The sequence below is a fragment of the Mauremys mutica genome, chromosome 17, assembly GCF_020497125.1.
Source record: "Mauremys mutica isolate MM-2020 ecotype Southern chromosome 17, ASM2049712v1, whole genome shotgun sequence".
Lineage (NCBI taxonomy): Eukaryota > Metazoa > Chordata > Testudines > Geoemydidae > Mauremys > Mauremys mutica.
Genome location: NC_059088.1, coordinates 21,961,049 through 22,081,239, shown reverse-complemented (window position 1 = coordinate 22,081,239; position 120,191 = coordinate 21,961,049). Strand labels below are relative to the sequence as shown.

The window sequence follows — 120,191 nt, the reverse complement described above, 5'->3', positions numbered from 1 at the left end:
CTGCCCTACAGGAAGATGCTTAAGGGGAGAGCGACTTTGGAAAGGCACAAGCGTTCTGAACCCAACGGCACCTGTCCCGGGCCCCAGCCACACCCTCTGAACAGGTTTCAAACACGCACCCAAACTTTGGATTATCTGCCCACGGCCAGTGGCCTGGGCTGCTCTATATTGTAAATGACTCTCTGCTGCATGGAGCAACAGTTGCTACAGGACACAAAAAGCTTCTTTTAAATTAACAAAGAGAAGAACCTTGCGGCCCAAAGGAGCCACCAGCAGCCTGGGATTGCAGAAGAAAAACTAATATTGCTCCCCAAACCCACCCGGCTTCTGACCAGCTTAGATCTAAAGGTGGTGTAAAAAAATAATTCACTTCATGTTCCAACCAATATTTTGTGCTTCCATCACTACTTAGGTCCTACATCACGTGCACTATGTCCCTGTACATAGGGCTGGAAAATAAGAACAGCTGCACTGGGTCAGACTAATGGTCCATCTAGCCAGGACCCCGTCTCCCGACAGCGGCCAGTGCCAGATGCTTCAGAGGGAATGAACGGAACAATTTCAAGTGATCCATCCCGTCATCCAGTCGCAGCTTCTGGCAGTTGACAGTTTAGGGACACCCAGAGCATGGGTTTGCATCCCGGACCATCTTGGCTAATAGCCATCAATGGACCTGTCCTCCATGAACTCATCTAACTCGTTTTTGAACCCAGTTATATTTTTGGCCTTCACAACATCCCCTGGCAACGAGTTCTACAGGCAGTCAGCGCATCATGTGAAGAAATACTTCTGTTTGTTTCAAACCCGCCGCCTATTAATTTCATTGGGTGGCCCCTGGTTCTTGGGTTATGTTCAATTAAATGATTCAGGGGAGTGAGGAAATTAAGCCTGGGGCATCTAGAAGCCACAGACCAGGAAAGGAGGTGGGAAGTAAGAGGGATATTTGCAAAAACTTCGATAACGTTTTCACAGCTGCCCTGAATCTAGACTTCAGCTGCTTCTAAAAGCACTAACCCCCACCCCCAACAAGTTTCTTATTTCAATAAGCATCTAGCTTTGAGTGAGCCGTGTCAATTTCAAATCCAGTTCTGATTGAGAAAACTTAGAAGCTGCTTTCCTCATGCCGTCTACAGGGCACAAAAGCTGGTTTGCATAACCTGTTGACCCAGATACTTAGGTTGCGTCCAGCAATACCAAATTAAAGGAGGCGGGTTTCTGTGCACCAAGGCATCCAATGGGTTAACGTATTAAAGCCCCTTATACAGAGCCATCCAGCTTCCTCAGCTCCATTTGTTTTCTTTGCAGAAGGGATATGTAATTAATTCAAGATCTAAAGTACAGAGTTCCTACTGCAGCCTTTAATTCTTTGCACTCACTCAGACTGGTGTACCTAAGCTACCTAATTCACACCCAGAAATAAGACATTTTGGAGGCAAAAATTTAGAATCCAGTGTTATGCTGGCCTCTAAGTACAAGGCCAACGTTTCTCCTAAGCTAACGCTGCTCCCGCTTTGAAATTGTGACTCGGAGGATGCTGTCTGTCTTTAGAGAGCATTTCCTGGCAGACCACACTGGCTTCATGCCATGACAGGCAATGTCAGATCCCACGTGTGGCGAGCTGGGTACCACGAGCCTCAAGGGCCGTCCTGCTTTATAAAGAGACGGATTCTTCAAGGTAAGGGTGTATCAAGTTAGAGCAAGCAGGAAGCCCTGCCCAGGCCTCAGCTTGGGGCTTTCTTTGCAGCTTCTCAGATGCATGGGGAACAGACAACCCAGCTCAGGGGAAAGCTGTCAACTGTCCTTTCTGAAGACGGTAAGCCAATTCCATTGCTCCCGTTTCCCTCTCCTCTTCCCATCCTGTCCATACAGACTGTTCATTCATTCCTGCTCTCCTTAGCCTCTCGCCTTCAAGATCCTCAGGCTCCCTTTGATGTTCTTCCTGAATCAAAGGTGGGGCTGTCAGACCTCTCCCCTTGACCCACCATGGAGCTGAAAGTGCCGAGTTCCAGCCCTGCCTGCCCAGAAGGCAAGACAAGGAGCGGGGCCTCCAATGGCACCGAGTCCCACAGCAGGGCAGTACTGTACTGCTACCATGCCAGCTGGGCCTCGCACTCAGCAGACCAGGTCGCTGGCAAGGGCACCGTGGCCATTGGCTGGAATGGGCAAGTGAAGAGTTACCACTATGATCCACAGGGACCCCAGCCTAGATCAACACGGGAAGAAGTTGCCAAAACACCAGTCGAGGCGATAAATCAACCTGAGCGGCTATAAGGATGACCTGACTGCGCACTAGCAAACTAACCTCAGGCGTCCTCTAGCCTACGGCTGCCTCCTCAGGTCCTTCAACCTGCAGCTGGCTCCCTGCGTCCAGTCCTAGAACCACACACCCGGGGCCGGGGGGAGGTGAAGCAGCAGCAATTCATAACACCCTGGTCTATACAGGGCCAGAGCCCCCTCCCCTACAGAAAAGCCTTTGCACTGAAAAGCGCTCGGAGACGCTCAGTTCTGCTCAAGAGCAGGCGGAGGGCACATGCAGGAAAGCAGAGGAATTACCCAGGCTGTTGCTTGGCTGGCTAGAACAGTTCAAATTCTCACAGAGACGGGGCTGTTTAAAACCCGTCCCTGCTCGGGGCAGCCACTCTGCACTGCCAGACCTCGTCTCCCCCACCCTGCCTGGGCTGATCGACTGCTAGCGAAATACAGGCGTCAGCGCCGCACCCAAACAATGCTGCTTCTGTCCTGGGAAGCTGCAAGGAGCAGCCGAAGCCCATCAGGAAGATACCAGCTCTTTGGCTTCGACAGCTCTGGGCTGTCTCGCCCCGCCCCAGAGAGATCTGATCGAGTTGTGGGGAAGGCCACAGACGGAGCCTCACTTCCCCTCCAAGCTGGACAGAGCCAATTCTGCTTTGCGGGTCTCCTTTTTGCACCTCTGCCTGAGGACCAGAGCACCAGCGCAAGGACTATGCACCATCCCAGGTCCACTTAACCCTTCAAACGATGATTGCAGTGGGCCTTACACGGAGAATTGGCCTTAATCTGGCACTTTGGCACAGAGGTGAATTTCAGTCCTTACAGTTTTGACCCAAAGTCCACTGAGGCCAACTCAAAACCCATCCTACTCATAGCTTTCCGAGTCCCATCAATTACAGCATCACACCCGTCATGAACATTTACACCCGCAAGCAGCCCCACTGATTTTAAACGCTACCCGAGGTAAGGAGGCAGGATCAGACCATCAGTGAATAAAATCCCCTCTCTCCTTGTCCCACTAGTTCTGGAGCCAGCTGCTTTACACACTTCTCAAAAAGGTTCAATGCAAAAAATGAAAAGAAAAAAAAAAGAACCAAAATTAAAAGCTTGTAAACGTGTCAAGGTCCTTTGAGAGGAGAGGTATTTCCCTGTAATGTTACTTTTTTTCGTTTTTTTTTTCCATTAAAGTTAGTTTTTAAAAAAACACGATGGATTCGGAGGAAAGAGATGCGTGTAAAAACGCAAGCTTAGAAAAGGTACTGCTGCTGATATGAAATTTTAAAAGAAATATATATATGTATATACGTGTGGTATTTTGTATATATAACTTTCTTTTTTTCCTTTTTTTTTTTTTTTTTAACATACATACATACATATATATGTCTGAACAGTGCAAATGGATGGCATTTCTATTTCCAGTTGTAAAAAATATAATATAAGCACAGTCCATCTTCCAATGGAGGACCCAAGTGAAACGAAAAAAGAAAAACAGAATACCCTTGGGTGGATTTTGTCTGTTGGTGAAAAGTTTTCCCCTCTTGTTACTCTGATAAGCCTGCTGGTTTTTTCCTAGTTGCTTAATTCCATAACCATGAAATTCACAAATGGTTTGTTATTAATAATATTTAGTTTCAGGGCTTTTAATACAATAACAGAATTTTTTAAATCTTTTTTTAAGTGTTAATTTGGAGGGGGGGGTTTACATTCTTCCACGACAGGAGGGGCTAAGTGGCGGCGTCTCTCTGCTGTGATCTGGCCATCTGAAAGATATTCTGAAAGAGAAGAAAGGGAAATGAAAAAGATGTTACTTACAGTAAGCCTCTGGGTTTGCTCTTACTGCCTCGCTAATCAACAACCCTCTTGGGACAAGTTAGACAGAGGGCAGCCCCTTTTGCAGAGGGGAAAACTGAGGCACAGAGGGGGTGACTTGCCCCGACGTCACTTGAATTGTCCACGGGAAAGCAAAGAACAGACCACTGAGTCTTAATTCCAATTCCCAGTCCCCTACTCTAAGCACTAGACCCCTCCCCATTGCTGGGTCTCACCACTAAACTAAACTCCCTCCCATGACTGAAGGGCTACCAGGATTAGAAAACCTGCCTTACAGAGAGAGACTCAAGGAGCACAATCTATTTAGCTTAATAAAAAAGAACGCTAAGGGGTGACTTGATCAGCTGTAAGTACCTACGTGGGGAACAAATATTTCCTAACGGGCTCTTCAGTCTAGCAGAGAAAGGTTGAACACCAGCCAATGGCTGGAAGTTGAAGCGAGACACATGCAGCCTGGAAATAAGGCAAACGTTTTTAACAGGGAGAGGAATGAACTTTTGGAACAATTTACTAAGAGTCGTGGTCGATTCCCCACCGGTGACCATGTTTAAATCAAGACTGGATATTTTTCTAACAGCTCTGCTCTAGGAATGTCTATGAGGCGTTCTCTGGCCTGCGTTCTACAGGGGGTCAGACTAGATGATCACAGAGGTCCCTTCTGGCCTTGCAGTCTATGACTATGAAACCTCCTGGGCCAAGTCACATGAGACTCCGCTAATGCTCCTCAGTGCTGACCTGCAACTCCGCCACCTGCTACACTAGTCCTGCCCCTCCCTCCCCCCCCACTCGTTCACCTCATTCGTCATCTACTGCCCCCTGGACCATTCCAGCTCTACCAACGCCTCAAGCCCCAATCCTGGGCACAGCCCGGCAGTGAAGCTAGACCGAATGAAGGTTCTGCAATCGACCGTTCACTTGTGACCCAGACAGCACTGCTGAGGGGAACGACTGGTGCTCTAACCTACCGCATGAAGCAGCCTCCCCCTCAGATTCCCACACCCATCATCATCCTAGGTTTGTCTGTCTAAAAACACAACAGCGCGGTGGTTGAGAGCAGGCAGATCTCCGAACACACATGCATGGATTCCTTGCCAGCGCTGGGTGCAGAAGTGATTCTGTACCCGGAGCTCCGATCCCCAGCACCTTGGGATGCGCAGGCTGCAGTGCTCTGCTGCCACTGCACTCCCTGCAGCAGCAGCACAAGCAGGGTTGATGGATGACACCAATAACCAGTAGTAATTACCATCACTGGAAGCAAGGGTTGGAGGACCAGCCTTGCCGCAGGCAGCAATAGCAAAGATCTACTCCCCCTGGGCGTGCAGCTGTAAATTAAACCCCTTTCCCCCCCCCAGCAAGGAGCGGAAGCCTTTGCTGAAGCTGCAGTCGGTCTCATGGAAGTGTGTTAAAAAGGGGAGGGGTTTATACTCCCCTCTCTCTAGAGGTAGAACTGCCATAGCGCTGGGTCGGCGAGTGGGCATGGGAAGCCATGCTCTGGAGGGGAACCAGCATCTGGCCTGAAACAGGTGAACTCCCAAGAGAGGGAGGGAGGGGAATCCAGACAGGTTGCACACACCTTGCACCTCTTTGAAGTAAATTCATCTGACTTTTGAACAAGGCTTTTAAAAAGCAAAGTTCCTGGTTGTGCCGAATGGTCATTAAAGATCTCACAAGAGGGTTTTGCCCAGGTGTCCTGTGTCTCCCCTTCCCCTCCCAATCCCGTGACCACCGTGCCCTGGTGCCCAGGCTGTCCACTCACAGGTGGCTGGATTGCTCTCTCTGCAGATTGCTTTGGGAGCCTGCAGAGGGAACAGAAACACACGGCTTCCCTCAGTCAAGGCTGCTCCCCCCTCTCCAGAGTTTCTCTAATTTAGTGCTTATCACCACAGCGTTTAAGCACTGGTCACCCATGTGATCTACTCTTCCATACCGTCACAAGGGGGCACGTAACAGCCTCAACACCACACGACACTCAGGGTACGTCTCCACTGCAAAGACAAACCCTGGTGCCGAATCTCAGAGCCCAGGTCGGTTGACTCTGGCTCACGGGGCTTGGGCTGTGGAGCTAAAGATAGCAGTACAGATGCTGGGGCTGGAGCCCGGGCTCAGAGACCCTCCCCAGGTTTCAGATCCCAGGCTCAAGCCAGAGCTGGAACGTCTACACTGCTATTTTTAGCCCCATAGCCTTAGCCAATTGACTTGGTGTCTTAGTTTAGGACCTACGAGCCATTAAGTGGAAGGCATCGTACACAAATGCAAGAACATCTGGAATCTCAGCAAGGGGAATTATCTAGAGCCGAGTTCTCCAGAGCCAGAAGGGGCACTGCAGGCAAAGAGAAACACTGTAAACAATTTTTACAGGCCAACAGATCGATTCCGGAAATTCCATGCTGCTCATTGTGTCCCCGCTACCCCTGCGCATATGGAATAGGCCACAGCAGTCTGCAGAGACTTCACTTGACAAGATTTCTGGCACATAGAGATGCAAGTCAACAGCACGGGCCTATGCAGAACCAGACACTGCAGCCAAACACAGCTGGAGGGGAGGGACAGAGTCGAGTGCGTACAGAGATACTGCAAGTGGCCTTTACTTCAGCAGTATAAATGGCTGGGCTCAAACTTGGAGGGAGGAGCACAATGTAACTAGATAGGAACTGGAACTCACTGGTGAGCCCTCGACTCAACTCATCCACCCTCCTTTATAACACAGACTAATGAATCCTCGTGTGCATTTAGGGCAGCAACGGGGAGATGAGGAGTCAAAGATTGCCCTGCAGGAGCCTTTGGCACAGCTGAAAGGCTGGAGACTGCAGCACAGCCAGAGGTTAAAGCGGAGCAGAAAACGGACGGGAGGCCCTCAGGAAACCAAAGGCCTAGGCTCTCGCAACACAACGGGACGAGTGTTGGGTTTGGCTCATGGGGAGTGTTGGTCACGTACCCTCGGATGTGAGCAGCAGAATAAAACCCTCAAACTACATCTACCCTACAGAGCCTACACCAGCACAGCCCCTAGCAGAGACACAGCATATGCCGACAAAGGTACAGGATCACAAATGACATTAGCCATGTTGACGGGAGCACTTCTCCGTTGGTGTAGTTGTGTCTACACTGCGCGTTTGGTCAGCATAGCTATGTCACGCAGGGGGGTGGCTTTTCACCCCCACAACTGACCCAGCTACGCCAGCCTACATTTTAAGCGTAGATTAGGCTTCAGATAGAAAACACCAGTCAGGCAATGGAAACTTCCTGGGTGCATCCGAGGGCAAAATTTGAAGCTAAAGATTTAAATCTCTCTGTAGAACCAGTGAGAAATGCTTTGTGTAACTGCTTAGCAGACAACAGCAGGGTGGCTTTGCTTAAAAGATTCAGCTACACAAGATGGTTTCCCTCCCTACTATTCAATTTTCCATCTCAGTAATCAAGAGGTTGAGAGGTCAGGACCTGCCAATCAAGTGGTACCAGGATGCCCCTCCAGCACTACCATGGGAAAAGTTGGCATGCAGCTTCCGGGATTAGTCTTTGGTCCTTTAAAGAAACTGAAAAGTAAAAAAAAAAAAAAAAAAGTGTGTTCCCTTTACTGCTCCTTTCTGACCCCCTTTCCCTCTCATCTGGGAGCGGAGAGAGCTTCACAGGTAAAGTCCCATTCCAGGTCCTCCAAAGATTGCCCGTGTCCAGGACCCATCAGGACTAAATATTTCCAATGTAAGGAAACACAGAACATTTCTTAAAGCGGCATGGCAGTCTCTCCCCAGCATGCAGCCACAGGAAATATTTTGCTTTGCAAGTTTCCTTTAAAAGACGAGCGGCCACTATTCTGAACGCTATTCTACACTAGCAGGGATTGGCATGGAGACGCAGGAAGTAAATAGCAGGTCCGCAGTACAGCAATCAGACTGGCTCAGAGAGCCCAGATGCTGTTTTGCTTTCACCCCAGTTACCTTGCTGCACATATTGTCTTTACTGAAGTTCTTGTTATCCTTGTCTGTCGCTTCCTCCTCCACCTTTACGAGAAAAAAAAATATAAAGGATGTAAATAAAAATTGATGGAGGGGGAGGGGGACTAAAGACCTATTTCTATGGCACTGGTGTATTTAGGGTGAATTTAAGGATGGAATTTTGGAGGCTCCAATAAGCACCCCAGAGTACCAGGCAATGAATTTCAACCGTCTACTATTCTTTCTGTTAGGAACGGACTAAGCCAGGATCAGGCGTCTGCTCACGACACATGCTTAGCCCTGCTCTGACATGAGTGCGGAAAGAGATGCCAACATTTGGCCTTAGCCCGTGGAGCAGATCAATATCTCCCAAGCAGGGGACAGTAACATGAGAGGCCCAGTGCCAACCTGAAGAACACGGACGGAGCTAGAAGTCTGTATTCACTGACCAAAGTGCCTCTTCTCCCCCTCGCTGCGTAACCATAGTGCCCAGCTGTTGCATGTGATAAAAGGCCAAAAAACCTGCCAGCCACCGTAGCGAATGCTGCCCCCTAGGAAATCCAGCAGTGCACATGGCAGCGGCATGGTTATGTACAGATGAGAGCTATCCAGACTGCCAGAGCATATTCACATACCAGCCTCAGATCTCTGGGATACAGGAGCCCACACAAATATCAGCGCATCAGTCCTCACAGAAATACATGTCTGCTCCAGGCCCATCTGATGCTACAGGCAGCTTGTGTTCAGAAATGGCACCCAACAGTGTTCTAATAAGCAAAGCTAGTCACTTCTGGAGGCTGCCTGCTTCAGGATCAAGAGACGATAGAAGTGACAGTTGATCCTCAGCGGTAATGGGTTGAGCAGAGGAACTTAAAAGCACAGAACAGACTAATGGCCCATTCAGTGCAGTATCCTGCCTCCCGCAGTTGCTTATATACTGGGATGACTGAATCACTGAGACAACAGAGCAGCACAAGTTTTCCAACAGACACCTTGTGGCGATTCAAGACACTACACGTGATGATGGACCAGCACATTGATAGTATCGGACCTCAGCATCCTAAGCAGAATAACTCTGCATCATCTCTTCTAAGCCAACTCCCGGGGGGGGCAGGTTGCCTGCTACCTTCTTCTGCCATCTCTCTGCTACACTGCAGTTAGCTGTAGCAGGAAGCCGTACCATGGGGACACAGAGCCAGGCAGCAGCCACATGGGGATAGGGAGACTCTGGCAGGTGGATGAGGGGTGGCCAAACATCTCCTCTAAGGACCAGGAGAGGATGGAGAGGTGCATGCAGTAGAAGCAGAAAACAATGAATACTAACAAGTGAACAAGCAACAGGTGGGGTGGGCTTATTTGCTAAGGTCTCCTTGGCTTGGAAAGAAGCCCCAGCACCAGCCAGAGTCACACCTAAAATTGAATAATTTACCAAGAGGACATCATGACTGACAGATTCTGAGCAGGCAGTTGGGACCGGGAATCTGGGCATAATTAAAAAAAGATACTTTGCACTTCTACAGAGCTTCCTCCTGCAGGATCTCAAAGCACTTGATGAACAATTAAGCAGCCCTCATAACCCTCCTGGGAGAGGGAGGCTTTGCTCTCTCCTTTTAACAGATCAGGAGACTCAGGCAAGGGAGTGACTCTCCCAAGGTGTCACAGCCAATGACTTGCAGAGGCGGGGGCTTGATTATCGCATGCCATAACACGCACAGCACCACCTCTTCAAAAGGAGTTACGCTACGCAAAGGATGAGACCATCAGGCCCCCGGAGTCCTGACACCCAACTCCCTGTTCTAGTCACTCGCCAACACTCCCATCCAACAGCTGCAGATAAAACCCAGGAGTGACTCCCAGGTTCCTGCTCCCAGAGCTGGGAATAGAACCCAGGAGTCCCCACTATCAGCCCTCCGCACTACACAACCCACCTCTCCTGGTTTGGGCAGTAAGCGGATATTGCGAACCAGTATGAAAGCTTGCCAGGAAAGGGTTACTGTCAACTCACAAAACATATTAAGCAATTTCGGTGCAGTTTCAGGATCTTACCTCCTTCCTCCACTTGAGCTCACAGAACACCCGCTCGAAGCACTCGTGCATGTAGTTGAACTGCAAAGATAAAGCAGCCTTCTCTCAGGTTGACGTAAAGCGCAGCAGCAATAGCGCTGCGCAGCTCCGAAATGACAGCCTCCCATTAGAGCGCAGGGCGGGAGTCAGAAGCTGTACACTCAGCTTGTGTACACAGCAGGGGAAGGCAGAGGTACCAGCTCTACCCAGCAAGAACTTACTGTATCTCTGGCTCCTCCAAGTGGCTGTCTGGTTACGCAGCGCAAGGAAAAGTTGAGTGTCAAATCTGCTTTCACACCAAGAGATCAGGGCAAAGAGAATTCTACACCAGTTTCTAAAAACTGGGCAAGTCCCTCTCCTTAGTGCATTTGCAGTTTAACAAGGTCACTTACATATGGGGTGAAGATTTTAACCCATCGAGGTTTCTTCTCTCCTCGTGCGTATTCAAAACAGAATGCCATTCCCTCTTCGTCTGTGTCCCACCGCTGCATCTCGTCCCACTCAAATGCTATTACCTGGTTCTAAACAGAAGAAGAGATCGGGGTCCAGAGCGGGCCATACTCCAGTTGGGAGGGTCTTGGCCACGGCCAAATCAGGAGGCAAGTTAGCGCCTGAAATGCTACAGGGCAGATCTGAACCGGGGCAGGGCAGAGCGCAGGGGAAGAGACGGAGAAGACAAGGGAGTCCCAGGAATGCTGCTGAATGGTGCGCAGGGGAAGTGGGGATACAGAGAGGTTCTGCTAATGCTGCAGAGCTAGCTATGGGAATCCACCATAGCAGCAGGCTCTGTAATCACACAATAGTGCATTTACCACCGGTTTAACGGCCACCTCCTCCTGCTCTCAACTTTACTCTTCCGGCAGCTGCAGCACCCCAGGAATGGGGAACCAGTAATCTGCCTCTTCCTGCAGCAACGCTGAACTTCCTCCGACCCAGGAAGCCCTGCCATGCCCTTGAGCATTTTACCTCTAGCTGACCCTCCTCTGTGCAGGCGTGGAGTTTAAAGTGCTTGATGCTGATGGCTGTGATCACATGACCCTTTCGCCGGGAGTCGCAGGAGCAGTGGGGGAAGATGATCTCATTGTAACCCTCACATGTCCGCAGCATGTTTAAATACTGGAGAAGAGCAAGAAAGTGATGTGTTGGCAGCAACAATCCCCCTTCACCCCAACCCTCTGCAATCCCCTCAGTGTCCAGCAGCCCCTTCCTGCAATCCCAGCTGGGAGACACATCCCTGCTCTTAACCATATGGATACCACCACATTCAGTCCACTGCCAGAAATTTGGCTGAGGTTTGCGTGGGCTGAATTCCTGCAGCCTCGAGCACCGACTAATTCCATAAATGCTTTCTAAAAAGCTGGCCCAGCTGGAATCACTAGATACCATGGCTCTGAACGTCCTGGAAATCCTTGGGATTTTTTTTTTTTTTTTTTTTTTTTAAACATAGCCACAAATGGTCTAGCTCTCACTCTGAGCTCACCCTGAGTGTGGATCTCATTAAAACCATCTTCATTGCTGCTTACACTGTCATGTTCCCCAAAATCCCTTGCTGAGTTTTACCTGACTCTGTCATCGGTCAGGGACGACTAGAGTCGTACAGAGCTTAGAACCAACATACTGTGTGCAAGTATTGCTGAAGGCCTGGAACAAACTCAAAACAGAAACCAGGGACTTGGGGCCTAGAATGGGAGGAAGGGAAAAGTTACAACAGGGTGAACTGAGGCCAGAGCATCCGCCTGGATTTTCAGCTCTAATGCTGAATCTCCTAGTTATGGGTTCAAGTCACATAAAGACACTGTCGAGTAGTTTCAGGCTCACCATCGAAGGTTTGCGTTAAAGGGTTTTAACAAAAACTAGTAGAGAAATATTGACACGGGACTTCTTCTCTTATTTAAATGAACGCTTTGTAAAAAGTGTAATAATTCGCCTGCAGTGCTGGGAGCCCAAACAAAGCAGCCTTGTGATAGGGCAGGAGAATCAGAAAGGGAAACTGACTAGAGACAGAATGGGAAACCGACCTGGCGAATTTCACTGAAAGCTCAGTGAGATGCAAGCAGTAATCAATTAGATTTCAGAGCATCAATTACATGTTAAATAGTACTTCTGAACTTCAAAGCACTTTCTAAACACAGCACCTCACTGAGGCCAGCTTTACACTTAAAACTTTTGCAGTATAAAAATACTGGTTAAAGGAGCAATTATTTTTTTTATCCTGGCCAAAGCCCTAGCGTATATGTAGCTATAGCAGGAGGGAGAAGTGCTTTTACTGGTCTCAGTAAACTGATATAAACCTGCGTAAGCTGCATCCGCTGGGGGGCTGCCAGTATAGCTATGCCAGCACACTTTTTCTAGTGTAGACTAGGTTATAGTGTAAGTTGCCACATCCCCATTTTACAGATGGGGGAAAACGAAAACAAAGTTTCAAGTGACTTCACCAAGGGCACAGAGGGAGTCAGGGACGAAGCTGGGAAAAGAACCCAGGAGTCTTGTATTCCGAATATGAACCTTAATTTCTCCCCCTAGCTTTATGATTGGAAGTGTTTTACGTAAGGTTTTGGGGACAGGAGCCACGTCTTCCAGTGAGTTTGAACCGCTCCTTGCACAAGGCTCCAACCACAACTGGGACCTGGAGACTCTACTGCAACAGGAACCGTCATTGGCACAGGTGAAGAGTTCCAATGATACTACCTTGACCTTGGCCCTTTAACCCTATTTCTGATGTTTGCAGTAGCTGAAAAGCCAGTGATGAACCAGCCCGTAAAGGAATGAAGGGGCTCCGGGCTCACTGGAGTGTCCCACCAGCTCAGCGGTGAAGCAGGCAGGGGGAGGGGGATGTTTAGTATTCACTGTGGTAAGCAAATACACGGATTAGGGAGTGATTAAGAAGGAAACTCTTGGCTTAAGGCACCACAGCCTCTCAGGTGACCTGGAGGCTCCACAGAGAGACGTTTCAAGCTCCTCCAGCACTGATCTGTGACAGCTGTTACCATCAAAAAGGGTCAACAGGGCTCCCATTAGTACGAGCATGGGCGGCGGGTGGAGTCCCCCTCCGGGGAGGCTAGCCCCCAGTCTGCCCCTTCCGCCCATGCCCTCCCCACGGCCTGAGCCCCGAGACCCCCTGCCCCCTCCCAGCCGCAGGAGCCCCGTGCCTTGCCCCCGCCCAGAGGAGCCTCCCCATCCCCCTCCAACCGCCTGGAGGAGCCCCAGGCCAGCCGCAGCCCAGAGCGCTCCCCCACACCCACCCAGAGGAGCCCCTGCTGGGCTGGCTGAAGCCTTGAGGCTCCCCCTCCCCTCTCCACCTGCCCGGAGGAGCCCCAGGCCAGCCATAGCCTGGAAGGGCCCCCCCGAGCGTAGGAGCCCTAGCTGGGGTGGCCGAAGCCCCAAGCTGAGCCTCCCCCTGCTCGGACCCAACCCACCCATCATCTGTAGAAGATGCTTTTGATATGCTCCATGCAGGTTCCGGGGCAGCTGAGGAGGAGGTATGTGCCTCTTCAGGTGCCCCAGAACCTGCATGGGGCATAAAGCAAAAACTTCACCACCAAACCTTGCAACTGGAGGTTCGGCAGCTGCAGCAGCGTCAGGGGAGGCAACGCCTCCCTGGCCTATTATACCCACCGCCCATGAGCCTGAGGTACAGTAAGAGCTGGCAAAGGCTAACTGGGGAGAGGATTTCAAACTGCTGGTTTCTGGCGCCAGCGACCTCCCAATCTACAGGCAGGAACACTGCCAGGGCTGTGAGCATCCACCAAAGGTGGTCAGGGAAATAAAACCTGACAGGCTGGAGCTCAGAGTCAGACAGGACAGTGGGAGGCCCCATGTTTATTCAGTCTCAGCGATCCCAGAGCAACTCAGTAAGTTATTCCATGTACAAGCCCAACGATTCTTCTGACCTCAAAGCTACGTTTTCTGCCTCTGACAGCCCCAGCAGCAACAGGGAGGCTAGGAGTGGAGCTCAGCTCACGGTGTGGTGACGTGCAAGGCGCAGCCGTGTTGGCACAGACGCAGAAGCCGGAGGTGTGTAAATAAAGTTACACTAGCGCCACAAGCACTGGCTATGCAGACTGCTTGGCGATGGGTTTCATACCCTCCCCTGAAACGTCTGGTACTGGCCACAGAGAGAGAGGATACGGGAGGAGATGCACTACTGGTCAGACAATTCCTGTTCTTAGAACAGATCAGGATGGAAACAGCCCTTTGCTCATCAGATACTAAACAGGCAGAAGAGCTACCATCAAGGACCCCAACAGAGTGATTTATAAAAAGTCTTTAAGTGCTGTAGATTTACCTGCTCAATGTTTTTTAAACAAGAATTGAGTCCTGCCCCAGCGGTACACACCACACACGTAAGGGAGTTTGACTCAACTCAATGCATGATCTGGCATATGGACATTAGCTGCATACAAACTAACTCACTGAGTGCTTTGGGAGTGTCTCCTGCCAGTTCACACCGTGATAACCTTGCATGCAGGGACTGGCACAGCAACCTGGCATTCCCCTGTGTAGTCAACCAACGCAAGTCAAAATAGACCCACAGTGCTCTTCCAAACACAGCTTCTCTTGGAAAGTGGCACTTTTATAGCTTCACTGCAGGCCGGAAAGGCACAATCCAGGGCCAATGCCAGAGAAAACAGCCATTTCCAAGTAATGAGAGAACAACAAACATACCATGACCATCTTTTTCTGCTCAGACAGCTTCTGTAACTGGTAGGACTTTTCCTCAGCTTTGATGCAACCTTTCTTCACATCATCTACAGCCTACATGAAAAAAGGGGGAAAGGAAACCGAGCAAAGGTGAGTCTTCAACAGACGATTAAATGCAGTACTTTCACCTGGCACGTCTACGGGATTTTTGTGCGCTTTACAAATATGAATTCAGTGCACAGCACCTTTGGGCCGTATGTGACGTACTGGTTTTACAGAAGCAGCAAAGAGTCCTGTGGCACCTTATAGACTAACAGACGTTTTGCAGCATGAGCTTTCGTGGGTGAATACCCACTTCTTCAGATGCAAGTCACCAGTACGTCACATATGGCCCAAAGGACTCTTTGCTGCTTCTACAGAACCAGACTAACACGGCTACCCCTCTGATACTTGGTTTTACAGAGGAGTAAATGAATGGAAAGAGGTGAAGTGACTTACCAAAAGAGACAACGGGTCAGTGAAAGCACAGACAAGAACCCAGGAGTCCTGGCATATTTAGTGGTTAGAGCAGGAGACAGGGAGTCTGGACTCCTGAGTTCTTCTGTTTGCTCTTTGAGGGACTGAGCCAGTGATGAGTAGCAGCAGGATCCTGTATTCTGTTTCTGACCCTGCCCGAAGTCATTGAGCGACAGTGGGCAAATCATTCAACCACCAATTTCCATTTCTTACACAACAGGGATGTACATAGGACGGGGCCTTCCCCACCCAAACTCTTCGTGGCACTGAGGCATTCAGACTAGCTACAGCAACACGAGCGGGAGCTGCTGTAAATGGCTTGTGATTAAGTTAGTTCAGCATTCCGAGGCAAGGAATTCACATGCACCCACCTGGTGGAAGAAGTAGGTAACCGCAAGGTCATTGTCATTCAGGAGGGCTTCCTCTTCTGTAGTGAAGAGCCATTTCCTGATAGTCAGACAAGTCCCCGGCACCGCCGACGTGTAGTTCTGTACGTAGAGCTTGTGTGGGAATTCATTGGGCGCCAGTTTACGCACTGCAAGACCCACGGGAAGAGTAGGATGAGCTCTTTGGGGAGGAAGAACCATCCTTTTGATCTGTACCTGTACAGCACCTAGCACGATGGGTTGCTGGCCTATGACTGGAGCTCCTAGGCGCTACCGCAACACAAATGAATAACTGTACACCAGGGAAGTCACACTGCCTCAGCTAACACAATGCAAAGCCAAGTGAGTGAGCTGGTCCCCATGGAGCAGATGGGATCAAGACCCCAGCTCTGCTTTTTCCAAGATCCTTGCCCCATCTGAATTTTGCCTTCACAATGGCGGAGCTTTACGAGGCTAGTTATTTACAGGCTCAACACACAGGCACCTCAGCCATCAGGAATTTGTATGAAACCAGAATCCACTCACTTGACCTGCTGTCTAGGGAATGCTGCTCCCCAGGGGCTGTACCTCAAGCCTGTGTGGAAAGCAGCTGCGTAACGCAGAACTTCAGCTGAAAGCAGCCACGCTTGGCCAAGACAGACCATATTTGTCAGACCGTCACAGTTTCTTTTCACTCTTTGTGACGAGTACAGGGATGTATCCTGCACAAGTCTTAGATTTTGGGTCTCTAGCCTGGGCACTGGGGCATTCAAGCCACCGGAGAAAACAATGCAGGGAAGAGTCTTGCTTTGGCCTACGGGAGTGGATAACATGGAACCTAGCGGGGCTACGATTCTTATGATCCATTGTCGGGCGCTTCAGAACAGTACAATACATTTTCTCACACACACTGAAGCTGCTTTAAGATTCTCCCAAGCGACAGAAGGATCTCACACGCTATCTGGGCAGTCTGCCATCAGAACCAGAACAAAGACTCGGACAGCGGTCAGTGATGAAGGAGCTGCCTTCAGGCTATTCGGTATCTGCTCGGGATGGTTGGTACCATAGGCAGCGTGACTTTGTTGTGAGTTTACTGTATTGAAAAAACACTTTGCTAAACGAGGGAGCAAAACACTGCGTGAGCCAGCATGACCCACCTGCGTGACTTTTCAGCCCCACGTTCAGGTAGGACCACTGTCCTTGCACTGTCACAGATGGAGCTCAGTTGTTTGCAGGGAAACTAAAAGGAGCGTGTACAGTATATACAGAAGTGTGAATATTCAGAATGAGTTTTACCAACACACCCGCCACCAAGGTTAACTAGAGCATATACTTGTCAATCGTTTGAGAAGCAGGGCACTCGTAAAAATAAGGAATAACTATTATTAATACCCAGCTCTTATATAGCACTGTTTGGAATCACGCAGTGTGAAAACTTCCTGTGTGAAGCTCCGCCAATACACCCCAATTCTGACATGCCTGACAACGACTGACATTCCTATGTGGGTTCCCTACACAGCTCTGCCAATACATTTCAATCCTGTCCTGCAGCATGCTCTTCCATTCCAGTCCCGGGCTCCCCAGACACAGATCTGCCAATGCCCTGGGATCCTGCCCTGTCATCTCAGCGCCAGGCATCTCTGATAAAGCAACTGTCAACTCGGTGGCATCCAGTGGTAATTTTGTGATTGAGGCTGCTTCACAGGAGACAGGGATGAACCACTACACTTTGATGATCCAGGATCAAGATCTGCATGCCAATCTAGTCTGCTGTGTCAGAGATATTTTAGAAGTGCTTTCTTTAAAAATCTAAAAATGCCTCTGCAATCCAAGCCAGACGTGTCTTCCAAAGCAAAAACCAGCGGGAACAGTTTGTACTATCTCGGCCTATATTTCACAATTAGCAACGTAGCACAAGGCACGCCTTCAGCCATGGAAGAAAGCCGTTAACGTACAGATTGTGGGAACAGGGCTAGGAATCAGGACCCCTTGGCTCAAAGCCTAGCACATACAATCTAATACAGTCACATTTAAGTTACTGGACTTTCTTTTGCTTCAGCAAATCCAGTTTGAAACTGGGTGAAAAACAGAAGCGCTGCTGCTGCTGCTGATTTTTGTCTGTGTTTTTTTTCGAATCAGTATGCTTTACTTATCTCTAGCAGGCAGGGAGGTGTCATCATCTAAACCCCCAGAGACTCCCACAACCGAGGCTCAAATGCCAGCAGAGTTCTCTGCACTTCATCCTCCCAGGCACTATAAAGAGCATCTTAAGCAAACTGGAATCCTTAAAACTAAAACAATGTTTTCGTTTCTCACAGTTTTAGTCTCCTTGAACTGTTTAAAAAAGGGAAAGTCAAGCATTAGCAGAAGCAAAAACCATCAAACTTCGAGGGCTCCTCATTACCAGAGTCTCCAAGGCCTGGCAGATTTCCCCTGGGGGCTCTGGATTTTGAAAGCAGATAGGAGCAAAACGAGAACGCCAGCAGGCTCTGCTGCTGCAGAACTTTTGCGTGGTTGGGTTGGGAGCATTACGAGACTTACCAAAGGAGTGATTGATCACTTCAAACAAGGCAAAGTAGTTTGCTGTAGTGCTGTCCATTCCTACTTTTGCAGCCACAGCCTAAAGTGCAACCGAAAGGAAAAATTGTGTCAGCAAAATTGTGCTCAGCACTCTTCCGACTTCTTCGGGGACAGGGCCGGCCTAGCTTCACACATGTTATTTACAAGTCACCGATCCCGGGTATTAGTCACCAAGGAAAGCTTTAACACTATTCCTGTTCAGTCACACATTTTATTTAACTAGGGCTCAGAGTCTCTTGCTCTTTCCTTCTGTAAACTGCTCCAGATTTCAAGCACTGCCACAGCTGACAATTAGGTCATCTTTTCTTCTGGTGCCTCAAGTTTCAGTTCCTAGTACACCAGGCACAGACGCCCTCCCCCCGTTCCCCTAGGAGTTTTTCCAGCAATACTTCAGTCCTGCATGCTGATAACAGAGCCATGCTTAAGTAGGACCTCGATACAAGCATGCAATTCAATAGACTGTGTCCTAAATGCATTAATATACACAGAGTCAGATTAGACAAGCACAGTTTTTCACTGCATAAATCTAGAACCCATGAGATTTTGCTGGCATGCCTGTCCTTTGGCTCTGTTACTTATAGCAACACTTTAATTTGTTCAGGTTTCTCTCTGAGCTACCATCCTCAGTTACAGCAGTACCGGCTGCATTTTGTTAACCTACTTTAAATGGCTCCCTTGGCGGCAGCACCACACTCTAGGCATACTCACGAAGCAGTAGACGAGTTAAGATCGCTATGGCGTGGGATGTTGCAGTGACTTCGAAGGGAGTTGAGGGGTCAGGACCTCCCCGGGGTCAGGCCTTAAACCTAGTAGTCCAACTATACAAGGTAGCTAAATACTAACTCCAGGCTCACGATTTCCCCAACACAGACTGCTCCTATTAAGACTCAAGTCACTGCCCTACTAGACAGCTGCACAAGCCTCATACGTTGGGTTTGCAAGCTCTCACTGCCTGCCGACAGCCAACTCTGCAGCCACAAGATAGAATTTGTCTAGTGATTAGAGAAATCCTGCTGCAGCTTTTAAGATATTATCAGTGAAAATTAACAGAGCGACGACTCTGCCCTTGCAGGAGAAACTGCCAAAGGAAACACCGTTTCACCAAGATGCAAGGTTGGATTTCTCCAGCACTCTCCCCCCCGTTGTGTTATTGCAGGAATAGTTCCACTGGAACCCACCCACCACGGAGAACAGCAAAGGGAAAGGTCTCTCTGTGCATGCAGGGTCTTGCTTCAAGTTTGAGCCACATTAATCTATTTCAGATCATTAGAAAGTTTCACGCAAATATGCACCTTACCTGATACACCTGGTCTGTAGTGCTGTTCTTTTTGACCCTGACTGTCACTGTTGTTGTGTCCGGTAGTGCTACTCTTAATTCCACATCTGACACACCATTGTAATTCTGGAAAAGAGAAAAGAACACGTAATCCATCAGAGTCCTTTCTTCCCATCATTCCACAGAGCATCCAGCCAGGAATCACTAGATTAGTAATCTAGGTACTGCAGGAGATACAACAGTCCTAAAGAGGAGTTATTTTACTCCAGAGAAATGATCCAGAAGTGGCATGGCACATATGCACAAATTAAGTTGGCTACGTTTACAAGAAGATTTATTTTTCTAACGGCCAGCCCTGCAAACTCACGCTGGGATCTGAGAATTAAAACAGGCTCTTTCTGGTTCACCCGTCGCTATCGGTATCTAGTTTATCTGACCCCCATTATGATAGTATCCGAGCCCTGCACAAACAGTAATGTGTTATCCTCACAACATCCGTGTGAGGCAGGGCAGGACTATTATCTCCCTTATAGAGGGAAACTGAGGCACCGAGACATTAAGTGATTTGCCCAAGATCTTACACAGGAAGTCTGTTGTGGAGCAGGGAATTGAACCAGGGTCTCTTAAACCCCAGCCCAGTGCTCTAACCATGGGATCGTCATCATCCCTCTCTAAGGGTTCTGTAAACAAATTCTGGCCTGTGTTCATAGATGTAACGGACCAAGAAAATTTGGTCCTACAAACAGAACTTGGTTAATCATTCTGGTTGAGGCTGCATGAGCCAGAACACACTCCAGCTCCCATTCACTGGAGTCAAAGCTGTCCAGCGTCACTATAGATAAATACAGATTTGCTAAACAGGAAGAGGTCATTTTTACATAGTCACTTTTCAGAATATAACCGCACTTCAGAATGAATCTTCAAGCCTCAGAAACTGATTTCTGATTGCAACAAAGGCAACTTTTGAAAAAAAAGGAAGAGGTGAATCCAGCAGCGTCACAAGACAGGAACTTGAATGAACCATTTCAGGTCACGATTGGATAGGATTTTCCACTTGCTTGAATCAGTGCATTCTAAGTTTGCCAATGAAGGAAGAGACACTCTTGGATACAGCAGCTCTACATACCAGAAGAAGTTTGGGGGGGAAAAAGCAACAGCTAGTGGGAAAATAACTCACAATTCCTGCTTTGCAATCATAACTAAATTATTCCGAGATAAAATATTAATGTTTATAACATCTATTGCCTTGGCTTCCAAAGGCTGCAGCATAAAATATGAGTAACATGCAAATGCAAAGCTACTCAAGCTACCAGAGGCTACGCAGAAGCCAGCAGTGCTGCAAGATGCAACATTAACACAAGCAGCCAGCAACAAACCCAATCAATGGATCTTATATTGGGCCGGCCAAGGGGACATGGTACGAAAGGCAAGGGCCCCCTATTGAGAGAGTTTGGTTGCTTGTTTGTAGAAATCTGAACTCCAGGAACTGACAAGAATAGCATCAGAGCTGTTCTTCACTGCAGCAATCCCCTGGAATAGCTGTATCAATAGCAGACGGATATAACGGAGGCACATGGCAACCTCTGACAAGTCTTTTGCCCCCATTACGATGGTACCTAGTGGCCAACCACGCAGCTTTCTGGGGTTACGGATACATCAGGCTACTACTTTTTTGCCATGATTTTCTGCGTGTAACTGGGCAACAACGGACAGCTAAGCAACTACCTGACCTGCTCTCTTTGGCCATACTTTACCTAGGGGTTTAGTTTGTTACAATCAACAGTCTGAAGGTAACAGTTATGAAAGAGAACACAGAGCATCGGATTGGCACTCCGGCGGAGTCTCTAGCATGCCCACTTACCTCGTCCGATTCCGATAAGAACTCCTGCATGATGTCGCTCTCCCCAATGACTCGTATGGAACATACTGCCGGACAAAGAGAATGCTGCGTTAGTGGATCACACCTGGAAGTGGGCACAAGAGCCTTCCGTCCCAGGGGGCTGGTTTGAACAGAGGCTGGGGGAAGGGAAGATAACTGTCAGTCACTGGTAGGTGGCCTGTGTGAAATGAAGTGGTACCTAAGCCACTGAGGACAGGGTCCACAACGCTAACAGAGACTGATTTATTCCTTTCTTGAAAGACTTAACAGGGAGGCTGTGGACTCAATGGGCCATGGAAGGCAGGGCTGAGATATATGAGCAATGTGTGGGAGAAGCTTACTGTGCTAATACCCATGCTGTACCCATTCTATGCAGAGAATCCTCAGGCTGGGAAACTGGCACCTGGCCCAAGCACTTGCACGGGCACACACGGTCCATCTCACCCAGCAATAGCCAATCCCTACTGTTTCAAGGCAAGCCAAGTACAGGGCTATACCATGGGGTGGAAACTCCTTTCTGATCCCCATTTACAATGCCTTGATTGACACGTGGGGGGCATGGTCTCTTACTAAGAACACTTCCAAGGTCCACAGATCAAGGAGGGGATTTGGATGCAGCGTTGCTACCCAGACAGCATAAGCAACTGAAGCTATAGATTCCAGGCTCTAAGCCACAAAAGCTTAAACAGAGACGCATACCACCCTTTAAAACATACAGCAGTGGCAAGGCCAAGTTACGGCAGTCTGGCTGGGATTCCCTAAGAAAAACCATGCAACCCTGTAAATAACGGCCCCCCATGCATTACAAACTAACACTGTTTTGTTGTTGGAAGTGCTCAGTAAGTCAATAACACACACGTCACTATGGCAAGTGAAGTTTGGTTTTTCTTGCAGTGTTTCCCTTGGAAAAATCGAGCCTGGTTTTAAATGAGCCTCTTTCCCTTGATGGTTTACCGCCATCTCCGTAAGCCCTTTCACTGGCTTGGAAGCTGACAGCTTCAATGTAGCACTGGGCTGGTGCTTCTGGCTCAGCTGGTCCTTTACCTTTCTCTAGATACTCCTCGAGCCCTCGGCGCCTGCCATCCAACTGCTGCTCCGATAAAGAGAAAGGCCATTTCCCCGGCAAGCGTGGAAAGGTGAAATTGGCAAACTCCCGCTTCAGGTTCTGGTGGAGGATGGCAAACTCCCTGTACCGCTTCGAACACAGCTGCCTCCCTGCCATGTAAACATTGTAAACCTAGCAGGATGCAGAGGGAAGAGAAGGACAGGAAAGTTGTCTAGTGCAATAAAAAGCTTCCCAAATGTAAACAGATGCACTGCTGCCTTCCTGAGTCTGCAGACAGCCTGAAATTAGCTGAGAGTTGTGAACTGCCTCAGTCATCTCAATGGGGTGTTGACTTCGAAGCTTAATGGTAGATTAGAAAATTGCTATCAATTTAAATCATTCATGTCACAGCTGATCATTTGGTCGGAGAAACACACCAACTAACGATTCCAGGCATCACTATTTGACACAGCAATAGACTGGTGTGGGGGCAGTGAAACAGCTGGCATAAGAAAAAGGAGTTCAAGCTGCCTTTCACCTACAAAAAACTGCACTCTAACCCTCTTTCCAAATGCCCCAACTGTGCACTACCCAGATGCCAGTGTCCAGCTTCCACCCTGACAACTTCTACAATGAAGAAAATTTGAAGGTATCACGAACTGATCAAACAAGAAATACTGCACTAATTAGATCAATTGTTTCCATAGCTAATAACTCCACACACACACCCCATGCGTATGTGTACACACACACACACACACACACACACACACAGAATTTCCAGTCTGCTGCAGAATTCAGCATCAGAAGGCCACAGAAATCCAGGGCCTTTGCTGCAATGTTTAGGTTTAGAATATACAAGGCCTTACTTAAAACACAGCCATTCCTCCAGAGCCCAAAGACAGCCTCTGATCAAGGATCAGGCTTAGACTCCATGACTGAATAGAGCCCCTTGCTGCTGTCAGGCACTCCCAACTGGGCAAGAGACAATGGGGCAGGGGAGAGGGGTTCAAATCTTTTGGAAACACCTCGTCATCCAACTAGCTTCTGTGCTGCGCACACAGCTCTGATTTCATCCCAAGGTCATTCAGGAAATGGGATTTGGCCTCTGTACCCTGATGGGAATTTGACATCAGAAAGGAAAAGAAAACGATCTAGAGTGAAGGGGGGTTTAGCCAACACATCGGGGCACCTTTCAAAGATCTAACACATCTACAGATCATGCCTTCACCATTCAGCCAGCCTCCAACTTTAAGGTCAATTAGTCCTACACACTGCATGTGGCAAGGTCTTTACAAAGAATACTGTTAAGGGGTCCAGACATAAGCGAGGGATTCAGAATCAGCGTTACCACCCAGACAGCATAAAGTCCAGGCCCCGCTGCGGGGCCGCGAGCAGGTTTCAGGGGGGCCGCCAAGCAGAGCCAGTGTTAGTCTTGCTGGGGCCCAGGGCCCTGAGCCCTGCCCCGTGGGGCTGAAGCCGAAGCCTGTGCAACTTAGTTTTGCGGGGATCCCTGTGGCAAGGGGCCCCAGGCAACTGCCCTGCTTCCTATCCCCTAACACTGGCCCTGGCTTTTATATGCAGAAAAACAGTTGTTGTGGCAAAGGTGGGCAGTCGACTTTTTATAGCCGGGGGGGGGTACGCGGGGGGCCTCAAAGGTTGAGAGCCCCTGGCATAAAGAACTGAAGCCACACACCAGGTTCTTATCAATTTTGCAGCTGTCTTGGCATTGCTAATATGCCCACAATGATAAAGAGGCACCAACCGATGGGACACTTGCCTTAATCAGCTTCACAGGAGGAAAGGAATGTGGTAGAGATATAAACACGCTTACACCCTTTTGTGGGTGCAAGATAAATTTGCACCACAGCAACCATCTTGCCAAAGTCATACATCAACTCCCCTTTGCATTTGCAACACTGAAAGCCCTGGCAGGTCAGAGAAGTAGAGTATTTCAAAAGGCACAAGAGAGAACCTTCCACAGCTCTTGGAAAATCAAAGAATTCTGAGTCCCACTTCGCTTCCAAGATCTGTACAGGGCGTGGTCTCGGAAGCTGAATCAATTTGTTTTCAGCATTAGCCATAGGAATAGCTGACCTGTGACCTTCCAAAAAAAAAAAAAGATTTTTTCAAAGCACAACTCTTGCGTTGCTCAAAAGCATATATTCATGACGTGATGCTGGAGCACCCCAGAGGAGGGAAGAAACAAGGAGGCGAGGCCAATATTAGCTGACCTCTGTCCAGCTGAGAACATACATTGCATTTGTCTAGTCATTTTAAGTTTGCATTTCATTCCAGCCACATTGCAGGCTTCCTGCAGCACAGATACAGCTGCTGCAGCTTCCTTGCAAGATTTCTTCTCTTTAGACTAAGACTCGTGTTTCTATCACCCTTTCCCTCTTGTCCTATAACTGGGTACTGAACTTAGCCATCTGCCTGGCATGGGTGCGGAGCCCAGAACTGGAACAACACGGGGTGCTACAGGATAGAACTGTGATATGGGAAACTTCCACACTCCCTGTTCGCACTATGTCTGGCCACTGCCCTGAATCCTTTGTTTCCATGAGGATCAAATCTGCTCCGTTTAAACGCACACGGTACATGTCCTAGGTTACAAGCCTCACACTAGATTCTGCTTCTTGGTGATGAACCAAGTTCTAGTCCTTGCCTCCCCAAAAACATACACGCTTCTGTGCGTCTGCCGGGTTCCTGGAACAGTAACACTCTGTCATGTTCTCCATGGGAAAATGCCTCCATTTTCTATGCTGTAAGGGAAAAAGTAGCAAACCGGGAACCAATTTGTCATTTGTCAGCTCCTTACACGCCAAACTGTAACTGCAATGCACACAGCGGGGACTGCTCTGGTTCAGTCAAGCTTTCAGTCTGGGCAGAGTAATTCAAAACCCAGCTGAGTTCACTTTAAAAATTCCTTCACCAGTGCACGATTGCCTTGCATGCCTCTCCACCCCACCCAAAAAGCAGTACCTCATCTAACCCTGACATCTCATCTCAAGACCCTCGGCAACTGTATATCCAGTTCTGTGTGATTGAAACAGCAGCTCTCTAGCCACTAGGAGGTGAAGGGAAGGTTCTGGCTAAGGTGATAAGAGGCAAAACGGAGAAAGAAAACCAGTCTGGGCAGTGAATTGGCCAAGGCAGTTTTTACACCATTTCTCCCCCACCCCAGGCAATGTACTATTATAACCAGCTTTTAAAGGACCCTGGATGTCTGAGTGTTTAAGTCCTGGGAACCAATGCTGGGAGAATTTTCACTTTGACGCTGATCTATGGGCCACTCCCAGGAGCTGGTGACCAGTAACTGTCCTCTTGACAATAAGTGCCTATTTGAGAGGGGAAGAATACCACACTTGTGGCTGGCTTCTGTCTCTGACAGTCACTTATGGAAAACCAAAGGCCGGATGGAATTTTGTCTTTTTTGCTTTAAGATTCTTTGCTGATTTTTCTCGTGGTTCAAACCTAACAGATATGTTATCAAAGCACCGTTTAGCTACACAAATCACCACTAAGGCTAATGGTGCTGGAGGGCTCTGGCCCCAACGGATGGACTACAGGACACAGCTCAACAGGTATACTACAGAGGCATTCAGGGAACATATAACAACCAAAGGAGCCAAGTAAAATGGCCTAGATGAGGCCTGGCCAATTAATATCCCTGGAACATGCCCAAAATTCCACTTTGGGACCTGTGAGCCATTCAAATGAGATTCTCAGTGTAAGTTTGCCCTAATCCAGTGAACAGTTTTAGATTTCTCTCTCTGTGATGCTTCCCAACCATTATTCCACTTGTAATAGATGCCTCACTTAATTCTGGCAGGTTGGAGCCCTCTCAGCCATGCCCCAGGTGAACACTACAGGAGCAGTGCCCAGGAACATTCACGTGTCCATTTGCTCATGGTAAAATTACTACTGCAACGCAGTGTGTCCAAGCTCTCACGCGTGATCTGACAGGGTGGCTCAAAAGTGAGAACAAGTTTGATCTCACATCATGAAAGCATCAGAGTCACTCACACAATTCGGGAGCAATTGGAAGAGTACTCGAAAGCAGCCTGGGATTGGAATGGCAGGTGGGACTGAGGACTAGGATTGAAATCCATCAGCAGAGCTTGTAGGGATCCCAGAACTGCAAAACCAGGGGTGCCGCAGAGCAAGATTGAGGTGACAGTTAGGGGTGAACCAGCAAAGCTGCTGGGTGTGTTACTAGAATTGCAGGGGTGCTGAGGCAAGGATTGAGGTGCATTGGCAAAGATGCATGGGCCCCAGAGGGGGAACAGCAGAAGATGCTGCGGATGAGGACAGATGTGCACTGGCAAAGCTCGATGGGCTCAGAAGTGCTAAAACAGGAGTGAAAATGTGTGTTAGTCACATCTATAGACATGACTCAGACACACAAGGAGCTGAGTCTAGTAAGATGGTGCCATTTTTATACCGTCACTGTTCTGAGTACAAGCAATCTTTAACCAACTCCACCCCTCCCGAAGCTCTTGCTGCTCTGTGGATTTGTTGCAAATAAGCCTCAAATCTCCTTTCGGAGTCAGTGGTGTGTTCTCAGTTCGAAGCACAGCAAATGCCAGCAACACAAGCTAGATGGAAATACATGCAGCCTAGCTGCCAGCAACAGCCAGCACCAGTCTTTGGGCAGAAACGTGACTAACAGATTTTTCCCAATTGATTCAAACCAAGAACAATAATCAGTAAGTAAACTTTAACTGCCACCAAGAGAAAAATAAAAGTTTATTCTGTGATCTGCAGTAATTAGATTTTCTTTCAAAACTTAACAATGGAGGGGAAGTGCTTTAATCATCCACAACTCCAATTAGGTTTTCCCCTCTCTACATCTCTGGGAGAAGGGAACCAGATTGGAAACATGCAAAATAGCTAGTGCATTCCATTCCAAGCTGCAGCCAGGCATCCATGATAAGCCAGAGTCAATAGCAAGCCTCAAAGGATGCATCCGCTTAGGCAGCAGTTTCAAGACAGACCATGTTATTTGAAAGAATGAGCACCAGCTCCCACAGTGAAGGCAGTCGGGCAGCGTCTTCCACCTGGGAGGAAGCTGGTACTTTCTACAGCTGATCCTTAACTAATGAGAACAGAAAGGGAAAGAAATACACACACACACACACACTCTTATCGTTTGTTATAGCACAGAGGTTACACACTTAGCCTGCTTATCAGGAGTGCTGAACAAGCAAACAGCTCCCACTGAATTAAGTGGGAGTGGCAGATGCTCAGCAACTGTGAAAATCAGGCCATCGTAACACCTGTATGTGAAATCTTTGGCCACTTCCCTGAAGATTAGTGAAGGATCACTCATACACACAGCACATTCTCAGGAAAGGCAGCAGAGTGAAACCAACACAATCAATCATTCCAATTTCATTCTGCTGTGTGGGAAGCTGCAGGGACACAAGCATGAGAGAAGAGTTTTTCTTCAATGGATCATACTCCTTAGGTATCTATCACAGGTATTCTAGGCACTTAATATAAAACAGGATATAGAAGCATATATGAGCTAACTGATGGTACTGAATAGAAAGTGTCAACCAAAGGCCATTTGTCAAGGTCACTCTCTGGGACCCACTGCTCAGAGCTACCCCACTTGTATGAACTGGCTGAAAACTGACAGATAACCCAGTTCAGAAAAAGAGTAAGTATTCCAACAGGAACGTGTTGGCATCAAAAAACCACCATCATAACAGGCACTAACTGGCTTCCTTGCTGGCAGACGCCGCAAAGAAGCCAAGGGACTGAATGAACCATGGAGGCCAAGGTCATCTCAGCCCTCGAGGAGGTTCCTCTGTTATGATGATTTTGGGAGGCTGGGAGGGACCCAGGCAGAGAGGAAAGCTTGCACTACTGCTGCTCTATGAATCAGAGGCCTTCATACATGGCATTGTTACGCCCTTTACATGCACTAAAATTAAAGGAAATAATAGGATCTGGAGTTCCAAGATATGGTCAGTATTACAGCCTCTTTGGGGTTGAGGGAGAGGGTCTGACAACCAGAATCCAGGGATCAGATTAAAAACCAGGCCTCTCAGAAAACTCTGACAGCTTAGGACCTGATCAGCAGGAAAACAACCCAATTCTGGACTCCACAAGGCATGCGCGAGCCAATACTAACCACAAACTTCTCGCCGTTCTGCTCCACGTGTTTGTATGTGGGGATGGAGATGGGCACAGCCTGCTTTTCGGTGTAGTCATAGAACGACTGCCCCAAAGAGTCGTCGCTGGGGTCGAGGTTATCAGCCTCATGGGGCGGAACGGATAACACTGTCAGTATTAACTCCTTCTCTCCTGCTCGAATCAGGTCCACCACCTGCTTGTGCGTTGCCCCTTCTACATTCACGCCATTCCTGGGAAGGGAAAACACAATCAGGTCATAAACAATGCAGATGTGCCTAAGGAGTCTCAGAACCGAGCCAGGATCAGCCCAAAAAAGTGTGAAAACAACGTAGCGCTTCTTATTTACTCCCTTTACAACACTATTAGCTGAAGCTGCCTAATATCATGCAGTTTGACATCCAATGTCCCTTCAGTGACTTCCACCAGTCGTGAATTTGAGCCAATGTCTATTTAGGTTTTGCAAAAAATAAAATAAATAAAACGGGGGGGGGAGGGGTCAAGAACCCTCTTGATGAATGGAACTGATTTCAGTTTTATGGCAGCGGAAATAGGATTTGCAATTTAACACTTCATTTGCAGTGCTGGGAAGCCAAACACTACCTGTGGTATATGCCAATCCAAGAGAACTGAATAGATCAGATCAGTAGAGATGGATGAAATTTTCCCAGCAAATAGTAAATTTGCCAAAAAGTCCATTTTTCAGGGCACCGAAAACTATTTGCAAATTCAGAGCAAATTCAGCTAACAGATTCAGCTGGAAATTTTCTTTTTTTTAAGAAGTATCTTTCCAGAATCAAAAGTTGTATTTCACTTAGCAATTTTTCTAATCTTTTTTCTAAAAAACAAAAGAAAAGGGGGAACCCCAACCCACCCAAATGACCCAAAAAGCAAAAATACCAAAAACATTTTGTGTTGGGTTTAAATGTTTTAATATTTTAATTTTTTTGTGCAAAAAATAAAAAAATCAGTTATGGGCTGAACCAAACCAATTCCCCCCCCTCCAAACGCACTTTTTAGTTTGGCCCCCGGATAGAAAAATCAAATTAGTCGCTCAGCTCTACTGACCAGTTTAGTTTCACTCTCCAACCTGTGAAGTCCAAAAAGTAAAAGATTCATTGATGGTAAAAAGCCTATTTGATTTTAATCTGTGATCAGTTTTTGATATTACAGTATCTTAAATAATGCAGCTGAGGCTTTGTTTAATACAAATATGCTCCCTGTAATTTTCGAAATAGGCTTTACATATGAGAACTACAATTCTTCACCTTCCCAAAATGCTCATTGCTAGATAGGTCCCTGGAAGATGAACTTGCTGCTTTCAACTTAAAGCACAAATCTAAGGAGGTCCAAGATTAGGGAAGGGAAGGTTGACCCTCAACACAGAAAGCAGGTTTAACAGATTTTAAGGCCTGAGGGGATCATTATGATCACCTTGTTGACCTTCTGCACAACACCGGTCAGAGAATTTCATCCAAAGATTTCTGTACCTAATCCCATAACTAACAGTTGAGTTAGAGCAAATATTTAAGTTAGGAAATAAACCCAATGTAAAAAAATGGAAGGCTTGAAACTCTTGACACTAAGTGGTCTCTGAGAACTGCAAATGTTATTGCTCTCTCAACAAACAGCCACTGGACAGTCAACCCCTGCTAAGTTCTGGTCCAAGGATAGCCCAAGAGACCACAGCTGGTTACCAGTTTTTTAAAGGCATTTGTTTTGTAGTAAAAAAAAAATCCACACAAACATAGCTGTTTTGTTCTCTCTTCCAGTTCTGGGGAGGGGGAAAAAAGCCTTTTTTTTCCTCCCAGATAAGAATTCAATTTAGCAGCAAGCCTCCATAGATGGTGTCAACGGAACAGTCTCCGCCAGGGTTTGGTATCTGAAACATCCAGTTGTATAAACAGGAACAGTCCAAGCCGCATCCTTGCTAATCAGCCCAGATGCACTGGAACTGGGCTGCAGACTCCAGACAGAGAGCGCATGTCTCATCTGAAAGGACTGGCCGCTTCTCTTCATTAACTACACAGGCTGCTCAAAAACACACCCTTGGAAGGGCATGAACACAGAATTAGCTCAGGGATAGGGTGATGAGAAATTCCTTTAATCTTGGGGTCGCTGATTCCAATCCAACTAAAGTCAGAATGACCAAAACTAGGCCCCCCGATTTGTTTTCTTGCCACATAGGAACTGCTCTGTCCTATCAGACTAACTGTCCATCATGTCCCATATACTGTGCCTCTGGCCAGGAACACCTGATGCTTCCGAGGAATGCAAAAGAAAAGCTGTGCACACTTGGTTATGAAACGCTGCCCATGCCAGTGGAGGGAGAGAATTTTTTCTTAAACACTCCCCCTCAGGCAATTCTGTATCTCCCTCCTTGAGCGTGAGAATGGATTTTCATCATTAAGTGCAGAAAGCCACAAACACCACTCACAGAATTATTCAAGCCTGCTTGAAATGCAGCCACTGTTTTTAGCTTTCTGTCCTTCCAAAGTCTCCCTAACACTGAAATCAAAAAAAGGCAGCTCTTGCCACTTAATATCCAGTACCTTTTATTGAACTTTTATTTACAGAAAGATCCCTGAAAAGATTGTCTAAACTTACAAATCCGATCCAAGGTTCTGAACCAAGCCTCAAAAACTACTTAAGAGGGAACGCAGAAATAGATAGGATCAAACTGTCACAGCCCGGTTCAAGTCATCCGCTAAAGCAGGGTATTAGGCACAGTCGTTAAAATACTGTTCAAAGCCATATCATTTTAAAAGCCATATTATTTTAAAAGACAAAAGTGAACCTTCCCCACACATTGCCTTCAGGTTCTTCTGGGCTTAGAGGACTCTGCAGAACAGTGAAAGCTCAAACGCTTTGAGCACCTGAGGAAGGTGGAAGTACTTTGCATACAACGTGCTGGTACTTAGGGTTTGTACACACTACCACTGATGTCACTCAGGAGTGTGAATAAGCAGTAAGTTTCACTGACCTAAGCGCGGGTGTGGACAGCGCTCTCACTCCCCCGCCAACATAGCTACCGCCTCCTGCGGAGGTGGTTTTATTATGCCGACAGGAGAGCTCTCTCCCATCGGCATGGAGCGTCTTCACCACACACATAACAGTGGTGCAGCTGCACCGCTGTAGTGCTTCTAGTGTAGACTAGCCCTTAGAGCTGCGTGGCTGGAGAGCAGCAGATACTGGCCAGCTGCCCAACTCTGAAGGGAGCATCGCTGCCAGCAACAGCACAGAAGTAAAGGTGGCAACATCGCGATTCCCCCCACACACACACAATAGCCCCCATGATCCCCTTTTGGGTTGGGGCTCCCTCGGTTACAACACCTTGAAATTTCAGGTTTAAATCTCTGAAACCATGAAATTTACAATTTTTAAAATCCTATGACTGTGAAATTGACCAAAATCTACCATGAATTTGGTAGGGCCCTATTCCTGAGACAGCAATGCTATCCAAGAATTGTTTCCTTCAATGTGAAGTTAGTGCTGTTAAACAGTGCTGCAATGGACAGCCCTAGAGACTGACGCCATCTGTTTGTCCACAGACCACGTTCAGCACAAGGGGCCGCAGGTCATGTTTTCCTCACACTGTCTGCCGCCTGCATGCGTCAATCCAGACCTGAAAGGGGGAGCGGGGAGTTGGGCAGAAGAAAGAATTCAGTTACCGTGGCCCATTCAATCCTGGGCTTCCCGGAGAGACTGCCAAAGACTGCCAGTTGTGATGGTGGTTTTGGTAATATGGACGACTGTGCAATAGGAACTGGACTGAGAGCCATCAGATTCATTTCACAAGGGCTACAAGATGGAAACAGTTTTCAGTCACTCCCACCCTGAGCTGGATATGACCTAGGACCCCAAAAGAAAAAGCTCAATACTCATTCCCCGTCACCAGAGCCATCCCCGTCTCTCTCCTGACAGAGGTCATGCCAGTGAGAAATAATCAACTGCCCTCCTCTCCTCACTCTCAATTTCTAGCGCTTGCTTAACCATGCCTGCTTCCAGACTGATCGGAAAATGGCTGCTTCCTTGTGCAATTGGATACATACAGCCCCAGTCCCCTTCCAGAACCACACTTCCTCCTGGAGCTGGGAAGAGAACCCAGGGGTCTCACCTCCAAGTCCTGGCTCTAACTACTGCAACGTATCATTTCATTTGCACAAAAGTAATTGTCTGTGAAGTCCCCCCCGCCACCCAGTCACTTAATATATCAACCCAACAGGCTTCTTTATAAGCCCAGACACGATTTCAATGGCAGTCCTGCTGCTGCTCCACGGCACTGGCCCCCAGCTCTGCGCTACGAAGGCGCTGAAGGGAGCAGTGCAATACCACAGGGGCCAGACGACTAGCACCTGCGTAATAAAGTCACCATAGCAACTCAGCCAGGAGTAATCACCTCCAAGCCAAAGAACGGGAACAGTACGTAAGCAGGGATCCTAGTTTTCTGTGATATAAAAACCAAAATTCTCTGATAAAAAATAAAATAAAATCAGTGAATGAATGAACAATGAAACGCTGAACATTAGTTTCCCTAGCCACAATATATACAGGTATCAGCTGAACACAATGTTTTACTGATGCACAGTAGAACCCCGTTTATCCAAGCCTCCATTATCCAGCAGTCTGTATTAACCGAACCACCAGCTGGCCGGGGCTGACAGCGGTGGGGCTAACTAAGGCTGACAGCCAACACGCCAGCCACTCAGGGCTGGCAGTTCTGTTAATACACAGAAGCAGATAATGGAGTACGGATAAACGGGGTTCTACTTTATGTGTTTCAATTTTTTCACAAAATATAAAAATTCGCTGTAAAAATGCAAATTCCGCATTTTTCCATGGCAAACTGATTTCTAGGATCCCTGATCATATGGCATGGACAAATCAGAAGCCTCCTGAAGGGGGAGATCAGCTTAGCCAAACTACATAGTATTTACTCAGTGATAGAATTGTTTGGTTTTACAGAGTTTAAACACAGTGGTTCCTAAGACAATTGGATACCAGAGGATTTTTTGGACATGAGTGTGTTTTGTTTTTACTTCCACCCTTCCAGCAGACTCGCCCTGTCCCAGAGGAGAACTATTCATCCTCCAACTCAGCTCCTATCCAATCCAAGATGTCTCGCTGCAAGACAAAGCTGTACTGAGCCCCAAGGTGGGAACTCTTAAACAGGAAGACTCGTAGCATTCACTACCAATGGGCTGGAGAACCAAAACGATCTGCCATGACAAAGAACTTACCTCAGTGAGAAAACCACAACCTGCTGGGTGGCATCAGCCAGACACCTGTAGTCCACAGCCCTTTGTCAGATTTCAGTCAGACCCAGAGTGCAACTGACAAAAACTGGTCGCGCTTTTTCAGCTGGTACATCATTGAACATACTGTGGTAAGAGCAAGAGACTGGGAGTCCGGAAGTCGGGGGTCTATTCCCAGCTCTGCGACTGTGTCTGCGTGATTACGGGTAAGACACTTCCCCTCTGTGCCCAATTTCCTCATCTGTAAGGCCTGGATCATACAGACCTACTTCACAGAGGGGGTGGGAGGCTCAAGGAATGTTCGCCAAGTTGTTTGTTGAAATCTTTAGACAGAAGAAATTACAGGAGGACCAAGAATAGTGTAATGACTACAAACTCTGTGCCACCTTCAAGAGTTCCAACAGCTAAAGCAGAGGATAATTTAATCCAACTAGGAAGAGCCTTTTTAAATCCCCCACACCCATGGGGACTCTCAATGCCATGACAAATTCCCCAGGATCTTCCCCTCCCACCCTTCTTTCTTTTCTTAGGTCTCATCAGGAAAATGGTCAGTGACAGCGAGGAACAAAAACAGCTCCCCACCAGCCATGCTGAAAACATTTTCCCCTGTAGGTCCAACGGACAGGGTCAGTCAAGCTCAACGTGATCCATGCTGGCCAAGAGTGCTAGACAACAGCACAGCGAGGTACTTAGGAATGAAGAATGCTTACCCCTCTTTCAACATAAGCCTCAGCTTGTACATGTTGGCACGTGCTGGTGATACAGACTGGTGGAATTACATTAACATAAGACAATGACGTAGGGGCTCTAGGAACAAAACTTCCAAAGCACTAAGCCACAGAGACTGACCAGAGGTTCCCGGTCCACAGGCTACCATGGCTGGAAAGAACAGATGTCTGAAGTCCCCTACCCCCTTTTACAGCTTCACTTCTGGAATGCCAGGAGTTGCAAGGGGAGGGGAAGCAATCCAACGGGCACTGCTTCCAGGAGTCCCCACCAGTTTGCTGCACCCCGGGTGCATCTTTCAGCAACGGGACCATGTGGAGGGTCACTCAATGAATACTGCACGCCAAAAAGCACTGAACTATGCCTGAACCTGGGCACATATGCAAGAAAAAATCAGCAACCACGTTGGCAGTGAGAGGAAGAAGCAGAGTATAGTGCCATGACCGATCATAATGGTCCCTTCTGACCTTAAGTCTATGACCGCTTACTGGGGGCCTCCGTGTGGCCAGGGGTGCCTCTGCAGTGCTCTGCCCATTTTCTCCTCCACAGGGCTCCTTATACAAACCTTACAGTCCCCTGGAAAATTAAAAAAACATTCCCCACCTGGGATCCAATTTATTCAGTCCTCAGGTCCCCATTGGCCCTGCAGGTCCCAACCCAGTCTGTTTCATTTCTTAGCTGGGGGAAGGGGGGCGGGGAGAGAGGTTTCTCAGCCCTATTTCCAAGAGCTAAGTCACAGTTTGATGTCTCTGCAGGAGCCAAGTTCGCCCTCTGCAGCTGCTGCTTCAAGCCAGCTTTTCTCAGGCTCCTGTTTTCGTGAGCATCCCCCATCTTACTGCCATGCCCTCCTCTCAACCACCCCCTTCCTTGCAGTTTCCTGCTGCCTGTTGTATTGGAATCACCTGATCCGTCTCCCGTGGGCCTCATCTTGTAATCAGGGCTGGTTTAGCCCCAGGCTCTCCAGCCCATGGGCAAGCCATCCTGCTAGAGGGAGCCATTTGCAGCACATGGTTTTCCTAGTGTAAATGGGCCCTGGGGGACATTGACATAGGCACCAACTCCATGTCTGGAGCACCCACAGATCAACTCCTCCTCCATGTCCCCCCCAGCCCTCCTGCCCACTAGGGCACCGAGAAGCTCCTCCCCATCCCTCCCAGCACCTCCCGAAATCAGCTGTTCAGCAGCATGCAGGAGGCACTGGGGGCAGGAAGAGGTGGGGAAGGGGGAAGAAAGAGGCAGGACGGGGGCTTGGGGGAAGAGGTGGAGTGGGGGCAGGGCCTAGGGCGAGAGTTGAGCACCCCCCCACCCCAGGAAGTGGGGAAGTCGGTGCCTCTGGACACTGATGTTTTTTTGATAAGGTAGGATCTCCGCACATCGCTATGCTTAAAAAGGAGTTTTTCCAAGGTTTACAGTATTTATAAATCTCTTTAGAAAACACTTGAGGATTTTTAATTCTCCTAAATCATCTCAAGAGAAATGCCAACATATCCCAGAACAAGGACACTTAGGGGAAAACAGGGTGGATAAAAATCAATGATTTAGGAGGAGGGGGAATCAGTTTTTATTTCAATCGGAATTTATTTTATTTAAATTATTTTTTAGTAAAAACTGTTTAAAACAAAATCTAAATTTAATACAAAATACGTTGAGGACTAAGCTTGTTATAATCTCCTAAAACATTAAAATAAAAAAATAAATATGCTTGAGCCCCTATGAAAAACTCAGTTAGAGGCTGAGGGGAATCTAACTTTTACAGTTAAGCTTTATAAAAAGAGCACACTAGTAGTAAGCAAGCAATCTCTCATTCATTCTCTAACATACAAAATATGTACAATTAAGAAGCTGAAAATATTAAGCTACATAACTGCTTAAATAAATGTGTATATCATTATAGTGGACCCACCTAGCAAAAAGATGTACCAAATCTAGTGTAAAGGCTCTATTTTAGCAGTAAATCAACATATTTCAAGTGTGAGTGTCCCTTTCTTTAGAAAATAACTGAGGTACAAATAGGAAAGTTGATTAAAATTGAAGATTTTAAATGGAAGCTTTCCACATGGTGATTTCAAATCAATCCAGCCTGAGGGAAAAAGTTTGAAATCAACTTTGTCCTCCCCTAGTGGAGAGCAAAATGCCAACAAAAGATTAACGCTAAAAGCTGCCCTCTCACCAGTGTGCACCATTCAGCCAACAAGTCCCAACCATCCCACTAGTGGAGGAGAAAGTTCCAGGGACCAAAATATTGATAGGTTTTAAAAGTCGCCTCTTTCTAAGGAGCCGAGCCAGCAGCACTGTTACTCTCACCGCGATTTCATGCCTCGTCCATCTCTGTTAACCGAGGACTCTTCCCTACCCCAATCCCTCGCCTCTTTCTGTTCCTGACACCTGACTTGGAGCGTGTGATATTCTGTCTCTATCCAAGATTCAGAATTCCTCCAAGTAGGTCTGTGTCAAGAAATATTAAGAGTCCCATAAAATTCAGTGACTCACTAGCAAGCCATTCACACTCACTGCCTGCCCCTTAACACCAATCTGCCTCACTAAAATCTCTCCCCGTTAATAGATTTATTTTGAAATCCAGAGTCAGGAGTCCACTCACACAACGTTCTTTTATTACAACAATGGGAGCAGGTTGCTAACAGTGGGGTGGAAAGAGCGATAATCTTGACATCTATAGATAACAAAGATCCCATGACAAGGACAGTAACCATACAGATCAGCAGCCTCCTCAGGAGAGGCCTCTGCTGGACATGAAGCTGAATCACCCTGTAACAATGTAACAGGCCTTTCCCCACAACTGCTGCCATCAGCCTCTGAGACAGAACGTCGATCGTTTGCACCTCTCTCCCCCTACGCCTCTCACACTCTTACCCAAGCTGGAGTCCTGACTTCCCCCTTCCAAAGGCCACTGTGAAGTCCAGAAACACCTGACTAAATAACATTCACTGATCACCCTCCCTCGCTCACTGACCCCTTCTACCCATAAAGATCTCACCAGTCTGCTGTGGACTGTACCAGTTCCTATCCTCAAACATCTAGCACAGGGGTGGCCAACCCGTGGCTCCGGAGCCACGTGCGGCTCTTCAGAAGTTAATATGCGGCTCCTTGTATAGGCACCGACTGGCCACAGCTGGAGCTACAGGCGCCAACTTTCCAATGTACTGGGGGGGGGGTTGCTCACTGCTCAGCCCCTGGCTCTGCCACAGGCCCTGCTCCCATCTACCCCTTCCCACCCCCTCCCCTGAGCCTGCTGTGCCCTTGCTCCTCCCCCTCCCCCCCAGAGCCTCCTGCACGCCACGAAACAGCTGATAGGGAGGTGCAGGGAGTCGCTGATCAGCGGGGCTGCCGGTGGGTGGCAGGTGCGGAGGGAGCTGACAGAGGGCTGCTGATGTGTTACTGTGGCTCTTTGGCAATGTACATGGGTAAATTCTGGCTCCTTCTCAGGCTCAGATTGGCCACCCCTGATCTAGCACTTGGAGGTAAGGACTTCAGTTGTATGGCACAATTCACCTACTAGACAGCGCAATACAGGCTACAGCAACAGGTGTTAGTAGTAGTGCCTAGAGTTCTGGGGCCCCAGGTGTGCAGGGCGCTGCATAAGCACAGACAGCCCTGCCTCTAAGACAGAGGTGGGCAAATTACAGCCCGTGGGCCACATCTGGCCCGCAGGACCCTCCTTCCTGGCCCAAGAGGCCAGCCCCCGGCCCCTCCCCTGCTGTTCCCCCGCAGCCTCAGCTCACTGCGCCGCCGGCGCAATGCTCTGGGCGGCGGGGCTGTGAGCTCTTGCTGGGCAGCGCAGCTGCAGAGGCATGGCCTGACCCAGTGCTCTGTGGTGGGCAGTGGCATGGCTGGCTCCAGCCGGGCGGCACAGCTACCTGTCCTGGTGCTCTGGGTAAGGGGCGGGGAGGTTGGATAGAGGGCAGGGGAGTTCGGAGTGGTCAGGGGACGGGGGGCGGATGGGGTCGGGGCAGTCAGAGGGCAGGGAACAGGGGAGCTGAATGGGGGCAGAGGTCCCGGGGGGGCAGTCAGGAAGGAGAGGGGGGGTTGAATGGGGCAGCAGGGGGCAGTCAGGGAGAAGGGGTGGTTGGATGGGGCAGGGGTCCTGGGGGGGCAGTCAGGAATTAGAGGAGGGGTTGGATGGGGCGGTGGGTGGCAGTCAGGGGACAAGGAGGGGTGGATGGGACGGGGTCATCAGGGGACAGGGAACGAGGGGGGTTGGATGGGGCAGGAGTCTCGGGGGGGCCATCGGGGGGCTCGGATAGGGGATGGGGCCTGCAAGTCCACTCAGTCCTTCTTCTTGTTAAGCCAATCGCTCAAACAAGTTTGTTTACATTTGCAGGAGATAATGCTGTCAGTTTCTTGTTTACAATGTCACCTGAAAGTGAGAACAGGCGTTCGCATGGCACTGTTGTAGCCGGAATCGCAAGATATTTACGTGCCAGATGCACTAAAGATTCAAATGCCCCTTCATGCTTCAACCATCATTCCAGGGGACATGCGTCCATGCTGATGACAGGTTCTACTCAATAACAATCCAAAGCAATGCGGACCGACACATGTTCATTTTCATTATCGGAGTCAGATGCCACTAGCACAAGGTTGATTTTCTTTTTTGGTGGTTCGGGTTCTGTAGTTTCCGCATCGGAGTGTTGCTCTTTTAAGACTTCTGAAAGCATGCTCCACGCCTCGTCCGTCTCAGATTTTGGAAGGCACTTCAGATTCTAAAACCTTGGGTCGAAATCTCACATTGGTACCTTCTCTGCGTTTTATGAAATCTGCAGTGAAAAAGTGTTCTTAAAATGAACAACATGTGCTGGGTCATCATCCGAGACTGCTATAATATGAAATATATGGCAGAATCCATAAAACAGAGCTGGGGACATACAATTCTCCCCCAAGGAGTCGGTCACAAATTTAATTAACGCATTTTTTTTTAATGAGCGTCATCAGCATGGACGTGTCCTCTGGAATGATGGCCAAAACATGAAGGGGTATACAAATGTTTAGCATATCTGGCATGTAAATACATTGCAATGCCAGCCCCAAAAGTGCCATGCAAAGCAAATGCCTCTTCCCACTTTTTGGTGACACTGTAAATAAGAGGGCAGCATTATCTCCTGTAAATATAAACAAACGTGTTTGTCTTAGCGATTGGCTGAACAAGAAGGAGGACTGAGTAGACTTGTAGGCTGAGAAGTTTTACATTGTTTTGTCTTTGAGTGCAATTATGTAACCAAAAAAAAATATCTACATTTGTAAGTTACACTTTCATGACAAAGAGATTGCACTACAGTACTTGTATGGGGTGAACTGAAAATACTGTTTCTTTTGTTTATTTTTACAGTTCAAATATTTGTAATAAAAAATACACTTTGATTTCAATTACAACACAGAATACAATAAATATGAAAATGTAGAAAAACATCCAAAATATTTAATACATTTCAGTTGGTATTTTATTGTTTAACAGTGCGATTAAAGCTGCAATTAATTTTTTTTTTAGTTAATTGTGTGAGTTAACTGTGATTACACCCCTGAGCAACGCAGCTCAGTTGACTTATTTTTTTAGTATAGACCTGGCCTAAGTGGAAGCCTCATGACTTGAGACCATTAGAAGTAGGCTGGATAGAGCACTGGAGAACAAACAAAACAACAGAACAGAACCCTGCCCTGGCAGCTCAGTTAGAACCTAATCACTATTTCCCATCTCTAGTATGCTCGTAACGAAGAGAAGCACTTGTACGCTGACCTTCTCTTTTCCAGCTGAAAATCAAGTCCTAGTTTTAACATTCCTCGAGTAAGATAAATACTCATTAAGTAGAGACAGCATAAGCAAATTAAAAGTCCACTGACTTTACCACTGCTGCTTATCTTCCTCACACTGAGAAAAGAGCCTGGATCATTTTGTAATTGTTTTCACACAAGCTTCTCATGCCACTTTAAGGAAGTTCTAACAGCTCCGTGTGTATTAACAGGCTCAGCATAGCCTATGGTACAGTTCCCATTCTTCTGTTGTGGTTTTGGAAGCAATAAAAAGACTAAACGAATGCTAGTGAGAAAGGTTTTGAAGTACACACAAAAACTCGTGCTAACATTTCAAAAGGCTTTAAAAACAAATATTGCTATAAAAGGAGTAAGATTTAACTAGGCAAATGAAGAAGACTTGGTCTTACTAAAGGGGGCAAGTATTTTTGGACACTTCAGAAATAAAGCTTGATATCAATTCTGGAAACTGAACAGCAATTACTTTCTTTCAGCTTATACAAGCAAATAAAGAATCGCACCAATAAGGAAAGAGTATCATTTAGTCCAGGTCTACACTACAGAATTTGTCAGCATAGCTCTATCAGTCAGGGTGTGAAATAACCACACCCCCATCCAGCACAGCTATGCTGGCAAAATCCCCAGTGTAGACACAGTTGTGCCAACAGAAATCTGCCTCTGTCAGCATAAACAATGTCGTTTGGGGAAGTAGTATTATTATGCTGACAGAAGAACTCCTTCCATCAGCATAAGCTGTGTCTACACTAGGGGGCTATGGCAATACACCTCTACCAGCATAGCATTTGTAGTGTAGATAAAGTCTTAGTGCCCAGCTATTCTAGAGTATTTACAACGGCACAACTCCACCGATGCAGCTGCGCCACTGTAAGCTCTCTCATGTATCCACTCTAAGCCAATGAAAAAGAGCTCTGCTGTCGTCTTAACTACTCCATCCCCCGCAAGCGGCAGTCGCTATGTCGGCAGGAGGTCTATGTGGTTGTAACTTATGTAACTCAGGGTGGTGATTTATTCACACCCCTGAGTGACAGATTCTAGAACTGGAAGGGACCTCGAGAGGTCATCAAGTCCAGTCCCCTGCCCTCATGGCAGGACCAATACTGTCTAGACCATCCCTGATAGACATTTATCTAACCTACTCAAATATTTCCATAGATGGAGATTCCACAACCTCCCTAGGCAATTTATTCCAGTGTTTAACCACTCTGACAGTTAGGAACTTTTTCCTAATGTCCAACCTAAACCTCCCTTGCTGCAGTTTAAGCCCATTGCTTCTTGTTCTATCCTATGAGGCTAAGATGAACAAGTTTTCTCCCTCCTCCTTATGACACCCTTTTAGATACCTGAGAACTGCTATCATGTCCCCTCTCAGTCTTCTCTTTTCCAAACTAAATAAACCCAGTTCTTTCAGCCTTCCTTCATAGGTCATGTTCTCTAGACCTTTAATCATTCTTGTTGCTCTTCTCTGGACCCTCTCCAATTTCTCCACATCTTTCTTGAAATGCAGTGCCCAGATCTGGACACAATATTCCAGTTGAGGCCTAACCAGCGCAGAGTAGAGCGGAAGAATGACTTCTCATGTCCTTGTTTCAGTCTTCACCGAGAAGTCTGAAGGAATGCCTAACACAGTAAATGCTAATGGGAAGGGGGTAGGTTTAGAAGATAAAATAAAAAAAGAACAAGTTAAAAATCACTCAGAAAAGTTAGATGCCTGCAAGTCACCAGGGCCTGATGAAATGCATCCTAGAATACTCAAGAAGCTAATATAGGAAGCCTCTAGCTATTATCTTTGGAAAATGATAAGAGACAGGAGAGATTCCAGAAGACTGGAAAAGGGCAAATATAGTGCCCATCTATAAAAAGGGAAATAAAAACAACCCAGGAAACTACAGACCAGTTAGTTTAACTTCTGTGCCAGAGAAGATAATGGAGCAAGTAATTAAGGAAATCATCTGCAAACACTTGGAAGGTGGTAAGGTGATAGGGAATAGCCAGCATGGATTTGTAAAAAACAAATCACATCAAACCAATCGGATAGCTTTCTTTGATAGGATAATGAGTCTTGTGGATAAGGGAGAAGCGGTGGATGTGGTATACCTAGACCTTAGTAAGGCCTTTGACACAGTCTCGCATGATATTCTTATCAATAAACTAGGCAAATACAATAAGGTGGGTGCATAACTGGCTGGATAACCGTACTCAGAGAGTAGTTATTAATGGTCCCCAATCCTGCTGGAAAGGTATAACAAGTGGGGTTCTGCAAGGGTCTGTTCTGGGACCGGCTCTGTTCAATATCTTCATCAACGACTTAGATACTGGCATAGAAAGTACGCTTATTAAGTTTGCAGATGATACCAAACTGGGAGGGATTGCAACTGCTTTGGAGGATAAGGTCATAATTCAAAATGATCTGGACAAATTGGGAGAAATGGTCTGAGGTAAACAGGATGAAGTTTACTAAGGACAAATGCAAAGTGATCCACTTAGGAAGGAACAATAAGTTTCATACATACAGAATGGGAAGAGACTGTCTAGGAAGGAGTACGGCAGAAAGGGATCTAGGGGTTATAATGGACCACAAGCTAAATGAGAGTCAACAGTGTGATGCTGTTGCAAAAAAAGCAAACATGATTCTGGGATGCATTAACAGGTGTGTTGTGAGCAAGACAGAAGTTATGCTGTCATAAGGTGTCATGTAGACATAGCCTAAGGCTCTATGCCTTTCGTATAGTATTCTCCTCACTTGGTCAGAAGGTGCAAACTGGGTTCTGAGAAGAACTCCAAAGAGAGAGTACAAACTGGAGAACAGGACTTCAATCATCTTGCTGATTGCTGCTGATCTTTCTGATAGCGCTGTATCTCATCGCTACTTTCAATTCCATCACAACTCTCCTAACAAATCTTGTAACACTTACATAGCTCTTGCCACATGTGACAAAGTGGGTATTTTCTGTAATATTTGTATGAATCCTAGGCATGCCTCAGTTTCCCTCCGTACATTGCATTGCTACCCAGTGGGTGCAAAGGGTTAATCCTGCTTCTGGAAGAGGGTAGGAGGGGTGTGCGTCACCTCGCTGTCTGGGGGGAACGAATAGAGTCAGTGAAGAACTGGCTCAAACCAATCCAATTCAACAGAGGGTCCAGCAAGACAAAGAGATGCCCTAACACAGTGGTCCCTAACATTTTACCGTGCGTCCCCTCTTTACCGCGTCCACGCCCCTCCCTGACCTGTGGTTGGGAGCCAGGGCCGTGGTAGGGGGCTGAAGCTGAGGCCAGAGCCACAGCTGGGTGCCAGGGCTGTGGCCATGGGAGCCGGGGCAGGGCTAGGGACAGAGCAGGTCTGGGTACAGCTCTCTGCTCACTCCCCTATGGGGCCTGGCCGGGGCCCTGCCACACCTCCTGAACATTCCTCCATGCCACTGCCCCAAGGACAACACCTAACAGCAGGAAACCGCCGCAGGCTGGATGGGGGACTGAGCTGGAGAACAAGGTGTCAGGTGACTGGCGGAAGGGCGACCCTTTTGGAGGGACTCAGGAGCCTGGAGCCGGGTAGATAAAGAGAGAATACGGGACGAGAGCCAGAGGTGGAGTCCATCACAGCTTGGCTGGCTCATCACGGCACTGGTTTAACCAGAGTGCACTATAGCCTAACTTCTGCCTCTCTGTGCTACCCCAAGAACGTTCAGATTCTGTAGCCAGGTGACTCCTCAATTATTCCTTTGTTCTGAAAAAGGCTGCCTGTGTCGCTGTAAATACTCCCTGAGAGAACGGTGCAGGCCCAGTACAAGCCTCCCGTAGGAGTTTGGCTTGACTGGATTCACTCGAGGGAGCCAGAGAGAGAGAGACAGGGAACACTAGGGCCAAAGAACCAGCCTTGGAGGCCACGGGCCTGCCCCTGTGGATCTGCGTGGGTCCTTGGGGCCCAGCACAGTAAAGGGGTCACTCCAAGGAGACTACTTACAAGCTGGGGCATGGCCCAGACCTATCACACCATACAAATAACTAGAGAGACATCCGCCAGCTTCTTAATTTGTTACTACTGTAAGGCATTACAGTTAAGTAGCAACGTACTGGAATAGTGCTAGTTTAAAAAGGACACAATTAGCTTTCAGCCTACGGTTCAGGCTTTGTAAATAAACATTTCAATCCTAGTATGAAATATGTTTTTCTAAGAGCTTTGATGTTTTTTTAAAAAACCATTTCCTCCACTGTCCTACTATACCAGAACCAGAGAGTGAAACTGACTAAACACAAGGGAAACTGACCAACCTATACTTTCATTTTTTCAGCCTGCAGGAAATACAAAATTCTGAACAAGTGGTGAAAAGCAGCTATACATTATTTCAGCTTCAGTAGTCTCAGGTGCTATTAGTCACACATATGGATTTTGTTTAAATATACTATGGAAATGTTCTGTCAGCTTAGCTGGATACATGCAATAGCTTTTCAATTGCATGCTTGATGAAAAGCCCATAACACAAGAACCCTTCATTAGAGTGGATTTATAAACACTACTAGAAAGACAAAAACAAACTGTCACAGCAATATACAAACAGTGAATTATGTTGAGGAAGAAAGTCAATCAGCTGGTGTTGAGAAGGATTTTGGTTTTGTATCCTCACAGGAAACAAAGACGGTAAAACAATCAGACCTAATGCACTGTGCAAGTAGTTATGCATACAGACTTACAAGTGGATACAGGACTAACAGCAACCACTGAGAGGAAAATGGTGAATCAATCTCCTGGTAAAACAGAAAACCAAGCATCCCTCTTATTCATTTTACACATTCACAGGCCTGGAATTGAGCACTATAACAGTAACAGTGTAAAGCACTAGTATGTTCTTCAGCTTCTCATCAGCTAAAATTACAGGAAGACTTTTAAAAAGTTTCCAAGACTCTGAACTGCAAAATTTCAAGGAGAAAGTGAGGTATAATCAGGGCATGTTAATTCAAGTACTTGGTGAGCTATAATATAACACGACCACAGTATAGAGCACTAAAGCAGAGACCTGCAGGGCTCAGAAAAGTCACTCATTTAAAGGGAGTTCTGCCTAGCTCAGCCTGCTGACCATTTCGTAAGGTGATTTTCTGGCAATTTGCCCTCTCGGCAAGCAGTAAAACTCTGAAAAAGCAGCACACACAGCTGCCTCCTTGTTTTTCTAGAGACAGCGTCTGTACTTTTCCAAAGCAGAATCAGCTTTCTGTGCCTCAAGTCCACGCATGAAGTTAGACTTCAGAGCAAAGAGATGAGTTTAATCTCATTCAAAGAAGGAGCTAGTCTTTTTATGTGACAGCACTGAGAAAACAGAAGTGTGTGTGCACCCACATATATAGGTCCAGCCAAGCCCCGAGGGTGTTGGTACAGACCCCATTGTGTTACTCAGGTCCTGAAATAACCTGCAGACATGTATAATTTCTCACCTATTATGAGTAATTTATTTGGCTGTTAACATCCCAAAGGCATAATTGGAAAAGTCAATTAGTAGAACACCAAAAATATTTTCTCTAAGTGCTCATCTAGTCCCAAATTACCATCTGAATACCTCCAACATTAACAGATTCATCCATACAACACCCTATGAGGCAGGAAAGTATTATCCCCATATTATAGACAGGGAACTGAGAAGGAGATTAAATTATTCTTCACATGTGTGCGTCAGGGCATAAACCAAACTCCAAGGGAAATTTTTCCTATAGGGGGATTATTCAATAAATGCCCACTTCAAGCTATTTTGCATATTCCTTTGAAGTAGCACGTACTGTTGGGAGACAGGCATCAGCACAGATGGACCACCTGTTGGATCTGGTAAGCCAATTGCTAGCGTTCCTGTGTGTGGCAGAGCTACGAATTGAATTTAGCTTTGGCCAATGGCTTAACCACCAGGCAATTCTTCTACACGTGGCTCACTGATACTTAAAACTTGACTCCTTCTGTATCTATTAGATCATCTCAAGCAAGCTTTGCTGTAACCAGTGACTTGCACACCTTGAGAGAGGCTTTTTTTTAAAAAAAGATTAGTTATGACTGTCATTCAAGGTGATAATCAAGGAACTAAATTTGCTTTCTTTGTCTGCCTTCAGTGCCCTCAACTCCCACAAACAGACAACATGCTAAGAAGATTAGAGAGGCATTTCATAGTCATTATGCTGCAATGTCAGCTTTCAAAACCAAGCATTTTGAGCTAGAAGTTACAAGGGGGAGATTCATATCAGAGTATCAGGCAGTTAAGCGCTTTATAACAAGCGCAGAAAACACAATTAGACGCTGTTGAGAAACATCAGACATGCATAATGCTTAGCCACAGATTGCAAAGTAGTTTACAGATGTTAAGCCTCACAACCCCAGAGATGCCATACAAAATATTTTAATTGTGATGGAGCCAATTGCACAAAGACAGAACAAAATGATGGTCCCTACTCCAAAAAGCTTACATCTAAGAATGGATGGATACTGCACCCCAGTATTTCTCTTTACTACAGAACTCCCTATTCTTTGAATGAGGAATATTGCAGAAAATTAAAGACCCCATGTACTAGATATCCTGTTTTAAATGGTACCCACTGTATTTACATTTTATATCCCTTTTTACAGATAGATAAGCTAAGGCACAAAAAGGTGAAATGATGTGATCAGGATCACATATGCTGTGTTGTTGTAGCCACGTCAGTCCCAGGATATTAGAGACCCCCAGGGTGGGTGAAGCAATATTTTTTTATTGGACCAACTTCTGTTTTACTGGACAGAAGTTGGCCCAATAAAAGATATTACCTCACCCACCTTGTCTCTCTTGATCGAGACCACACAGCAAGAAAGTGGAAGAGCTGGGAACAGGACCCAAGAGACCTCCTCCCAGCTTCATGCTCTAAAAGAACGTTACTTTGCTTTGTTATAGGTCAATCGCAGGGAATTTGCCTCAGTTTATGTGAGTTCCAACAAAGCCCATCTCAGAAGCACACAGTTTCAGTGCTTTTGAAGATGCGAAACACTACATAAGTATTTGCAAACACAGAGGCATTTAGGCACCTAAACAAATGGCCTGATTTTTTAGGGATGGTCAGCACTCAACAATTCCTATTCTGTCTCAGGATCCTTATTTATTCACCTAATCATAGGCCATGGAGGCTGGGAAGGAGGGCAGGGGGGCCACCCAAACCATGGCTCAACCACTTTTTGGCTGGGCCAAACTGTGTGGCACTGCAACCCTGCACACCAGCTCACAACACCACTTGTTCAAATTTGGAAGGGGTGGATATAGGAGTCCATGGGCAAGGAAGTCAGGTTGAGGGGGATGCAAATCTATAGCTCCTCACACATACACTTTAAGTGGCATTCCAGAGCCCCTGTGCTTAAGTACGAGTTAGCTTCGACACCAAGTTTGAAAACAGTCCATCTCTACCAGTGCTGTCTCTGCAGCGTCAGATGAGCCTCTGCAGAAATTAACTTTAAGAGCAGGTTACACTATCATGGAATGAATGACTTATTCAGTCAACATACTAGAAAGCATTGGATTCGGTGTGCCCCCAAATCAGCAAACTACAGCACACCTAGTACAAATGTGTGCCTCCTGAGTCCCAGGGAACCCCACCCCCACCATTGTGCTTCTGTGGAGAGGAAGGAAAATCAATGCTATTTCTGGAGTCAGTTTTATTGTTTTCTCCTCCAACTTGCTGCAATACTATTACTTCCAGGAGTTGGATCCCGGGATAACATAGCTGAGTGTGAAGAGACACAGGATCCTCTGCTCCATGCTGACAAAATACAATCAGGAACAATTAACCTTTTAAGTTGCCGATTTATGCACTTAAGTTAACAAAAGTATCAGAGAGGTAGCCGTGTTAGTCTGGATCTGTACAAGCAGCAAAGAATCCTGTGGCACCTTATAGACTAACAGACGTTTTGCAGCATGAGCTTTCGTGGGTGAATATTCTGTGCCACAGGATTCTTTGCTAAGTTAACAAAAGTAAGATCTGATATTTGCTTTCTCGCACTGGGGACCCTCCTATTTCACCAGTGCTACAACAGAGACACTGGAAGAGATTAAAGTGATTTGTCCTAAGATCACACATACTGTCAGTGGCAGAGCCAGACACGGGAGTCCCAAGTCCCAGTCCTCTGCTCTGCCTACTATTCTATAGTCCCTCCAATAGATGGGAATAGAACCCAGGAGTCCTGACTCAGTCCTCTGCTCTAGCCATTAGACCTCATGACCTTTCAAGAGATGGAGCAGAGCTCACTAGAAGTCCTGCTTCACAAGCCTCTGCTCTAACCACTAAACTACATGTTGCCATGTGAAAGAAACTAGGGGTCAGTTCCTGAACTGGTGTAAACTGTCCTGACTCTACTGGACAATTTATACCAAGTAAGGATCTGCCCTCAAGTAACCTTGTCAAAGAAGAAATCCTTGGATCTCAGGGATCACACCCCAAAGCCAGCCCATAGCCTCGAAACCTATTTCAATAATTTTAAACATTCAATTCTCTTTAGTGTTTTCCACAGGGAGCACGATTTCCACAGGGTGGAGGATTTTAGACTCAGCATCCTGTAATGCATACAAATATTCCTTCAGTCGATAAATACTGTTTTCTAAATACATCCCCTAGCTGCAAAATTCACCGAGTGTACATGTTCTCTGCGAAGGAAAGTCAAAGCACAAACATTCGGGTCACACAGCAGAAAGCCCATTGTGGATACAAGGCTCCCCCAGCCCAGATTACAAACACCCACATAACCAAGGGCCTGTAAGAACATTTCCCATCCAGTGGGACCAAACAAACAACTCCTCCTTCACACACTTAAATCCACAAAGACTGGAAACCAAGGCATTTTTACTGCTATGAAATACTCATATTGAATAAGTATTTCAAGATCTCTGACTCTGCACACACATTGATCTTTACATATTTTTAATTTATCTTACAGTTGAACACAATTAGGGGGAAAAAAACACAAGCCGCCAGAGGCACCGCAGAACCCACCTGAAGAATTACAATGCGCTGGGGGAAATTCAGTTCAAAATCTCAACAGGTCAAGGACAAGCTATGAAGGAGGCTCAAAGAACTACTAGGCCGCGTCTCCAGTGTTAAGGACCAAATTTTAAGTTGTCCCCCCTCCCCCCCCATCAGACTCGATATAGTAAAGATCAAAATGTTTCTATTCAGAGATTGTGTTGGGGGTTGTATTTAAAATTTCCTCTGCAGGATTTTAATACCTCACTGCACAGGACAGGTGCAAGTGACCAGAAACCAGTGACAGTCAAGTACCATTGTCCACGTGATGTGAAATGAGAAGTAAAATCAGTCCCACCTCCAGAAAGTGGCTCCCTCTGCACTCACTCCTTCATGTAGGGGCTGGGGAGGGGGGTGTGGGGGGGAATTGAAACCCTATTCTGGAAACATACAGGTGGGGAGAATATCCTAGGTTCTCTCCAGAGAGGGCTTCCCCTTCTCTACACAGAGTATGTGCCAGGGGGGCGGGGGAGGAATGGATCCTTCTGTCTGCCAAGGGTGCAATTCCTCTTATGCACCTTGACCTATGTTCTCTCCAATCCCAGAGGGGCAGGATCCCCCTATGTGGAGAGAGGGGAGATTCTCTGTCCTGGCTGAGGCATATTCCCATTCCCAAGGGAAGGCATTAACCCTCTCCCCTACAGCATATGCCCAAGCCCCCCAGGATGCAGACACCTTTGCACACCACAGCTCCCTCTCCCCACAGGAATCTCTCTGAGCCCTTCTGCTGTCCCCCAGCCACCCTCCCCAGAGCCCTATTCCATATCCTCATCCTCTAGTCTCCCCACCCCTGCACACACCTCCAGGGTACTCCATGTACACCCCAGGGTGGTCCCCTCCCCTGCTGGTCTCCCATAGAGGAGTTTCTCAGAAAGGTCACCTCTCCCCATCTGCCAGACCCCCCAAGCTCCCAACTTGTGCACTCCAGCCTATATGCCTAGAGATCTCAGGGCCACAACTCTCCCCCCAAAAGGATCCCCATTTAAATGCCCCCCAAGATGGCACCCCTCCCTTACCAGGGCCCCACTCCCCCAAGGAGTAAGAGGTTCCGATGGGGGAGGTCGCCCTCCACCAGGTCACCTATAGTCCCAGCTCCAGAGTGTCATCTCCCCAACACATCTCTCTGAGCTCAGCTCCACTGGGGCTGGTTCTCCTTCAGGTGAGGTCCCCTCCCCGCCTCAGGGACCCAGTCCATGGGCGCTGCTGCACCCCCAGGCTTGAGATGGTTTCCATCAGACACAAGTTCAATGGTTCTCGGCACCGCCACAATACAAACTGGCCCAGTCCCGCCCCCGCCCCCCAAGTACTCACATCCCCAATACGCGGTGTGTGTGGGGGGGTCCCCCTCCATCCCTTCCCCCCACCACTCTGTGCCGAGGGGCGCCCCTCCCCCATCTCCCGCTGCCCCGCCCCCCGGGTCACTCTGGAGGGGGAGGGGTCCCCCCCCCCGGCTCGCTCGCCCACTCTCTCTCGCTCCGCCCGGCCCCCCCGTACTCACACCTCCAGGATGCGGTCCCCCTTGCGCACCCCGGCGCGGTCGGCCGCCCCCCCGCCCAGCACGGCGCTGACATGCTGCAGCGGCGCGTACAGCTCCCCGTTGATGCTCCGCAGCTGGCCGCCCTCGCTCACTTGGCCCCGCACGTTGAAGCCGTAGCCGGACTCCGACTTGACGATGCGGACGACGCGGGGCCCCCCCGGCCCGGTCCCGCCCCCCCCGTTGCGGTGCGGAGCCGGCGCCGAGCGCTGCAGCCCTTCGCCCTCCTCGTCCGCCATCTTGGCGAGCAGTTCGCGGCCGTCGCCGTCACGCGATCCCCTCACCGACCACCGTAGCCAGGGCACCGAATTGCTAAGGGAGATGTAGTTCAGTGTCTCTGAGGGGCGCACAGCACCATAGGAAATGTAGTGCAGGGTCTGTGAGGGGCGCGTGGCACCATGGGAAATGTAGTGCAGGGTTTCTGAGGGGCGCACAGCACTATTGGAAATGTAGTTCAAGGAGCGAGGGGGCGCGCATGGCATCATGGGAAATGTAGTGTGAGGGGCACACGACCGCCGTGGGAAAGATACTCGGGGGGAAGCCTGGTGATGCATGGCACTATGGGAAATGTAGTCTGGGGAGTCTGAGGGGCACAAGACGTTATGGGACGTATATTGCGGGGGGAAGCCTAGTGATGCATGGCACTATGGGAAATGTAGTCCAGGAATACTGAGGGGATTCACGACACCAGGAGAAATGTAGTTAATGGAGCCTGGTAGGCCTTGTGGGAAATGTAGGCCAGGGAACCTGAGGGGTGCATAGCCCTATGGGATATTTATTCTGGGGAACTGAGGGGCACATAGCCGCATAGAAAATGTAGTCTGGAGAGCCTGGGGGCATATGGCACCCTGGGAAATGGAGTCTGGGGCGACCTAGGGAGCATGGCACCTTGGAAAATGGAGTCTGGGGTCACCTCAACCCCCCCAAGCCTCATGGGTGATATAGGCCCTGTCACCCCCACAGCTCCATGGGAAAGGTAGATGCAGAGGCTCATGAGAATTGTAGTTCCACAAGCCCTGGCACTGCCTCATGGGAGATGTAGTTCATTAGGAGTGCCCCACCCACAGTGTGCGTGGGAAGAGGTGAGTGCTGGGGGGTGTAGTTTCGGTGACTGTCTGGGGACTGGGAGCCTTGACCTGAGCCCTCTCTGGGGCAGGAGTCATCTCTGACCCCAACCTCTCACCACAGATGGCAGCTGTCACTCATTGCCATAGCAACTGTGAGACATGAGACATCTCACCAAGCCACACTGAGATGTTATCGCACCGTGATGTCATCACATTTACTCTCATGACAGCCCATTGCATTAGAATCCCATCACACGTCATAACATCCCATCACGTCAAAAAAACACCATCACATCAGATGAACCCCAGCTTGTGGCAACACATTCTGATGTCATGGCTGCTGTGACAAAGTGCCATGGTATCACATGGTGAGGCTGACAACACATTGTGGTATGACATTGCCCCCATCATACTGCAACGCCGTTGCTTTTTGAAATATCATCACGCCCAGGCCATCCCTGTGGGTGCACATCCACCCTTCACTCTACACCGTGTTGTGTCAGAAGGCTGTTACATCACGTTCCAGATCCCACAAGTTCCATCACAGGCCATTACTATTATGTATATCGCAGTAGCACCTAGGAGACCCAGTCATGGACCAGGACCCCATGGAGCTAGGTGCTGTACAAACACAAAACACAAAAATGATCCCTGCCCCAAAGAGCTTACAAACTACGTATGAGGCAAGAGATCCTCCTAGGCTAGCCCTTTAGAAAGGCCCCCTCCATAGTGAAATGAGGTATCCAAGAAAGCTTCCAAAATATCTGCTGCTGCTTGGGGTCCATTTACTGGAGCGTACCCCATTCCGGCACATTTATTATCCAGAAGGTGGAGGTGCCACGCTGCTACATCATTGGTTGGGGAGAGTATGTGACATTGCAACACTAGTCAATTCCTTTCACTCTGATATAGTCTCCCGCTACCAAGCGGGGCAGGGAACCCCACTCTTACCCCACCATAGATCCCACCCTAACAAAAGCCGGTGGCAGCTGAGGCCAAAGTGTTTAGCTCAGAAAGTCTGTTCCAGCAGGAGAAGCAGCAAGTTCTCATTGTGCAATAACAAGACAGAGAGAGAAACCCCAGGATACAGAAAAGTGGGTGTTGGCAACGGCTGTATTTACTGTCAACACATATGCACTAATATGGCTGAATCCCACTAATGTTTGCAAATGATGCCAGCTGCACCAGCTGGGGGAGAACTTCCGAGGCTGCACCATGTAGTACATCTAGTAGGGGTCGTGGGCTACGCAGCATTAGACGGATCTCAAAATCTTCCTGCTCCCAAAGCCCAGCCCCACTGCATGCGAGCTAACAGAATTCCCTGCTTTGGCATCTTCTCATCCCAACTCCAGGGAGGGAGTGTGGTCTAGTAGTTACAGCAGGGAACTGCTAACAGTCCAGGGAAGGAAAATGATCTAGCAGTTAAGCGTAAGGGGACTGGAAGCTGAGATTCCTAGGTTGTATTCCTGGCACTGCCACTAACTGTCCAACCTTGGGTGAGTCTCCTCATCGCCCCGTGCCTCAGTCTCCCTGTTGGGGTATGTAAGGGTTAAGTAAAGACCTGGGATCCGCTATCATGGTAATAGGGAGTAAAGGCACAGGCAGGTACTGTGTCTTCACTTAATAAAGTTGCCACCCTTTTCCCTTCCCTGCTGCTTGTTAAGGATAGATAAGTGTTGCAGCTGCATGAGAAAGATGGTTGTCTGAAGGACACCCTTGTGGGAAGAAGTGCTATCTCCTCCCTCCCTTCCTTTCCCAGCTACATAAATAAGCTCGGGGTCATGCCCCTTTCCTCTCTCCCCTGTGAACTGCTGATTAAGGGAACTTGTGGCTACAATTACCGCAAAGAAATGCATCTTCAAGGTAAAAATGTCCGTATAACATGCTTAATGCTGTGAACAGAGGCGGGTATAACTATATTCAGTCTATAGCTATTAATATTCATTATATGGGCACTCATCAAATCAGGGTTTGGGGGTATCATAGAAAATTTACATTTTAACAGACAAAAAGAGTGCGATGTGACTCATTTGGGGCTTACTCGACAATTGGGTCGAGGGGAACAAGTACTGCCATGAAGAAACCCATTTACTCAATCCACCTCTGGGTGCTCCTGCTCACTCTTTCCGTCTCTGACACTGCCCAGCTGTATAAATGGAGCTAACCATTTTGGCCAGGATACTAAAGCAAGCCCCCCTTTTTACAAAAAGCCCCCGCATCCTGCAGAGCGGACAAGGCCTTGGGTCTCTAAGATCTTGTCTAAATCACGCTGAAAGAGCAAGCAGTGTAGAACTCCATATGCATCTGCCTCAGGAGAACAAAGGGCCGCGTCAACCCTGAACCAGGAATCAAATCTCTGGCTCCAGGGCATTGGGGCTAGAAATTCAGACTATTCTTAGTTCTGGGTCATTCTATGAACCCCTTTGTAACAGTGGGGGGGAGAGAGGGGAGAAACACAGGGCAGGGAGAGGAGCACAGAAAGTGACCCCTTCTGCAACATCTGTCTCCCTTGCCAATCTCCAGCCCTCCCCATCAAGTTCTCATCACATTCTTCCTATTCCCCATCTGGGTCAATGCAGGGGCGGTTGCCGGAGAATCCCTGCAACAAATGCCTTCCTCCCACTGAGTCATTTTGTTGCGTTAACCTATTCCCAGACCCATGGGACTTGCTCCCTTCTTTTCCCTGCTCTCCCTTACTTGTGGACCAGTGCAGCCAGTCTGCCCGATTTCCGGGATGCAACAGCAGGCTCAGGCAGGTGGGTGCAGTATTCACCCCTCTATGGTTTAAGGTTAGTTAATCCATAGTAGCAGCTTCTCAGAGCCACCAAAAGGGAGGTGAATGAGAGGTTAAAGGTCAGGGGATTTTTTTTGTTTTAAAAGATCTAAAACTGAGGGTTCTTAGAGAGCTCTGGACAGTGCAAAGGAGATGGGGAATTAGGCCCAAAGTCTCAACCACATCCCAGTCTGTGATTTAATTCTCCAAGCACCTTCTGATGCAGATGGTGGTATCCCTCACCTCCTTCCCTAAGCCAAGGTGCCACGCTCCACCCCAGTACTAGCAGCATCTGTGCGATGAGATGACCAGATCCCTAGATGTAGTTTAGGCAGCAGCTTTAGCATGGTCTGGTAGCATTCAAGCGGGCAGGTGAGACAGTGAGAAGGCTTAGAAGATGGCCAACAAAATCTCCTTCACCGTGAAGATGTCAGTGTTCGAGAGAGCCACATCAATGTGAACCAACCACCGCCACTAACACCAGTTGCATGTTAGTGACTCCTGCTGCCTCAGGTTAAATAATCAGAGAAAGAACCACAGATAATTAGATCCCTTGGTGACCACAGCTCCCTTTAGGAGAATCTGCTGAGCTGCCCGGCCTCTCTGGGAGTGGAGAGGTGGGAACAGTAGCCTCGGAAAACACTTCAGAAGCATAGTAGTAGGGTTAGCTCTGCTTAGAGACAACGCTCAGGGTACATCTAACACAGCAGCTGGGTGCGTGACTCCCAGCATAGGCAGACAGACATGCGGTAGCTCTGCTCAAGCTGGCGTGCTGAAAACAGCAGGGGGTTACAAGATTGAGAACCCCTGAGTTTGGCAAAGCACAGTATACGGAGCACCCCACCCCTACCCCACCGCCATTGCCTCTGAGCACCTCACAAACACGGATGTCTCTCTCCTCACCACACCCGTGGGGTAGGAAGTATCATTTGACAGCTGGGAAACAGGGGTGTCAAGAGGTCCCGTGACTCGGCCCAACCTCGCATGGGGAAGCTGTCAGGAGCTGCAAGTTGAATCCATGGGTCAGTGAACAACCCTAGCCTGAGGCATATCCAGACAGTTCTAGAAATCACAGCAGTTCCAAGGTAAGCGACAGGCTACTGGATTCTCTCTCAGACAATCATAATCTCACTTAATACAGGGATTAAGAATTCAAAACACCATCATCCTGATAAACCACACAGGAGTTTATCACAATAAAGAGTCCATGAAGTTGTGTTTCCCCCAACCCCTCAAAATGAAATGCTCCACTGCCCTCAGCAGCTAGAAGATTAGAGACATTCTAGGTACTGTAGGTGGTGGATCAAACTTTCCATGGTTTTGTACTTAGGCCCAGTTTTATTCCACAAGCAACAGCAAAACAGTATCAATAGCTGCACCGGTGAGTGCATCTTCAAGGTAGTTTCAGTTAACAGTGCATACTGCCCAAGCAAAACTAAAATGGAAGGTGCAGGTGACCCTGATCTGCTGAAATAATCAGCCTCCCCCTCTGCCCCTGTATGAGGCTGAGAGGCTCTCTAGGAAGAATTGGGTGTAGGCTAACCATGCAGTCCATGGCTATTGGTCTAAAACCTTTAAACATCCATCAGCGCAGGCTGCAGCACAGGACGGAATAGCTCAGCGGCATGGAGCCATTCACTTCCAGGATGCTGGTATTAGTAGTGTCTGAAAAATGTTCCCACTGGATGCTGATCAGTGACCCACATCAAATGTTTTCATCCAGCCTGACTCCAAATTCCCATAATTAATGTATAAAAACACAACAAATTCCACATACATTCCAGCACATATGCACTATTTACATAATTTATTCAATCCACTACAGATTATTTGGACGGCTATATAAGGCTTATGGTTTTCTGCACTAAAGAGGTTATTCGATAGGTACCTTTTACAGGACTGGTTCTGCCTCTCTTTGCTAGTTTATAGAGATACATGTGTCATATGCTGACATCTTTCCTCTGCCAGAGATGTAAATAAAAAGAGAAGGTTGCTTCTTTTCAAATCACATACAAGTTATATAATAACTTTCAAGCCCAGAAGAAACATCGGTTGGTATCTTCCACTGAAATCAGAAAAACACGCACGTACTAAATATGCTACATAAAACTATGGCATTAGCACTTGTGCTCGTCTCCAAGCGAATCTGAAGACACTAATAATTTACTGAAATAAATACAAGTAGGAACTGGACAACCTCTTTTATACCTACACAGATCTGCGTAGGTTTCATCTCTCTGCTAGTGAGGAACGGACTATTGAAAAGCCTTGTGTTGGATGCATCCCAATGAACAGCCACAAGCAGCACTCGCAGCGACCACAGGAGGGAGGAGCCAGACCTTAAGAGGACATCAGTTGAAGTCCACTGGTTTGGTGCGGATTGGGAGAGAAACATGGGAATCTGTGTGATTTCAAGATGATGATTTTGGGTGCTGATCTTTTCTTAAAAAGCTTAAAAATTTAAGTCCACCTTGGTTAGTTGCAATTAAAAAAAGCAGGATTCCACTGAGGAATAAAGAAGGCGTATAGTATCATAAGTTGCTCATAGAGCAATATCAGGCTTAAGCAAAGGAAGAAATATTAAAAAAAACTGTACCAGGGAAAGTCAGCCTAACTCTGGGGCTGAGTGCAAGCAGGTCTGTCTGTTATATACACACACACGGGTTAGATGTTCTCCTGACACATCAGATACCATGCTCAACAAATTTGCTTCTGCTGGACTCTGGAAGCCCCCCCTGGGGGCAGCAGTATGGAAATGTCAGTTCAGCAGGGCTTGCTGCTCTGCCAGTCACCCCTGGGGACAGCTTGACCATTAAAGCATTACAGTTCTCTGGAGGCATTGTCCACCATTGTCCAGCAAGCACAGGGGGTGGCAGTGAAGTTCAGTCAACAGTAGCAAATGGTGAGTTTCTTCAGTTCAGAAGCCGTGCCCAGGACAGCTCATGTTTCCAGCACTCTGATGAGAGGGAGGGGCTTGGGTCCAAGGGGCTTCGCCACCCTTTTACTACAAAGCAAAGAAAGGAAAGCACTGAGGCACGGATCAACCAGATGCACTGGAGCTATGACTCAAATTATGATGCATGTCTATCAATCTGGGCTCTTTAACCCACCCTCCCACCCCACCCTGGATCTATCTGGGTTACTACATATCTTCCCCCCGGCATCAATCTCTGAGCATCTTCCAAATATCCATGCATTGAGGTTGACAAGTCTTGTACCCCCTTTACAGACTAGGAAACCGAGGCAGAGGGATACAATTGCTTTGCCCCTTGCCAATGCCTTCCATCAGCAGTCTCGATGCTTAACAGTGAATCAAGCGTCACAAGCACTCCCACAAAAAGGTCTCTCTCCATTTTACAAATGGAAACACTGAGGCACAGAATGAAAAAAATGACTTGGTTCAAGGGAAACATGGAGGCAGTGACAGGATTAGAATCCAAACCTCCTGCCTCCCAAGCCAGTGCTTAGCTCACACCTCCCTGCAGAAGCAGCAGCTTGGAGTTGGACACCGTAAAACCTGGCCTCTGTCTTCCTCCACAGGTCACTGCAGCTCCCTGCTTACCTGCTCACGGACTCAGATTTTGAGCGAGCTCTGGTGCTATGACTGCCAGGGTTGGTTTGCCTCTCAATCAGGTGCTCAATACGATCGTGCATCTCCAGATTCTGAAACAGACCAGACCAAGAGTTTCAGTTCAGTCTGAAGACAAAGGCCAAAGCGGTGGCACGGAGTTGATTATGCCACCACTAGGTCAGCAATTCCCATGCATTATCGGTTTACCACCTTCCTAAAAAATAGTTGTGAATAGTGCTGGTGGAACATCAAGTTCACGTACCACTGGTGTTATGTGCACCACAATTTGGAAACACATGTGCTACATTAACCCATTGCCACGTGGCACAACGCTAGATAAACAATAGACAAGTTTTACTCCCTGCACTAAGGACCTGAGGTCAACCCATCTTTGAACAAACTGCATGTTAATTACGGGCCGAAGGAGGAGTCGGGGGCAGATGAATTTCTTGGGGCTTTCTTCTAATTCACCCTCCTACATGCAAACTGCGGCCTACAGTGAGCTTTGATACTTTTATGATCAAAACCGAGCTCATGCCCTTGTGCCACTGCCCCCACTCCTCCTCCCCCAATCAAGGTTTCATTAGCTTGGCAGTTCTACAAGAACATATGGGATTAAATCTGAATTTAACTTAGATTTCAGATTGAAGTGAAGCATCAAAGACTCAGCTGGCTGCAGTTGCACCATTTCAGTTTTCTGCCTTCAGGTTCAGGAAAAGGGAGACAAGCACTCACTGCCCCATCCCCCTCTGCTGATTAGCGAAATGCCAAGGCACCATGAAGGTAAGAGACTGGTTAAAAGCTGCCAGCACATGCTCAATTTTAGCCAAAAAAGGAGATGCATTTGCATGCCAATATCAGGGAAGCGCAGCTTTGCATTTTGCACTGTTACTATCTGGCACAAACATGCCACCAAAATCAAAGCTCCATTGCTACGGAAGCACGCTTTATGAGATGGTGGACTAGATTTGAGTTGCGTGCGCTGCAGTAACCCAGCTTCACTAAAAGAGACAATATAGCGTAAGAAAGTGGCTCAGCAGAAACCATCCAAACCTACAGACTTCAATCCAAGCATGACCTGTCCTTGCTTGTGCAGTGGGCACAATGCATGCTAGGGCTTTGCTAGCCAGCTGCGGGGCCTTCAGTGTTTTCAAGAAAAAGCAAAGTTCATTCCACACATTCCAGTTAGCTGTTCCAAACTTTGGAGTGACTTGCAAAATAATCCCACGTGACATTTCACTGGCTTTAAAGTTTGAGGGGATAGCTCCTATCCATTAAACAGGAAAGCTCTGATCAGTTAAAGCAGGCTCTATCACCACCACCAACAGGCACTTTGAGAAAACAACTCCTAGAAAGGCAGCTCAGCCAATCTAAGGGTATGTCTTCACTACCGGCCGTATTGGCGGGTAGCAATCGATTTCTCGGGGATCGATATATTGTGTCTCATCTAGATGCGATATATCGATCCCCGAATGCGCTCCTGTCGACTCCGGCACTCCACCAACGCGAATGGCGGTAGTAGAGTCGACATGGGGAGCCGCGGACGTCGATCCCGCGCCGTGAGGACAGTAGGTAACTCAATCTAAGATACTTTGACTTCAGCTACGCTATTCTCGTAGCTGAAGTTGCGTATCTTAGATCGATCCCCCGCCCAAGTGTAGACCAGCCCTAAGGAAACTAACAAACATACCTCTGCTTCCAAGTAGGCAACTCTCTCTTTGAGTTCCTGAATAATTACATCCTTCGCATGAATCACTGTTTTGGAATTCTGAAGCTGTAAAGGAAAAAGTTAATCAAGATGACTAAAGAAAGCTCAGACTTGCCTACACTAGACAAGGTATCTGGAAAGCATAAAAAACAAGGAGCCTTTTGAGGCTCACACCAAAAACTAACATTCGCTACAGGTTTTCTGTAACTTTGGATCTGGGACAAGGAAATTTTGGGCAAGAGTCTCAGAACTTGTGGACAGTCTAGAATTAACTATTTCACTGCCAGAGATTCATTGATGGGCCCCACGGCAGACATGGGCCAAATTCCCTGTTGGTATAAATTACAGCAGCTTATTTTATTTCCAAGGTAACTAGTCTTGCTGGGCACCAGGGTCCGATTGCCATCACTGCGACCATTCCTTCAGAAGATCAGACCTTTCCCACCTGGGTCCCTCGGGGACCGATCACTTTGGAGGGCAGCAGGGTGGAAACTGCATTGTGATATTTTCAAACAACTCCTTCTAGCAGACGTTCAGAGCCAAGCTATCGGGCTCCATGGGGCGTTCGGCGCATGCTAACTCAGCCAGGAAAGACTGAGCACACCTTGTGTTGCCTTTGTCCCGTTTCCTCCTCACACCAAAAGGAAGCATGGCCTTCCCTTAAAGAGGGGCTAAAAACAGATTTACGCCTCTCAGCTCGGATTCTGCAAACTCAGCATCTGTTGTATTTGCATTCCTGTAGCCCCAGGACCCCAATCATGGACCAGATCCCCACTGTGCTCAGCACTGTCCAAACACAGGAATAAAAGAGACCCTGCCTGCCAGCACCAATATGTTCCCTAGCCCCGGCAAGGCACACCCACCTGCTCAATCATCTGCCGGACTTTGCGCTGCTGACTCTTCAGCATGTCATCGAGATGGTGTATCTTCTCCCGCAAGGTAGCCACTTCCTTCTCCAGTTTGGCCGACCTAGGAAAGAGACAGACGAGTGAGTCAGAAAGAGCCATTTAGCCTCCCCCGAATAGCAGAGGAATACGAGACTGAGCGTTTCACCATTGACATCTCGCCACCTCCCCAGAGCTGTGTTTATTCTGCCATGGATGGTCAGTTGTGGGTAGTGTCTTCTGTACACATGCATGCACCCCAGCCACATGGCAGAAAAGGAGCAGTAATAGGTGGAGACAGTAAGGGAGATGGGGTTTTCTCCGATGATTCCTCATGGAGCTAGACAGCTGCTGCAGAGAGCAGATGCGTCAACGGTAGCAAAGACTGAGTGGAGAGACAGAGGCCAGCAACACTAACCGAGCAGAAAAAGACAAGGTCTCAGTTTACCCGGAGCAAGGTGTTCTAATAAACAGAGGCCATTTCCACTTGGCTCCTGGAGCAAACAGGAAGCTAGTGGAGGTATCTGAGAATGGAGTGAGGTGATCAGGTTTTGGACATGGGAGATTTGCTTTTTCTAACAAGGCCACATGAGGACTGTACTCAAATTCTAGGGGCACTGCAGGCTGCAGTAGGAACAGGCGGATTAGTCATCTTGAGAAAACCCTGATATTCGGCAAGCAGCTACACCCACCCTTCACAAGAATGCGAAGTCATGCCCCAGCGAGCTGACAGCCTCCTAGGCTCACTGCCGAATTGGCGACTGCCCAGAAGGAGTCTCGGCATCCCTGCCCAAGGCTGAGCCTCACCTATCCTGTTCGGCGAGCTGGTCATTTTGCAGGCTTCTCAGTTTCTCCAGCTCTGCTTCACCTTCTTTCATCTTCAGCAGCAAACTCTGATGTTCCTGCAACAGATCAGAGGACAAGTTACAACAGATGCTCTGGCCTCTATTTCAGGGCAGAGGCAAAGCATCGGGCTGTGTGGATCTGTAGTGCTGGGCAGTCCTAGGAATCAGCCTTGGTTATCAGCAGAGATGCTGATCCTGCAGCCGGTATCTCAAGTTTAATGCTCGTGAAAGGAGAAAAAAATTCTCCATTTCCTTATAGGACGGGGCGGCAGCAGTGCAAATTTCCCCCACGCTGCACTCTACCACTGTGCTTAACCCCTGTCCTAGACGGAGCCCCCAGTAGGGGAGCTCAGTCTCCATGGCTTGTTCACACCTTAGCCCCTCTGCTGAGGATGCTAATACAGGTGCCAGTTGGGCAGGTGGTTATTATTACATGGACACCCTTCCCCTGGAACTTGTTACCCAGAAGCCATCAACAAATGGCTACCTGGCAGACAGCGGGCCCACTTTCTGCTGTAGAGGAGGCACTTGTGCTACACCAGTGTTGCTGTGGAGCTGATCAGCGTCCAGCACCTTACATGTTGCAAGCACTAAACCCGTCACCCTTCGCAGCAAGCACCTGACAGAGCGGCCCAGCCACTAGACCGTCAAGCAGGCCCCCTGTTGATCTCTAAGCAGTACCTTCTCCATCCCTGACATGAGCCTCTGAACTTCCTCCAGCTTCACTTCCTTCTCTCTCATGCCATCCTCAGCCTTCTTCAGAGCTGCACTGGTTTGCTCTATTTCCTTCTGGTATTGAGAGGTTGTCATCTGCAACACAGGACACAAAAAGATGTTTCTGATCCTCACACAGTCAATAAAGACAATGAGAAGGCCCCTCTCAGTGACTGCATTTTAGTCTTGTCAGGTGTATTTTGCTGAAGGAAGCCAAATGGCACAAAGTGCTGGAGAGAAGGAACCTCTACAAAGCTGTGTCTTCAAAGCACTTCAGACTAACTGATGCATAATTCCTATGGCAATGGAGACAAAAGTGCATCATAAATGCCAGAAAATTCCTCATCATTCAGGCATGCGAGTTATGGACGTTTTCCATCTCATTTCAGATGAACACTCAGGGTATGTCTACAACTGAACAATTATAACAGCACAGCTGCGCTGCAGTAGGGTTTCTGTGTAGACACCACCTACACCGACCAGAGCGGTTCTTCAGTCAGCACAGACAATCCACCTCCCAGAAAGGTGGCTGCTAGGGCAACGGTAGAGTTCTTCTGTCAACCTATCGCTGTCTACATTGATTGGCTTAACTACATCACTCAGGGGTGTCAATTTTTCACACCCTCAAAGACGTAGTTATGCCAATGTAAGATCCTAGTGTAGACCAGACCTCAGCTTGGATGACATCTCCTAGCCTTGTCGTCAGCCACAGAACTGGCACTAGAAGTCAGGAGATCTTGGCTCCCAGACTTGTGGGCTGATCATCAGATGCTTCTGTTGTTCTGTAGAGAAGGACTCTCCCTTCTCCATACCCACCAACCTCCCAGGCTTGTCCAGAAGGTATAGCTGAAGTGGACTCAGCTGCTAAACCAATTGATTAGCATCTACACAATGTCTATTTAAACAAGAAAATTGTGTGTCAGATAACTAGTATAGCAGATCGCAGGAATCATGCACAGATTTCTAATCCCTGGGGTATGTGTCAGGAGCGCCACAAACTCAATACATTTCTACAACTCCCACCACCCCAAACTCTCTCCAGTCAGGAGCAGAGCCCGAGTCTGCACTTAAAATTTAGATCGACCTAGGTACTCTACCTGTGCTTCCACGCCAGTTAGTTCCTTTAGCTCTTAATCACCCAAACTCACACCCCTGGTTTGGAGAGGAAGGGAACAAGCAGATCTCTGCAGGGCCTCCCTCTAGGAGCACAAATATGGGGTAATAGGATTTCCTTTCCCAGCCATTTTAGGGCTAAAGGGATTTCTCTTAGATAATTCATTCAAACTCCATTTCTTTTCATGGAGCCTGAAACCAATGGAAGTAAAACCTGAAGCATCCCCAAACAGGGACTCCCCTCAGCCCCAAGAGCTCATTACATTTAATGAAGTCTCCATAGACACATATGCCAACATGACAAAGCCACATAGTTTTTCCCTAAACAAAAGGGAACCATTAATCCCCAGTGCTGGGAAAAGGAGCAAACCAGGAGACCCTGCTGCGTCCGCACCCCCTAGCACACAGGAGCTGTCATTTTAAGTTACTTTCACTGCAAAACCTGCTTATATCTCGAAAGCAGCATGTAAATACAGTCACAGCTGAGTAAGAATGAACTCAGCTGCCACCTCAGAAACCCGCCCACATGTTTCCATTTAATAAGTTACTTGATATGAAAACATGGCTGGGTCCCAGCTGCCCAGTTTGTGCCACATCCATTCACCACCAAGACATCTTGTGATTTGATGTAACAAGCAAAACATCTCTCTGTAAGAGGAAGGACTGTGTTGTGGAGAAGGCACGGGACAATTCAGCAGATCTGGCTAGGTTCAACGCTTGGCTCTGCTTCAGACTCCCTATGTGACTCTGTTCAAGGCACTTCATCTCTGGACCTCACTTTCCCCATCTATAAAATAGAGATAATACTTCCCTCATTCAGTTTGTTCCAAGGCCAGAAGGCATTAGTGTGATCATCCAGTCTGATCTCTTGCATAACACAAGCATCTTACCACCTAAACAGGGACTTGAAACCTGGACCCTCACATTAAGAATCTGATACTTCACCACCTGAGCTATCCAGGTAATTCACTGCCGTATGCAAGATGCTCATATGCTTGTCATGAGCACTAGGCTGTCCTATACATAATTAACAGGATAAATAGAAATTGGAGGAGACTAAGGGAAATGGCCAAAATGCCACTTGTCTTAGCAAGCACTTTGCCATCACCCACTAAAGTCATTATGATTTTACCTTTTGTTTCATTAACATTACCTGGAAACAGCCATTGTATAAATCAAGACCAGTTTGTGAAAATTTCAATGCAATGTGTTTATTTACAGTTTACAGATTGTACATATTTAGTTAAGACTTTAATGGCAACCCTGAGCTCAACCTGACCTTTCGACCTCGCGTGGGAAAGAGGCTGGCTGTGCTGGCTGGTGTGAACTAGCCAGAATTTTGTTTTAATCAGTCATTAAAAACCACTCGAGTCTATTTACTCTCTGGGTTTCAAAACTGCCTGAACAGCAGCTCTTCAGAAGTGTGTCCCAACCATGCAGGCCAGCACAACCCCAAACTGGTTTCAACTATTATGTATTCTTTGTATTGTGCTTTCAGCCAGGAGCCCCAGTCATGGATCATGGCCTCATTGCGCTAGGTGCTGTACAAACCCCAAACAAGTTTGGATGTTGCTAACAGGAAAGGAGCAGTGTAGCTCAGATTGTCTGGGGGAAAAAATGGGAATTGATGGTTGAAGGATTCATGATTTATAACCTTTAATACATATCACACCCTCCCATCCTGCTTTCCAACACAGCTTGTATCAGCTCCAGAAGGAGGGGGCTGGTCAGTTTCGGAGAGCTTTGAAAGGTACTTAGTAGCATGCACTTGAAGCCAGCCCCTCATTCCGACAAACATCAAGCTCTTTCAGCAGTTAAACATTGCTGTGTATTCACCTCAAAAGCGGTCTTGTCTGACTGATGCCGCTTCTCAGCCTCCTGCAGTTTCGTGAACAATCTCTTTGCTGTCTCACGAATTTTTTCTGTGTCTTCTCCTGAATAATCCTCCTCCTGTAAATACAGCATGAAAGCTTTATTTGTCTCAAGCTGGACACTATCAGGACACACATTCTTTTTTTGTTAATGTGGAAGAGCCAATGCTTTTGACCAATAGGTTACAATATTCACTACCAAAAAAAAAAAAAAAAGGGCTGCAGAAGTTGTGGCAAAGTTTGATTTAGGCAAGTAAGAGAACAAGTTTTCAAATTCCACACTGAGTCAGGTGTCTTAGGGCCTATAAAATAAAAAATTCAGGTCTCCTTTCAGCCCCTCCCATGGTGTCTCTAGGATGCTGTCATGCGTCACCCTTAGGTATCCCAAAACCATCAACTGAACCAAGTCATGACAGCTTAAACACTGACTGATGACTGAATCATGCCCCCCTCAGTTATGGCTTTTAAACTATTGGCAAAAGGGCTGCAGCATTGTATTGTGCCACTCTGCAGTATGGAATGCCATTACTGTAGAGACAGGATGAGATAGCTGTATATTGCTCAATTTTCTGCAAACTGCACTAACTTCAGATAAGATGGACTCCTTAATTATCCCCGCATCCAAAAGGCTCCTGTGAAAAGGAGCCTTGTGCTTGCAGAGATTTAAAAAAAGGTGAGCTGGTTTAAATGCATTTGAAAATCAGACCTGACTTCTAACCAAACCCAGATACAGCCAGAACAATACCTGTGAGCTTTGGAATGCAAGGTAGATCTTAGAGCAGTTATAGGTTTGAAGTTACCCCCCTGAAGTGAAGATTTGTTTTCGTTTTAAATCTAACTGCTCAAAATATAATTCCCCTTTTTTGGTTACATACCTGATCTTCCAAGGAGTTCCTATGGCAATACCCTGATGGCTTGCAGATTCCATTCTGTTTTTCGAACATTACCTATTTTTTAAAAAAAAACATCAAGAACTGTGATCCTCCCTCATAAAACTAGGCTTAGATGTTAGACAGAACACTTCCATCAGCTTTATATCTTTGAATTGATGTAACAGCTTTAAAAAAACGGGGACGTATTTTTTGTAATAGGTTTACAAAGAAAGGAAGTGCACTAGTGCATTTGAACAGCCAATGCATTTAGCTTGCTGAATCTTTCTTGTTTGCTTCTGCACATTTCTCAGTTCTTCCTCCAAAGAAGGTCTCCGAACAGGCTTTTAATCACCCAGGGGAATTTTATTTCTAGGCCACATTTTGCTGTTATTTTTATCCAAACATGGCACGTTTCCTCAGGAAAGGAAGTGCCACTGAAAGTTGACTGAAGAAATGTTCCTGTTACCTTTGCACATTGCAGATTAGTCTTAGCTCCTTGTCTGCTCTCAAGTTTACTACTTATATCTTCCCGCAGCTTCTTCATAGAACTTCTAGCCTGGTAAATGCAAGTCAACTTAGCTTCGTCTGTATGGACAACAGCGTCAATTATTCTATTCAATATACATCAAATGCACATGTAGTAGGTCCCAAAAACAGGGGTAAAGACATTACATGCTAGTGTTTGAGGCCAGACAAGCAAGCAGAGGTCTTTGTCTTGTGCCACAGAAGTCCCTGATTTTACTAGATATTCACCAGCAAGCAGCACTGACTACAAGTGTCTTACTATCCTTGCTAAAGCATAAAGGACAGAATATGTCCCAATACGTAGGCTGAATTTTCATTATTGTTTAATTTTCTCTGCAAGAGTACATTAAAAACTACAACAAATAGACGTGATTAACAGATTCTTGTTATTCCACACATCTGATCCCATATGGCTGAAGCCACATGGGAGTTTACTGACAAGTACAGTCTTGACTTGCACCTGCGATACAGAATTAGTCACTAGAAAAAATGAATCCGGTAATTTTTACAAGGTCACTCCTCCAGCAATAGTGACACCAAGGCTGAAATGCTGATATTTCAGCATGTACTTTCTGCATCTATAAGCACCTTTCATACAAGGATCATCAAGCACTTTTCTAGCTTTAAAGCTCTCAACCCCCTCTGAGGTAAGTATTGACTCACTTTAGAGGAGAAATCTGAGACACAGAAGAGCCAAGATCATACAGCAGGTATGACTACGCTACGTGGCATGTTCTCTCTCAATGACACCAGTCGCTGATTAAAGGTGCTTTATAAGCACAAAAGCTGCTTCAACTGTTTTGAGGTAATTCGGTAAGAGGCCTCTTCTACACAGTTTTTGTATGGGTATAATAATGATGTCTGTTAGGGGTGCATTTATTTATTGATATAATTATACCAGTACGACCCCTAGTGCAAACACAGTTTTATGCTTATTTCTCCTATAGCAGTTTTCATGAGCAGATCTGAAAGCACTTCAGTCTTTTAATGTATTTATCTTCAACTCCCCTATGAGGTAGGGCAGCATTATCAGCCCACTTAACAGATGGGGGGGACTGAGGCACAGATTGGCAAAGTGACTTTAAGGTCACATAGGAAGCCTATGAAAGATCAGGGAATTAAATGCAGGTGCTCCCACATCTTAGGCAAGTACTCTGACATCCTTCCTCATTCTACTGGTATAGCTTATTCCCCTTCCCAGACAGATAAGAGTTAAAGCACTACAACATGCGTGTTGAATAAGGCCGAAGTCACACCATGAACATGACTTACTTGAAATCTGACTTACACCAAGTATACATCCCACTGGAAGTGAGGGACACCCTGACCAATACACACCCAATGAGAACTCATTGTAATGAGTGAAGAGTGGTTAATAAAATTGAAATCCCAGAGATTTAGCACATGCATACAAAGATTAAAAGCATCTTGGTGGCTTAGAGATAAATTTCAATGGCTCTAACAGTAATTACCTTACTAGTAATGGAATGTGTCCACACACGGGCCAAGAGGGGAGCCATAGCTGAGAGTGGGGGCATGGCCGTGAATGGAGCCGGGGGAGGAGCCGAGCTAGGGGCGGCGCATCCTCCCTGCACCTCCATGGGGGCTGGCCTGGGCTCTGCCATGCCTCACGGACATGCCTCCATTCCCTCCTAGGGTGACGCACCCCACAATTGGGGCCCACTGCTCTAACAGAAGAGACTGCTAAAGCCTTTGCGCTTTTCAGTTAGTTTTCAAGCCGTCCGACCAGGTCTGTGGTGCTATTACTGCAGTGAAGAGACAGAACGAACTATTTTTATTTTCTGTAGGGGAAATGCATTTTGTCTCAGAAGCTGGAGGCCAAGATTCAGAAGGCTAATACAGAATGGAGGCTTAGGAACTGTCCTATTCACTCAGATGTTGGGCTATCTAACCCAGTATCTCATCTCCCACAGAGGAAGGTGCAAGAAGCCCCCACAATGGAGACATTTAAGTTTATTTAAAAGCCAAGCCTGAGACAGACCAGCCTAGACCCCACTATTGCAAAATATGGAAATGGTTTAAATCGCAACCAGCTATCTCCCACCCCCAGCCCCACAAAGGTCCAGTCCCATCACTGCTGCCAGCTGGACAGGGAAACATTAACCCTTGAAGTGTCAGACATCAGATTTCCTTAGGCAGGTGGAGCCTTGCCTACAAAACTGCCTTCTAAGAGGCAGCTCTGGTGTCATGCCTGGGTGTGGCTGGGAGAGCCTGGCCAAAAGCCATGCAGTTCTCACACAGCTGACTTGCACTTTACCCAATGCAGCACTGCAAAATGCCTCTGCACTGTGGCAGTGTCAGGCCACATCTACACTTACAAACTTACAGCACGCAGCTGTACTGACACAGCTGTGCCGCTGTAAGAGCACCTGTGTAGCCACATTATGCCGACAGGAGAGAGGTCTCTGTGTCAACATAATAAAACCAACTCAACGAGCGGCGGTAGCTATGTTGGCAGGAGAGCGTCTCCCACCAACAGAGTCCTGTGCACACAAGCTCTTATGCTGGCAAAACTTATGTCGCTCAGGAGTGTGGTTTTTTTCACACCCCTGGGTGACAAAAGTTTTGCCGACGTAAGTGCTAGTGTAGACATGGCCTTAGTCTTTGGAAAAACAGCTACATGGGTTTCTACTCGGGCTTCGGGGGATATGGGCAGATATCTTGATGCAAAGAGAACACCCCTGCCATGACACAGATTCTTCAAACATTGCCACTGGAAGTTGAGGGCACCAAAGCTTTGAGATAAGCCTCCAACAGGCAGCTGTGAGAATTCAGACTTTGATTGGGTTATTGTACATTAATTCTGAAACCAAAAGGCTACCTCTTGAATGTAACGAACTTCACTTTTCAGCTGACTGACATTCTGTTCATGCTTCACCTTGTCCTCAGCCCTTGCTTTTAAGTAAACCTGAGTCAGAAAGAAACACCCCAATGAAACAGCTGTTCAATTACAGAAGATACAAACGAGAATAGTTACAATCACAGAGTCAGGTACAATATGGAAAATGAGCTCTCAAAGCCCTCTAAGATCTTCCAGGCTCTTTTTCTACCTCTATTCCTTCCTTCATCAGGACATTGTAGCTGGGATTTGGACACCCAATTCTCATTAAATTTGACTGGCTTTGAAAACTTCAGTCTCTAGCATGACCTTTTCAGTAGAAGTAGTTAAGGATGGCTATTGTCATCAGTTTTTCCTCCTCTCTCTAACTTTTATTCACTTCCCAGTTTTTACATTTGGATGATTTTAATGCATTTGTTTATTTCTCTAATCTCTCCCTTAGGATTCCCAGGGTGTGGAGACTAAACATTCCTGAGATGCCATTTTTGTTTTGAGTTTTAAGAGTTCCAGTTTAATCAAGTTCATTCCATTCAGCCTGGGAAAGTTACTCAGCAATTCTGCTGAAGTTAGTTTACTGAAACAATGAAAGGTTTCCACATTTCAAAATGGTTTCTCCAGAAAGAAAACCCACTCTGCAAGCATTGCCACAGGCTCTCCTACCCAAGTAAGGATACCATGAACCATGCTTGCCGAGATTTCTTGTTTGCACAGCCAAAATCTAAACTTTTAGTTTACATCTAAAATTAAACATGATTAATTTAGTCTCAATGCATATTGGGTACCTCTAAATTAATTAGGCAAATTAATTATTCAGATCAGCTGGGAACCATGACTAACACTAACCTTGATGATCTCCTCGTGACCGTCACTGGATTTGATGCATTCTGAAGCCAGTGAATGGCCATTACTTGATCTGTTGGCCACCATAGCAAAGGCCCTTCCAACAGGCTGCAAGAGACAACGTAGTAAGACATTTAGATATTGAGATGATTTGTTTGCACAGCTTGTCTGGACCTAGCACAGCCAGCTTTCTAGTCGGATCAGCATCAATCACTTTATTAGAGGAATGCTGTGTAAAATGCAGTCTGGACCCTGCGGGACAGGCACTGTATTTTAGTCTTGGGTATATACAGCCCCTGCACAATGGGGCCCTTAGAAGCTACAGGAATTAAAGGATGCTCCTTTAAGCGATTTGCAAATGCTCATGCAGCTCAGAAAATAGAGTTCTCTCTAGCATGTCAAGCACAGCATAGTCTGACTATGATCCCTTACAAAGTTCTTTCCCCTCCAAAAAGTTATTGTGAACAACAGCTTCAAGCAAGAACAGAAGAAATTTCTACTCATTTTAAAATTACTGGTTTTTAACAGCCCTTAACATGGAGTCCGCTGGTAAAATTCAAAACATGGCACACAAAAGTAGCAGTGAGTCCTACATACAGCAGAATGTTCATGCCTGGAACACACACCTTTTGTTTCACCTGATCACGTCGCTCGCCTGGAAGGTCATTCTGCAACGTCAGCCGTAGCACTTTCACGCTGTCCTGTAAGAAAGATGCCAGATTTTAATTTAAAATGGTTTATGTTGCTCCATGGTTAGGTTTTAAAATGCTTTTTGTATCTACATCAAACATCTGACCCAGTTATTTACATTTTTTCCAAAAAATGAAATGATTGTCTGCATAGACACAAGGGCAAGCCCTGTCTATTTAGCTCTCTGACTTTGACTACAGTTGAGGCAGTAAAATCGTTAGGATTAAAAAGAGGAAGACGAAGTGAAAAGGAGATTGGAAAGCACCTCATCCAAGCCCCCCAATAGACCTGAGGAAGCACTGGTGGGGTGAGAAAGCAGTCAGAGGACCTGGCAATGATTATATTAGCCCCCAGGCCAGAAAGACTGCCCCTGACCATATGTGATACTGGCTGATCATTTAGGAGTTGCCATAGGTCCAAGGCTGCTATTGAAAGTATGAAAGTAACTGCTCTGCATTAGAACCTTCCCTCCGACGGGAAAGACAGTGGTGACACATTTATCCCTTCCTTTATTCTTTGAGGCTAGCTAATTTCACTGCACTCTGCATGGAAGTTGAGAACACACAGAAACTGAAGATGGTGCAGAATGCATTTGTCCATTGAAGCTATACTTCATTCCAACAGGGCTCCACGTGCTATTATTTCCAAGTGGTACATAAAGGAATTGGCTTTAATCTATGAAGCAGGTTTGGGACCTGGCCACTGGAGAGACCTCTCTGCTATCCCATAGCTGTGATCAGTATAGTCAGAGCACTCAGTTTAAAAAGCAACAGAGAGTCCTATGGCACCTTTAAGACTAACAGATGTATTGGAGCATAAGCCTTCATGGGTGAATACCCGCTTCGTCAGACGCATGAAAGCTTATGCTCCAATACATCTGTTAGTCTTAAAGGTGCCACAGGACTCTGTTGCTTTTTACAGATCCAAACTAACACAGCTACCCCTCTGATACTCAGTTTAAAACGGCGCTGGTTGCAGCTGAGCCACTCTCTGAAGGCTTCTGTGAGAGGCTGGGAGAATGTCTGTGCCAAACTGAGAATACCATCTTGCTTTGTCAGGATCCTCCAAACCCAGAAAAGGGGTGTAGATGCACCATTTGCTCATGGGAGTGCACCCAAGAGACCCAGAGCTCAGAACAGTGACCAGATGACACTACCCAGACCCAGGGGGCTTAGAAGCATGTGGGATCCAGCAGTTGGGTCTACTCATAAACTGGGTATGCTGCAAAGCCTCTCTTTTCTCTGGAGTTTAGGGAGAGGTGGCTGGGAGATCACACAAACAGCCCCTTGTTGATTGCTGATGGGGAGCGGGTAGTTATCTATTAGATCTGACAACTGGGGCTAGACAGGGAGATCAATCCTTTCAGAAATCCAGAACAGATGAGCACTTAAATCAATTTGCACAGTTAAGGTTGCTCAGCTCCCCTTCAATATTTTCCTCATGCACTAGGAAAAACAAATAAAGTCAACAGCAACACTTCTGTTTCTCTGCCTATCCCAGTATAAAACTTAACTCTTACTATTCTCCTGCCACAAAACACCCAAGCCTTCATAGGCTACCATGCAGCCTTAAAGACATACACACACAGGGAAATAAGAGCAGAATTCACTCTTTCGGGGTATGGTTTTCTTTTTCTTTTCTTAAAAGTAGAACTTTTAACACGTCTTCTGAAAACACATGTCAGAGATGGTGTCGGTATTCTTGGTCCTGCGCAGGGGACTGGACTAGATGACCTCTCGAGGTCCCTTCCAGACCACCATTTCTATAATTTTATGGCTCCAGGTCAGAAACCCAATACTGATGTGTGTAAATAGGGCTGTTGGAATTTGTCAAACCCGCTGCCACGTAGACATGTAAGTTGTTGGATATCAAAAGCTATGATATGGTTAATGAGATGCTCTCAGATTGGCACAGTACAAGTCAGTTGTGAAATAAAAATCTTTACTCAAATTCCAAAACAGTTAGTTATATAAAGCTCTGTAACTACAGATATACCATAATTTACACCTGAAGTGCAATATAGAATTTCCATGTATATTCTTTACAAAGGGTTCTGAAATAAGCCATTCAATAGGGTCCAATTTCAAAAGCCATCTCTATTTCCAAAATATCTGAGTGTTCCTCACACAAATTTTAACTATGCTATTCTGTAAGTTTTGTTTTTTCCTGGTGTTAAGCATTTAACATATTTCCATTCTTTTCTCCTGTTAAACCCAATTCTCGGATACAACCTTAAGCTATGGTTTCCCTACCGCTGCATCAAATATTTAATAATGTCAACACATGTATTTGTTTGGAATTTATATTCCAGCAGATGTTTACATAAGCATGATTAAGTAATTATTTGAGAAGCCAATTATACAACAAGACATAAAAATGGTGGCAGTTAACTATAATAGAGAGGTGTGCTTTCAAAACAATTCAAGTTTTAATATGATTTAAAGTCAATGGTGGTCAGAGTTGTACAATGGTGAAAGCAATTTTGCAGAAATATATCATCAGTTTTATGGAATATTTCTCCAGAAGCCTCCTCATGCATAATGTGTGTGTGAAGCAAATTAGGCAGTTGCATTGCAAAGCAATTGGACTAACAGCGATCCAGTTCAGGTCACAGTAAGACAACCTCATCCGGAATCATTTTCTTATAACAGAGAAATATATATACACTGGACAATCTATAAGCTTCATGCTGACTACTTTAATGGTTTAGTACATCACATCAACTAGCATTTGAATCTACAATACTCTGCAATTAGCTACCTACACAATAGGCAGGCTTCAAAAAAATACAGCTAAACCCACTTGAATACTTACACATACCTTATTGCAAGTGTTATGACTTTCATTGGGACTTGTGCTCCTCAATCTTTAGATGACTTTGAAAGTCTCCCCTACTTATTACAGTTGATCTTTATTTTTAATTCATATGCAATCACTTGACATATCTGACAGAGCAAGGAGTTCTTTGATATAAAGTTTATAAACCATTACACTGATCAGTAAAAATAGGTTCATCTTTAATTCATATGCAACCGTATTTGTCTCATTTAATAGGTTTTCTATAGTTCAACATGGCAGAAACAGGTTATCCCATTCATAGAATATCAGGGTTGGAAGGGACCTCAGGAGGTATCTAGTCCAACCCCCTGTTCAAAGCAGGACCAATCCCCAGATAGATTTTTGCCCCAAATCCCTAAGTGGCCCCCTCAAGGATTGAGCTCACAATCCTGGGTTTAGCAGGCCAATGCTCAAACCACTGAGCTATTCCTCCCCCCAGTCAGATCCTTGTAAGTAAGAAAAAGTTTCTTGAAACAACATACTCATTTCTCTGTCTCGTTTGGAGTCTTGTTTACAAGTGCAAGATTCTTGTCCATAGAAACAACAGAGTGAAAGGCACCCAGATGGGTTTTAAAGTATCTCACAGTGTAAAAAGTCATCTATACTGCATGCCTAGAAGTTGATTCCTTAAACAATCTTTTAACAGCCTCTCTCTGCAGCAGGCAAGTATTAAAAAAACGGACTTGCTAATGTTACAAAATATGCATATGTGCTACAATGCACGCCTGCTATTGTCTACACACCACGAAAACTCCTTCAATGCTATATAAATTTGCTGCAAAAAAGGAGCAGGAGTGACTATTCCTACGACTTGCAGCCCATGGGCTATTCGTTATCTACAGAGCTGCATTCACCAGTCTTAGTAATCCTCATGGCTACCTGAAGCTCAGTCCAGAATTTTGGGGTTTCCAGAAATTTTCTAATCAGCTAAACTCACAAGCACCTCACAGCACCCTACGCAACTGCTCCACATCTGCCTTCATTGGCTATCTCTCACATAAATTCAACAGTGATTACATTTGTAGACAAAAAACAAAAATCAGAGGGACTAGGACTGAACCAAACTGCAGAGCGACCAGGTGCTACTAGAGCAACTGAGGCCATAAGCAACAAAGGGGACTGAGTCGGTGCTAATAAACCTGAAGCTGAACATCCAAGAAATGAACAGCACCGATACAGAATGGGAACGATCTAATCAACCAGACCCACTCCTTGCACTGGAGCCTGGTTATTTCCATCATCCCTTTAATAACATCCTATTATTTTTTCCAACATAAACAGGTGCCTCTAGTTGCCATAGGGAAGATACAAAATTAAAATGGAGATGCTTGAAGAGAGACTAAGAGAACTGTCACCTTAAGTAGCGAGACAGAAGACGGAAAGTTTGAGAGCCACTACCCTAGACCAAAGATACCACAAACACACAAAAGCTTGCATAATGCTTTTTGGGATGGCAGGGCTAAAGAAAATCCTATAGACACAGGAAAGATAGACAAGAATTTGGCGACTCTTTCCTCACATCCTTCCCATGTACTGCTTGTATTTCTACAGCAACATTCTATTACAGCAAATAAGCATGTGCACCAGAATAGCTGGTGGCAGAGCAAAGAAAAAAAATTCTCTATGGAAAAAAATGTTGAGACTGACCGCAAGCTATTATGTAACCACCAGGAAGAACAGGTACTGTCTCATAAATAACATTCCTGGAGTGGGGCTGGCACTTTAGTCAATCATCCCAGCTATAAGATTCCATGCATTCTTTAAAATCTTGTCAAACTAATCTTTCCCAAGTCAATCATTTGAGACATTTGGAGCAGACACATCACTGATATTATCCAAGTTTAACAAAGAAGCTAGATAGACCAGCTCCAAGCATACCCAAACCCTGGGCAAGCATGGATCCTTCAGAACGCTAAATAAAAGTGTGTCACATTTTTAACAAGAACTTCCTAAACATAATTCAAACAAATGTCTTGAAAAATTCTGAAATAGAGGTGTGATCGGGTCACTTATTCTTTCTCTGATCTTATAGAAAAGCAGAGACCTTCTCCAAGTCCACACAACACAATGTTTTAATTTTCATTGCTATTTGTACTAAATGAAGATTAATCTACAAAACCGCACAAATTTACTTTTATTGGTAACATTCATTTTGCATTAAGTTTCTGGTAGATTTCCTTGTGCTTAAAATCAAGGTGCCATGAGGATAAAGAAACCCTACCTGAGAAGTTAATTTTCTGGGAGAATTAAATCAGTGAAAAAAAAGAGTCGGAAGAGAATGCTAAAAATGAACTCTGGTAGCATGGCCAAACCTCGCTGCTGTAGTTCATGTAAATTCAGCACTCATTTACCTTGTAAGAATCTTAAGGCTATGGCTACATTAGCGCTTCAAAGTGCTGCCGCGGCAGCGCTCCCTTAGTGAAAAGGAGACCACCAAGCACAGAAGTCTGCACTAATCTCTCTCCCCTACAGTCAAATTCAACTCCTTCAGAGATGCATTTGGCCCATGTAACTCCACTGACTGCAATCAAGTTAAAGCAAGGATGAATCCCACTTGTCTACCTTCCAGTTACATTTAAAACCATGACTATGCTGGTTCCCCCCCACCCCTGCTCTTTTAGGAAAAAACCACTAACAATTTAGAAACTAAGGAAATACATATTACCGCCCCCAGTTATCTTCTACAAGAGGCAGAAGGTGTTCTTTGTAGCATGACAGGTGCGTCTGTGACTTAATGAGTAAGTGCTACGTACTATCTATTAAAAAACCTCGTGTTTGGAACAAACCTCACATGGCAACACCTTAGTAAATATCATATTAACCTTGAGCTATCTGTTGCATAAAGATTATGCAACTTGCTCAGTTTTCTTTGTTTCCAACACATCCTGAATTGCACGTTTAAAGCATTTACTACAGGGGTCATGAATTAAGGAAGAGCCTTAAACCTGACAATTTTGTACCATTTTCTACTTGTGCTTCTGTGAAGAACTATCTACAGTTAGGGGAGATTTATGTGGGTTCTTTTTTAAATAAAAATGGCTTCTCTGATGTCAAGAGTTTATTCTGAACAGGCAGCAGTGATGGAGTGGTATCTGATTTAACAGTGTGACATTTTCAGATTCTTCAATGCATAAGATTTAAAATCTAAATGTAGATATTTCCGCCACAATATAAGGTAACTGATGTCAAATTCAGCAGCTGAATTAGGATTCACATATTTTGAAAAGTCCAATTTTAGACCTCATTTGTGATCGTGGCATATTCATTGCTGTGAAACCCACCAAGAGCAAAAATAAGCAGCAACACAACAGATGCAGATTAGTTAAATAATTAAAGGAAGAGATACTGAGCACTGCTCAGCAAAGTATGTTTCAGCTTTCTAGCCTCAAGAGCATCCAGAAGCAAGAAAATTAATCTAGGAAAAAGAGAAGGTTAGTGGAGTACTAAAGACCTCAGTTAAAAACAGAAGATTATGTTGACCTAACTAAAGAAGTGAATGGAGAGCTACATAAGAAGATTATCTTTTTTGAGACCAGGGAAGAATGCCTGAGACTGAAAGCCAGGAACCCGACACCAGCATTGAATCAGTTGGTGACCTTTGACATCTGTGTCAGTTTGGCAAATGGGAACAGGACTGACCAGAATGGGATTATGAAGAGTAATTAGGTAATGTTTGCCAAGTGTTGAAGACACAAGGTGTGATAAGGTTGCTTATTATTACAGTACCACACAACATGTATGCAATACATACATAACACCACAACTGTTCCATATATGGTAGGGAAGGGCTGCAGGGAGTTAGGATCCTCTCATTAGAAGCCTCAAAGATGAGTCACCTTCAATAGGAACAAAGGCCCGGGGACTGATACTGGCAAGGATAATGAGAAACTGAACATGAAACAATTAAAGTTCGGTTGAACAACTGCACAGGAGAAATCCAGTGTACATTTATGGGAGACATGTTTTGCAAGGCTGGATTTCTCCCCGAGACATTAAGAATCTAGCTTCTTTTTCTTGTCTAATATTTATATAGTAGACAGAAAATTGGATCAATTGACTGACACAGGAGTGACTGCAGGAGCCAAATGCACAATTTGGTGTGCCTTGAGCTGTGTCTAGAAAACTTGGGTTCTGGAAAACCTAATTTATCAGATCCAGTACATTTCTGCTTCATCACCCAAAGAACAAACATATTGTCAAGAACTGTAAGCCACACCAAGATCTGGCATTCTTATCATTGAGATCTGCTGAAAGCAATTTAGAAGGACTTTGAACAAAACAAAACACACACACACACCACAGAGCCTAATTGTAAAGTGACTAACAATTAAAACCAGTCCCTCTTCAGCTGTGTGTAACCTTGAACACGTCTCTCTCTCCAACTGAAGCTGGTCCAATAAAAGATATTACCTCACTCACCTTGTCTTTCTAACAACCAAAACATATTTACTACCAGCAATGCCCGATGCCTAGATTACTCAAATCTTGTTATTAAAATCTCCAACGTAATTATCACCCTGACTACTGACAAATCAAGCACTACAAATTCCATTAGAACAATCTGGATATAGTTATTTGACATCTGTATTATATCAAAACCATTTGCTGCCTGCATGACTTTTCCCACAAATGTAGTAAACATTACATGAGCCATATCTGTGGGCAGGACATCAAGCTGTGCTATATAAATTGTGTATTTATAAATATTTTAAATAGATAAATAAAGGTGTAGCAGGCAATGATTCTTGTGGTGTTACTGTTTATATTTTTCTATAGGTCCTTATCTGGCCCTGTCATCATAGACCTAGAGTGCCTAAAATGTCTTCAGACAAAAAATATAAAAGAGTACAACACTAGTGAGGACAGCTAAAGATTTCTGATTAGCCTGGAGAATATTCTGATCTACACACACTGCTGACAGCATTGAAGCACAACCTTGTGCCACAGGGAAAAAAGTGATACTCTGAAAGAAAATAAGCCTACAATATGTTAATACAAGATTATAGGACATAAACACTAAAGGTAACATTTTGATAACCATTCAACAAGGTTTCTAATATTTTTAGAAGCCAAAATAAATTAGTAGAAGGGGGGAGAGGGAAAAACCTCATCACGGAACTGCATTTGTAAGAGACTGAAACAAAGCCCTGTCCGTTCTGCATTAGCATCTGATAACCTTCCCTGGTTTCAAGCAACCCAGGAGCCACCTGCTGTCTATGGCAGCTTTCAACAACCAAGGAAAGTTACAGAAAGGCTTTCTGGTTACTGGAGTCTCCATAACCCCATGTCAGAGCCTTCCTGCTTCTCCCTTGCAAAGGGCTGCTTCCCCCCCCGCCCAAAGACCAGGGCAGGGGTCTTCATCTCAGACAAGGGTCCCCCTCCAGAGCTGGAACCAGGTGCGCCACAGATCCCTCACCCCCTGCGTGCCACAAACCCTACACCCAAGCCCAAAGCCACTTCCATCGCAAGAAGGTGGAGAACCCTGGGGACAGAGGGGACCCGCAGCCATGTCAGGAATCAAGGGGCAACCACCTAGAGCCACAAGGAGCTCGCCCCAGCTTTGAGCCCCCACCCCAGTTACACGCACAGGAGAGAGGGTGCCCCCCCCCCGCCAGGGGTACAGACCAGGCCGGAACTAGGGAACTGAGGGGTCCCCCTGGAGCTCAGGGAGCCCCCAGGGATGATGGGGGGCCCCCCCGGACCAGTGAGGAGGTGCGACCAGGTGGAGGAGCCCCCAGGGACTCAGTGGGGGCCCCACAAAGCCGCAAGGGGGGGGCAGGTCCCAGGAACTGAGGGGGTCCTGCAGCACCACGGGGACCCAGCCCTGCACCCTCAGCATGGGGGGGGGGGCACTGAGCCCCGGGACCAGCCGGGGTCACCCCCACGCGGGGGGGGGCGTCTGGCCCGTTGGGGGATCCCCGCCCCCCCAGGGGCTCCAGCCCCCACAGGCCCGGGAAGGGGGGGGGTGGCTCACCGGATTCTCGCCGTCCGGCCGCACCTCCGCCAACGTGCACAAGCTCCGCACCGCGCTCATCGCCCCCGCCCGGCTCCGACCAGACTGAGCGGCGGGCGGGCCCGCCCGCGCGAGATATACAGGCCACGCCCCCGGCCACGCCCCCCGGCGCCCGCAGGCCGCGCCCCCTGTTGCCGGGCGCTGGCCTCGCGCTCCCCTGAGCCCGGGGCTCGCGCTGGGGGTGGAGGGGGCGGTGGCTGCTGCTGCTGCTGCTGCTGCTGCTGCCGCCGCCGCGCGCGCCGCCCCGGGGAGCAGGGAGGACGAAAGCAGGCAGGGCGGGGTCTTGCATGTAAATGAGTGCGCCGCGATTGGGGCTCTGGCATGAAAATTAATGCAAAGTAGGGCGGGGCCTGGGCTGTTAATAGTAGTAGGGCGGGGTATTGCATGTGAATTAATGCGTAGTCCGGCGTGTTAATTAATGCAAAGCAAGAGAGGGTCTTGCATGTAAATGGATTCATAGCGGGTCGGGGGCTCGCATATAAATGAATATACCGGCGGGCGGAGTCGTGCGTGTTAATACAAAGCCATGCGGAGTCTTGCATGTACATTAATGCAAAGCAAGGTGGGGTCTTGCATGTAAATAAACGCACGGCGGGTCAGGGTCTTCCAGGTAAACTAACGTACAGCGAGGCGAGGTGGGACTCTTGCATATGCAAAGAACCGCACCGTGGGGTGGGGTCTTGCATACAAATTAATACACCGGCGGTAGGGTCTGTAAATTACTGTGGAGCGGGGCGGACTCTTTTGTTCAAATCATGTACTATAGGGCCACGTTACCCATTAAATACATTGTAGCTACCTCAAGGTATGGGCGGGCCCGCATTATGTTTGCACTCCAGTGTATGGTTCTGGTTATCAATTGTTTGCTCCCGTCTATTTGCATCGGCAAATTAAAGTTTGGTAATAGGTAATAATTGGAGATATACCAATCTCCTAGAACTGGAAGGGACCTTGAAAGGTCATCGAGTCCAGCCCCTTCACTAGCAGGACCAATTTTTGCCCCAGATCCCTAAGTGGCCCCCTCAAGGATTGAACTCACAACCCTGGGTTTAGCAGGCCAATGCTCAAATCACATAATTAATTAAATGTATAATTACTGAACTCTTCTAAATTCTTATGTAATTATTTGCACTGGGGAATATTACATGGAAAAAATGCATGACTATTATTTATGTTTTCTAAGATATTTATCCTATGGATAAGTAATTCACATGTACACACGACATGGTTTTTAATATTTCCATTACAGTTATTTTATACAAGGGGGATGCTGCATTTATAGTCTACAATTGCTTTCCACTGACTAATTGGAATGCAAAAAAAAATGCAAAATTTCAGGTGTTTTCAATTTGTGTCAAGAAATTATATGAAAATAAATGCAGGATTTTTAATTGTAGTTTCCAGCCATTTGTACTGGAAGGTATATTACATGCAAATTAATTCAGATTTTTATTATTTTTTAATTAAATATATGGACTTACATGCAATGCATAACTTAATTTCATTGCTGTTATTTGCATAATTGAGGCTGCATGTATTGTTTATAAATTAATTCTGCAGTCATTTGTATCCAGAACATTACATGTAGGTGGTCCATGAACTTGAAGAATCTTGCATTTGTTTGCATTGGGGCAAAACATACATAACATGGCTGAATTGTTTTCTAGTTGTTTGCTTTGGAGGGATATTTAAGTAACTTTAGCTGCTGCAGCCCAGAACAAGAAGGAAGCGGGTGAAAATTGTGTCCTGCAGAAGTAGTTTGTCAAAGAGAAGTTTAATGGCACAGCTGGTTAAAGCAGACCTAGCAGTCAGCTATATTTACTTCTGGGTGGTACATTCCAGTGGAGCTGCCGCCTAATTGGCCTATCCACAGAGATTATTCTGAAGTTTTGCTTAAGTGTCTTCAGAGAAGTGTCATTTTTGATCTCCTGCCATGTATTAACATCATGCTTAATTAAGCCTCACAGTACTCCCTTGAAGTGGTGTCATAGCCATTTTACAGAAGGGAAACTGAGGCATGCAGGGCATGACTGATTAAATACCCCATGTCACCCAGCAAGGTTATGGCAGGGTCAAGAACAGAGCCAATAACGCCTCTGTTTTAATTTTTAGGGTCACATTCCCCATCCAGCATCAGCAAAATAACCTAGGTGTTCCAGCCTTCTAAGCCCCTGCTCTCACACCCAGGCCATACTCCCACCCAGAACCAAGAGTAGTAGAACCCAGGAGTCCTGAGACCTGCTCTTTTGTTCTAGCCACTAGGCCAGATTTACACTAAGATGCAGTAACAGAACCCAGGAGTGCTGACACATACACTGTTGCTCTAACCACTCAACCACATTCCCTCTCCTGATTTCTCCACAGTTGCTCCCGAGGGCCTGGAGTTCTCCCTAAAGCCAGATTTGCTGCAAAGAAGAATGGGTTCATTGTTGCACTGAATCTGTCCCGTTCACCCTGGTTTGTTGTGGTGCTTTTCTTTGCAGGTTCTGGGTGAGTAACTAGCCAACTCTCTCTCCTCTGTTTGTGCTTCAGCAGGCAAGGACTTGGAAAGAGCTGAGCGATTGTTTGGGGCGCGGCAAGGAAGTTTCCAGGAGCCGCTGTGAGAAGCAGACTGTCTCTTTCTCAGAGTTGAGCAGAAGAAAGAAGCTGATTGGGGTTTTATGTTTGTGCCAGCTCACTGCTGCGTGTGAGAACAGAACCTGGGAAGAGAGTGCCACAGATTGTCCACGTGAGAGAGCCTCATGAAGCAACGTGAGGAGCGGGGCGAATGCTCCACAGCCCTGTTTGCTTTTTGATAACAAAGCCTGTGGCCCCGACATGCAGCGGGCAGAGACGCTAGCCCCTCCATGCTGCATCTTTCTGAGCATGGGCAGGTGAATTCTTCCATCCGCCTAGAGAGCTGGCCCCTGTCACCATCATACCCGAGCAGGTCAAAGTCTTCCATGATCCTTACAAATACCTTGTGGGCAGGGCCACGCTGTTGTCCTCCTTCTATGGATGGGGGTCTGAGGCCACAGAAAGACTTCAGGGGACAGTATTGTGAACTCCGAAGTGCCTTAAAGTCTATCTACGCCACACACACACACACACACCCACACCCACACACACACACCCCCCGAGTCCCAGGGCCACCTGACACAGGCTTGCAAGGCTAAAAACAGCAGCGTAGATGTATGGACTCATGTTGGAGCCTCCTCCCTCGCCAGGTTTCGGAGCCCGGCCTCCAGCCTGAGCAGGAACCTCTCCATTGCTCTTCAGTCCCGTAGCACAAGCCCCGGGTGCCTGAGTCGGTTGCCGTGGGCTCTGAGACCCTGCTATGGGTTTTGGGGTTTTTTTGCAGTGCAGACGTCCCCTTAGAAGCGTTAAAAGTCCCCTTTACAAAAGGGACGTAGGCACTGCGGGGCAGATTTTGAAAGGTGCGTAGGCGCTCAGTGCAGTTTACAAAAGCGACGTGCCTTTGGCACTCCCACTAGGCACCTCGCTGCATCTTAGTCATCTTTCAAAATTTGTCTCTTGGTGACTTGTCCACAGCCCCATAAGGGACCTATAGCACAGCAGGGACTTGAACATAGGTCTGCCCCATCCCTGGCAAGCACCGTAACCACCGCACCATCCATCCTCCCAGCCTGCTGCTCTCTTCACCGTAGGAGCCTTGTGGTGGTGTTGGCCTGCCAGCCCCAGAGACTGGTACCGTCCATCTCCACAGAGGGACGAGCCTGGGCAAGCCAAGCTTTCCCATTGCTGTCCTGCCAATGGAGCTTAGTGTTGACCCCTGGCAGGGCCCTCCTCTGGGGGCATCCGTTGCCTACGGCCTCTCTGCTGAACCTGGCTATTGAGCTGTGGGATCTGGAGCGAGACCCAGTGACCAAACCCAATTCACACCAGCCTCCCGATGGGGATCAGAAGAGAAGGATTCCCAGCCACCCGTCCAGGGGCTGACTCCCAGTCCTCTGAGCCAGCCAGCTACCATGGGTCCCTCACCATCTCTTCCTGCAAGGAACCATCAACCCGTAGGCCTCAACATGAGCTCGGTGCCCCTCTCCACACAGCCTGTGGCTGGGAGAAGTTTAGTAGGATTCCCTCCCTCCCCTGCTTAGAGACACCATCACAGGATAGAGCCTACCTGGCAAAAAATCCCCTCTTCCTCTTCACCCGCAGCGTCGGGGCAGGGTGCTTCTTGGCCCCCCTCAGCTTCAGGGGTCAGTGCCAGCTGGGTCGGCAGCCTGCAGAAGGCCATTTCTTCTCTTCTACAAGAAGCATCTGCAGCAAAGCCACCTCCTCGCATCCCAACTCACAGGGAGCCAGTCCGTCCTCCTCCTCTGCCAAAAGGGCGGGCCGTTTCCCTTTCTTTTCCCCCTCCTCCGCTGCGCTGATTGCTGCATTCCAGGAGGATGAGCTCAGGGGGACCTGATCCTGCAGCTGGGTGAAGAGAGGCGCTGAACCGGAGCAAGTTTCTGTCTTGTCCTGTGTTCACGCCAAGCAAGTTGTCCCTTAGAGGGGGGGTAGACCCGAGAGGGGAGCCTTGCTTGAACCATGGAGGCAGCAAACCTGAGAGACAGTTCTCTCGCGCGGAATGAACTTCTCCAGAAACTCAGGCCCATCCCAAACCTCCCCACCTTCCGCTCCAAGGCCAAGGAGCGCTTCTTTGATCTATCTTCTCTAACATAAATACAGAGCAACGTGTGTGTCTTAAAACAACCCCCCTACTACCCTACCCAAACAAGACGGGCCACTGTCCACACGTCTCCCCTTGGGGAAAGGATGAGAGACCAAATGACACGTAAACCGATGTGGCATCACGGTGCTTCATGCATAAAGGACAGGCGTGGTGGAAATTAGGGGGTTCGATGCCTTTGAGAATCTGGGCCTTGCGTACTCCGGCGATAAGCACAGTGTAAGAACCCCTATAGAACAATAGATAGAAGAACTGACCCGATTCTTCATCTCTCCCCCCGCCCCCCGTTTGCACTGACTCCACAGAAACAGGGGACTCCTTATTTCTCATTAACAAATTTATTTGTGCATAAGCTTTCATGAGCTACAGCCCACTTCATCGGATGCATGTAGTGGAAAATACAGTAGGAAGATAGATAGATAGATACATACATAAGAACATAAGAATGGCCGTACCGGGTCAGACCAAAGGTCCATCTAGCCCAGTATTTGTCTACCGACAGTGGCCAATGCCAGGTGCCCCAGAGGGAGTGAACCTAACAGGCAATGATCAAGTGATCTCTCTCCTGCCATCCATCTCCATCCTCTGACAAACAGAGCCTAGGGACACCATTCCTTACCCATCCTGGCTAATAGCCATTTATGGACTTAGCCACCATGAATTTATCCAGTTCCCTTTTAAACATTGTTATAGTCCTAGCCTTCACAACCTCCTCAGGTAAGGAGTTCCACAAGTTGACTGTGCGCTGCGTGAAGAAGAACTTCCTTTTATTTGTTTTAAACCTGCTGCCTATTTAAACCTGCTGCCTACTAATTTCATTTGGTGACCCCTAGTTCTTGTATTATGGGAATAAGTAAATAACTCTTCCTTATCCACTTTCTCAACATCACGCATGATTTTATATACCTCTATCATATCCCCCCTTAGTCTTCTCTTTTCCAAGCTGAAGAGTCCTAGCCTCTTTAATCTTTCCTCGTATGGGACCCTCTCCAAACCCCTAATCATTTTAGTTGCCCTTTTCTGAACCTTGTCTAGTGCTAGAATATCTTTTTTGAGGTGAGGAGACCACATCTGTACACAGTATTCGAGATGTGGGCGTACCATGGATTTATATAAGGGCAATAATATATTCTCAGTCTTATTCTCTATCCCCTTTTTAATGATTCCTAACATCCTGTTTGCTTTTTTGACCGCCTCTGCACACTGCGTGGACATCTTCAGAGAACTATCCACAATGACTCCAAGATCTTTTTCCTGACTCGTTGTAGCTAAATTAGCCCCCATCATATTGTATGTATAGTTGGGGTTATTTTTTCCAATGTGCATTACTTTACATTTATCCACATTAAATTTCATTTGCCATTTTGTTGCCCAATCACTTAGTTTTGTGAGATCTTTTTGAAGTTCTTCACAATCTGCTTTGGTCTTAACTATCTTGAGTAGTTTAGTATCATCTGCAAACTTTGCCACCTCACTGTTTACCCCTTTCTCCAGATCATTTATGAATAAATTGATTAGGATTGGTCCTAGGACTGACCCTTTGGGAACACCACTAGTTACCCCTCTCCATTCTGAGAATTTACCATTAATTCCTACCCTTTGTTCCCTGTCCTTTAACCAGTTCTCAATCCATGAAAGAACTTTCCCTTTTATTCCATGACAGCTTAATTTATGTAAGAGCCTTTGGTGAAGGACCTTGTCAAAGGCTTTCTGGAAATCTAAGTACACTATGTCCACTGGATCCCCCTTGTCCACATATTTGTTGACCCCTTCAAAGAACTCTAATAGATTAGTAAAACACGATTTCCCTTTACAGAAACCATGTTGACTATTGCTCAATACACACACAGAGAACATGAAACAATGGGTGTTACCATACACACTATAACGAGAGTGATCAGTTAAGGTGAGCTATTATCAGCAGGAGAGAAAAAGAACTCTTTGTAGTGGTAATGAAAATGGCCCATTTCCAGCAATTGACAAGGAGATGTGAGGAACTGTAGGGGGTGGGGAAATAAGCATGGAGAAATAGTTTTACTTTGTGTAATGGCCCATCCACTCCCAGTCTTTATTCAAGCCTAATTTGATGGGGTCCAATTTGCAAATTAATTCCAGTTCAGCAGTCTCTCCTTGGAGTCTGTTTTTGAAGTTTTTTTGTGGTAATATTGCGACTTTTAGATCTGTAATCGAGTGGCCAGGGAGATTGAAGTAGTCTCCGACTGGTTTTTGAATGTTATAATTCTTGTGTTAGTCTCTAAGGTGCCACAAGTACTCCTGTTCTTTTTGCGGATACAAACTAACACGGCGGCTACTCTGAAACTTATTTCTCATGTTCACTTGGTATCTGCTGCATCCAGGCAGAACCATCTGGGCCCCCCGCACCCCCCCACAGGAGAGACCTGGTTCTCAGAAGGTGTCTAGCCTAGCTAGACAGACCCAAGATGTTCCAACTGGCAGCTACACATTTCGGTGTGTCTGTGTTTGGGGGGAACTGTCCGTTAGGAGCTGCAGCTGAGGAATTCTGACTAACAAGCCAGGAGAGGTTTGCAAAAACCAGCCGAGAATTCTCCTGTCATGTTTGCAGAAAGAACCACTGGGGAAAAAACTATGGGCAGGGCATTTGCTAAAATAGAGGTTGTGAGGCATATTGATTAGAGCAAAGGGACTGAGAATCAGGGCTCCTGGGCCCTCTCCCCAGAAGTGGGGTGGGGTGTAGGGGTTACAGCAGGAGAGTGGGAGTCAGGACTCATAGGGTTCTACTCCCAGGCCTTCCATTTCTTCATTAAGGGCCAGTTTTTCAAAGGCTCAGCACCCATCATTGGAGCTGGATTTTCAAAAAAGCTGGGTGCTCTGCTCCCTTTGCAGCACCCAAGGTGCAGTGGTCTTTTGAAAGTCCAGCTCCCGGTGTGGAAGCTGACATCTTTGGGAAAAACTGCTCTATGTGAACAGGAGTAAATCCCTGCCCCATGTCCGTAAAATGGGGATATTAATTCACAGGTGGTGGCCCAGCATGTTTGAGACTCCCCCCCGCCCCAACTGCATGAGGTCACACAGAAGCGAACTCACCTTTTCCAGCAGAAGTTCAGGGCTGGCTCTGCAGGGTGCTGGCTCAGTGCTCCTCTGTTGGCACGCACCACTCAGGGTATCCATAGCTCCCTGTGAACACAAGCATTGCTAGGGAGCGAGGTGGAGACGTTCCGCAGGGACCGAGCAGGGAAGGGGCGTGAGAGCGGGGAGCTGGGCCAGGCTGTAAAATGTGAACTTTGCCCTGCATTAGCTGGGTAAACAGTGGCCACAGAGGCCCAGCGTGCCACGCCCATCCTGCCCTACGTCACAGGCCCAAGATAGCGTCCGGGGAGCCACCCACCCATCCGGGTGCAACTGGCGGTGGATGTTCCAAGCCAGTGTAAATTCGTACAGCTCCTGGCACAGCCTCTGGGACAAAGGATCTGATTGGTAGAGCAGTGTCACATGCACCCACTGGGCGGTGGGTGAGTACGCCACTGCCAGAGGGGGGCTGTGGCAGGGAAAGCGACCACCAGGGGAGGTGGGCCATAAGCTAAGGCACAGCTCCCCCACTCCTGCTGGCACCCCCCATTAAACGCTTTTCCTACTCGCCAGCGCCTCCTGTCAGGGTCCCAGGGCCAGATTCCGATCTCAGCTGCACTGGCGAAAAGCCAGAGGAATTCCACTGATGCAATCTCTCTGGGGGCCCCGTTACCAGAGCCCCTCGAAAACCTTCAACACCTGTCTGAGACGGGCACGTCCCACCCATTGGGGAACTGAGGCCCACAGCGATTAAGTGACTTGCCCAAAGTCCAGGGGCTGCAGAGCATGATTTAAAATGGGGGAGGGGAAGGGGGAAATATTTCCCTCCCCTTCCCTTCTCAGCACCCACACCACCAGCAGCCCGACCCTCCCCCTGGCCCAGGAGCCCCCTGCTCCCACCACCTCCTAATTTGAGTGAATGGTGCTGTGACGTAGCACATGGACGGGGTCACAGCGCCATTCAGGTTTGGCCCAGCCAAGACGAGGCCGGGCCGTGGCCTGGGTGACCCCCTCCTCTCCTCCACCCCGGCTCCGTGTCCTGTGCTGAGGTCACCCAAGGAGTCTGTGGCGGAAGAGGGCACCCCCACGTCACAAGTCAGTGCCCTAAGCACTTTTTCCTTCCTCCCTCCTCTGGATTGAGACCAGTGCAAATGCCAAGCCAGTGCAAACAACTCCTGACCTTAAAAGGGTACCAGGCCTGGGCTGCTCATTCAGCTGCAGCTGTGATCCCCTCTGCTACCCATTTTGCTAGCAACTGGCCTGTTCCAGGCTCACATCTGTCATCTCTCTTTTTTGGGTATTGTTCTTGGGTCTTCAGCCCAGCCCCCACATTAAACTTTGATCCTTCCCTGGCCCCAGGGACACATACTTTGCTAACACAGACAAGGTCCAACCAGCAACTCTGAAAGGGAATCCCCAGCTCACAGGGGTCTTTCCAAGTTCCTCTGATTTCATATTAACACAAAACAAACATACCTACAGTCGTAAATGTCAGGGCCTCTCCAGGTGGGTGTGTCCCAGAGACTAGCCAAACTCCACCTCCCCCTGCAAAAATAATAATCTCGGCCCCACTTCTTTCTCAGTCCACCTCCCACCCCGTGGTTAAAACCAGGCTCACCGATCCCCTTCCTGCTCTGCAGCGAATCAGGCCCTGATGACGGGTTTGCATCACGCAGGATCTGCCCCATTAAAGTAATTGCTACATCTGTTGCACTCTGGCTTAGCTGATTCAGCCCTGATGTCCATGACCCAGCCATAGACAGCTCAGTTAGGGTGACCAGATGTCCCGATTTTATAGGGACAGTCCTGATTTTTGGGTCTTTTTCTTATATAGGCTCCTATTACCCCCTACCCCCGTCCTGATTTTTCACGTTTGCTGTCTGGTCACCCTAAGCTCAGTCCACAGCACTTGTTAGCCAATAAACACCTATGTTGTATAAAGATGGATGAATCCTTCAAAAGTCCTAGAGAACCAGTCTGAAATCTCCATGGTGATAGTGAAGGTCTGGCTGGTCAGAACAGGGGCTGGGAGCCATAACTCCCAGCTTAGGGGCAGGTGAACACAGTATATCTATCTTGATACTTATATGGTCACCAGAGTACCTGAGAGCCTCATAATCATTATGGCAGTTTGTCCCCACAACCCCCCTGTGTGTAAAGGCAGGGATATTAGCTGCATTTTACAGTGGGGATGTGAGGCACAGACCTGTTAAGTGACTGGCCCAAGGTCACAGAGGCAACCTGTGGCAGAGCAGGCCTTGAAGCCAGGTCTCCTGAAGCTAGCTAATGGTTCAGGACGCTTGGGTTCTACTCCCAGTGCTGCAACAGACTCACTCTCTGAACTTGGGCAAGTCACTTCCCCCAGCTCTGTGCTTCCATTTGTAAAGTGGGGATTAGGATGGCGGGTGGGGATTGGTTTGAAGAATGACCGTAAAGTGCGCTGAGATCCTTTGATGACAGGAAAGAGCAATGAACTAACACTGTCAGAGCGGCTGGAAGCCCGGAGTTTGCAAGGTCACTTTTAAATCCTTTGGCTTCCGTCATCAGGACGTTGCTTAGTGCTAGAAAGTGGCAGCTGTTTGCAGAAGCAGTGTTATCATCAGAGACGGAACCGCATGCGATGAAGTGACCTTGGGACTGCCTGCCCAGCGTCCGAGGGTTCAGAATGAGTGTGTTTCTGAGACACTCCGGGATCCCTGTAGCACTCAAATGGAACAGCCTTATCCAAAGGATCCTTTATTTATAACTTTATAGAGGTTTACAAAATCATGAGTGGGGTGGAGAAAGTGAACAGGGAAGTGTTATTTACCCCTTCACATAACACACGAACCAGGGGTCACCTGATGACGTTAATAGGCAGCAGGTTTAAAACAAACCTAAGCAAGTACTTCACACAATGCACAGGCCGTGGCACTTGCTGAGCAGCAGAGGTTTAGGGACACATAGCGTGGGGGTGCATCCCTGACCACCTTGGCTAATAGCCATTGATGGACCTATCCTCCAGGAACTCAGCTAATTCCTTTTTGAACCCAGTTATACTTTTGGCTTTCACAACATCGTACTAGGTGCCTGTCTGTATTTCCAAGTGCCTAAATCCCATTAAAAATCTGGCCCTAGACATCTAGATCAACTCCACTGAAATCACAGGTCCAGATTTTCCTCTCCCGCTGACTTGGCCCTGGTCACTCCATTTCACTTCAGCTGAGTTGCTCCAACATAAGCGAGAGCAGAATCTGTCCTCCAGAGTCAGCTACGTTTATGGAGTAGGCAATGGAACCCAGGAGTCCGGACTCCCACCATCTTCTGAACTCCCCTCCCTATAGTCACACTTGGCAATTTTAACCCCTGGACTTGAATAACATTCATTTCCCCTTCTCTTTGCGAGCTATTTTCATCTCATTGTTCCCTGCTAGGCAAATCTTTCTCTAGTGGGTGTCACCAAAGGAGTTGTTCTTCCCCATAACTTGGGCCTAACTAAAGTAGGTTACATCCAGCACCCTGCACGTGGGCTGTAATGGAGAAGGCATTTCTATGTTTAGCTCTGAATGGTGAAATTTGCCCTAGCTAGTCCTGTGTGAGGTCACCTCTCTGCGAGACGAATACACATCTCTGAGGGCAAGGTCTGCAATTATACTGGGCAAAATAGCCCCTACTCAAGTATTTAGCTGTATTTTTAAAGCTATGAATCACCCCGTTGTGGTTTACAGTAAGTACATCAGGTTGCTATTGTATCTGTCCTAGGCCCTTCATAATTGAGGGCAGATGCCTCCCCGCAGCCATGTGCGCTCAACAGAGCATGTGTTTATTAGAACACATGTTCACGGCCAGTTCCTCAGCGGGTGTAAATCCACAAACCTCGACTGAAGTCAATGAAGCGATGCTGATTTACACCAGCAGAGGAGCTGGTTCATTTGCTCCGGTGGAGGAGGGCTCATTTACACCAGCTGGGGATCGGGCCCCATGGATTCCAATGTAACTCCGGCCAATTCACACCACCTGGGGTCTGGCCTCACATGGTTCCAGCTGTAGAGAATTGTTATGGTGTTATTTATCGGAAGACAAAGACATTGTCTCATTTGTCATTGTTATAACTCATTGCTATAAGCCAGAATTAAGCAACCTGGGCTGCCAGCCATATGGTAACACCAAAACGGGGCAGCAAAGGTGACGGGTCCTGTTTCATAGAATCATAGAATCATAGAACTTAAGATCAGAAGGGACCATTATGATCATCTAGTCTGACCTCCCGCAAGATGCAGGCCACAAAAGCTGACCCACCCACTCCTGAAATAATTCTCTCCCTTGACTCAGCTGTTGAAGTCCCCAAATCCTGATTTAAAGACTTCAAGTAGCAGATAATCCTCCAGCAAGCGACCCCTGCCCCATGCTGCGGAGGAAGGCGAAAAACCTCCAGGGCCACTGCCAATCTACCCTGGAGGAAAATTCCTTCCTGACCCCAAATATGGCGATCAGCTGAACCCCGAGCATGCGGGCAAGACTGTCCAGCCAGACACTCAGGAAAAAGACTTTCAATATCCCAACATTGACCCTCGGTACTAATTACCAGTGGTTGCACGTTATTGACCTATTGACTAAATCACGTTATCCTATCAAACCATTCCCTCCATAAACTTATCAAGCTTAATCTTAAAGCCAGAGAGGTCCTTCGCCCCCACTGTCTCCCTCGGTAGGCTGTTCCAGAATTTCACTCCCCTGATGGTTAGAAACCTTCGTCTAATTTCAAGCCTAAACTTCCCGACTGCCAATTTATATCCATTTGTTCTCGTGTCCACATTAGTACTGAGCTGAAATAATTCCTCTCCCTCCCTGGTATTTATCCCTCTGATATATTTAAAGAGAGCAATCATATCTCCTCTCAACCTTCTTTTGGTTAAGGAAAACAAACCGAGCTCCTCAAGTCTCCTTTCATACGACAGGCTTCCCATTCCTCGGATCATTCTAGTGGCCCTTCTTTGTACCCGTTCCAGTTTGAATTCATCCTTCTTAAACATGGGAGACCAAAACTGCACACAGTACTCCAAATGAGGTCTCACCAACGCCTTGTATAACGGGACTAGCACCGCCTTATCTCTACTAGAAATACCTCGCCTAATGCATCCCAAGACCGCATTAGCTTTTTTAACGGCCACATCACAGTTTAAGGCACTGGACTGGAACTCAGGAGAGATGGATTCAATTCTGGACTCTGCCACAGACTCCCTGTATGACCTTAATCAAGTTGTTTAATCTCCCTGGGCCTCAATTCCCCTGTGACGTTGCACCCCATCATGCTTTATGAAATATGCTTATGAATGGAAATATGACATAACTGGAATATGTTTTATGCTATATGTGCCATGTAACGTATCTCTGCAAAGGTTATGATCTATTGAATCTATTCCTCCTATCTGTAGGCATGTAACATTTTTGTATTCGAAGTTATGAAGATTGGCTGCATACTTGTTTGATTTTAAGTAGCCTTAGTAAGGCATTTGGTCAGCTTCTTAAGAAAGGAATTTGCAAGTTAAGTGACCAATCAAGAAACACTTAACAGGCAAGGGAACCATAGAAGACTCCAAACCACATAAGAAGTCTACCTGGGGACGTTCAAGGTAGCATGCAAGCAATGGCTGCCACTTGTAAAGAACTGAGTCATGCATGGACATGTGAGTTGCCTGTGTGACTCCAAAACTCCATCTTGTAGCTGGATTCTGCATAGGAGAGAGGAGGGGGTCTCCACCCACAAGAGAAAGTCTTTTTAAGCCACTGGGAGACCTCTCCATTTTAGCTTCAGCTGGCTCAAGAGATAGCCTCTCCACCCCGAAAGGATACCTGAAAGAAACTGGAACAAAGGACAGTAACCACGGGGGTGTGAGTGATTGCTGGACCCAGACTAGAAAGAGGCTAGTCTGTAAAAGAAGCTTCCTGGAACATCTCTGAGGGTGAGATTTCATCAGTAATCACTTTCTTACAGTACTAGGTTTAGACTTGCATGTTTTGTTTTACTTTGCTTGGTAATTCACTTTGTTCTGTCTGTTATTACTTGGAACCACTTAAATCCTACTTTTTGTAATTAATAAAATCACTTTTTATGTATTAATTAACCCAGAGTATGTATTAATACCTGGGGAGGCAAACAGCTGTGCATATCTCTCTATCAGTGTTATAGAGGGTGAACAATTTATGAGATTACCCCATATAAAGATTTGTACAGGGGAAAATGGATTTATTTGGGGTTTGGACCCCATTGGGAGCTGATCATCTGAGTGTTGGAGACAGGAACACTTCTTAAGCTGTTTTCAGTTAATCCTGTAGCTTCGGGGGGACGTTATTCAGACCTGGGACTGTGTTTGTAGCCGGCTAGTATGTCTGGCTCGAACCAGGCAGGGCACTGAAGTCCCAAGCTTCCCAGGAAAGCGGGCTCAGAGGTAGTCTCAGCACATCAGTTGGCCGTTCCCAAGGAGTTTTCTCTGATCCAACCTGTCACATTCCCCACCTGTAAAAAGGGGATAATAATCTTTCTGGTCTGTTCAGACTGTAAGCTCTTCGGGGCAGGGGCTGTCTCTCACCGTGTGTCTGTGCAGCACCTGACACAATGGGGACCCGATCCCGGCTGGTGCTACAATGGAATACATTTTCTGTATGCACCTTCTGCGTGAGGATCTCAAAACACTTCAGAAACATTCACTGATTAATTTTCAGAGCACTGATCTGAAGTGACATCCAAAATTATCTAGGAACATAAGAACATAACATAAGAATGACTGTGTTGGGTCAGCCCAATGGGCCATCTAGCGTAGTTGTCTTTCAACAGTGGCCAGTGCCAGATGCTTCAGAAGGAATGAGCAAAACAAGCCAATTATCAAAATGACCCATCCCCTGTCGTCCACTCCCAGTTTCTGGCAGTCATAGAATCATCGGGTTAGAAGGGACTACAAAGGTCATCTAGTCTAACCCTCTGCCACGATGCAGGATTTGTTGGGAATAAACCATCCAAGACAGATGGCCATCCAGCTTCTTGAAAACCTCCAGCAAAGGAGCGTCCACACCTCCCGAGGCAGTCTGTTCCATTGTCTTACTGTGCTTATAGTTAGGGAGCTTTTCCAGAGATTTAATCTAAATCAGAGTATAGTCAGAGGTTTAGGGACACCCAGAGCATAGGGTTGCATTCCTGACCATCTTGATAAATAACTGCTGATGGACCTATCCTCCAGGAACTTATCTCATTTTTTGTAACCCAGTTATACTTTTGGGCTTCACAACATCCCCTGGCAGTGAGTTCCATAGGTTGACTGTGCCTTGTGTGAAGAAGTACTCCCTTATGTTAGTTTTAAACCTGCTGCCTATTAATTTCATTGGGCGACCCCTGGTTCTTGTGTTATGTGAAGGGGTAAATAACACTCGCTATTCACTTTCTCTCACCACTCATGATTTTATAGACCTCTATCATATCCCCACTTAACCATCTCTTTTCCAGCCTAAGCTATCCTGAGCTTTTAAAATCTCTCCTCATACAAGCATCAGAGGGGTAGCCATGTTAGTCTAGACCCGTAAAAGCAGCAAAGAGTCCTGTGGCACCTTATAGACTAACAGACGTTTTGGAGCATGAGTTTTCATGGGTGAATACCCACTTCATCCTCATACAGAAGCTGTTCCATACCCTTAATGATTTTTGTTGCCCTTCTCTGTACCTTTTCCAATTAAAATAGATCTTTTTTTGAGATGGGGCAACCAGAACTGCACGCAGTATTCAAGATGTGGACGCACCGTGGATTTATATAGAGGCAATAGGATATTTTCTGTCTTATTATCTATCCCTTTCTCAATGATTCCCAACATGCTGTTTGCTTTTTTGACGGCCGCTGCACATTGAGCGGATGTTTTCAGAGAACTATCCACAATGACTCCAAGATCTCTTTCTTCTGTGGTAACAGCTCATTCAGACCCCAACATTTTGTATGGAGAGCTGGGATTATGTTTTCCAATGTGCATCACTTCTCACTGATCAACACTGAATTTCACCTGTCATTTTGTTGCCCAGTCTCTCCAGGTTTGTGAGATTCCCTTTGTAGCTCTTCGCAATCAGCTTTGGGCTTAACTATCTTGAGTAATTTTGTGTCATCTGCACATTTTGCCGCCTCGTTTTTCATTCCCTTTTCCAGATCTTTTATGAGTATGTTGAACAGCACAGGTCCCAGTACAGATCCTTAGAAGGCCCACCATTTCTCTCTCTCCACTCTGAAAACTGACCATTTACTCCTACTTTCTAACCAGCTACTGATCCATGAGAGGACAGAGTTTAATTGCTTACTTTGCTTGTCTTCCTTGAGTGCTCCAGTGGCAGGGCCGGCTCCAGGCACCAGCATTCCAAGCAGGTGCTTGGGGTGCCAATCTGTAAGGGATGGCAGTCCCTGTTGTTTTGTCCCCAGCAGCATGCCGAATTGCCGCCGCGGATGGCGGGGGCAGTCCGTGTGCCGTTAGGGTGGCACCTGCGTTTCCGCGTGGTGGCAATTCAGCGGCAGCTTCTATGTTCAGCTGTCCACTGCAGCACGGCTTCTGTCTTCTGTCTGAAGACAGAAGCTGCCACCGAATTGCCGCCGCCACAGAAACGCTCATGCCACCCTAACGGTGCATGGGCTGCCCCTGCCGTCTGCGGTGGCAATTCGGCGCGGTGCTTGAGGAGGCGAAAACAGTAGAGCCGGCCCTGTCCAGCGGCCCCAATGATTGTTTGGCAGGCTTCATGCTTCTAATGTACTTTAAAAAAAAAGCTGTTTAATTTTTTTGTCTTTGCTAGTTGCTCTTCAGATTCTTTTTTTGGCCTGCTTAATTATACTTTTACACATGACGTGCCAGAAATTACGCTCTTGTCTATTTTCCTTAGTAGGCTCTGACTTCCAGTTTTTAAAAGATGCCTTTTTGCCTCTGTCTACCTTTTATACTCAGTTGCTTAGTCATGGTGGCATTTTTTGGTCCTCTTACTGGTTTTTTTTTATTTATTTCAGGTATATATTTAGTTCGAACCTCTTTTATGGTATTTGTAAATAGTTTCCATGCAGCTTGCAGGCATTTCACTCTTGTGACTGTTCCTCTTAATTTCCATGTAATGAGCTTCCTCGTTTTTGTGTAGTTCCCCTTTTTGAAGTTAAATGCTACTGTGGTGGGCATCTTAGTATTTCCCCTCCTACAAGGAAGTTAAATTTAATTACATTGTGGTTGCTATCATCGAGTGGTTCAGCGATACTGACCTCTTGGACCAGAGCCTATGTGCCACTTAGGATTAAATCAAGAATTGCCTCTCCTCTTGTGGGTTCCAGAAGAAGAATCTTGAATGATGTCTAGAAATTACATCTCTGCATCCTGTCCTGAGGTGACATGTACCCAGTCAATTTGGGATAGTTGAAATCCCCCATTATTATTGGGTTGTCTGTTTTTGTAGTCTGTCTAATCTCTGTGAGCATTTCACAGTCACTGTCACCATCCTGGTCAGGGGGTCGGTAGTATAGTCCTACTGCTATTCTTTTATTATTCAAGCATGGAATTTCTATCCAGAGAGATTCTGTGGTAGAGTTTGATTCATTTAAGATTTTTACTATATTTGACTATTTGTTTCCCCACTAGCATGACCCACTCTGTCATTCCTATATATTTTATACCCTGGTATTACCATGTCCCATCGATTATCATAATTCCACCAAGTTTCTATGATGCCTATTATATCAATGTCGTCATTTAACAGAAGGCACTCAAGTTCACCCATCTTAGTATTTAGACTTCTAGCAAACACTTATAAAAGTTGTCAATATTGAGTTGTCTAAATTGAATGTGGTTTAATTGAATTAGATTCTTTTTTTGTTTTACTGTTTCTCTTCAGTTCCTACGTGTACTTTATCAATTTCTACCCTATCCTCTTTACGAGGATATAAAGAATCCCCTTTGATAAATCCTCCCCTAAGGGATGTCTCTGTCTGAACCCTGTTCTCCTCTACACCTGTCGGCTTTCCCTAGCCCTTAGTTTAAAAACTCCTCTATGACCTTTTTAATTTTACATGCCAGCAATCTGGTTCCATTTTGGTTTAGGTGGCGCCTTCCTGGATAGGCTCCTTCCCCAAAAGGTCTCCCAGTTCCTCCTCTGTACAACATCATCTCATCCACGCATTGAGACCCTGCAGTTCTCCCTAACTGGCCCTACATGTGGAACTGGAAGCATTTCAGAGAATGCCACCCTGGAGGTCTTGGACTTTAATCTCTTCCCTAGCAGCCTAGATTTGGCTTCCAGTGTCAGCGGCGGGTGACGCTTCCTCTGGGGGAGGCTGGCTCCCTGCCCTGCCTCTTCCACCTGGGGCCCCGCCTCTTCCACCCAGGCCCCGCCCACACTCCACCCCTTCTCCACCTCAGGCTCCACCTCCCACTCTGCCCCTGGCCCCACCCCCACTCAGCCTCCCTGCCGCCGCTCACCTTGTTCCTTCTCTCTTCCCCTTCTCCCCCATGAGGACCCCACCGCCCACCGCTCCCCGTGTCCCTCCTCTCCCCCACCCCACTCCCCCGCAAGGCCCCCACTGCCCGCAGGGACCCAGTGAGCGGCGGGGGGGGCCTCATGGGGGAGGGGGAGCGGAGGGATGCAGGGAGCAGCGGGGACCTCCGGAGAGGGAGGATGGAGACTGGAGTGGAGGATATGCGGGACTCAGCCAGGCAGCACCGGGCGGGAAGGGCCTTGGGTAAGAAGCAGAGCAGGGACAAGAAGAGGCGGGGGGTAGGCAGGGCTACCACGGCCCACCCAGGCGTCTGGCGGCGGGTCAGCAGCGGCTTAGCCTCCCCTGGCCTATTATACCCACTGCCTATGTCTTCCAGGACCTCCCTTCTACCTTTCCCAGTGTCACTGGTACCTCCCTGGCACCAGCTCCTCCCCAGCACTGCATGTAGGTCTGTCTAGATGTCTCAAACCCAGCTGAAAAGTCAAATCCCCCATTATTACCCCTCTCTTCCTAATCACTGGGGTTGCCTCCCCTGGAGGGTTATCCTCCGGGCGCGAGAGGATACATGACATCATCATGGCAGCCTGTGGCCGAGCCAGGAATAGAACGCAGGAGTCCTGACACTTGTGTGCTCTGATCACCAGACCCCGGGCGACAACCTATGGCATTTATTCACATGCAGACAACCTTGGCCTCAGCACAGGGCGGTTCCTGCCACCATTAATAGTCCGAAGATCAGGTTACATTTAGCTGCGCTGTTTGTGCCAAAGTGCAGCCCTTCAAAGGGCTCCCAACGCTCCACCTAGCCAAACACAGACAATCAAACGAGAGGGGCTGAAAGAGAATTGAGAGTGGAGAGAAATCACGGCCCGCCCGGAGATCCCAGTCGACCAGGCCTATGAGAGATAATAACACAGCTAACACTGCCCCTTTCACCTGAGCATCCCAAAGCAGGTCACACACAATCATTAACATCACAGCCCCCTAGGGAAACGGTAAGCAAATATTATTACCTATTTATCCTGGGCGGGAAACTGCATCACATTGTTGACTCAGGTTCAATTTGTGATTCACTGTAACCCCTGCAGCCCTTTCAGTAGTACGACTGCCTGGCCAATGATGCCCCATTTTGTAGTGGCGCCTTTGATTTTTTCCTTCCTAAGTGAAGTACATGGCGCTTTTCTCCGTTGAATTTCATCTGGCTGATTTCAGACCAGCTCCGCCAGTGCCGGTCCCAAGCCTGGACGAAAAAGGAGGAGGGGCGGCTTCCCATCACCGTAAAAATAAATAAATAAAATGCTAGCTACAGAAACTACTCACATAAACCAAAAATCACGGCCTAAATAGGATGGAAAGCGTTCAGATGTGCATATGACAGTGGATGATCAAATCCATCGCGAAGTCACCCCCTCGATGGTCCAAATTCTGACGTCTCAAAAGGGTACATCCGTAGCTCTCTGGAATGTACAAACTACGAATGAAGAAGTCAGAAAAATTACCTGACAAGGTGTCCTCGCACAAATAACCTACAAAAGAAGATATCCGTGGCTGGGACATGTGCTGAAACTGGAAAAAGAATGCTGCTCAAATACTGGCCTTGAATGGAAGCCAGAAAACGCAAGAAGAAAGAGCGATGGCCTGCGAACAACATGGAAACGAACAGTTCTGAAAGACATCAAGCACCTCAACATGAAATGGGAAGATTTGGAGAGAAGGGCAGTTGACAGGCAAAGATGGCAAATGTGGGTAGCCCTGTGTGCAGCAAATCACGGGATGGACTAAGGTCTAAGGATTTCAGACCAGGTCTCGAATTTGTCAAGGTCATTTTGAATTCTAAGCCTGGCCTCTAGAGTGCTTGCAACCCCTCCAAGCCTGGTGTCATTCACAAATTTTGTGAGCATCGTCTTCTATCCATTATCATAGAATCATAGACTATCAGGGTTGGAAGAGGCCTCAGGAGGTATCTACTCCAACCCCCTGCTCAAAGCAGGACCAATTCCCAACTAAATCATCCCAGACAGGGCTTTGTCAAGCCGGGCCTTAAAGGATGGAGATTCTACCACCTCCCTAGGTAACCCATTCCAGTTCTTCACCACCCTCCTAGTGAAATAGTGTTTCCTAATATCCAACCTAAACCTCCCCCACTGCAACTTGAGACCATTGCTCCGTGTTCTGTCATCTGCCACCACTGAGAACAGTCTAGGCCCATCCTCTTTGGAACCCCCTTTCAGGTAGTTGAAAGCAGCTATCAAATCCCCCCTCATTCTTCTCTTCTGCAGACTAAACAATCCCAGTTCCCTCAGCCTCTCCTCATAAGTCATGTGCTCCAGCCCCCTAATCATTTTTGTTGCCCTCCTCTGGACTCTTTCCAATTTTTTCATGTCATTAATGGCAATATTGAGAGTACCGGACCCAGGACAGACCCCTGCGAGACCTCACTAGCTCCACTCTCCCTATTTGACAGTGAGCCGTTGCTAACTCTCTGAGCACACGGTCTGTCAACCAGTCGTGCACCCATCTTGTCGCAATTTCATCGCGTGCACCCATCTTGTCGCAATTTCATCGCGAGCACGTCCCTCGTTTGCTTATGAGAATATCCTGTGGGACTGTGTCAAAAGCCTGACTAAAATCAAGCTATAGCACATCTACTGCTTCCCCACATCCACTAGGCCAGTGACCCTGTTGGCTGGGCACAATTTGTTCTTGACAAATCCATGCTGGCTTAGAACCCTGTTACCCTGTGGGTGCTTACAAACGGATCATTGCATCATTTGGTCCAATAGCTTTCTAGCTATCGAAGTTAAACTGCCTGGTCTATAATTACCTGCATCTTTGTTCCCATTTTTAGAACCCAGGAGTCCTAAGTCTTTAGCCTCTTGCTCTAACCTACTAGCCTACACTCCACTGTCAGAGCCCCTCCCTATGCCTCAGTTTCCCTATCCATGCAGTATAGATGATGATACTTTCACCTCCGTAAAGCTCTGTGTATTATTAGTAATAAAGCCATCAGGCCAATATTTAGCAGGACTCCGAGGGAACTGAATGCTAACCCAGGGGAAAAGCTCAGCTGGCTGGCCCCGGCTTTTGCTCAGTGGTGGACAATACATTGGACTAAGCCCAGCACATACATTTGGGCAAGTGCAGTAGCCTGGCCAAAGCGGCCTCAAACCAGTTCTGCTGGCCAGTCCCCGCCTTCCAGCCCCGGCTGCTGTTAATAACTCAGGTGCAGGCTGGCAGGATGCAGCGCCGTCTCCTAGCAGCCTGGAATGTGGTGACGACAGCCTCCAGGAGGCAGCGGTGTTGGAGGGCGGGTTCATTTCCCGGAACCTTTCCAGGCACCATCGCTCCTCCCAGGGGAGAGGAACCTGAGACATGCCCTAAAAAGGAAGCATCATCTGTCTGTCACACCAGAGGCCCCAGCCCTGTTGGCATGAGTGGTTGGCTTCCTAAGCTGGTTGGTTGGTGAGGGCAGGCCAGGCAGAAGGGAAAGGGAAAGTGTAGTCTCTCCGAACTGGGTAGTATCCCTTTAAACTGTTTGTGAGCCCTTTAATGGCGCTCACTGGGTTCTATGCTTCCAACGCCACCAGAACCTGCCACAGCACCAGCGTGGCTGGGCCGTGTGTGTTACACACATGGGTGTTTGGTCTCCACCCTGTCAGACCTTCATATTACACATGCTGTGTAAAGAGCAAAAGACCCAACAGAAATCCCAGGGCATTAGCAGCGTCCGCGCCCCCAAGACCAGGATGGGACGCCCCAGCACCAAGTGGCCCCTATTCTGTTGTCACTTAAGCTAGTGTAAATCAGAAGAAACCTCACCAAAGCCAGGTGCGCTCACCAAAGGGCAGCTGTACATCAGCACTGTGGGTGAGTGACGCGAGCACTGGGTTGGGATTTGGGAGATGTGGGTTCTAGTCCTGGCTCTGCTGGTGACCTTAGGCAAGTCTTTACTTCATACCTCAGTTTCCCCTATCTGTAAAATGGGCATAATGATCCTGCCCTCCTTTGTAAAGTGCTTAGGGGTCTAGGGATGATTAGAGCCAGTTAATGCTGCTCTAGGACTTCTCTGCTGGGAGGTCAGACCACCCCCTTAGCTTGTGGAGTCAAGGCATTAAGCTGCCATACAAACTACCTCCAGGATCCCTGCACCCACCAACTGAGCAAAATTGGGCCAGATTGGCAGCTACTAGCAATCCTTCCTGGCTGTGGTTTTCCACGTGCCATGAATGTGATAGGTCTCAGCCTAGCTCTTAACAGAGCTACGTCCCCATTCCTAGCGCCCTTTACAGGCAGAACACAGGCATAGAGCATGCACTGGGCTGGCCCTCAGGAGACTTGGTTTCAATTCCTGGCTCTGCCACAAACTCCCTGTGGGAGACACTTTGTTTCTCTGGGCCTCTCTTCCCCAGCAGTAAAACAGGGGCCATGGTCCTTCCTTTGTCTATCTCAGTTGCAAGCTCCTTGGGGGAGGGACTGTGTCTGTGCAGCGCCTGGCACAATGGGTCCCTGATCTCCACCGGCGTCTCTAAGGGCTATTGTAAAACACATCATCATCGTGATTAAACACGTTTAGTACCCTAGCTCCTGGGGCCAGATTTGTAGCAGGAGGCATGAGGCTGTCAGCTTACACCCTGCAGCATCCTTCATCAGCACCTGCCTGTCCCTGCAACTGCATTTCCTTAGCCTGACATGACCATTAATAATAATAATAATAATAATCCATTGCCAGACACCAGGGAGCGGGCAGGCCCCAGCTACCATCTGAGCCAGGCAGGCACTGCCCCACGGCTCGCACATGGACCACAGCCGGGCTGCCAGCACCAGGCGTGGGAAAGGATTCTCGACCGGTGCATTTGGGGTGCTCCCGGCGCCATGCGGCCCAGATGCACCTTGTAGACATGGCACCTCCCTTCGTTTTACTTGGCGATGACAGAGGAACAATTACAACACTTAGCTCAGGTGCAAAACAAGGGCCTAACCCAGCTTCCCTACTCCCTGCAAGCCCGGGAACCGGTTCTGCCCTCGTTACTCCATCCGGATCTGCTGGGAGGAGCCTCGTGCTTCACACAGCAGAGCCTCTGCTGCCAAACCCAGGGCGGCAGGCCACGGGGATTCGACTGGGCAAGCCCCGCAGGGGTTTCCCCATGCAGAGCCCTGGCCAAGGATTTGTATAAGGCTCCTCTGGCAAAACGTGGCTCATCTCAGGGCGGGGAACATTTGTGTTTTGGGTGATTCAGGATTAGATTCCTACGGGCTGAGTCCAATAAGTGAACTCACGCCCTTCTCTGGCACGGGATCCCCAACGGCCCAGCCAACATTAAATCCCTACAAGCCTCCTTGGGAAGTGTCCCCATTTTGCAGATTGGTAAACTGAGGCACGGAACAGGGAAAGTGACTTGCTCCCGCAAACACATAATATCACAGCTGGGGTTCGAACCCAGGAGTCCTGGCACCCAGTCTCTGCTCCAACCACCAGCTCCCTCTCCCCTCCCAGGGTCAGGAAGAGAACCCAGGAATCCAGACACCTAACTCTCTGGTTTTACCTCTAGATCTCACTTTTCTCCCAGCGCTAAGAACAGAACCCAAGACTCCTGAGCCCAAGTCCCTTGTTCTAACCCCTTCCACAGCTAGGAAGAGAACCCAAGAGTCCTGGCTCCCAATCCCCAGTTCTAACCACTAGACCTCACTCCACTCCCAGAACTGCTCTGGCACTTACCTGCTGTATGACCTCAGGCAAATCCATGTGCCCAGCTGTAACAAGGGATTCTTGATACAACCCCAGGGATTCATTCTGCTGCCCATCATTGTAGCATCTAGGCACCTTCCACATAAACTCAAAACTAAAGTCCTTTTTTGGTGGATTTCTTGGCGCCTCCGGGTGAAAACTCTGCTTGGGAGTCAAGCTGATCAAAACACAGAATTCCTGTTCTGGGGGGAATTCCACCAGTTTGAGGTTTTGTTTCATCCTGAATCAGGGATGTGGCAGCACCTGTTCCCTGCACCCTTTCTGGCAGAGACCAGCATGGCTCCATCTCTGTTGTCCTCTTGGGGCACGTCTACACAACAAATTACCGTGGGGCAAACCAGGGTGGGAATCCACAGTGCAGCAGCTTGTCCCATGTGGACGCTGCTACAGAGCATTGACAGGCCCAGCGTGCAGCTTGGTGGGCAGTAACTTGACTCGTAGATGGATCTCAACTCCAAAGAGCATCAAACAAAAGGGAATTGCAGGCTGCAGCCCACTCCCTCGCAGAGCGGTGACCCTCCAGATGTTCTCCATGGAGGCCTGGCTCCTCCCTGAGCCACTGACTGTCAGGTCTTGTTCCCTGGAGATCTTCCCCAGGCCCATATTCCCAATCTACATCCAGGCCATAGGCCATGGTGTTGACTTTTCCCCAGGCCTCCCATGGAAGCCTGCTTCTCCCCCATTGCCCTTCTCCTTCTGGACCAGTCACAAGAGACAACCTGCCTTCTTCATCAGCTGAGCTCACTCAACTCTTCCCCAGCTGGGTCTGATAGCTGAACCAAGCCCCCTGGTTGCCAGCCACGCCAGATCAGCTGGCTGGGGGTAGCCGATGGAGCCAGATCAGCTGGCTGGGGGTAGCCGATCCATCACAGGCGAGGCCAGGCCCTTAGCCAAACCCCATCAACCTGGGACACAAGGAAAATTAGAAATCTCTGGCTTCTTTGCAAAATGAACTATTCCAATTTTGATTTGGCCTTATTGAAGCATTTCATTTTGAGAAGGACAGAACAGTCCCTTTCTGACCTTTTCCATTTTGACATCCTATGAATATAAAAGTTGAAATGTTCCTATTTTTATAATATAATAAAAGATATCAGAGAAGAAATGATAAAGTTGAAACCAAATGTCTCTGTAAAGTTGAAACGAAACATTTCTGCCTCATTGAAAGAAAACATTTCAGTAATTGCCCATAGAAAATTTCAGTTAAATCGATGGAAAGTGTTGCTGAAGTCCAACATTTTGTACAAAATGTTTCAATTTTGTCAAATCAGCATTTTCCAATGGAAAAACATTCTGCTGGAACAAATGTCACCCGGCGCTGCTTGCGGGGAGAGATTTTGTTTTGGATTTTTCAGATTTTATTGAGTTCCTTGGTTGCTTTGGCAGGTTGGTTGTGTTTCGGGGTAGGAGGGCGAGTCTGTATTGGGGTTTAGCACAGGCCGTGTACGGAGCTTTCTATGTGTTATATGGGCCTCGTCCACACAATATATATGGTACCTGTGCGGGCCTGAGGAGGTCACATGGGCTGCAGCTGTGTGCTGATTGGGCTGCAAGTGGCCCACGGGCTGAGAATCACAGGCAGGAGCGGCACCAGGGTTTCTGGCGCCCTAGCCAGAATTCGGGAGGCGGCATTTTGTGCACTCCCCACGGGGCGTGTGGGAGCTTCCAGTTCCGCTCCCATCGTGCCACCGAAGAAGGACCCTCCGCCAAAATGCCGCAGGCGACAGCGGCAGTCATTGAGCTGCTCAATTGCCTGCCGCTGTTTTCCGCGGCATGTCAGCAGAGGGTCCTTCTTTGGCGGCACGACGGGAGCGGAACCGGAAGCTCCCGCGCGCTCCATGGGGAGCGCACAAAATGCCGCCCCCCCCCGAATCCTGGCGCCCTAGGCGACCGCCTAGGGTTGCCTAATGGAAGCGCTGGCCCTGACCACAGGAAAGGGGTACATAGGGGTGTCAGTGTCATGAGTGTCGGTTTTACGGTGGAAAGGCCTTTTCGAAGAGGACGGTTGTGTAGCATTTCCTAAAAGTGGTCAGAGTTCAGATCTGTCGGCTCTCCTCTGGGAGTTGTTTCCAGTTGTGGAGCCCCTCGACAGAGCAGGCCTTCTCCCAGCTCTCACATGCTCTGTCTTGAGCGCGATGATCTGCGTTGTCCCAGAGCCGTGCAATTCTAGGCTCATAGACTTTAAGGTCAGAAGGGACCATTATGATCATCTAGTCTGATCTCCTGCACAACGCAGGCCACCGAATCTCACCCACCCACTCCTGTAACAAACCCCTAACCTATGTCTGAGTTACTGAAGTCCTCAAATTGTGGTTTGAAGACCTCAAGGTGCAGAGAATCCTCCAGCAAGTGACCCGTGCCCCATGCTGCAGAGGAAGGCGAAAAACCTCCAGGGCCTCTGCCAATCTCTGCCCAGTTGTCACGGTGACTCGTAGATTGACATTCAGTCTCTGACGTAGGACCACGGCATTAAGTCAGCACGGAACCTGGGTGGGAGCCAGTGGTAGGGCTGGAGCCAGGGCCGGCTCCAGCTTTTTTGCTGCCCCAAGCGGCGAAGAAGGAAAAAAAAAAAGAACGATAAAGCCACGATCGGTGGCAGCTCCTCTGCACCTCTTCATTCTTGGGCGGCAATTTGGCGGCTGGTTCTTCCCTCCGAGAGGGACCGAGGGACCCGCCGCTGAACTGCCGCCAAAGACCCAGACGTGCCTGCCCCTTTCCATTGGCTGCCCCAAGCACCTGCTTCCTGCGCTGGTGCCTGGAGCCGGCCCTGGCTGGAGCATGGAGGTTCCCCGCCCCAAGCGCTGGGAAATGGATGGATGAAAAGTGCTGCTAGCGGTAATTCCCCCTTTGCCTGCTAGTCAGCGCTGCCCAGCACATCTACTGCCCGTATTCCAGCGCCAATGGAACAATCTCCCTGGCGAGCAGCATTCCCGTCAGCCGCCAGCCCTGCCCTGCCTACGGGCCCCGCAGAAGGGGAGGTGTAATTCTGGCAACTCCATTGGGGCAGAGATGTCTCCCAGGATGGGCGTTATTAATGCTCCCACCCCAGCTGCAATCAAGACATCTCTGTGGATAAGCAGAATCCTTCCCCCAGCCTCCCTTCCAGGCTCTCCATTACTAGGCAAGTAACAACCTCCAGGCTTAGCTCCAGTGGGACTGCAAAGACCCAGCACCACGACCCCTTTGTAAACAGGAGGCCGATGGGATGGAGAAGGAACAATTGGAGAACAATGTCCTTATTAACTGACTTCACAGCAGGCTGATTTCTCACTGGACTTGCTGCACGACCCTGGGGAGAGTCACAGTTCCGCTCTGTGTCTCGGTTTCCCCAGCTCTAAAATGCTATAACGGGCAGGGGTGTTTGGATCCAAAGCCCAGCTGCAGCTCCCACCCCAGCCTGGGCCGGTGGGGGTTCTCCGGGGTCTCTCTACCACTTCAGTGAGGCTTTAGCAGCTGGAGAAGCCAGACACATACTGCCCTGGGTTGTCTGTCAGAGGTGGGTGTGATCCCAGGAGCTATTTCTGATTGAGGCGGCGGGGGGACAGCATGATGCCACTTGCTCTATTCACAGGATCAAGCAAAGTTTTTCCTTCATGGCTCCCACTGGTTTGAGGGAATCTCTCCCTTGCTCCTCTGTATTTGGGGCACTGGTGCAGGAAGCGGCTCTGTCTCGCACGCTGCTGTGTCACGCTGGGTGCCTGTTCACACCTCTCCGATTCACACCCCTGAGACACACACCCCGCTGGAGGCTGGAGCCTCCTTCTCTGCCAGCAGGGAGGCCGCTGGGGAAGGGAGGAGAGGAAAGGCTGCGGCCTGGGGGAGGGGAGCTCTGATACCTCCCACTCAGCCAGGCCTCCAGGGCTCCCCCAGAGCTTCCCTGCACCCCAAATACCCATTACATATACAGGGAGCGGGAGACTGAAGAGTGAAACTGCCCCTGTGCCCTGTAATTAACCTCCCTTGCTGATTAACCAGAGCGATAGGGTAGCCAGGGAAACCGCAGCCAAACAGAGCAGGGAACTTTCCATCAAAGACAGAGCAGCCAGTCGCTCCCACTCGCCTCTCGCACCACAAGGGCTAACGGGCTGGTCCTGAGCAGGCCTGAGCACCGCAGCTCCCGCTGCATCAGGCCCCAACAAGCTCCGTCATTCCCCTGCCTCCCATCCATTCCCGGCCTCTTGCACACAAGCCCGTCAGGAGCAGGAAGAAGTGATGGGTTGGAAGGAAAAAGAAATTTCCTCTGTGCCATCCCCAGCAGCGCAGCTCTGCCCTGCCACGAGCATCCTCTTCCACCCCCAGGCACCGTATCACGGACAAGGGAGACATGCTGTGACAAAGTGGGGTTTTCATCGTGAGCCAATGCGAGTTACTGGTTTGCATGAATACTGTGTGTGCCTCAGTTTCCCTGTGTATTGCACCAGTGCCTCGGTGGTGGGAATATGGGTGTGTGACTTGCTGAGACTCTCAGGGGCTGCCTGCACGTAAGCAATGGCCGATGCCCATCGTAACCGGAGAACCCAGAGGGGGTGTGTGACTAGGTGACACTTTGCCCAGGAAGCAGGACTAAGACCAGAGGAGGAGGAATGGGCGTGTCAGAGGCCAGGCAGCAAGGTGCAGTTCAGTCTGCTGTGCGGGACTCGAGGAGGGGGGAGGCCAGGGTGTCTGGGCCGGGGTTCCCCCAAAATGGACTTGGTTAAAGTCACTGATTTCTGTGCTAACAAATTCTGTTCCACACTGTGTTCCTGTTGACTAATAAACCTTCCATTTTACACGCTGGCTGAGAGTCACGGGGGACTGCGGAGTTGGGGTGCAGGGCCCTCTGGTTTCCCCAGGAGCCCCGCCCAGGTGGACTCGCTGGGGCAAGCGCATGGTGCGAACAGGGATGCTGAATGCTCCGAGGTCAGACCCAGGAAGGCCAAAGCTGGGTAAACTTCTTGCCCTAGTGACAGTGTCAGAGAGAGGAGGTTCCCCCAGCGTCCTGACTGGCTTCATACAGAGCAGTTCCAGAGCATCGGCCTGGTGACTCCGTGACACATGCACACAGGCAGGGGGTGAAGCAGAGAGAGGCTGGTGCATGCCCTGCCGGGAATGTACAGCTCCTAGCACTGAGCACAGGGACAGCTGTGTTAAATCAGGGAGGGTCCAATTCTGCCCTTGGTTATGGCGGGGGGTAAATCCCATCAACTCTGTTCAAAGTCACAGGAGTGGTTCGCAGGAGGCAAAGCTGGAGTAAACCCAGAGAGGGTGGATGCCTCTTCCCTGCTGTTGGGGGATGGTGTGAAAACACCAGCCCTGATCTTCTTCTCACTCCCAGCCATGTAAACCTGTTCACTTTAGTGGAGCCACTCCGGAGTCACACCAGTATGAAAGGCCAGAATCAGGCCCAGTGCTTCTGCTTTAGCTTGTGATTCATGGCCCTCTCCAGCCTTGCCGGGGAGACGGGTAGCCTGGCACGGGTATGACCACAGCGGGATGACTACATTTTAGCTCCATGTTGCTTCAAGCTCCCACTGACATCACCCGGGGCCTCCCTTATTTTGCTGCCAGAAGATGGGGGGATGAACAAACAGCCGGTTCCCTGCAAGCAGGGCGTGAGTCACTCTCTGACCAATTCCTCCCCAGGCTGCTCCAGCAATAGCAGGGGTGAGGGAGGGGAGGTAGGGACACCCTGGCAGCCCAAGGCTGGATGACACCCAGCCTTGTAACGACCGCACGAGAGGGGTGATTTTGATCTTAGTTGGTTAAACTCCATGCCCAAAGTTGGGTACAGCACCCACCTGCCAACAGCCCGTCCCTTTCCCAACCGACCTCCTTCCAAAAACATGTTGGGTGGGGCTTGGGAAGGACTCTGAGCACATCCACTGCATGTGTGGACAAGCTTAGATCAGTTAAACCCACCACCCAGTTGCTGCTGAGGTTACCATTAAAGAGTTTTACTGGATTGGCCAGGTCATAAATAATCCCACACACATGCACTGTCGCTGCAAAGCATCTGAGCAAGATTGCAAAAAGACACCTTCCCTGTTGCGGCTAGGCTCTTCAGCATAGCAAATAGCCTTGTAAATCAGCTGGAGGAAATTAACAGCTGGAAATTGTAATTCTGCCCCTGCTTGTAAAAGACTAATAGAAAGCAGTGTGAGATTATTGCATTTAATACAGTATTTCAACCAGGAGTTTTGCATTGTGTAGATAATTACACTTTGAAATGCAAAGATGATGGCAGCATTTAGACCTTTAAAGTAACTAACGCCTTCCTGGAAAACCATTGTGCCTAATAGCTTTTTTTTTTTTTGATTGAGCAGATAGTTCCTCTGGCCCCATCATTTTAATGGAGCTGAAATTAACCCACTAATTACATTTACTTCCTCCCGTTGCATCCTAGGATCAATGGATAACAACTCAGGTGTGGTAAGAATGATGGTGCCTTGCATTACCAATGCAGCTGTGTCAGGGGAACAAGTTACAACCCTGTTCCAATTTGAAACTCAGCTGGTATCTTACCCATATAAGATTGGCTGCAACCAACTCCCGACTCTTAATTGTTATGCATGAGTGAAGGAATCGTCACTTTGAAACAACCCTCAACGCAGAGCAGTGACTTGAAAACATTTGTAAACCAGAAGCAGTTCCACAAGTTTATATACACTCAGTGGGGTCTTGGCTCATGGTATAACACAAATACACACTAATGATACGGATGGTCGAGAGAGAGAGAGAGTTTTGTCTAAGGCTGGGAGTCAGGGACGACATTTCCAAACTCGAGTGCCTGAAATTTCATGGATTTGAAGTCCGAAGGGGGACCATGATGACCAGCTGGTCTAAACTCCTGTATAACTCAGGCCAGAGAACCTCACCCAGCAACCTTTGGGTTGAGTCATTCTTGATTTAAAGATTGGAAGTGATGGAGAATCCACTACCCCTCTCCTCCCATTAAGTTGTTCCAATGATTAACACATAAGAACATAAGACTGGCCCTACAAGGTCAGACCAAAGGTTCGTCTAGCCCAGTGTCCTGTCTTCCGACAGTGGCCAATGCCAGGTGCCCCAGAGGGAATGAACAGAACAGGGAATCATCAAGTGATCCATCCCCTGTTGCCCATTCCCAGATTCTGGCAAACAGAGGCTAGGGACACCATTCCTGCCCATCCTGGCTAATAGCCATTGATGGATCTATCCTCCAGGAATTTATCTAGTTTTGTTTTAACCCTGTTATAACCTGGGCTTCACAACATCCTCTGGCAAGGAGTTCCACAGATTGACTGTGCACTGTGTGAAAAAATACATCCTTTTGTTTTAAACCTGCTGCCTATTAATTTCATTTGGTGACCCCTAGTTCTTGTGTTTTGAGGAGTAAACACGTCCTTATTTACTTTCTCCGCACCAGTCATGATTTTATAGCCCTCTAGCATATCCTCCCTCAGTTGTCGCTTTTCCAAGCTGAAAAGTCCCAGTCTTATTAATCGCTCCTCATATGGAAGCTGTTCCATACCCCTAATCATTTTTGTTGCCGTTTTCTAAATCTTTTCAATTCCAATAGATCTTTTTTGAGATGGGGCGACCATGGATTTATAGAGAGGCAATATGATATTTTCGGTCTTATTTATCCCTTTCTTAATGATGCCCAACATTCTGTTGGCTTTTTTGACTGCCGCTGCACATTGAGTGGGTGGTTTCAGAGATCTATCACAGGGATGTTAAATTAAATTATACTATAGTCATTACCACCAAGTGGTCCAGCTATATTCACCTCTTGGACCAGATCCTGTGCTCCATTTAGGACTAAAGCGAGAATTGCGTCTCCCCTTGTGGGTTCCAAGAAGCAGTCATTAAAGGTGTCAAGGAACTTTATCTCTGCATCCTGTCCTGAGGTGACATGTACCCAGTCAAGATGGGGATAGTTGAAATCCCCCATTGAGTTTTACTCTTCTCACATTAGTTTTCTTTCCTCTACCCTACTCCATTAGTGCAGTACAGTAGCACCTTAAGGCTCATTCATACTGGGTGCGGCACATGCACAGTGAGAGCTGCTCCCTACCCTGAAGAGCTTGCAATCCAATTAGACAAGAAAGATCTGCATCCTCATTTTCTAGTTGGGGAGCAGCAGCCTGGAGAGATTTAAGTGATTTGGTCAGGGACACACGGGGAGCTTGTGGCAGAGACAGGCACTAAGCTCTGGTGCCTGGAGTTGTAAGTCAGCACTTTAAACCCAAGGTCCCCCCCACCCCCCTCTTGCTCATGCAGAGCAGCCTGTGTCCTGTGATGCTGATTCATCCACCCCCCTCCCTGGGCTGGAAATGCAGAGCAGGTGAGGGGGTGAATGGCTATCAGCCAGGAGAGCCAGGGCCTGATCTGCTGTAGGTGGAGTGCGTTTGATTAAAGCCCATGACGAGAGATAAACACCTGAGAACAGCATAGGGAGGGGGAAGCACCTGCCTTATGCAAATCTGCTGCAAGCTGGGAGCCTTTCCAAACCACCCACCTTATGCAAATCTGCTGCAAGCTGGGAGCCTTTCCAAAACACCCCACTTACGGCTGCTGCTATTGGCAGTTGCACAGTCCTCTACCTCTGTCCTAGTTCCAGTCAATGCTGACCCTTTACTGGGAATCGATGTGTAAACGCCCAGCTAACCTCATTCTGCTGCTCCTGTACCCGGTGATGCTGTGAGGAGGGATCAGATGAAGGGAAGGAGACTCAGACTCATAGACTTTAAGGTTAGAAGGGACCATTATGATCATCTAGTCTGACCTCCTGCACAACGCAGGCCATAGAATCTTACCCATCCACTTCTATAACAAACCCCTAACCTATGTCTGAGTTATTGAAGTCCCCAAATTGTGGTTTGAAGACCTCAAGCTGCAGAGAATCCTCCAGCAAATGATCCATGCCCCATGCTGCAGAGGAAGGCGAAAAACCTCCAGGGCCTCTGCCAATCTGCCCCGGAGGAAAATTCCTTTCCGACCCCAAATATGGTGATCAGTTAAACCCTGAGCATGTGGGCAAGACTCACCCACCAGCACCCAGGAAAGAATTCTCTGCAGTAACTCAGATCCCATCCCATCTAACATCCCATCACAGACCACTGGGCATACTTACCTGCTGATAATCAAAGATCAATTGCCAAAATTAATTGCCAAAATTAGGCTATCCCATCATACCATCCCTTCCATAACTTATCAAGCTTAGTCTTAAAGCCAGATATGTCTTTTGCTCCCACCACTTCCTTGGAAGGCTGCTCCAGAACTTCACTCCTCTAATGGTTAGAAACCTTCGTCTAATTTCAAATCTAAACTTCCTAGTGTCCAGTTTATACCCATTTGTTCTTGTGTCCACACTGGTACTAAGCTTAAATAATTCCTTTCCCTCCCTAATATTAATCCCTCTGATATATTTATAAAGAGCAATCATATCCCCCCTCTGCCTTCTTTTGGTTAGGCTAAACAAGCCAAGCTCTTTGAGTCTCCTTTCATAAGACAGGTTTTCCATTCCTCGGATCATCCTAGTAGCCCGTCTCTGAACCTGTTCCTGTTTGAATTCATCCTTCTTAAACATGGAAGGCCAGAACTGCACACAGTATTCCAGATGAGGTCTCACCAGTGCCTTATATAACGGTACTAACACCTCCTTATCTTTGCTGGAAATACCTCACCTGATGCATCCTAAAACTGCATTAGCTTTTTTAACGGCCATATCACATTGGCGGCTCATAGTCATCCTGTGATCAACCAATACTCCGAGGTCCTTCTCCTGCTCTGTTACTTCCAATTGATGTGTTCCCAATTTATAACTAAAATTCTTATTATTAATCCCTAAATGCATGACCTTGCACTTTTCACTATTGAATTTCATCCTATTACTATTACTCCAGTTTACAAGGTCATCCAGATCTTCCTGTATGATATCCCGGTCCTTCTCTGTGTTAGCAATACCTCCCAGCTTTGTGTCATCCGCAAACTTTATTAGCACATTCCCGCTTTTTGTGCCAAGGTCAGTAATAAAGAGATTAAATAAGATTGGTCCCAAAACTGATCCCTGAGGAACTCCACTAGTAACCTCCTTCCAGCCTGACAGTTCACCCTTCAGTACGACCCGTTGTAGTCTCCCCTTTAACCAGTTCCTTATCCACCTTTCAATTTTCATATTGATCCCCATCTTTTCCAATTTAACTAATAATTCCCCATGTGGAACCGTGTCAAATGCCTTACTGAAATCGAGGTAAATTAGATCTACTGCATTTCCTTTGAGAAGGTAACAGATTATTTAGACAAAGAAGGAGATCAGGTTGGTTTGGCACGATCTACCTTTTGTAAAACCATGTTGTAATTTGTCCCAATTACCATTGACCTCAATGTCCTTAACTACTTTCTCCTTCAAAATTTTTTCCAAGACCTTACATACTACAGATGTCAAACTAACAGGCCTATAGTTACTTGGATCACTTTTTTTCCCTTTCTTAAAAATAGGAACTATGTTAGCAATTCTCCAGTCGTACGGTACAACCCCTGACTTTACCGATTCATTAAAAATTCTTGCTAATGGGCTTGCAATTTCATGTGCCTGTTCCTTTAATATTCTTGGATGAAGATTATCTGGGCCCTCCGATTTTGTCCCATTAAGCTGTTCGAGTTTGGCTTCTACCTCAGATGTGGTAATATCTACCTCCATATCCTCATTCCCATTTGTCATCCGTCCATTATCCCTAAGCTCCTCATTAGCCTTATTAAAGACTGAGGCAAAGTATTTGTTTAGATAATGGGCCATGCCTAGGTTATCCTTAACCTCCATTCCATCCTCAGTGTTTAGCGGTCCCACTTCTTCTTCGTTTTCTTCTTATTTATATGGCTATAGAACCTTTTACTATTGGTTCTATTGGAGAGTGGGCGGCAGCTCAGATGGACCTGACGCATATTATGTGAATTATCATAGCAGCTGGAAGCCCCCCACTGTGGTGGGTGCTGCACATATACCTAGTGAGCGACAGGCCCTGCAGAACTTACAGCCTAAATAGACAAGCCAGACACAAGGTGGGAGGAGAAGTGATGTGCCCAGGGTCACGAGGCAAATCAGTGGCAGAGCTCGGAACATAGAATCCAGGGTTCCTGAGCCCCCCTCCACTGCCCCCACGAGTTGTCACAAAGCTCCATTAAACTAACAAGGAGAGCCAGGACGGGTGGTAGCTTTCAGAAGGCCCCCCCTCGAGGAAATGCACATCAACATGAATAAAGGGTTTCCCACTGAACCCAGAGTGCTGGCTATTTGCTCATTTTCAGCCATCTCCGTCCACCGATTCAACATTGCAGAGTTTGCTGACCACCCTGATCCTGCGTCCCACATGAGGGATGTAAAAGGTTAACGGGTAAGCATTAGGCTTACTGTTAACTAGTCCTTAATCATTAACCCCAGCAGCCGGCCACGCCGGGCTGGCTGGCTGGACCCCAGCACTGGCCGGCGGGACCCCAGCACTGGCCGGGCTGCGGTGTCCCGACCTCGGTTAACTGGTTAAACGATATAATTTTAAGAGTTTAGCCAGTTAACATTTGCTGTTGTCATTTGGATGGACCATACGGGTCCCAAGACATTGACATAAACGCTGTCCAACACGGACCTGTGTCTACCAACCCCCCACCTTGGTTAACAGAGACCTCGGGCTGCTTCGCCCCATAGTGAACGCACTATTCAAATTCTTTTAAAATGTGATTAAAAGCTACAGAAAAAAGAAACAAGTTAAAAACACATTTGGAACAAAGGAAGGTTCCATTTTAACAACATTTCCCTTCATCCCTCCCGATCAGCTGAAAGCCCGTGGGCCCGGGCGAGGGCAGCCCTGATGGCAAAGCTCGCTGCAGTAGCCTCCGTCTGTTCTTTCGTCTTTCTTCTGTTTTCTCTTTAAGCACCCAGGGTGTGGAACAGCCCATCCTCTCATGATTTTGTCCAGCCGCTGGGCCTAATAGCCGATGCACCAATTTTGGTCCATTTGTTTCCAGTCCCAGACTTCTGTTTTTACCAAGCACGATTTCAACCTACTCCTTGAATTACATCAGCGTGGCTCGGTTTTTTTGCCTGCACTAATTCGCTTTCATAGTAAGTGTTATAAACAGGTGCAAAACACCATGACCTCTCTTCCATCGACCTCTGTTGTTAGAGGTTATTGTAACATCTTATAAACTTTCATATACTTTTCCCAATTGATCTTACACTTAACGTAAATTCGTAAGCCCAATCATCACACCAGGGGACTTACAAATTGACAATTCACTTTATTCTCTGCATCATCTCCACCCAACACAACAGAGGTCGAACATTCAGAGGATGGGCTGTGCTGTACCTTAACTGCTGGCTGCGAGAAAAGGCCCCTGGCACTGGAAAAAATGAAAACAAAGCACTCGCGCCTGTGGACGAGGAAATGGGGTTGTTCTGCAATTAATGAAAACAGCAGTAGCAGCAATGAGGCAATGGAGAAACAGCTGCAATTTCCCTCAGGACATCGACCATTGCTGTCCCCCTGCCTATGGGATTCAACAATTCTTTTCTCATGAATTGGGGGGAGGGATAGCTCAGTGGTTTCAGCATTGGCCTGTGTGGCAGAGCGCCAACCTTGTCCTCATGGGTCCCATGCTTCATGCTAGCCTCAGTGGCTCACTGCGACCCTCCACGTAGCCCTTCTCTCTCTAGGGCCAGGGATACCGTCTGAGCCCTTTTCACCATAAGCCAGCAAGCTCTTTTCATCACATCCCAGAGTCTCTGTGGCTCCTACGGCCTCATACCAGCCAATTTAGCCTCCTGCCCTGACAGGGCCCTGTCTTCCCCTCCCAGGAGGTGTTCCTGTAGCGGTGGGTTGGGGGGAACCCGGGCCCGCCCTCTACTCTGGGCTCCGGCCCAGGGACCCTAATGGTAGCAGCTATTGGCAGCCGACCTTTCACTGCCAGAGTTGCTACATTTCCCTGGGCCACTTCCCCACAGCTCTCCTGCTTCTCCCTTCTTCACCCTCAGGGCTCCCTTACCGATGGTTTGAGGGTGTCTTCATTAACCAGCCCTTCAGCCGCACTTCCTCTCCTCTGGCTCCCCGGCTCTCCTCTGCCTGACTGGAGTGAGCCCTTTGTATAGTATCAGCAGGGCCTTAATTAGAGTCAGGTGGTCACATTAGCTTAATGGCCTCACCTGACTCTTTGCAGGTTAATTGGAGTCAGGTGTTCTCATTAGCCTGGCACAGCCTCTGCTCTGGTCAGTCAGGGAACAAAAAACTGTTAATCCAGTAGCCAGTATATCTGCCTTCGACTACTCTGCTGTACCCAACTGGCCTGGGTCTATCATACCTGCTGAGCCCAGGGTTGTGAGTTCAATCCTTGAGAGGGCCATTTAGGGGTCTGGGGATTGGTCCTGCTTTGAGCAGGGGGTTGGACCAGACGACCTCCTGAGATCCCTTCCAACCCTGATATTTTATGAGTGGGGGATTTTTCCAAAGGAGGCGGGGGGAAGAAGAATGGACATTTCTGCACAGTGAAATGGACAGGACTATTTGCTCCCAAGAAACATGGGCGATTATCTCAGGTAAAGCCCATCACGCTTTGGAATAATGCCTGTTGATCAAACACAACCTTCCTAACCCATTTCCCACGTCTTTTTTTCATCATGGCTGGAGGGTTAACTTGCTCCTTAATGGAGGTAGGGTATAAGAATTAAATACTTGGCATTTTCTTCCCCCATCCACTAGTCTTCATACGAAGTCCATTTTCTAGCTGCAGGTAGCTTCCTTTGCTAGCCAGAGGAAGGACAGATGTAGGGTGAAAGCACAAGAGTGGGAGTTAGAGATTCTCCTATGGGAGTTCTTATCGTCTGTAGTTGGATCCCTCACGGCTGTAATGTGCTGTTTGATCTCAGACTCTCCCCCGAAGAATTTGATTTCAGTTTTAATATGTCCAAGATCTGAGGGATCTGGTAAAACTGAAGTTCTGTAAAACACAGGAGTTCAAGATTTGCATAATCCAGAAAGGACCTTCCTGAATTTGGCAGCACTAACCCCATGGTTGGCTTACTGAAAGTCTTTGTCGGTGCATCGTCACAGGGCCATGACTGGGGTTCCTACATGCTACTGTAATAAACTGAAGAGAAAACGCTTTGCTTCACCTTCTGCATTTGCTCAAGATACAGCTTGAATAGTGCCCCTAGTCCAAATCCAAGCCCCTCCCCCCACAAAAATCTCAAGCGGTACTTTAAAAACTTAAGCTAGGTGGCAGGGCCGCCCAGAGGGGGGGGACAAGTGGGGCAATTTGCCCCAAGCCCCACAGGGGCCCCCATGAGAGTTTTTCAGGGCCCCTGGAGCAGGGTCCTTCACTCACCCTGGGGGCCCTGGAAAAAACTCTCGCAGTGCCTGGGCCCCCGGAGCTTCTTCTGCTCTGGGTCTTCGGCAGCGGGGGGTCCTTCCGCCCCGGGACCCGCCACCGAAAACCTCAGGCCCCCTGAATCCTCTGGGCGGCCCTGCTAGCTGGCTTGTGGGGGGGTAGGAGGTTGACGCTCCGGTGCTGCAGGTGCTCAAACTAGTAATGCAGTGATCATTCCCGCTGTAACCAGATCCCGCCGCCTCAGCAGCTGCTAAGCCGGTCACTCCGCCTGGCTCCAGAGTTGTTTCGCAAGATGGTTGCTCTCGCTGGAGCGGAGGAGCCGGAACGAACCATTGCACTGAAGACCAGCCTTGCATCAGCATCCCCGGCTGTGAAACGTGAATCGTTAGATTGTGTTCTGCACAGTGAGACTGGAAGCTCTTGGAACTGGGAGGGTCTTTTCCTGTAGTAGTACAGTACCTAGCGCAAGTGGGTGCTGGTCCATGCCAGGGCTCCTAGGTGCTATCCCAATGCAAACAGAGACCCTCCTCCAGGGAAAGGAGAGGGGCAGAGAACTGTTATTTTCAGGGTGGATGTTTTGTTACTGAGGGAATGTAACTGCAGGGAATTTGTTCATTACCTCGTCGCAGTTCAGATACGTTTGTTTCCCCAGTTATGGACTCAATTCAGCGCTGTAAGTGACACGTCCCTGCTGTAAGTCCTTTAAAGCAAGCGCAGTTATACCAGGGATAAACCAGGTTGGACTTGAGCTCACCACTACATCACGGTGAACACCTGCCATTCAGATCAGCTCCGTTAATTAGCACTTGGCAACCCTCAATGATGATGTGTGCTAATAAGTACCTCATCCTGGCACAGGGGAGCTCAGTGGTACACAAGCAGCCAGACTCCCAACTGCTGCTGGACAAATAGCACTGGGTAAATAAATTTCACCTCTCTCTGGTTGGAAGTGCGCTACGATTTCTCAATCTGAGATCCAGATATGCACGGTAAACCTTATGCTACCGCCACCTTTCGCTCTGACGACTGAGGGTCAGTGGAGAAGCCGAACCACACGGACCAGGCAGTGCGTGCCATAAAGGTGCACTCCTACAGCACCCAGTGGACATCTTTTAGATGGGCCCAGAGCTCTGCCGTTCCGGAAGCACGTCCCCAACAGTGAAAGAACACGCAGAGGCCGCCTCAAAGCATCTGTTCCATCTAGGCATGTCCCAGAGGCCCTGGTCCTGGCAACATATCTGCACACACGTGTTTGCAGAATCCCAGTTCTTGCCAGCAGTGGTTTGAGATGGTCAGAGTTTTACAGGAGAGAACTTTTGAAAAATGGCTTCTGTTAGGATGTTATAATTGTTTTAATGTTGCCGCTGCAAGGTAATTCTGTCCTTGTGCACCCTCATTTGTCCATCTCCACCTGTTGTCTCATTTGATACTTAAGACTGTCAGCTCTTTGGGGAAGTGATTGTATTTTTTGTTCTGTGTTTGTACTGCGCGTAGCGCCCTTGGTCCACGAGGGGCGGTTAGTACAACACAAACAAAAATAAATACGCGCCGCAGGGAAAAACTGCAATCAGATTAGCTTCAGCGCGTATAAACTTTTAATTTTAAAATACAAGTTGAAGGGCACACGTACGAGGAAAACGGTTACAGAATAAATCAGATCATCTCTCTCGTATATTGCTATACAAGCCATCAGACTCCATAGGGACATGAAAGCCACTCTGCAGTGAACGCTATTAACATTGGACTTGAATCAATCCTCCCCTCCCTGGTCTCAAATTCCTATTACATCGGGTTTTATTTAAAAAAAGCAAGTTATCCTCGCAGGAGATCTCAGCAAGGATTCCCCTTCCCTCTCTCTCTCTCTGGCCCAGCCCCTGCAGAACGGCCTGTGGAGACCACCAT

General features: G+C 47.7%; 2 protein-coding genes across 6 annotated transcripts; both read right to left on the bottom strand.

Moving 5' to 3' along the window:
* Positions 1-3,858: 3,858 nt before the first annotated feature.
* SNX27 (sorting nexin 27) lies at positions 3,859-51,216 on the bottom strand. Of its 3 annotated transcripts, none has more exons than XM_044991269.1 (13): positions 50,792-51,210; positions 28,524-28,755; positions 22,378-22,570; positions 21,316-21,380; positions 19,476-19,580; positions 18,140-18,218; positions 15,605-15,768; positions 14,742-14,831; positions 11,043-11,192; positions 10,469-10,597; positions 10,059-10,118; positions 8,016-8,078; positions 3,859-4,022 (listed from the first exon to the last, which is right to left on the bottom strand). In XM_044991269.1, the coding sequence occupies exons 1-13, from the start codon at positions 51,064-51,066 to the stop codon at positions 3,975-3,977; spliced, it is 1,653 nt and encodes a 550-aa protein (XP_044847204.1). In that variant the 5' UTR covers positions 51,067-51,210; the 3' UTR covers positions 3,859-3,974. The 3 variants fall into 3 exon arrangements, with proteins under 3 accessions (XP_044847204.1, XP_044847205.1, XP_044847203.1); XM_044991268.1 differs by lacking the exon at positions 3,859-4,022 and adding an exon at positions 5,418-5,876 and having other exon boundaries at positions 50,792-51,216; XM_044991270.1 differs by lacking the exon at positions 8,016-8,078 and having other exon boundaries at positions 50,792-51,214.
* A 5,243-nt stretch (positions 51,217-56,459) lies between these two features.
* TUFT1 (tuftelin 1) lies at positions 56,460-84,313 on the bottom strand. 3 transcript variants are annotated; one of them, XM_044991479.1, is made up of 13 exons: positions 84,135-84,312; positions 71,097-71,171; positions 70,474-70,578; positions 69,613-69,699; positions 66,712-66,801; positions 66,249-66,320; positions 65,339-65,452; positions 62,357-62,485; positions 61,638-61,732; positions 60,810-60,915; positions 59,929-60,012; positions 58,230-58,330; positions 56,460-57,671 (listed from the first exon to the last, which is right to left on the bottom strand). In XM_044991479.1, exons 1-13 carry the CDS (start codon positions 84,294-84,296, stop codon positions 57,608-57,610), a joined length of 1,284 nt encoding a protein of 427 aa, XP_044847414.1. In that variant the 5' UTR covers positions 84,297-84,312; the 3' UTR covers positions 56,460-57,607. The 3 variants fall into 3 exon arrangements, with proteins under 3 accessions (XP_044847414.1, XP_044847416.1, XP_044847415.1); XM_044991481.1 differs by lacking the exon at positions 84,135-84,312 and adding an exon at positions 79,973-80,080; XM_044991480.1 differs by lacking the exon at positions 66,712-66,801 and having other exon boundaries at positions 84,135-84,313.
* Between the last annotated feature and the right edge of the window lie 35,878 nt (positions 84,314-120,191).

Coding starts and splice junctions, on each gene's coding strand:
- SNX27 (XM_044991268.1), bottom strand. CDS start 51,066: ATGGCGGACGAGGAGGGCGAAGGGCTGCAGCGCTCGGCGCCGGCTCCG. Junction 21,381..22,377: donor CGAGGAGTATCTAGAGAAAG/GTAAAGGACCAG, acceptor TTTGTCCGGCAG/TATGTTCCATACGAGTCATT. Junction 19,581..21,315: donor TCTTATCGGAATCGGACGAG/GTAAGTGGGCAT, acceptor TCTCTTTTCCAG/AATTACAATGGTGTGTCAGA.
- TUFT1 (XM_044991479.1), bottom strand. CDS start 84,296: ATGCGAGGAGGTGGCTTTGCTGCAGATGCTTCTTGTAGAAGAGAAGAA. Junction 62,486..65,338: donor CAGACAAGACCGCTTTTGAG/GTGAATACACAG, acceptor CCTGTGTTGCAG/ATGACAACCTCTCAATACCA. Junction 57,672..58,229: donor AAATCTGAGTCCGTGAGCAG/GTAAGCAGGGAG, acceptor TTTGCTTTGTAG/TAAAAGGGTGGCGAAGCCCC.